Below are 137,454 nucleotides of genomic sequence, written 5' to 3'. Positions count from 1 at the left end.
CGAAAATCAATTATTTTATTCATGTGTTTCACTTATACATTTTTGCCAAAGCATCAGCCTTATACATTCCATAAGACAAACCACATAGGTCCTACAAGAATGCATAAAAGGTATGTGTGACCACTTATACATTGGATTTGACGCATGAGCTTCATTAACTTGTTGCAAGGCGTCTGCTTATTAGTTGACTTATACATTTTATGAATAATCAGCAATAGAAATTTGCCAAAAGGTATAAGGAGATTTCTATCCGTGTATATATACATCAAGTTAAGTTGCTTTGATTTAGAAAGTCTTGACTGCATAATGAAAGCACAATATGATATCAGACTTCTGTCGCGACAATTGGAATCAAAATGAGTTTTCATTATGATAGGAACTGCAAACTTTAATATCGATTTGCTTTCATTTTGTTAACCGACTTTGCTCGGGTGGGGACTGCTCTCGATGATTTCTAGGAATTCAAGGCACGCCTACATAAAGCAACATATCAAACGAGTAGGGGTAGTCTTCCCCTACTCGATGGTGATGTCGATTTGCCAATGAGAGCCATGGCTTTCAAGAAATCATCAAGAGAAATCATTGTTTACAAAAGCTGTTTCGCCCTAATTGGGTTCTTTAATTTTGAAAAATATGTTGGTTTTCATACATCATCTGAAAGGGCGTCGTTTTCTGAGCACAATGATATTTTTTTCGATCCCATTTACTTCCATCTCAATTTTTAAATCAAGATTAAAAGCAAAATAATCACTTCACTGTTTGACACTAAACTAACAAACTGACAGCTCGTTTCCATACGAAGTACCATCGAGGGGCGCTAAGATGTTGATTTTTGATTATGTAATCACACTTATTTAAATTAGTTCCAGTGCTCCAAAATTGACGAAATTTTGGATTTCGATTCCATTTGTAATGCAGATTACGAATATGCAATTACCGCAATACCCCCAAAGAACCCAATTCCAGCTCTATCTAGAAGTACGCACCAAGCCTCTTAATAGCCCGATAACGAAGGGCCCTTTTTTGTTCTCAAAAAATCTGTACTCTAATCCACATTTCCATTTCCGCACTCTGCACTAATTTTTCTAACTCGTTTTTTAATCAAACAATTTGCTAAGTAGATTTTAGAATCAAAATGTTCAAAGTTTCGTACTTTAACAAATGTTTGTGAAACATATGCAGAGGATATTAAATCCAACCATACATAGGATTGAAGAAAAATTTGTTTTGCGTGTTGCGGACAGCAGCGTACCAACATTTTTTTTTTGCAGAATGCATACCTTCACGAGATGATTTTGTAGACTTAATGGATTTGGGGAAACAAGCTTTGTTCGAAAATTAAGCTAACATAAAAATTATTCCAAAAACTTTCCGGCGACCACATTACAGAATCCGTTCATGTCGCGAAACATTGCAAATTCTGCACTGTTTTTAGGAAATCTATAATAGAATTTTTTTTTTTTGGTTGGGTGTACGAATTCGTTTTATAATGGTCAATTTAAGAGCAATAAATAATGCAAGCCAATACCAAACCTACAATTTTGAACACAAAAGCCGTGTTTTGAATGGTCGAAACAGATCGCAACAACTTGCTATCTATTTTTTGGCGTTGATTCAGCCGATTCAACCTACTTCGAATTGTATATGCTTATGTTCATTCAGCCAAAGTTCGATCAAATGCTATGCAGTTAGAACAGCTCAGCGAGTAAGTTCTAGCAGGTTGAACTCGATCGATATTTTTACGATGACCACAAGGATTTCAGAAAATGAACAAGATCAAAAGACTCTATTTCCAATTAGAATGTTGTATAGGCATTTTTTACCCAAAAAAACGGATGTTCATTGAGACGAGCAGATCGAACAAGCTCGTAGTCGCTCGAGATAGGTTTGACAGTTATTTTTGACAGAAAATCTCGAGTTAGTGCGGGCAACTTCACCTATTAGGGGCTGTTCATTAACTACGGAGTCCGTTTTTTTGGGATTCATGCCCCCCTCTCCCCCTGCGTAGATAATTGTCCATGTTCATTTTTTTTTAATTTGTATGGGCCGTGGAAAATTACCCCCCCCCCCCCCCTATACTGTCTACGTAGTTAATGAACAGCCCCTTATATTACTGGCAACTGAGCGATGTTCGCCTTTCTAGCTTCAAAGTTGCGATCGCAAGATAGCGGAAGCAATAATGCTACTGATAACCCAAAAATTCAGTGAAATTCCATACAATTCCGTCTTATACAGCATACACTTACGCCATCGCTATGTAAAGTTGTTTATTATTTTCCTCTGACTAACCAAAACAATTTATGAAATTAGATCTATCAAAATGAGTTTGACAGCGATTTGTATGTATTTTCCTCGGATTTTCACTAATATGCTCTTACAAATCGCAGCAATACAACCGGACGTGGAAATCTCTAACGCTACATATCATGCTGGTATGCAAGGTACTATCTATAATATCTCGAGTTAAACGCTTGAATTGTAATACTTTTATTGGAGACAGAAAAGAAAACACATTCATTGTGGGTGATTGTTATCTTTGAGTGATGTGAATAAAATGCATCATTAGACTCATCGAGTCTTATGATTGTGTCAGACCATGAATCGATAATTGTTACATTGTACATTATGGACGATTTTAAATTCATTTTCAGCTCGTGATTTTCATGCGGATTTAACGTAAAATTCATAACTTTATGAAGTGTACATAAGGTGAATGTATAGCCTACCTAGCGTCCATTTGTGGACTCTGAGTGCTGTGTAGTAAAATTATAATAATTATCTCAGCAATCCATAGAATATATATTATAAAAAATGTTTCAACTAAAATTATCACGGTGGAGGAAAATCTGGAAAAATATGATCACGAGCAAATTTTCATTACGTCGAAAGTAACAAAGGTAAACAAAATTGAGGTATCAGCAAAGATGAATACTAAGATGAAACTGTCGGAAGAAAAACTTTCTATTTTAGTGTCATCTTTCACGGTTACTTTCATCCAATGAATACCCCCGTATTCAAGGTAATTTTGTGGTTTTGCTTCCCCCTCGGTAGAGTTGAAATTTTGCGCTCATTTTTATCAAAACAATCACACCAAAATCAGAGATGTCCCATTTTTTAATTACTCGATTAACAACTAATCAATTATTTTTTGTTCGCTGTGCTGTCATTTTTCCACCAATAAGAGTGCAGCACATGTTTGAAACGATCGGTGATGATCCTCTGGAAAAGTTAATGCTTATATCGACATGGTATAACCAACCGGTGAACACTCGTGTTTATTTCAGTTACCATGGAGACGTAATTTGTGATTAGTCCCGGTCCCTTTCAAATTGTATCATTATTTATGAACGGCCTTATATTTGAAATGACGTTTCACATTCATCAAGTGATGTCCGATTTTCAATCGAATAATCGTTTAATCGATTAACGAACCGAAAAGTAAACTATTTATAATCGGTTAGATCATGCCGATATAAGCATTAACATCTCCACAGGATCATCACCGATCGTTTCAAACATGTGCTGCACTCTTGTTGGTGGAAAAATAGCAGCACAGCGAACAAAAAATAATCGATTAGTTGTTAATCGAGTAATTAAAAAATGGGACATCTCTGATGTTGGTGTGATTGTTTTGATAAAAATGAGCGCAAAATTTCATCTCTTCCGAGGGGGCAGCAAAACCACAAAATTACCTTGAATACGGGGGGTTCTCATTGGATGAAAGGGACCGTGAAAGAAGACACTAAAATAGAAAGTTTTTCTTCCGACAGTTTCATCTTAGTATTCATCTTTGGTATAACCGTATAACCGATTACAAATATTTTACTTTTCGGTTCGTTAATCGATTAATCGATTATTCGAATGAAAATCGGCCATCACTAGATGAATGTGAAACGTCATTTCAAATATAAGGACCGTTCATAAATAATGATACAATTTGAAAGGGACCGGGCTAATCACAAAAACGTCCCCACGATAACTGAAATAAACACGAGTGTTCACCGGTTGGTATCAGTGTCAATCGATGCTCCTGCTATTACACTATATACTGTCCGAATATAGGATCACATCCCATTTTTTAATTTATTTATCAGTCAAATTGCTTTTTGACGTTATCACCTTCCGATCAAAATATTGTACGATGTTATTTAAGTCACCCGATTTCTATGGAGTAACCGTTTGTTTTAAGTAACAGAACAGAGAAACCCGTTAAAAGTACATTCGTCGTTTCGCTTACTCATTATTAAAGTGAATAAATGTTTCACTAGAAATAGGAATAACTTTTCGGTCATAAAAACAAAACTATATCTTCCTCAGATCGGTACGAATGTTACTTTCGACATAATAAAGGGAAAAAAACTTTTTCTACATAATGAAAATTTGCTCTTGCAATCCCCTGCGTCATCATAAAAGGTGTAGGTCGAATGGGTCATAATGCCGAAAGCCATTAGGCCGAATGGGTTATTAGTAAGGGTATGCTCTGTATAAGACGGAATTTCACGGAATTGTTGGGGTTTGGCTATGAAAATAGCAGAATTATGGAAGTTTAGTATGCGAAAAATTGTTTTGTGGGCCAGATAAATCTGTTTTTTTTTTTTTTTTTTTTTTTATATTTTTATTAAGGAGACTTTCAGCCGTCGATAGATACATCTGTTGAATACAATATGTATTTGCTGTTTCTAATTGTTATTGCCGGAAATTGAACATTTCGTTTCATATCGTTTAGTTAAAACTTCTCAACTAGGATTACAAGTTGTTCAGAGATAAATTTATGATTACGGATATTTTTGAAGTAAATTAAGCAAAATAATTAATTCATAGGGTCTTACAGAACCACACGTTGACAATAAAGTGATTAAAAACATACTGTTAAAGTTTCTATCAAATCTAAGTTGTTGTAGGGTTTTTGTACCGCATACCCCTTGGAACATGTAACTTTGAGAACAAGAACTTTGTCTGAAGAAGGTACACAACATTATTTTTAATTTTAATTTTGTAAAGATTTCAGTCACATCAGTTTAACAAAAATATCAAAATCGTAATCTTCTTGGTAAAAATTAAAATTTTAGGACTTGGAAACATTCAGAGTCTTCAATTTTTGTTAGATCTCATTCTAATTAATATTGAATGGGATAGCAAACATAATCTCGAGTTTAAAATCACATGCTTTGATACTTTTCTGAATTCGGGTACTCAGATAAATTTTAAGATCATGGGCGTAGAAAATATTTGAAGCACTAAGACTTGGAATAATTTTCAAGATCTCGCATTTAGGCATATTTTCTACTGGTTAAATTTTAGACAGCGATTTTTCCTTCTTTCAATCATGAGCAATTTTTTTGAGTTTCAAGATTTTCTATCCACTGACCTGTTTTTACAATTCTACATATTTTTCAAATAAAATTTTTCCTTCTGTGAAATATGAGCGGTTCTTTCAGGGCATATTACAGCAATGTTTTTTTTTTGTAAAATAAATTTTGGACCAAATTTTGCTCTAAAATTATGTTTAAAGGCTTGACAATGCCGATCTAGACCAGTCCGGATGAGTTTTCATCATTAATGTACTTTGACTATATGTTTAGTATTACTTCTGCGTGAAGTCAACGATTTACATAGTTGTAGACAAGCATGGGAAAAATCGATTAATTTTGCATTTACTACTCACTCACACGCATACAACATCAGAAACGAACAGCAGCTTGTGCGAGCCGCACTGATTTCGTTCGAATTCGCATTGCTTCTATTTTCTTCGATGAACGCAGAATTGAGCAAAACAGACAGCTGAGCGTAACATGAATGATTCTGAGTGCAGTAGTGTGGATGATTTCTCTTTTTTATTTTTGCCATGCTGAGCCTTTTACGATTGCATTCTGCTGAGTGAGCTGAATGAAAATTTTGCAGAAAGAATCACTTTTTATTTTCTAGCTTTAAACATACATTGACACATTTAAATTGCTGTTAATATAGAGAAAACGGTTATACTGTAACACATAAACATAAGCGTCAAGCAAATACCTTAAAACTGCTGTGGCCAATTAAACTGATTTAAATCAGTGAGCCAAAAACTATCTGACTCGGCTATTTAAATCGTTAGCATTCGGATCTTACACATTCAATCTGGTTCTCCCTCGATAGAGAAAATTTTTCGGCTGCCTTTCAGTTTATCCTGAGTCGACCTGCAGAGTCACTTGGTTGGAAGAATTTACACTCGTTCGGCAATCGGTTTGTAGGGATGGCTATTTTGATTCTGTGGCACTCGCGCGAGTGAATGAATTTTCCCATGCTTGGTTGAAGATGCTAATTTCAAATAACAGACTAAAGTGGTAATTTTTATACGATAGATGAGGAAATGAAAGTATAGAATTGATAGTTCCGTTTAGAGTACGGCAGTGTGAAAATTGCATATAGAAGTAGAAAGCGAGCTAGACAACTTTTAGGAAGGTACAAATCAGTTTTATAATCTCTCTTTACCAAACTCCTCCAAAGGGGGAGACTTTAGTCTGTTATTTGAAATTAGCATCTTCAACTATGTAAATCATTAATGTGTTCATAACAACTTGAAGTTTCATTCGTCCATAGATTATATGATTGGATCTTGCAAGATTCAACAACTTTTTTAACAATGAAAAAATACAAAAAGACACTTCAAGTATTTTCACCTTTTGTTAAATTTCTTTAAAGCAAGCTAAACCATTAAACTTTTGAGATCATTATCCATCAACTTATTAGCATTGACTACAAAGAACTCATTTGTTGAGAAAAATGTCCATTGAACATTTTGTTTACCTCTCTGGTTAGGGTTGTGTGGCCCGTAACGTGGGTAGATCACCTTTTCGTGGTACGTTACGGGATGTAAGATCTACCACCGATTCCTAGTCCTGACTACTTCAAACGAGGGGCACAGGATTTTTCAGTAATCCAAGGAACACATCTTAGTCCTTGTTACTTTTTATGCCTTGTTGATAGTGACAAGACTCGGCTTTGTCTACCGAGGATGATCTTGAAACAAGGAAAAAAACTGAGTTAGTTGTCTTCATCTATGTGATTCCTAATCTTCTATTCGTTGTTCTCTAGTTTGAAGTGGTTAAGACTAGGGTTCTGATGCATGGTCATTATCGGTGTCATACCTTGATTTTGTTGCTAAGGAATCCAATTTTGACTGACAAAAGGGCGCGCATTTGGAGGGTGTTTCAACACTCCTAAGGGTATAAATAGCGGGACCTTTCAATTAGAGTCGGATCCTTGCGATAAATGCAAGCGTGGCAACTGTAAAAAAAAACGAATACTTCATTTCTCAATAGTGATGGAGTAATACGACATGCACTTTTATTTATTGATTTATTTCGTCAACCAACGTAGACTAGTACAACTAATACAGTTTTGTTTTCTTAAATATATATTTATATAAAAAAAGTAGTGTCAGCTTTCTTGTCTTTTCTTTTATGAGTTGTTATTTCTTATGGAATAAAAATATTGCTTTAGTTTATGCCGAGACATTGTAAAGTCAATGGTTTCGCAGTGTTTATTGTAAGAGGCCATCATGCGGTTTAATGGCCCATATTTTGCATAATTTGTGCGATGATGTTTTATGGCAAATAAATTTCGATTTCGGAGTTGCCGAGTGGGTGCATGGAAATTTAATTTTGATAAAAGTTCTGTTGAGTCAATTCGCTGCGAAACGATATCATTTACAAATGAAACCATTGCATATTCACGACGCTCTTTTTTGTTTATAAGCATGCAGCGTGCTTCATATGATGGAAGAGGAAATGAAGTCCAACCTAATTTACGAAGAGCGTATAATAGAAATTGTTTTTGTACTGATTCTAATCTTTCTTCGTGCGTGATTGAAATTAATTGAATTTAATTATTTGTTGGCGGTTAGTTAAATATGATTCATGCCATTTCAGGAGCCCTGACTTAATTCCAAATTTTTTGCAGTTTAAAGAGTAACATTGGTATGTCAATGCGGTCAAATGCCTTGCTAAAGTCTGTATAGAGAGCTTCTACGTGGTTTCCATTATCCATTGCATTCAAGTAAGTTGGTCGAGGTCGAACGACCCTTGAAAAAGCCGTGTTGCATGTCAGTAATTCTATTTTTGATTTGGAGAAATAATTTTTCGTTGATAATTGACTCGAAAAGCTTAGGAATGCAAGAGATAATGGCTATACCACGATAATTACGTACGTCAGATTTTCGACCAGATTTAAAGATAGGTACTAGAAATGAGCTTTTCCAAATTTTAGGGAAGGTTCCGGATTCCAGGGACATATTAAAAAGCCAAAACAATGGAGCAGTGAGTTCCATTGCTAGACATTTAATAAATACTGGAGGAATTCCGTCAGGTCCAGGACCTTTTGAGGCATCTAAATTTTTTAAAGCCTGCAAAATGTCCTGCACTTGAAGTTGATTGAGGCCAATGTCCCTTGAAAATTCTGGATAAAATGCAAAATAATCGCGGTCACGATCTTCTTCAGAAAATGTCGTATAAATTTCTTGAAAAAATTTTGCGAATAGATTACAGTTTTTTTCCGAACTATCACCGACATTTTCGTCTAGATGCATTATTGAAGGAAAATTGTCAGATTTTAATCTCGTTTTTACGTAATTAAAGAAGTTCTTCGGACAGGACTTTATTTCACGTTCAGTTTTTGCATTATATTCTTCAAATGCAGTACTGATAGCTAAATTCAGTTGATCGCATAGATCCAAATAAATTAATAAATTATTACTACTATTGTGTTTTTTATAAATTTTATGTGCTTTTTGCTTCCGATTTTTCAAGTTTTTTATTTGTCTGTTAAACCAGACTGGATTTTGTGTGTTTCTGTTACGTCTTTTTTTCTTCAAAGGTATTTCTTCCGAAATTATTTCTGTTAAAATTTTGTAGAACACGGCTATACCAATTTCGACATTTCCTACATTCCTTAAAATTAATTGCCAATTGACACTGTTTAATTTAAATTTTATTTTTTCGTAGTCTGCTAATTTGTATTCAAAGACTTCTTCGTATTCGCAGTCGTTGGGTCTTTGGTTTTCATGCATAAATAAAGAATATTCGATTGCTATGTGAAACGCTTCATTTTTCCACAGTGGATTTAATGATTCGGTCACACAGAAATCTTCATAAATATTCGTTAGTAAAAAGTCCAAATAGCAATTTTGTTGGTTTTTGATGTGGTTAATTTGGTTCAGTCCTAAATTAGCAGTTTTGTCAAAAATGAACTGCAATGTTTCATTATCCCCAACGACTGGGAGTAAGATACATTCATTTTCAGAGTCCAGAATGAAGTCAGCATGGCGTTGATTAAAGTCTCCATAGATGTGAACTTTAACCTCAGGAGGAAGGTCAGATAGAATTTGTTCAGCACTTTGGAAGAAGGCTTCATAAGTGCTTTTATGTGCATGGTCTGGTGGAAAATACACTGAGGCGAACACGTGCGTTTCACCGGCTATGTGTGATTTCACCCAAATTTGCTCAAATTCTGTAAATTTTGGTGTAAAGATAATTTCTGAGTTAAAATTGGCCGAAAGAGCTATAAGAACTCCACCACCTGACTTCTTCTGTGTTGCTTGAAAATTTCTGTCGTCTCTGAATACATTAAAGGCATTTCCAAAGATTTCTTCACTTTTTACGCTTTCGTCCCAGCTTGTTTCAGTTGCCAGAATGACCGAAAAGGATGAGCATAATAAATGTTGATAAATTTCCTTAATTTTAGCTGGGCTTTTCATGCGATTAAAATTTTGACAATAAATCAAAATTTCAGTCGCATTCTGTCTGTGTGAAGAAATTGTTGGAAATACGTCGGTTGACAAAGTATGGTCATTGTTATTATTAGTTACCTCAGTCTCATGCCGAGCATCGTTATATAGAAATAATGAGTCTTCCTCAAGGTGCGTCAGCGGCGTTGAAAATTTACAGGATTGTAAAATTTGAGGGCGGCCTCCCTAGTAGATTGTAGCCGTTGCGTGCGTTCACTGGACAGGAATGTACGGTAGGATTGCAGGCTGCCAAGGCGTCGTTTCGAGTAATTCCAAGTTCTTCATGGACGTCCAGGAAAATTTCGTGCAGGAGATTTCTGTCTTTTGGTAGTCCTTCAGCTGCTAGCATTAGAAAAGCACTGGTTTTGGTGATTCCGCGAATACATGTTGATGATGGCTGGTCATGCAGGAAGGAGAGGTAGGTCCGAACAATGTCCATAATTTTCGGGTCCCTTAGACGCGCCTTCAGGAAGCGTTGGTCGCCAGTTACGGACTGTTCAGTAAGTCTCACTATTGGCGGACGCATGGGGTCCAGAAGAGGAGGGTGTTCTCGCTCAGTTGGTTTTTCAGTTCGATAAGGGTTAATAGTTTCCCCTTTTTCGAAATTAATGAAATTTAGTCCGCTTTCTTTGGGTGGCCGAGAAAATTGTATTCGTGCAGCAGCCAAAAGTTCTTTATCCAAAGGTAATGCAGTGCTGTTGTAGAGATGGCTGCTTCGGGTCCTGTTGTTGTTGATGTTGTTGTTATTGCTGTTGTTGTTGTTATTGTTGTTGTTGTAGTTGTTGTTGTTGTTGCTGTTGTTGTTGCTGTTGTTGTTGTTGTCGTTGGTGTTGTTGTTGTTGTTGTTGTTGTTGTTGTTGTTGTTGTTGTTGTTGTTGTTGTTGTTGTTGTTGTTGTTATTGTTGCAATTGCCAATAGTGTAGTTGTTACTGCCGCTGTTTTTATTGGTATTGTTGTGGGGGTTGTTACCTGGTTTCTTTTCTCGTTTTTTGCGCCTAAGTCTGGCTTTTTCGTCGTTTTTTTTCCTGGAGACGGCGGGAATGTTGCTTGGCGTCATATTCTGTCCAGTCACGCTTCCATACTTTTTTATTTCCCAAGATTCGCCAGCTGGGGGCTGGTTCGTCAATTGTGTAATTCTTGGAAATGATGACGGCTGGTGTTGAAAGAGATTTTGCCATTTCTTCTATGTGAGATTTTATTTCACATGCTAGAGTACTTTGGGAGTCCGCTAACTCATTCTTGAGTGTGGAAATTATTGCAGGTAGTTGGTTAATTGAGTGCGTTGTTGTTGTACTAAACTAAACTAAAGACACGGGATATACTACAATAGATCAATTTACTGGTCGCAGTAGTGTTAGGTCCCGAACAGAGAAAAAAATAGGGTTGTTGTTGTTACTATTTGGTTTAAGTCACTTCCCAAAATTTGTAAACATCATTTAAATTTTAGTTTTTATTAAATCTTGATTTTATATATAACTCCGAATGTTAGTTAGTCTGAGACATCGAATAAAAAAATGTTCTGGATAAATGCTTTATTACTTTCTTTTCTCTTCAAATATCAGATCATTATATTTATGATTATACTTTAGTGGGAATGACACTGATGACACATTGTAGTCGAAATACGTATCTGTCATAGATACCAAAATTAATTAGGTGGAATTAAATTGAAGATAGCATTTTTTCCTGTTTTATTTAAGCATTCCCTTAACAACTCAATTTCATTTTTTCATGTCATACCTAATTATGAAAATTCTTATTTCATTTGTTTTTAGTATTATTTACTAAACTGTTTATGAAATGATTATCTAGGAAGGATCTTGCAATATTATATTAGTCTTAGAATTATGACAATTGATCTTATTTCGTAGACCTTTATTTACATTTGTATTCGAAGAATTTATACTTACAGTCTGTAGCAGAGATATTTATTTTTTTAGTTACAAAATCTTGAAAACTTATGGTTTTGTGATCTTAAAACTATTTTTATTTTAACATTCAGAATGTCAGGGCAGAAGTTTATCAGATTATGGAGTTAATTAATTGATTTGAATTTGAATTTTCAAGGAACTCTAGGGATGATTTCATGGGAATTTTGAAGAGGATTCCAAGGCAATTTCAAAGAGAATTCCATGAGAGTTCTGTCTAACGGATTTGTAAGGAGAACTCCAAAGTACTTGTGAATAGAATTCAAAGGGAATTTTGGATAGAATCCAATGACAGATGCAGGGCTAGCAGCGAGTCACTTTTTAGTGATTTGGTCACTTTTTTCAAGCAAGTCACTAAAAAGTCTCCTTTTTTATAGCCAAGTCACTAAAGTCACTTTTTCTTGTAATCAGTCACTATTTTAAACTTTTTTTAACGTGAATTTATTTCAAGATTTATCGTTCTTCTTGCAGTATGTAGGAAAGGCCTACATTTTGTTCTAATTTTTGAACAATTCGAAGCTGACGACCTTGTATAGAGTTTTTTTTTACGTTTAAGGTGATTCCTTGTAGAGTCCACAAATGGCCGCCACGTAGGCTATAAGTGCACTTCCACCTTAAATTTTCAATTACACAAATCTTGGAAAATAGGTCCCCTATTTCAGCTGAAATTGCTAATGCATGTATGCTGCAGTGCAGAAAACGAGGTGTAACAGTTTCATTGTGGTACGTGTCGTGGAAGCTGATATTTGTGCACTTAAAATTTCGAAGTGGTAGCGAGAATAAGGATCTCACAGCGAAACACCTTAATCGTCTTTCTCTATTTCCAGGGTGTCCACTCATTTGGCTCATTTGGTTCCCTGAGTTTTCAAGGTTTGTCCATAACTTTGGCGGATAATTTCCAGGGTTATAATAAGAAAGCTATTTATGAAATGCGTTAAAATATGTTTTTTTTTGTAAAACTGCAACAACAACAATTAACGGAAACGTTTTTAAGACATGACATTCAGTTTAAACGGAACAGCTTTACTTAATTTTAGTAAGTCTAAGATCACAACATTTTTAATGTCTTGAAGATTCGTACTAGCAAAATTGTGGAAACTTTTAAGAAGTTCTATTTACCTCAGAAAAAAACTAGATCTAGTGATCTTTGGGGAATTTCAGAGATCTTAAGCAGAAGTTCTCGACATTTTAGCCAGACTAATGGATTGGTTTAAAAATCTATAAGCGTGACTTTAGACAAATTCAAGATAGTTCCATGATGCGCTGAAATAAAATCGAGAAGCCTTTAGATGTTCCGAGAGATTCAGTACAGAGACCTTCAGAATATTTATGAAAACTACAGAAATATTTCAGGAACATCACAGAAATCCAGAGAATTCCAGGGAAGTTTAAAGGTGTTCACGAGAATTCCATTTATTTTAAAGCAGAACCGAGATCTCTATTAGAATTGAGAGCTTTAGGGAAGCTCTGAGAACATCAAGACAGATCATTGAATTAAAGGGAAGTTAAAAAATTCAATGAAATTGCAGAAACCTTAAAGATGTTTCGAGAAACTCGTGGAATTTCTGGAAACTTCAGCAAACTTCAGATAATTTCTGGAACGTGATCAAGATTATATGAACATCCGGAAAATGTGAGAGTATTTCAAAGGTGTTATATTATTGAAATTTCAAGATCTAAAATATTTCAAAAATTGAGCTTAGTTGATTAGAGAACATCAACGAAGTTCCATTAATTAAAAAAAGATAACTTTTAGCAAGCACCGATATTTTCAAGAAATTCCAGAGAACTTCCAATAAATTCATTATATTCTGTGAAGTTCCGAGTATTTCGAGGACGATGAGATAACATCAGAAAAATTTCATTAACTTCAGGAAATTTGCAGTGATTTACAAGGAGTTCTATGATTGTTCTGAAAACTTTAGAAGATTCAGGGAATTATAAATATATATCAGAAAATTTACCAAAACATTTGATCAATTTAGAGAAATTAAGGAAAGCATAGAAAACTTCAGGGCTGGACTTTTCAGGGAAAATAAGTGATTAACGGCAAAGTTCTCCGAGCGTTTATAAACTTAAGGAAAATTGTAGAACTTGAAAGCAATTCAATCATTTCCAGTAAAATGGTGGGTTCTTTTAAAAAAAAATACTAAGATATTCAGGGCAGTATAGAGAACTTTAATGAAATTGAGAAATATTTTGGGCAGCTTTAAAAACATCAGGAAACTCTAGACTGTTGAAGAAGTTATGAATTAGTTTCGATAATTTGAATTGCAGACAAATCTTGAGAACTTCAGTGAAATCGTAGAACTATATTAATTATTTCGTTACGGGAGCTTAAATAAGTTCCTGAAATTTCAGAATAACTTCAAAAACTTCACATAAGTACAGAGATCGTCATAAATATTTCGAGAACTTCATAAAAGTCTATAGAACTTAAGGGAAGATCCGAGAACTTCAGAAATGTATATGGACATTTCGGGAGCATGTCAAATAAGTTAAGTAAAATTCCAAAAACAAGGGGAATTTCAGAGGAGTTCAGTTCCATTAGTTTCATTCAATTAGTGGAAAATTTCAAGAAGTTCCCAGATTTTCAGAGAAGACTTCAAGAAAGATTTTGGTCCCGCTAAAAAACTCATCAAAAAAACTTCAAGAAAGAACAGATATCCTCAGAGCAGAGATATTCCAGAGCCGCGAAATTACATAAATTTTAAAAAAGTTTCGAGAAATTCAGTGAATTGTTAAAACTTTAGAGAAGATTCATGATCGTTAGGAAAATTGTGGAAACTTAGGGAAGTCCAAAAAAGTTTAGAGAACTTTAAAACAATGCACAGTGGTCCAGAATGCAGATTTAGGTGGAATGATATGTTTTGAGCCTGAAATTGAAACTTTAGACTAAAAGTCTCTTCTACAAAGTTGTTCCTTATAGTTAGGCCCTCATTTTTATGACAATGAATTCTAGGGTGGTTCCTATTATCATTAAAATCAAAAATCTAACTTTTTTGTTTGAATAAATTAAGGTATACATTCTTTGGCAAAGTTTTAGCTGAGCTAATTTCAAGCAACTTTGTTGAAAACAACTTTTTTGTATCTCTTAAATTGGCCGATTTAGAGCTATTTTCTTGAATTGAGTTAGGGTGACTTTTTAAAAAAATAGTTTTTTTGCTCTATTTTTCTTATTTTGAATTTCTCAGCAAAGGTGTCTTGAGATAACTTTTAGATCTTAAGAAGGCGCAAATTTTTGCTACACAATGCTTGTCAATATCTTTCGCCGATAAAGAGTTATTGACGTTTTTATACTAAAAATATGCACTTTTCAAATGTTAATATCTCTGGTTGGGGCAAACAAAAAAAAAAGCTTTTTTGCAGCATTTGAAAGGGCGTACTTTTTTATTTGAAAATTCTCATAAATGTTATCTTCTAGAGACTTTTAAAACTCTTTAAGACGAATGTTTTATAGCTGAATTTGTTGCCTGTATCTCTTTTAATAAAAAAGATATACTCAAATATAGTAAAAAATATGACTAAATTCAAATTGATTTTATACGAGTTTAAAAAATAACATACCTTCAATTTTTTCATATTATTGAGAATAACATACGCCCTTTAAAAATGCTGCAAAAAAACTTTTTTTTGTTTGCCCCAACCAGAGATATTAACATTTGAAAAGTGTATATTTTTAGTATACAAACGTCAATAACTCTTGATCGGCGAAAGATATTGACAAGCTTTGTGTAGCAAAAATTTGCGCCTTCTTAAGATCTAAAAGTTATCTGAAGACACCTTTGCTGAGAAATTCGAAATAAGAAAAATAGAGCAAAAAAACCTGTTTTTTTAAGAGCCACCCTAACTCAATTCAAGAAAATAGCTCTAAATCGGCCAATTTGTATCTCTTAAAAAGTTGTTTTCAATAAAGTTGCTTGAAATTAGCTCAGCTATAACTTTGCCGAAGAATGTATACCTTAATTTATTCAAACAAAAAAGTTAGATTTTTGATTTAAATGATAATAAGAACCACCCTAGAATTCATTGTCATAAAAATAAGGGCCTAACTATAAGGAACAACTTTGTAGAAGAGGCTTTTAGTCTAAAGTTTCAATTTCAGGCTCAAAACATATCATTCCACCTAAATCTGCATTTTGTACCACTGTGCAATGATGAGAAGTATTGCGAGCATCAGGCTAGTTTCTCAAACTACAAAAGAACTTCCAGGCAGTTTCATTAACTTCAGGAATATTTTGGGAACTTTCAAGTTGTTCTGAAGACCTCCAGAATAGTCCATTACATATTTAACGGAGATTTTTCATGAAATTTCGCGTTCTCCCGAAAGTCTCATATAATTATTTCATAAATTCACTTGAAACGCTTCTCTGAATTCTCTAAAAAATATCACAAGAATAAAGATAGTATACTTCCCGCAACTATCCTTCGAATCTAATTTTCTTTTAATTTTCCCAGGAATTACCTTGAAATTCTCCTCAGTAAGAAATCCTATAGAAAGATTCTCAGAATTTTCATCGAATTCATTTCAGATTTATTTATTAATCTCACTCTTTCCCTTGGAGTTCTACTCACATTGAAAGCCTCCTAAGAATTCATTTTCATTTGTTTGGCAATCTCTTCTGGAATTATTTTCCGAATTTCTTTGAAGATCTGGAGCTATTCTCAGATTTAAGTGTAATCTTCCTTTTAGCATCCCCATTCTTCCCTTAGGTCACTTTTTAGTCACTTTTTTACAAGTATAAGTCGCTTATTTCTTCAACATGGTCACTAAAATCACTATTTTTGACAGCATTGATCGCTACCAGCCCTGCAGATGATTATAAAAGGAATTTCAAAGAATGTTACAAAAAAAAATTCTAACAAAGTTTTGAGGTAAATTTCAAAGGAATATTTAGGAGAGTATCAAGGCTATTTCTGAAATAATTTCAAGAAAAAACAAAGAAAAATTCCTAAGAAATTCGGAGAAGCATTTCAAGGGATTTACGAGAATACTGAAGGAATTCCGAAGATAATTCCATAGGAACTTCAGAAGGTACTAGTGAATACTGAGGAGTTTATTTCAGAATATTTTTTCTGGGAATTCATAGATAATACAGCGAACCTAATTAAGAATTTTAAGGGAACTGCAGCGTGAAACAAAGAGCCTACTGGAGATAATTTCAGTGCCAACATTTCAAAGGGGCGTAATTGCATTTGTAAACAATGGCTTTAGCCGTCGATTTCTCGTGAATAAAAGCTCACTCATGAAAAATAATTACACCAGCAGGTACAGAAATGTTTCCTTTACCAGTTAGCATTGTCATTTTGGAGAGGTAAGATTTCATTCGCGAGAGATTGACGGCTAAAGTCATTGTTTACAAAAGCAATTACGCCCCTTTGAAATGTTGGCACTGGTTTGTTAAGTAATTAGATGCAAATTCAAGACCAACAATTGAAATGGCCTCAACTCCATTTTGTAAACAAACATTGTAAAGCAATTTTCTCGCGAACCAAAGTCCGCCAACGCAAACCAACAAAATGAACAGGTAGGGGAAATTATCCTCTACCCGATTGTTTGCTAGGTTTGCGAATGTAGGTTTCTGGTCGCGAGAAAATGGTCTTATAAGCACTTTCACTAAGTATATGTTTAGTATTACTTCTGCGTGAAGTCAACGATTTACTTCAACTATGTGCTAATTTGATGCTAATTTCGAATAAAAGACTCAAGTGGTAATTTTTATACGATAGATGAGGAGGAGATGAAAGTATAGAATTGATAGTTCCGTTTAGATTACGGCAGTGTGAAAATTGCATATAGATAGTAGGATAGCGAGCTAGGACAACTTTTAAGGAAGGTACAAATCGGTTTTATCATCTCTCTTTACCAAACTACTCCATTGGAATTATCCTCAGAATTTTCATGAAATTATTATCAGAATTATCTAGGAATTTTCCTCATGAGTCTCGTGCCCATAGAATTCACCCCAGGTTTCCTAAAGTATTGTCCCAAAATAACCTTGGAATTCACATCAGATAACGGCGCCGGTGGTGTAGTGGTAAGCGTGATCACCTCTCACCCCAGCAGGCCTGGGTAAAATCCCAGTCGGCGCCGCCGGGATGTTCTGAGGCATAACATCTCTGATCACGCCTTCCTTCGGATGGGAAGTAAAGCCGTTGGTCCCCGGTTCATGAGTTGATGGGTCGATAGGTAGGGTCCAGGTGTGGGAGCTGCCTTCCTGGCACGTCGGTAGCATTGGTGCTCAGCACGGAAAACAAGATCGACGGAAAAAACAAACCAAAGGAAAAAATTCACATCAGAATTCAGTGGCGTTTCCTTAACCTCAATCTACCTGTGCACCAACTCTCAAAACATAAACAATTATCAAAATATTGCTTGCAATGGATAGATATCAAGTAAACTAGAAGATTAAGTGTATTTTTAAACCGATTCGAGTATGAATATGACTTTAAATCTTGTTTTAAAAGTTGGTGCACAGGTAAAAAGTGAGGTTACGGGACGCTACTGTCAGAATTCTTAAAATGCCTTTGAGAAAATTTCCTGGAATTTCCTTGTAAACTCTCCTTAGAATTCCCTTGGAACTATTCTGAAAATTAGATTCCCTTGGAATTCTTCTCGGAAATCAATGTCTTCCCAATTTCCCTGGAGTTCTCGACAGATTTTTTTTTTTTGAAAATATGCTCAAAGTTCTTCCCGAAAATGCTTTGAAGTTCACTCGAAATTCTTAAAAAGTCTCCTAGGAATACCTTTGAAACTTTCTACTAACTAGCTTGAAATTCATCAAAGAATTGTTTTGAGCTGTCAATAGAATTAGATACACTTAGATTTTTTATCGATACTTCCTTGGAGTTCTCCTCAGAATTTCCTTTGATTGATTGATTGTTTAACATTTAACCGTTATGTGCGTGATGCCCCCCAGACGGGTACCTATGTAATTTTAAACTTATTTGTTTTTTGTTACGACAAATTGCATCAAACTGGCAGCACTGGCAGCAACGAGAACGTACGACCAATCGAAGGCAAAAAAAAACAAGTTAATTTAAATACCTTTGTGTGTCTTACATTATACAGGTGCTATAGGTGGAACAGAAGAGTGAAAACAACAAACATGAAGAATCAAAGGTGCAATTAATAACAGTAGGTATATCTAGCACAAATATAGTGCTGCAACACACAGGCAGAAATAGATAGAGAGAGGGAGAGAGAGCCGCAACACATCAAGTAGTAGTGAAGAGAAGCAGCAGAGTGATCAATTGTTGTATTGTTGAAGAAGAAGCCAAAAGGAAATAACACAAAAGTGAGATGAAGATGATGATGACTGATCGAGTCGTGTTTATTGCTTTTGTTGATATGTGATGCAGAGTGGGTTCGAATCACGGGAAAATCCCAAGTCGTCCCCCGAAGAACTAAAGCCCAAGTTAGTGCACCGTAGGAAGCAACATTCGATGGAGATCTTCTAGCTGCAATTGCTGCAGCGAAGCAAATTCAAAATCGACAAAGAGCTACATTGGTGGCGTTGGATCAGGAAAATGGGTGCCAAGGATTCTAAACCGTCCTGCATAAGCTACGAAGATGCAGTGAAAAGGGGTAAGTAAGACAGTACAGAGGGGTTCTTGTTAAGGAATTTTCGATTGGGTTTTTTTTCTTTGGGGTAGACACCATTTATAAATGCATTGATGCAAGACTTGAATGAAGGGAGCAATAAAGTGTTGGAGTGAGATACAAATACAGATTGAAGGTGTGCGGACAGCTGTGGTTGACAGTTCGGATGTGTGAGTATGCGAATGACGACAGCTCGAGACAGGTTCGAGTTCGAGAAGGTGCATGGATAAAAAAAAGCAGTGGCGAGAGAGCGAGAGAGTACTAATGGAGAATTCCGCTATCAATGCTGGTGGGTGGCAGTGGTGGAGGGGATAAGAATTTCGTCCAGGACGTTTTTAGAACAAATTACAGTGATAATGAAATGGGCCTTTTTTAACATTAAATAGGAACATTACAATATTTTAGTTGAAGTCTTGGGCCGTATTTTGTTAAATGCATCAAATTCTTTTCATCACTAATTTATCACAACAGGCTCATTTTTATCTGTGCTCCAATAATTCATGAATAGAAAATTCAGAATAAATGTAATTTATTTATTTATTTATGTATGTCGTCGATTAACAATGGATCGCCCATACATTTAAAAAAGTGTATGATGTTGTGTCATTCAATACTAGAGCCGACCCATTAAGTCATACAAATTGATCCCGTGGTGAGCAAATAGAATAAACATTTCAGCGGTTTTAATGTGGTTAACTGTGTCTCTTTTGTCCCATGATAGTAAATGGACTGATTTTTTAATCGAAAGTCATTTCGGTAAAGTGGCCAATGGTCGTTTATAATTTTCCACATGTGAGCAAAAAAAGTGAGAACTGTACAGTAATGAACGAACGTAAACATTGCCTCAATGGATGCAATAAATTAGCGATACGAAATTTCGGAGCGTAATCGGATGTAGCTTATCACAGTGTAAATGTTTATGGAAAGAACATCAAACCCATACAGTTAGGGCAGCAGAAAAACACTCAACGAAGCCAGTCCTACGGTTCGTTTGGTGAAGATAAATTTACAATCACCAGTGTCACCCGGATCTGTTCAGTGAAGCTACTAAACGCACTCTAGATAGCTGCAATAGTACCATCACTCGGACTCGGACTACTGCCATGTGGTACGATTACTCATAAAAACGGACATTAAATGACCAAAACGTGACGCACATTGTTTACATAGTACATTACTCGGCCGAGATACAGATAGCCACTGGATAATGATGAGATAAGCAATTCTCGAGAGTGAGTTGATTTTAATCCACGAAAAGTTTAAACAAGCCATGTAGAATTAACTTCAATAAGTTTTACAACTTTTTTTCACAGTGTAGACTTTGCTGCAACTGTCAATAAATGACATGCGGCTGAAACCCATCCAAGTACTTTTATTGCACTTAGCCGCTATTAGCACTTGCATAATTCTCAGATATGTTTGAGTGAGTATTATTGCACAAGACAGGACCCTGAACTGTAAAAAAAAGTAAATAATTATTACCGTAACACAAAAGAGTAAGTAAAATATAAACCTGATCAAAAATCCAACAATATTAACTGAATTTGTTTTGTTTTGCATATCGCTTTTGGTGGCTTGTATACCGTGAAAGCATCATAAGTTGAACAGATGGATAGTTTGATGTAAAGAGAATTAATTGGGTAAAGAGGCGACATCTTACCCATTTGACAGGTCTTGTGCTCGATTGGAATAACTTTTCCTATGACTTTGACAGATAATCGATTGTTCCAATTTTGACATGTCGTCTCTTTATAAATTCAGCATCTTTAGTTCGATGTTTACCCGATTTAATCTTGGAGGCAGCGAGTACGAACCAAGACCAGACTAAGAAGAATATACAGATAAGCATACAAATACAGTTTTATCTGACAATATTCATTGGCGTAACTTAGAAAAAAATCCTAGGAGGGGCTAAATTTATTTATTGGGATTCTTCAAAAAAAAGGCAAAAATCCGGGATAATCCACCTATGGTGAAATCTGACCCTTCTTACTAGGGGATCATGCATAAATAAAGGAACATTTGAAGGGGGGGGGGGTTAGAAGTTGTGACCGGTCATGGATTAGGTATGACAAAATACGCTACGGTGACAGACAAACATTACCCGAGTAGCACATTTCCGACACCTAAAGATGCAGAAACTTGTTTATGACTGGAATAAGTTGTATAGGAGTTTCTACAACCTACTAGGGTAGTCGATTGGTATATGACACTTGGCCTCTTCGGGCCTCGGATCGAAAGTAGGTTTTCCTAGCGGTATGTATACCCTGTCCGTAAGGTAAAACGTAAACATTTTAATTAAATTTCACAATCTTGTATGTTTGTATGTAAAGACTTGTCCCAGGAAAATACTCATAGGAAAGGGGAACGAATGTAACAAAATAAAGTGATACTGGTTTTAAATGTTCCGGTGAATATGGGTCGTGTGTCTAGAAACGGCTTGAATCATGTTAAACCCATCATGTGACATCTCAAATCACATGAGAACTTAAAAAGAAGATCTAGGAATAGATCGAAATTAGTTGCATCCGTCCGGAGGATACCCCAGGGGAAGTGGCTAATGTCTGATTTGGACCAAAACCATCATGCGACACCTCATATCACATGAGAATTCAAAACCTAGTGCAATGGTGGTTATATTAAGTACCCAGGACCACATTCGCCAAATCCGGACATGTTCCGGCTAGCCCAGGGTATTGGTCCGTTTCTGACTTGGACCAAAACTCATATACGACTCCTCAAAACACATGGGAATTCAAAAACAATTTCAATGGTGCATACATAAAGTGCCCTGGATATATTTGGACATGTTGTGGGAACCTGCCTTACAAAATCTGGAATACCTGGAATTCTTCAAAATTTGAATAGAGTATGTTTGAAGTACGCCAAGAAACCTTTTCAATAATTTCAAGCATTTTAAAATACATCCAACTTTATCTTCTTCGCTATTCATGCTTACTCAATGAACAGTGGATTTAACTTAACTAACAGTATAATTAATGTTTGACAATTGTCTACCACCAGCGAATCCAAACACATAAAGCAACCAACGATACAGACAAAACGGTTGCTACGACTACCATGACAAACTCGCTCTGTAACAAAGCTCGATCCGAGTGGTAGAAGGATAATGATATATTGCTTGCCTGCTTTGTTGCAATATACACGGATGAGGACATAGCTTGATATGAATCGGGAAAAGACATAACAAAAAAATTCCCATTAACACACGTGTATCATCTTCCGCTTTACTTCGTGAAGCAGCTTGCCAACAATTTGCTCGTTTCCTTCTACCGCCCCGAATGAGTTGGGTCGCACGAGCTGCTTGTCATGAAAAAGAACGGTGAAGATTATATCATTATTGTTTTCCACTTCTGACATAGCGTTATTATTCGGTTCGTTGATCGCTTGTTATTTTGTCATTTGGAGATATTTTTGATTCCTTGTCTACCACTCATTGTAGCACGTAAACTAAGTCCAATAGCAGTGAGCGCTCCTCACTGTTTGATTTGATCAAGCCTAATAACCTCTGATTGTCCTCAACATGTCACTGGGGTGGTCACACGGTTTTGGTGGATCGATAGGTAATTCACCTATACGCCTCCACGAGATGATAGAGAATCTCCTTCCAGCCATACAATTGGTCAAAAAACGAGCCGTCCGGCAGAAGGATGTTCCAAATAGTATTGAGAAGAGCCCGCCCGTTTCCACAACAGGGAGTTGACAATTTCACTCTCCTCATGCAAATCGCTTCAATTTGGGTGCCCTGGAAGTCCCTCCCCTTCCCATCATTTATTGGTTCATATAATAATATAATGGGTTTATACACAGCAAAAAAAAAATGTTAATATTACATCCAAGAGGATGCACTTGTCGAAAATATCATGTAATTTTTATGGCCTCAAAAATAAACAAATTCAGTAAAAGCAGTGTAATGTCAGTTCATGCACTGTTTTAATGATAATTTTGTCATTTTTGGCAAGTAATATTACACCATATTTTCGACACGATTGAAGTGCATCCACTTTGATGTGATATTAAAATTAATTGCCAATTGTATGCTGTGTATTTCCTTAACCTCAATCTACCTGTGCACCAACTCTCAAAACATAAACAATTATCAAAATATTGCTTGCAATGGATAGATATCAAGCAAACTAGAAGATTAAGTATATTTTTCAGCCGATTCGAGTATGCATATGGCATTAAATCTAGTTTTGAAAGGTAGTGCACAGGTAAAAAGTGAGGTTACGGGACGCCACTGCTATCATTTTGTGAAAGTATATACGGTGACTTACCTTTGATGATGAAGTATCAAAGGTAAGTCACCGTATATAGTTTCACAAAATTGTTAGGTAATACCTAACTTATAACCATCTTCCTTCTTGTCTTTTGTTGGCCTTCTTGTAGGTGGTTGGCCTAAGGTCTCCTATCCCCTGATGGGACTGCCATCTTAGGTGTAGCTTCTGGGGAAGCGCATTTCTTATTCAGCCGCTGGATGCCAGTCAGACGTTTTTTGAGCCGCACCTCCGTGGTGGACAGACGATCGGAGGCGAAGCATTTCCTCTACCGCCGTGCTAGGGTTACCGCGCCATTTTTCGCTTCGCTCCTCACTTTGCTATTGTCGGATTGACAACCTTGCACAGGCTACGCCACCCAGCTATGCCCATATTTTAGCTGGTAGTCGTTTGTAATCATATGACTCGTGGACGCGTGAGGTAGGGACTTGTGAGGACCGGAGCTAGGAATTACGCTCATTTCAGGTTGTCAACTCACCATTTTGTAGCCCAATTCAATTTAAGTAACAACATACATTCTGAAACTTGAATTTCTTTTTTTAGGGCTCTGAATCATGAACATTTTCTACAGATTTTAAACTTCATTTTTGAAACCCTGGTCGTAAAAAAATCAGAGTTGAGGAAATTTTCAAGAATCTGGAATTAAAATAAATATTAAAGACGACGGACACTGAAGGTTTTCCTAGAAATCAGATTTTTTTAAAATAAGGGCCTTGCAAAAGTTGTTAAGCTTATGAACTTTACTGAATTAATTTGATGAAAATTTCCAACGACACTAGGGATAATTTGAAGGGAATTCAAAGGAGAATTATAAGGGAACAATTGATCGGAAAATTTGAAGTGAAATCTGAGAATTCCTTTCAAGTTAGTTCTGTTGAACTCCAGATAAAACGCAAGGTGCAAATTAGGTAGAATTCCAAGGTAGTTCTGGGTATAATCCCTGAGTACGATTCAAAGGAAACATTTCCAACAGTATTCTGAGGAGAATTCCATAATAATTCCAAAGAGAATTCCAGAGGAGTTCTGACTAAGGGATTTGTAAGGAGAATTCCAAGGTACTTTTGAGTAGAATTCCAAGAGAAGAAGGAGAATCCAAAGGGAATTCTGAAAATAATTCAAATAATTTTGAGGTTAAGAAGTATTCCAAAAACAATTTCAAGGAGATTTGCAACAAAGTTTTGAGTTAAATTTCAATTTGATTAAGAGAGTTTCAAGGTTATTCCTGTAATCAAGCGAAATCAAGGAAGAGTTCCTAGGGAATTCTGAGGAGCATTTCAAGGAATTAGTGGGACTGCTCTTAGAGAATTCGGAGTGGAATTTAGAGGGAATTCCGAAGATAATTCCATGGAGATTTCAGAAGATACTTTGTGAATACTGGGGAAAATTTTTGAGAAGCGTCGTTGCACGTTAACGTGGCTAGGCATCAAATTGAAAACATTTATTCCTTTAAAATACAATGAATTCTATGAAGCACAAGTCAAGAAATGTGGTATTCTTATTTCGTTCGCGTTTCTAGTATTATATCTATGAAAGTCACTTCCTCTTTCAATTCGATCACACAAATATCGGGACACTACTATTAAATCAAATATTAAAAATCCATCATCACCATCGTGGCGAACAAAAAACGTTTTTGCAGTGCTACAATAATTGTTAAAAAGTCATTATGACAGCTATCCATACAAAATAATCCGTTAGAGATAATTTCGTCAAGATACATAATTTGTCAATTAAAAAAAAAAAATCACTGGATAACTGTTCAAAAGATAATTTTAATGTGTTAAATACAGTGTCTTTTAAATTCTGTAAGTGTTGCGTTTGACGTATCTAGGCATCGAATTGAAAACATTTATTCCTTTAAATATAATGAATTTTGTGAAGCACAAGTCAAGAAATGTGGTGTTCTTGTTTCATCCGCGTTTCTAGTATTATATCTATGAAAGTCACTTCCTCTTTCAATTCGATCACACAGATATCGAGGCAGTTGACTACTTTAAAATTGAACACTATAGTCAAATTTACTATTCTTTTTTTCACTGACAACCATTGTAAAGCATCCAGCATCAAAGTTGAGGAAGTGAATTTATTACATCGAAAAAACAAACGCATTATTTTATTCTCCAAGCGTTGTAATTTCGATATTTGTGTTTCATTGGCTAGAAATAAAATGGAAGGGCAAAAGTCTAGATGAGGAGAGATGATTCTGATATTTTTAGCTGTATTTTATTGGTAATAGTTAAATCGTTTTTCAATCGGTATAGAATTCCATACTTCTTGGCAATTTTCTTGATAACATTGTCAATGTGAGCGTTAAACAATATTGCCCCCAGGAAAGTGACCAACTTTTGACTTGAGCAAAAACCCATCTTGCGACTTATAAAATAAGATGAGAACTTGAGAACAGGATCATTGGTGGTCATATAGAGTGCCAAAAATCATATTAGCCGTACCCATATATGATCAGAGTTCACCGTGAGCGGCGCCGGTGGTGTAGTGGTAAGCGTGATTGCCTTTCACACAAAAGGGACTGGGTTCAATCCCAGTCGGCGCCATCGGGATTTTCTGAGACATAAAATCTCTAATAAGGGAGCAAAACCGTTGGTCCCCGATCCATGATTTGATGGGTCAATAGGTAGAGTCCAGGTATAGAAGCTGCCTCCCTTTCGTCGGTAGCATTGGTACCAACAATCACTACGAAACTAACGATTTTAAATTGGCTCACTACTTGACTAGCCTATTAGTACCAAGCAAACGATTAACGTACCCCATTCTAGTCGAAATTCTAGTACTATACTATGTTTGTTTTTAATCGCTATGAAAGTTTGACAGATAAAATAAGGGGTTAGTGGATTTTCCTATGTTTCGAGGGGTGAATCGATTAGCTTGCAGGGCTGGTAGCAGGTCACTTTTTAGTGACTTGGTCACTATTTTAAAGCCAGTCACTAAAAAGTCACTTTTTTCATCAAAAAGTCACTAAAGTCACTATTCCTTAAAATTTAGTCACTAAAGTCACTTTTTACGACCAATGTTGAGAGTAGAAAAAGAATACTTTAAAACTCACATCAAATCACAGATTCATTTGTTAACAAATGTGTGTTTGAAAGATTTATTAAACATCAGTGTAAATTCTGACGGACAAGAAAAGTTGCGAACAGACGGAAATGTTAACTATAAAATTGATGTTGACGAAATCACTAATATTTTGATTTTTTTTTATCTCGAATCGGTTATAAACCTATCACAAAATGTCAGAGGTTTCGAAAAAAATTTCTAGACCCAAAGCCTGGCTATTTTCCTTCAAGATCTTGCAAGTGTTCCAAGCCTAAAATGTCAAAAAATAGTCTAGAAAAGTGTTCAAGCTCTCGACATTTTTTTCAAAGGTAAGAAATTTGAATAATGTCTGATACCCGGTAGCTTTAGCATTTGTCCAAACACCGAGAAAAAATCATGTCACAGAATCAGGAGTTCATTTTTAAGTCCATTAAATTGTATTGCATTTTTTTCGTACTAATAATCCGGTGTTACGAAAACAAATTTCCAGGTCCATGTTTTAGAAAAACGAAATATGTCCATGATCATAACATATTTTCTATGTTTCAAAAGCCTTTCAATTGTTCAAGGACTGTTAACTTACATTCTATATGTACAAAATATAGAAAATTATTTCAGGCCTTACCATTTTCTCAATTTGGTTGTCTTAGAGATCTTGAATTTTTAAGCCTAGCAATAAAAAAAATGGTCCAAAACTCTAAAATGCATCCCTAATTTGTCACGATCGAGACACATTCAAATTTTGTTCGGTAAGATCCTTCCACTGCATTATTTTATGATTCTTCAATATTGCACAAATATTTACACATTACACACAACTACACATAGTAACTCGGAGCGTTTGGTTCGGTATGTCCACGCATCCTTCAACCCCTGTAGATTCAAGAAATGTTCCCATTGATTTCCAAGAATTATCTTTACGGCAAATACAACGCAGTAGGCCTGGCCGTATTGATGTTTATATCATATCTCAGATATGCTGCAAACATCAATTAGACAAGAAAAATGATTAGACCTCATCTAATCTAATCATTTTCCAGGATGCTTTCTCGAACTGGCTGCGTTTGTCTTAGATTAGATTAGATTAGATCGCGACACATTCAAATTTTGTTTTATGTCCGTGATCTTTCCATCTGGTATAATTTTCTTCGTTCCATAATAATGAGATGTTTTTTAAACTGCGATCTAGAAAAGTTGTCTAGGCCCAAGTCTAGGTCCCACAGTTATGAATTTGTTTCTATGTGTTACAGAAGATTCTCTTCTTGGAAGGAATGGAGGCGACCAGTGCGGCTACAAAGAGGAGATCTATTTTTTTTTATTAAAATACTAATCGCTAATCGCATCGCTTCATCCTAGATATTTAAAATTGACTGTCCTAAAATTGTCAAAATTTGGCTAAATCTTTGAATTTCAACATTTTTCTCTATTCCTCAATTTTGCGATCTAATCATCAATGTGTGATTTGTATCTAATGTCAACTTAGTAAATAGTTTGTTTAAAAAAAATGCTTATTCAATTCATTCTTATTTTTTGAGAACAATGGGATCCTTAAACCGTTTGTTTTATTTTTTAGAAACATGAAAAATGCGCATGATTGTTTTGTGAGTTTATAAAATTTCTCGAAGTGGCAATCGCAATCAACGGAAGATTGAAACCATGTCTTTCTGATCAATCAATGTCACTATTGGTCACTTTTTTATTGTTTAAAAGTCACTATTTAGTCACTATTTTCGTTATTTTAGTAACTAAAGTCACTACTATTCAATCACATACTCACTACCAGCCCTGAGCTTGGGACCGAAGAGAGTACCAGAGCTGAGCTAAAAAGTTGAGCACGTTTCTTCGAGACCTTCTATATAGTCTTAGAGTTACCTCTATGTTGGTACTCAGTATGGAAAACAAAATCGACGAAAAACAAATCAAGGGAAAAAATAGTACTCCGTGGAAGTGGCCAGCTAAGAGTAAATGCCATCATACGACGCTAAGTGTAATAATTTCGATATATAATTCCAATGAGACTTTATTTAGTTTTGTGTCACTTTTCCAATTGATTTAATTGTAATCAATTTCAGATTAACGAATCAAAGATTGATATTCGATTACTACAATGCCATGTTCAAACCTGGCAGTTGTAACCTATTATAAGCTGTTTAAAACATACAAAAACAATTGGGTTCTTTAATCTTAGAAAAAAATATCGGTTTTTATACACCACCTGAAAGAGCTTCGATTTTGACCACAACGATTTTTTTTAGATTACATTGTTTCGCTTTCGAACATCATTTTTTTTCGCTTTTTGACACTAAACTAACAAATTGTGGCTGGGCTGTGGGAAGTGGCTCCAAAATTTGATTGAGTAGGAAAGGGTCAGATTTCACCATAGTTATACCATAGAGGTAACTCTAAGACCAGAAGGTCCCGAAGAAATGTGCTCAACTTTTTAGCTCAGCTCTGGTACTCAATTCGGTCCTAAGCTAATCGATTCACCCCTCGAAACATAGGAAAAACCAATAACCCCTCATTTTACCTGTCAAACTTTCATAGCGAATCAAAACAAACATTGCGTAGTAGTAGAATTTCAACTAGAATGGGATACGTTAATCGTTTGCTTGGGACCAATAGGCTAGTCAAGTAGTGAGCCAATTTAAAATCGTTAGTTTCGTATTGATTGTTGGTTATACATAGGAAGATAAATTTAGATGTTCATAAACTTGTATCACTTGATCCACAATCCCAGTGGAGCCACAGTCACATACACAAACACCATGAGCAGAGTATCAAAGTTCATTCACTGTTGCCAATACTAAACAGGGCACGATGTGCGGTAAGCGGGGTAGGTCTAATCTCGTTTTTTAGCACATCTCGTACTCATGCAACTGGACTGCACGCTTCGTTATCATTGTCATTGCCACCGTTCTACCGCGGGATTTTCTTTATCAGCGCTGATTATAATGTTGTAAATTGTCTCCAATGTTTACACTACGATATTGTTTGAATTATTTTCAGGCTTCCACTGGAAATTCTCTCCTAATGAGTTTATAGAAATAGCTAGATCGTTTTTCAAGGCTGCATAAGACGATATAGGTAACCATTATACAACCGACCTGGCCTTCAGACGGCGCCGGTAGTGTAGTGGTAAGCGTGACTGCTGTCTCACCCCAGCCGAGGTCGTTTGGATTTTTCTGAAACGTCTTCCTTCGGGAGGCTCCCGGCCCATGTGTTGATGGGTGCGATATCTATCAGGTGTGAAAGCCGCCTCCCTGGCATTCGTTTGCCGTCAATGGATGGTAATCAATGTCCGACTCTGATTGGCACTCCATTGCGGAACAGAGTCCGACGTTACATAAAGCAATGAATGAAGAGCTGGCTTTGAGGCATCTCTTATCTCTAGGCGTCCCAATCTACTAATTTGATTTGCACGGAATTTATTAATTTGTTAGCAGTTGCTTAGTAATTTCTTGAATTGCCATTCCGGATTGCGGATTGTAGGCTGTATTCATGAACTGTAACTCGGAAAGAAGAAATATAATGCCGCAGTCACGGTGACTGTTACGATGTTTTCAAATTAGAGAACCTTAATTTCGGTGTAGGAATGTTCAAATATGTAAAGTAAACTCTTCATTTTGTTTTTCATTCATCACCTAGCAGACATGAATATACTGTTCGACACACCACCTAACGTCAGATAAGGTTGCCAATTACTACACAAGAGAAAGGAAAAAAACAATTTTATTATATTACTTACAATTAGGCAATAATGAGCTCATGCTGTTCAAACCCGTAGATTTTTTTTCCTTGCTTGTTTTCCGTCGATCTTGTTTTCCGTACTGAGTATCAATGCTACCAACGCCAGGAAGGTAACTCCCACATCTGGACACTACCTATCGACCCATCAACTCACGGACCAACGGCTTTACTTCCCGTGATCAGAGATTTTATGTCTCAGAAAATCCCGGCGGCACCGGCTGGGATTGAACCCAGACCTTTTGGGGTGAGATGCAATCACGCTTACCACTACACCACCGGCGCCGCTAGAAAAAAAACCCGCTATAAATGGTTTATATCAAACAACTAGGGAGTACGTCGTCGTAAGAGTTAAAAAAAAACGGGAGTACGTCATTTGCCGGGTCAGCCAGTGTACATACATTTCTAAACTTCTATCAATTGCATACAATCTCGTTTGCAAGCTACGGGACTACAGCTTCGCAATCTAAAAAATCCTCTTTGCTCCAATGCTCCAATGAATATAAAGTACCCGTTCGGTTTTGGCAACACACAATTTTATACTTCTCAGCCTTCCACCGATTGTGTTAATTCAAGAGCAAATTTTCATTACGTTGAATGTAACAAAGGTAAACAAAGTCGAGCTATCAGTGTCAATCGATGCTCCTGCTATTACACTATATACTGTCCGAATATAGGATCACATCCCATTATTAAATTTATTTACCAGTCGAATTGCTTTTTGACGTAATCACCTTCCGATCAAAATAGTTTTCGATGTTACTTAAGTCACCCGATTTCTATGGAGATGCCGTTTGCCTTAAGTAACAGCACTGAGAAACCCGTGAAAAGTGTACTTTCGTCGTTTCGCTTTCTCATTATTAAAGTGAATAAATCGAACTGTTTGTTGCTAAGATGATTTCGGTGGTCCTAAAATGATGAATGGGCTGCACTTAAGGAGACGTAATTGATAATTCTCCCGAATATCCTGGTAAATACACTTTGACTTAAGTAACAATAGAAGCCACCAAACGACGTATAATAACTTTTGACTCAAAAACCAGTATTTATTAGCATGAAAGCTAGCGATTTGCCTTTGTATGATTAAAACCCGGCTAAATATGTTAAACATTGCTATCACAATGAGATTATATGTGTTTAATTGGAAATAGGAATAACTTTTCGGTCATCAAAACAAAACTTTATTTTTCTCGGATCGGTGCGAATGTTACTTACGACATAATGAAAATTTGCTCTTGAATTGCAAACCTGATTTTCTGGTAACCTTTACACATGTCCGGATAATCTATGAAAAATATTAAGGTGATACGATACGTCACGCTTTTTTTGCTTTTTTTCTCTCCTTTCTATGTGTTAGTGAATTGATTATCATTGATGCTGTAGTGGTGTGAGTGTACATCATGCACTACCGCAACTACCGTAAACCTAGCTGCTAGAGTTCGTTATTATTAGGTCGAATGTGTAACAGAGACTATTACTACATTTCCATTCAATTTGCCAATATTATCGACCTACCACCTCCCAGGACACCCCTTCCTATACAGAAAATAATTATGCGCCTAGCCACCAAGACCAACATGTCAAGTCATCATAGCAGTTAATTGATTCAACATCACACTTTGGTTACATACGACCTCTCCAAAAGTGATTCCAGAGCTCAAACCTCCAGGCACACGGTAAGAAAAAAGATCCCAAAGTGACTCAATTTTACAAATCTCGGCACTATATTGCAGGAAGCCAAAAGTAGGTAATGTGGGTCGAAGAGTTTTCATTTGATTGTTTTCAATTAGTATGGAACTGACAATTCGTTTCTACCCATAAATAGTTAGTTGTACCCAAAAGTAGGTGAATACGATTATACTCAAGGTCAAAAGTAGGCAAAAATGAACTGGCCGCTGGATATTTTTTCTTATAGTGTATGTTTTTGTTTTTGAATCATCCTTTGCCGCCTTTTGCATATCAGCTGATGGCTTCGAGCAGTGCAACCAGAACGACACATATGTTTTCTATAGAAGATTTCTAGGATCATTTAGTATCATTTTTTTGTCTTGAGAAACAAAATAAGAAATTGTTTTAAACATTTATTAGTGATGGTTTCAAAATTGCACACAGTTTAACCACCTTAAAAAGCAATAAAAGCATTGTTTTTACACACTTTGTTTCAATTAAATCGACAACACTGGATACGATGATAGATGATTCGTACACACACCTCCATAATGCGGTGTGTAGAAAAAAGGTAATCAAAACAGTTTCAACTTGCAAAATTATTCGCGGCTCGCGTTTTTAACGATGCAAATGATATTATTTAAGTAAATATCGTATTTAAAAGTGAATTAACTTGAAAGTTCTTGTAGAAGCACGTGTCGTAATTGTTTTTAGTGTGGTTCTGAGAAGTGAAAGCTAGTGAAAACAGTTATTAAAATTTCATGCCCTGAGCAGAGCAAAATCGGCTGATCGTACTTTTTAATGTAAATATTACCAATGAGTGAATGAAATGGAAATATTTTGGTGGCAAAGTATAGAAATATGTATCCAGATCTTATTCATACAATTCAGGCCCATTTTTTAAGGTATATAATTAGTAACTTACTGTTTTGTAGGAAGATGTCTTTCGTACGCATACCATAATACATTTATTTAATGATTGTAGGGACAGCCATTGTTGCATGACGTGCCGTATCACCTTAAACAGAGTTCATTATCTCAAACTGCAGAGCAACATCAAAGCACAGAAATTGGATTCGTGTTGCCAAAATCGAACGGGTATTGTATCGTCGTAGAAATGGCATCCGAAATTATTCATTACGGAAATTCCTGTGCCAAGAAAAGAGAATGTTGAAAAATGCCACTGATAAAACTCAGTCTGAACAATCCAAAGAGATATCGTTAGTAAAATGTGACACATGCTCGATTCGGGATAGAGAACATAACGTGTTATACCATAATACAACTTCATCCGGAGACGTCATTTCATTTGAATAGAATTTGCCGGACGATCGTGTTGAATACGAAAATATTGTTGGGTTTTAAAAATGCATTTTATTGTTCATAGTTAAATGTAACAGCTATACATTAGTAGGTATTATGCTCATTTTAAGACCATTGTTTCAGTTTTCGTTCTTACCATAGGCCATTGCTCGAACTTTTCTTCGTACACGGACCTCATCTACACTACCCTGTTCCCACTTGTTAGACTGCCTAGTTCCATTTTTGCTTGAAATTCTTCAGGTCAATTGCAGTTCCACCCTTTTTCTTCAGTATGTGCGTCACAATTGACCAGTATTTCTCAATTGGCCTTAGTTACGGAGTATTGCCCTGATTCATCTCCTTGGGAACCACTGTGAAGCCATTTTCGCTGTATGTACCACTGTTTGATGGAATTTGAGTTGTGGCAGCTTTCCAAATCCGGCCAGAATAGGCAATCCACCTCATGCTGCTCCAGAAAAGGCATTACCCAAGTAACCATAAGCATTAATAATAAACTATATAGGTATCAATTTCAATTCAGGATGCGTAATACCCAAAACCACAGATCAGCAATGAATTGATTTACAAACAATTCGACCGCATGACAGTTGTCCTTTCCTTTGGTTTGCTTTTCCGTTGATCTTGTTTCCCGTGCTGAGCACCAACGCTACCGATGCCATGGAGACAGCTCCCACACCTGGATCCTACCTATCGACCCATCAACTTATGAACCGGGGACCAACGGCTTGACTTCCCTTCCGAAGGAAGACGTGATCAGAGATGTTATGCCTAAGAACATCCCGGCGGCGCCGACTGAGATTGAACCCAGGCCTTCTGGGGTGAGAGGTAATCACGCTTACCACTACACCACCGGCGCCACTTAACATGACAGTTGTCACAGAGTATTATATTATCAAATGCTGTCAAACGGTTATTCTGGCCGTATAATCACATATACTACAAGTTCTTAAGACTTGTTGCTTGCATGCTTTCTATAATGCCGAGTTGATGCCGTGATCTGTCATTTCATGTCGGGTGTTTTTTTTCTGTGTGTGTTTTTATGAAAACAAAACAGAGGACAAAATGGCGACTGCAGAAAATCTTCATCGCTGCAATGAGGAGAACACCAGGAAACAATCTACACTTCGTCCACGAGAGAGCCGTCCCGGAATAAAAAGAACTGAAATCCGTGGTGACTGGGCGGATAAAAGTATAAAGGCTGTGACATCTGACGTTATGTAAACATTATCGCTGGCATTTAGATTTTGGTTACGATATCTATCGTAGGGGTGTTGGAGTTTTTCGATGGATGAATTAAGCGAGATCAATACGGTTATTCTCAATCGTAGCTATTCTCAATATTATTAGATTCCGTCTTTGGAAGCCGCCTCAAGTGCTAGTGCCTATCACTATTATTTCGCGTGATTTCGAATATTAGAGTAGTAGGTTTTTCCCAACTTCATTCAGGTCGATTTCTCGACTTGCATTTATCATGCTCAGTTAGTTGGTTTGTAGTCAGTGGTCTCATATGGGTTAGTCAGCTAAGGCGTTATGTTAATCATTGAATCCGGATGGTCTGTTCGAGCCTTGATGATGATGATGATGGTCCCACCTCTTACCACTCCTACAAAGGTTTGAGTTGGACGATTTATCTTTAAGATAATTAAATATGACATTTTAACCAGGTTAGCAAACAAAATCGAACTGGTTACAGTTACAGATATAAATTTCCTCTAGAGTTTACAGTTGCTTCATAGCGATATAACTGCGGAAAAACTGAGGCGTCCACCTCTTAGTTCGCCTTTTTGTCCACCTAAAATATTCATAAGTATTACAAGAGATCAAGAGTTAATGAACAATCAACAAAACATCCTATTACACTAGCAACCCCGCAATCTGATGCTATCATAATTTTTAGCAATGTCAGGAATTCTCACGAACCCCCCAACGCAGAGATATTTAATCTCCCGAACGCGGTCAATAGTCTCATCATCAATTACAACAGATACGTTCTCATTTACTCGATTCCGCGAAATTACCATAAATTTAGTTTTACTTGCATTCAATTTCAACTGCTTATACTTCAACCATCTACTTAGAGAACGCAAATCTTCATTCAAGTGTAAAACGGCATCATCTAAATCCTTAGCTGCAATGAATAACACAGTATCAAAAAGATTAATGTCGCAAAATCGTAAAACACGTCGAAAGTCATTAATATACATAATAAATAACAGGAGCCCTAATACACTTCCCTGGGGAACTCCAAGGTTATTCCCCTTGAGTTTTATAACAAAAAAAAAATATAAACCAAGCAAACAACATGCGTACGAGTAAAAGACAGCAACCAATAGTTTTTATTTTCATTTGCTTTATTCTATGTCGATAAAGGAAAACATGCAATTATTTCTGCTCCGTTTGAAATTTCTCCTCCAGCATAATATCAGCATAAGCTTTTTAAAGTCTTAACATAAGCATCTTATTGGTCGATTATTTCGCCTTTTTCGGATTTATAACCGCATACAGTGCAGCGTACTAGAGATGAACTAGCCTATGGCTAAAAATCTCTTAAATAAAGATAAAAAAGTGCAGCTTACAACCAACAATCAATACGAAACTATCAATTTGAAATTGGCTCACTACTTGACTAGCCTATCGGTCCCAAGCAAATCGATTAACGGACCCTATTCTAGTCAAAATTCTAGTACTACACAATGTTTGTTTTGATTCGCTATGAAAGTTTGACACATAAAATGAGGGGTTAGTGGAATTGCCTATGTTTCGAGGGGTGAATCGATTAGCTTGGGACCGAAGATAGTACCAGAGCTGAGCCAAAAAATAGAGCTCGTTTCTTCGGGATCTACTAGTCTTAGAGTTACCTCTATGGTACAACTGCTTGCTGGTTACTTGAGTAGTATGTTCCTTAGAAACTCATTCTGGTAAATTTGCTGGTTTATGGTTAAAAAAGTAACGAAAGTTTCGTTTTAAAGTCCACAACTGCAGATTGCTTGCGTGACAAAGTTCTAAAAAATTCTTAGAAGTCTCTCAGACCTGCTGTCTGGCATGCTTATTCTTATATAATACGGCATATTTCGGTCAATCGCACAGGAAAATACAAATCAGTCAATCATACGCAAGATAATTTATTGAATAGTGAAATCGGTATACTTTGCTAACGGATGCCATAAAAACACAAATCAAGCGTTCTTTAGCGTTTCAAGTCCGTGAAATTTTAGAAAAAATGAGAAAGAATGAGTCGAATGAAAATTAAACACATATCTACTTCGTCCGACAAATCAAACGTCAAATCTAATCATCGTGTCGAAAAAGTGTGAACGCATCCGAACATTGCATCTGACGAAATTATCGAGCAGTCCGCTCGAATCAGTCCAACAAATCAGATAATACCTTTAGCGGGGATTAAACCACCGACGAACCGACGTGACAGCTCTTAGAAGCTACTTACAAAATCTTACTCAAGACGCCATATTTAAAAAAACGTTAAAAACTACCGCCATCTACTCATCCTATCGCGACATATCATGAGCAAGGACACGAACAGACGTATAATTTATATTGGACAGATTAAATCACTTATTTGACAAATCGAATTGCGGACAAACGAAACGAAAAAAAAAATGTCGATTCGTCGGTGAATAAAATAAAAAGTGTTCAGATTAAAAACTGTCAAATTACCGGGTTGCATTCCGGTATACGGTATTACATTCCCTCCCTCTCCCTAATTGAGCTGCATTCGGACGTCGCTGGCACCGTGCACAATGAGATCACCAGCATTTCCAAATTAAGAATGTACGCTAGTCCCAACTGCCATCTGCCGTTTTTTCAAGGTCTTCAGCTCAAGGTTGACTATGCACACTGTTACATCCAAATGCATATCAATACATAAAAACCGATTCATTCGTGTTTAGCAAGAAGCATTTAACGGTACATTACCGGCAGGTGTAATTCTCTCAAAAATAATTAAATACAAACTCCAACTAATCGCATATCCTTTTATGTCTAGTCACTGAGTCTATCACCTAGAACCAATAATTCGTTACCTTCACCTAGTTACGCTTGGCTTGCATACTAACAATCCCAATTTCACCTCAAGGCTCCAGGTTATAGAGCCAACGTTGATAAGAACACCGGTTTTATCGCTTGATAAAGTTGTTCACTCCCATATTCGCATTTTTACATACACGTACATACCTACCAGGTTCGCCGACAAGCCAGACTGATAAGTCGAAACATAGAAGAATGTGCTTTACTCACACACGTTACCATTTGTTTGTTTCTTATTTGCAGTTACGGATTCGGAACTGCGAAGAATCAAGGATGCCTTCAAACGATCGGCCGGAACGAGCGGTACGGTTCTCAGTAAGAGTGCCTTCGTGCAGGATGTCCTCGGCGATGGCGTTCCGACGGTGGTGGCCGATTGGCTCTATGCGGCCTGTGGCGGTACGGCGAAAGGAATCACTTTTAAGGAACTCCTCTGCGGGTTGGTGCTACTCACGAAGGGAACCCAGGAGGAGAAGATAAGGTGAGATTTTGTTTGTATACACGTACCTAGATAACTATATTGGGGAAGTCGGCGCATTCTGGTTTGTGTTTGCAAATACGACAATGAGAAGGTGTATGTGTTAGGATGGTACACATTATTCATTTTGACCCACAATTAAATTCAAAATAGTTCCTGATTATCGTCATGAAACCAAACTAGCTCAACTTGAAAATTGGAATCAGCACCATCTATTGAATAATTTGAACTGCCCTATTATTAATGTTACTTTTCACACCTTTACAATAGTCCGATTGGCTCATAAAGACGCAAAATACTGGTGAGCTTTTGAAAAGAGTGATAAAAAGTATTCAAATACTTATCACTATAATCATGTCACGTCTTCTTTCCGTAGGTGGAATGATGAGTATTTATTTTTGGTGGCTAAAAATGACAGTTATTACGGTACGGTAATAAGAGAAAGTTTGTGTTGTTAAAAATGACTACATGTAGGTTATCCTGGAGATCCGAAATAGTAACAAAAGTTTGGTTGTTTAACTGTGTGTTTTTCAAAAATACTTCTGTTTCGGCCAGGATGCGGCCCTAGGTTGAGTTTTTTTGATGTTTTCAAGGCGATGGAGGTTGTCGTTTCAGAGCATACAATAAACTACAAACTTCACTTGGCGGCACTATAATATTACTTTTTATTGCCTTATTACCTGCCTACTCGGAGGTAGTACGTTTACTTAAATCTATACATTAAATTTCTTCCTTAAAAACTAACACAGTACAATTAATTTCAATTATAAAACAACCATTACAAAATGTAAACAATAAAATTGAATAACATACATAAACAATATCACGGTAATGGGGAGTGAAACGGTAGTTATTTTTCTTACAGTATGGCGGGCTTTGCTACCATCTGGCCGAGGGCATTTGTTGCTGTTTGCTTTGCATATTCAAATGCAGTAGAGCCCTTCAATTATAAAAAAATATCAAAATGGTATTTTCATCAAGAATTTGATGACCATGATCTGCAAAACCTCATGAAATAATAAACCTGCATACATTTGAAGAGTTTTTTTTTCAAATAACGAGCCTAAAAGTTGTGTCAGTCTGATCAAAAAGACACATCTCAATAGAAGACACATAAGCACGACAAACGTTATAGTAAAACCACAGACAAACAGACATAACACATTGAATATTTATCACTGTAAAACATCGTCATTAAAACATTACCGCTATCTGTTGAACACACTGTGGTGGGTAGTACGCTGAACAGATGGCGGTAGTGTGTAAACGTCAAACGCAAGGCAATTGACTATGCGCGCCACATGTGGCGGTACTACCAACTACGATACTTTTAAATTGACGGTTAAATGCTTGATCGATGAACAACTTGCGAGTGTTATGTCTGTTTGTCTGTGGTAAAACTTTCCAGATCATCTTGGAGATACAATCTTGAAGTTCTACAGGTCCAACAAAGTATTATACGATGTCTCAAAATAGTATACAATGTCCTAATCGAATTTTTGAGGATATGATGTACGATGTAGGATACATAGTTATGTTGACAAAATATCTCTAAATTTACATATCATCCTGAATTTAAGCTCTTCAAGTTCTACACGCTCAATAGTGTCTTGTATGATGTACCAACAGATTTTTTCAATCCAATCCACATCATAGAGCCCCATAACATCATGTGAGCCATATAACGGTGTTAGTAAAATATGTTCCATTCTCCAAATGATCCTGGTGTTCAGATCTTGAAATTCTACAGATTGAACGTGGTATTGTATGATGTCTCAATCAAATGTATAAACCCAGCCAGCTTCGTGGAGTCCCATATTATCATGCGCGATATGTATTTTTAATGACAACATATATCGAGGTCTCCAAGTTGTCCTGGGGATGAGGTCTTGATGTTCTAAAGGCTCAAGAAAGCCTTGTATGAGGTCCCCATTTATTATATAAATCCATAAAGCTCCGTGGAACCTCTTCATATCAAGTGAGATAAGAAGTTGTACAAACAAAATATTATCCATTCTCCAAATTATCCTGGTGTTAAGATCTTGAAATTCTACAGATTGAACATGGTATTGGGTGATGTCTCAATTAAATGTATAAACCCAGAAAGCTTCGTGGAGTACCATATATCATCATGCGTGATATGTATTTTTGATGACAAAATATGTTGGGGTCTCCAAGTTATCCTAGGGATTGGGTCTTGATGTTCAACAGGCTCAACAGAGTTTCGCATGATGTCCGGATTGATCATTCAAAGCCATGAAGCTCTGTGGGACCTCATCAAATCTATTAGGATAAGAAATTGTATTAACAAAATATGTTCCATTCTCCAAATTGTCCTGGAGTTTAGATCTTGATGTTCTACATATCCACCAAGGTTTGATACGATGTCTCGTCTAAATTTTTGAATCCATAAAGCTTCGTGGATTATTAGGTGCTCCACGCAGCTTTATGCAGGATATGCAGTTGTAATGTTGTAACCTCCAAGTTATACAGAGGCTTGGATCTTTATATTCTACAGACTCAAAATATCTTGTATGATGTCCAGATTTATTATACAAATCCATGAAGCTCCGTGGGACTTCATCACATCAATTGATATAAGAAGTTGACCAAACAAAACATGTTCCATTCTGGATTCCAGATCTCGATGTTTTACAAATTCAACAAGGTATTGTACGATTCTTCGACTAAATATGTGAACCCAAAAAAAACATGGAGGCCCTTAATATCATCCGGGATACTTGTTTATTTGTTCATCATCTTCGATAGTATCGTACAGACTGGTTAAACTTATGCTACGTTGTGTATGCTTAGTAGTTGTAATGGCAAATTTTTGTTTGGGGTCTCCATGTTATCAAAAGACTTGTATAATCTTCAAATTTATTACACAAATCCATGCTCTGTGGAACCTCATCAAATCACAAAACTGGTTCCATTCTCCAAATTGTCCTGGGGTTCAGATCTTGACGTTTTATAGATTGAACGATTATTGTACAATGCCGCGACTAAATTTGTGGACCCCAAATTTTTCGTTGAGTCCTATATTACCATCCGGGATATATAGTTGTAATGTAAAATATTTTAGAATCTGTAACTTATGCAGAGGTTTGGATACTGATGTTCTACCGGCTCAACAAAGTATTGTATGATATCCAGATTTTTATACGAACCGATAAAACTCTTTGGAACCTCATCGCATCATGTGAGATATGACGTTGTATTAAAAAATATCTTCCATTCTTCAATTCATCTTGGAGCTCAAATCTTGTCTACAGAAGAGTTCAAATGTTCTACAGATTCAACTATAATATCTCGACTTATCGTAGAGCTGTAGCAATAATATCAATATATAAACATTAAATGATGTCGCGAAAATCGCGAAGGGACTGATGTGCTGTCACAAAAATTGTGGAATTCATTGTAACCTTTCCGTCCCGGTTTGTAATTCCCTGAGGTCTGTCCATGTGAGACATTTTCCTTTTTTTCCAATATGAACATAGCAATTTTCGTTGTCAAATCATAAACGAATCGTATAAATGCAAGTGATTGCCTGTCTGTAGTATCGAAATATGTCCAAACAGATTCAAAATGTCTATGTGGATTGTAGCTGACCTATTGCTACGTATACAAGATGTTATAGGTTCTGAAATCATTCTAGAGATCAGATCATTTTTCTACTAGATCACCCAAGACTAATCCAATATCTGTAGTATCGAAATATGCCCAAACAAATTTGCAGTGTCTATGTGGATCATGCCAACCTACTTCCGTGTATGCCAAATGTTGTAGGATTTCCAAATCGATATTTCGATACTACAGATATTATCCTAGTCTTTGTTGATCTAGTAAAACAAATCATCTGAACTGCAGGACGATTTGGAGAACCTAGTTCATCTGGTATACGTGGAAATAATTAAACATTATCCATATAGACACTATGAATCTGTTTGGACATATTTCGATACTACAGACTTTATCCCAGTCATGGTTGATCTAGTAGAATAAATCATCTGAACTCCAGAACGATTTGGAGAACCTAACACATCTGGTATACATGACAATAGTTCATGCATGATCCACATAGACACTGTGCATCTGTCTGGAAATATTTCGATACTAAAGACATTGTCCCAATCTCGGTTGATCTAATAGATCAAATTATCTGAACTCCAGGACGATTTGAAGAACCTACAACATCTGGATTACTCGGAAATAGATCATGCATGATCCACATAGACACTTTGAATCTGATTGTACATTTACGATACTACAGACATTATTGCAGTCTTGGTTGATCTAGTAGAACAAATCAACTGATGTCCTGGACGATTTGGAAAACCTATAATTTCCGGTATAGGTACATAGTAATGAGTCGTACATGATCCACAAAGTCACATATATACGATTCGAATATGATTTGACACCGAAAAGTGCTAGGTTCGTATTAGAAATAAAAAAAAATATGAAAATGTCTCACCATTGGACAGAACCCAAGGAATATCCGTGTAAATACACAACCGCGACGTGACCAACAAGTGTGACTTATGAATCTCTGGTAATTTCTCGATTATGTGCAGGGTGTTTGGTTTAAATCGAAAAAAAATGAGAAAACTAGAGCCAAATTAACTACAACATTTAGGACAGCAAAATACGCCAGAGACGCAAAGGTTAATTTTCAAGAAAATGTGCATTTCAAATGAAAATGCATTAATTAAAAAAAAAATAATGTTTCATCAAATCTAGGCCGATATTATTCAATAGAATCTCAAAATGTAAGGGTGTTTTATTATTTTCACTAATTACTCAGAATTTAAACTATACCTAAATAACTGAAGATGATACAATGCTAATAAAAAAAATAAAAAGTTACAAAAGGCGAAGCTACAAAGCAAGTCCATGCTGGAGGCGACTTAGTTCGATTCCCGTCCCCTATTAATTTTTCGGGTTGGAAAATTTCTCTACTTTCTTGGGCATAGGATGGTATAGGCATAGAAAGCTCTCAATTAAAATGTGAAAGTACTTCAAAGAACACTAAGTTGAGAGCAGACAAAAATCTAATATGCTATAAGCAATAAGCTTGCAATGCTATTTTTCGGCAATGAAAACAGTTTTTTTTTTGTAGCGGATTAGTACTTGAAGTCGCGGATATCTTTTGAGAAATCGCGGATTTCGCGGATCAAATTTAGAAAATATTGTAACAGCCCTGTAGTTATAATTACAAAGTATTTTGAGATATTTATTCACCTTATATATATAGTATTGGAGCTTGATGTTCTACAGCCTGTAGGATGTACTTATATATCGTACGAATCCGTAGAGTATTTTTCTCATAGATCTATGCTACTTTATCCTGAATCTGATACCGGAGAAGATCAGCGCGACTCTTTGGTGGCAGCAGGCAGAACTTTGTGCTGGAATATCTTGTGTGGACCATTTTATCTCACTTCGTATCATACTGAAGAAGATCATAACGCTTTTGATCGACGCAATCACGAGAATCTATGGAGCGCCCAGAGGCAGAACGGAGTTCCGCAGTATTAGGCTATTACGCTTAGATTTCTGCATAACAGAGGCTTGTCCGCCTTTATCCGAGTAGTTGCAGGTGTGTAGACTATCGCCACTACTGTTACTCATCTTAGTAGACGAAATATTGGTAGGTGCAATTGATAGTGTACCGAACCACCGCACCACATCCAGAAATTTCAATTCAAACGTGAAATCGGTGCTGTTATACACTAGCGAGGATGGAGCGTATCAATGGAGAATACTCAAAAGCTGCAGGTCTTCATCAACCGATGCCTTCAGTATATACTTCATGCATAGTGGCGAATGCTTGAGCTCCATCTTTGATGTCATTACAAGCCAGTATCAATAGAAATTTTATAACTTTAGTTGAGGTGGGTCGGCCACACACTATGAAAGGGCTGAAACGATCTGTAAGCAAGCACTGGATTGGAACCTGACAGGAAATCGCAGCAGAGGCAGACCCAGTGGCTCATGGCACTGGAGCAACAAAATGAAATGAAGCAATTCGTTAAAATATATTTGATTCTTCAAACCATACGAGAGTCATGAGGTTCTACAGTTAAAACTAAGGTTTGTAATATGTATTTGAGGGACCCGAATTTTTTTGTCATTTCAAATTTATATGCCACAGGATATAAAGGGTCCCTGAAGCTCGGTGGGTTCAAACAATGTGGTTATAGCATCGTACAATATCTCGTTGAGTCTGTAGAATCTCAAGATCTGAGCTCCAAGATGATTTGGAGAACCAAATTTGCAGCGACTTACAAGGAGTTCCGTGGAGTTATGGAATATTCCGAAAATTCTACTATTGATCCGATACTTCAGAAGTGTCAGAGAATTATTAATATAAACCAGATAAAAAATAGTTGAACTTCAGGTAAGCATACAACTTCAGGGATGTCCAGATAAGTTTAGGGAAAATTAGCGATTTAAGACAATGCTTCGTGAGCGATAATGAAATTTTATAAAACTTAAAGAAAATTGTGGAAACTTCAATGCAATTCAATTAACTTCAGTAAAATTGCGGGTTCTTATAAAAAATTCTGAGAAATGCAGGTCAGTCTAGAGAACTTCAAGGAAATTCAGGAATCTTTCGGGTAGTGTTAATAACATCAGGAAAGTCTAGAATATTGAAGAAGTTATGAATTAGTGTCGATAATTTAAGGGCAGTTCGATGAACTTCAGAAAAATCTTGAGAAGATAAATGAAAATCAGAGACTACTATATTAATTATTTTGTTTTGGTTCCAAGAAAATTGCGGGAGCTTAAATAAGTTTCAGAAATGTCAGAAACACTTTGAAAATTTCACAGAAGTGCAGAGATCTTCAGAAACATTTCGAGAACTTCATAGAAGTCTATGAAACTTAAGGGAAGATTCATGAACATTAGTTGAATGCAGGAGCATTTCAAAGAAGTTTAGTAAGCTCCAAAAAATTTCAGCAAATTTTAGAGATGTTTAAAAAATATTGAGGTCTTCACATAAGTACAGAAGTTCACTGAAACTTAAAATTTTTAGGACAGTTCAATTTAATTAAGGGCAATACAACAAGCATCATGAAAACTGCTAAAACTTTAGAAAACTTAAGGAAAGCGATTTGTAAACTTTAGAGAATATTCATGATCGTTAGGAAAATTAAGGAATTGGAAGTCCAAAAAAGTTAAGGGAAGTTTTAAAATTGTATGGGAAGTATTGTGGGCATCAGGCTAGTTTCTCAAACTACAAAAGAATTTCATTTTCATGCGAAATCCTCAGAATAGACCATTCCATATTCAATGGAGATTTATCATGAAATTTAAATTGAACTTCTCGCTTCTCTAAATTCTCTAATAAATATCTCCAGAATATACATACTTAGCATTCTCTCGCAATTTCATTGAAATGTTCCTAGAAATTTCGTTGAAACATTCCTCCGACTTTAATTTTCTTTGAATTTTTCTCGGAAATACCTTGAAATTTTCCTCAGCAAAAAACACGTTGGAAAGATTCTCAAGGGCCACCCACATTAGATCCGTTTCCATTGCGTTGACGTAAATTTGACAGTTAGACAATAGATTTAGCTGTCACTTTGCCGCAACGCGTCCGATTCGGATCTAATGTGCGTGGGCCTTCAGCGTTTTAATCCCTCCATCCCTTGGAATTTCAGGGTTGTTACAATAATGCGAATTTCGCGATTTTCGCGGATTTGGCGCGGATTTGCTTATCAGATTTGTTCTGGCGCGGATTTGGCGCGGATTTGCTTGTTATGGCGCGGATGTGTTCAATAAAGTTTGAATTTTGTATTAACGGGTGTTCAATAAAAAATTAGAATTTTTTCAGTCATATAGGTAGTAAACATTTTTTTTCCAACGAATTCAGTATTGTTTATTAAAAACATAATGTTTATTCTTCAAAAAAAACGTCATTGAATATTGGAGAAGGGGCCCTGGTCAGCCGTACGACGCAACTTAGTGGCGATGCTCTTACAAGATAAATCATTCTCATGTTTTATTGAACACCCGTTATTTTTTTTTATTTATAAGTCTCCATGTGATTAACATACTAATATACCAACGTTAAACATAAAACATATTCTAAGAATGAGTAAACTACCATGAGTCTGTTTATTTTCATTGCCAGGGTAATTTATTCTCAGGGCCAGGGCGGTTAAAGCGACAAAGCAGCTTGCTTTTTAAGCTCTGACTGATGTTGAGTTGGTAACTTAGTACATCAGTTGATCTTACTGCTACCGGATATCAAAGAGCAGGTTCTTTTTGTGATAGGATCAGAAGAAGAGACGGAAAATTTTGCTGAAGTTTCTTGAGACGAATGAGTTTATTCTCTTTCGACATATATGATATTACTCATTCATTTTTGGTCACTATGATGTCAAGAGTTTACAGTCCAGGAAAAATAACAAAAGCTATCAGGAACAAAAACTAAAAGAAGACAATTTTCTTAAGGATTCAGAAATTATTGTTTTCAAATCCATACTTGATGCTGCTGAAAATCAATTCAAATCATCTCAATTGAATAAGAATGTCAAAGAACACGCGAAATCTTTTGTGTCGTATTTGTTTGCCCAAGATGTTCCCAATGAATTTGTTCAATTTGTCAGTAACTTCAAGGTTCGCAGGATCATTAATAAGGACTCTAACAAGGAAATCGTCCGTTTAGTCAAAAATAATTGATTTCAAATCAGACAAATCTGAGATACACGAATAACTCGTACTTGCAAGTGTGAAATTTGCAGGTCAAACGTTTTATTCAGATTGTGATTTGGAAATTCTGGATCCTTTATTTCGAGATGGAAGTTTCTCAGAACTCAGCACATTGTTTAACATTGTAACATGCGTATCGCATTCCAATGCAGAATTAGAAATAAGTTTTCACTATCCAAGAATTTGATGCCAGAGAACCGAACTAGGCTTAGTGAACAGCATTTCAATAACCGTAAAAACATTTTGAGTGGCATGCATTTTTTTGATAATGATGTAACCAAATTTGTTATTTCGAAGGACTTAATTTTGAATGCCAAGTTCGCGAGGAAATCTTACGAAACTAAGCAGGAACAAAAGAAAGAAGGTGAATTAATTAATAGAAGCTCAGAAAAAGAAAGGAAGTTAGTCAGACACCACATTAAAAGACAAGAAGAAGAGATCAGAAAGAAAAGAAAGGCAAAAGAAGATATTTTTAATTTGATCGAAAAAGAAATCAGAACAATGACATCCAATAATCCAGAAACATCATTCCTAAAAGTTCTTCTGAAGCAAAAGATAACATTGAGCAGGAGGAAAAATCAGAAAAGAAAAAAGTGGCTAAAATGAATGCTAATGAAGATTATTAGTGTGTTGATGCATACATTCAATAAAATAAGTGCTTGTCATATCATTGACAAATCCTCGTCAGCAAGTCCTCATCAGTTGGCAACAAAAATGGAATGATGGTGAATTGGGAAGCTGGTTACATTCTATTCTCCCACAGGTGTCGAACAAACCATGGTTCAAAGGGTTGGACATGAGCCGCGACTTTATACGCGTTATATCAAGGCTTATGTCCAATCACTTCTCGCTAGACTTGCACTTCTATCGAATTGGGCTCTCAGGCAGCAATTTATGTGCGTGTGGCAGTGCTTATAACGATATCGAGCTTGTTGTTTGGTCATGTACCCTACACCGTGTTGCCAGATCTGAGTTATCCACATCCCTCAGGGCCCGAGGAAAACAACCCGCGATACCCGTTAGAGATGTCTTGGCGAGCCGAGATCTCGACTATTTGAATTTAATTTATGTGTTTTTAAAACGGATGAATCTGATGATTTAGTAGTTAGTGTCATCTTGTGTTCTCCCAAGTTGTTAGCTGCCCATCGGTGTACCCCATGTTTGTCTTTTTCATCAGAGTGTCGCTTAGTTCGAGATCAAGAGCACATTGCTCTCCAAACCTTGTGTTCACATCCCCACCCTGCCATCCATTTGTTACAATTTGTTACCCCTAAACCTCGAGATAGCCGCGAGTAATCGCCCCCCACTATACTAACGTTAGTTTTAAATAATTTTGTAATCTAATCAATGAATATCGGCTCCGCAAAGTTACAGCAAATTAGCCTGGAAAAATAAACGAATTATATAAAAAAATATCATTGACAAAAAATTAACGTTTATCGCTGACATAAGTCTCCTTTACTTTATTTGTTATCCTCCTTCAATTCTATATCTTAGGTTATTTCTTGTTTTCGTCAGAACCTGGGCGCAAGTCAAATTTCGGTCGACTTACGCGATTTTGATATAAAGTCCGTGCGGATTTGGCACGATTTTTATTTAAAGCCCGCGCGGATTTGATTTCAAATTTCTCGTAACAACCCTGGAATTCTACTCACATTAAAAGTCTCCTAAGAATTCATTTGCATTTCTTCTCATAGTTTGTTTGAAAAATGCCCCTGGAATTCTTTTCCGAATTCCTTTAAAGATCTCCTGGAGTTATTCTTAGATTTAATTGTAATCCCCCTTTTAACATCTCTCTCATCCCGCAGTATTCTCCAAAAAAAATCAATGACTTATGCTCCTTATTCGTTTTCTCCCACAAACTTCATTAAACTATCCGCAGAATGCCCTTGGAAATTCCTATGAGTTTTTATTAAAATTTACTTTGGATTCAATTCAGCGTTTTTATTGAAATTCTACTCAAAACTATCTCATGTTTCACGTGAAATCTAAAATGCCTCAAAACTACCTTGAAAGCAGATTGCTTCTTCTTTCTTCTTCTTCTTATTCGCATTTCAAGCTTATTGCTTAGCGCATATTAGCTTATTGCGTGCTCTCAACTTAGTGTTCTAAATGCACTTCCACAGTTATTAATTGAGAGCTTTCGATGCCAATACCAATGCATGAATTTGTATATTGTGTGGCAAGCACAATGATACTGTATGCCCAGGGAAGTCGAGAAAATTTCCAACCCGAAAGATTCCCTCGACCGGACCGGGAATCGAACCCGCCGCCTCCGGCTTGGTAATACCGTGCCTTTACTGACTAGGCTATGAGGCCCCACAAAGCAGATTGCACTTGATGTAATTTATTTGGTGTGCCATCGACTACTTTTCTTCTCTTACGTCACCTTGTTACAACTATAAGTTACTATTTGGTCACTTATTTCTTTAAGATGGTCACTGTAAATCACTATTTTTGATCGCATTTTTCGAATTGGGAAACAAATTCAGAGACATTCTTTGTCACGTGAGATGCTTTGCCCCACCGTACACTAAGTATATTATGTTCCCAGCAGCGGGCATTTTCCAGTACTGATTTCTTTTTTGTTGTTTCTGATCTCCTTCCGCAGATTCCTGTGGAATTTGTACTGCAACGAAGCTGGCACACACATCGTGAAACAAGAATTTCTGAAAGCCATACAGATCGAAAATACGTACCAAAGCAACGTTCTGAATGCCACCACCAACAACAACAATAACAACAACAACAACAGTAGTATTAGCAATAGTAGTAGTAACAACAGCAGCAACAATAACAACAATCCAGTAACAGTGAGCAAAAGCAACAGCCTGCCCAAGTACACGGTGGCCCTGTTCGGTCTGAACGATCGTGTCACATTTGAACAGTTCAAATCGTGGATCCAGATATACAAAGGGGCAACCGTGCTTTCCAAATGGTTGCTCCAAGATGCATGTGTCAATCTTAGTTCTGAGTTGGAAACTCCTACCTTCTATCAGAGCTTGGCCGGCGTAACGCATTTAGAAGAGCAGGACATAGGCGATTTGGAGAAGGTGTTCTGGCTGTTGAAAGGATTAGCACTGACGGGGCAGTTGGATTTGGAATCGCTCGGACCGCTGATAAGTCCTCCGGTGCCCAAAGCTGCCCTCGGTGGGGTTTTTCTGGCGTTCGATGAGAACCATGATGGTCACATTGACTTCAAGGAGTTGTGCTGCGGTGTAAGTGCAGCCTGTCGGGGACCAAATGTAGAGAGGAGTAAATTTTGCTTCAAGGTGTTCGATATCGATCGGGATGGAGTGCTGAATTTCACAGAAGTTGGGAAGATGGTAGACATTCTGTTGTTTGTAGCCAAAGAAACGAATGCATCGTGTTATAAAAATTTAACCAGTAGTCATGTTATGGATGAGTTGTATCGGCGAGCAAATGAGCTCAGCGTAGTTGACACGGAGAAAAGCGTAACGGTTCCTGATCCGCTACCGGAGTTCAAGTTTACTCAGGAGGATTTCCTTATTTGGAGTATTGAAAGTAGTACCAACTTGGTTCAACCGTTTCTGGATCTGTTGTTTGAAGTTTGCCATATCGTGTTAGGACTGCGACCACAATGTAAGCACTTAGAAGGCGATATCGTGCGGGGATGGTTGGCTCGGGAGGTGCGGAGGGGCTACAAAGTTGGCCAATTCTGGTATTTGGTATCATCTGACTGGTGGCTCCATTGGTCGCAATATACTCAGCCGTCTGCGAACTCTTCATGCGTACATTGTAAAATTGCGTCCAGCTATGCCATCAGTAGGAACAATGCAGTCGCCACCGTTGCTGGAGTCGATGAAGCAATAATTTGTGATGAAAGCTTCACTTCCAACTCAACGGAAAGCATGGGAGATTTACTTAATGCAGGAGATTCGTCTAGTTTGGGATCGGGTAGTAGCGGAATATCATGTGGCAGGCATCCGGGTGGTCCTCCCGGAATGATAGACAACCATAGTCTGATAGCTCCGATTCTATACAAACAGATCCCAACGTTGACCGGAGAAGGCGGAAGGTTGAAACGGGATTTGACTCTCGTGCAGCATAGAGATTTTGAATTAGTCCCGGATTCTCTTTGGAAAGCCCTTTCTCAGTGGTATGGTGGACCGCTGCCCCTCCCGAGGCAAGTAATTCAACCGCTCAGCACAGGAGATGTAGAGTTGGAACTGTATCCTTTGAATTTACGGATATTACGGCATCAAGCACCAACTCCGCAGCAGCAGCAAAACGCCAATAGCGCATGGGGCAATATTTCCGGTGGGTACGGTGCACTGACAAGTGGAAGCTATTCAAATACTTCCGTGTCACCTGCTTTACAACCGCCAAAAAAGTATCTCGCTTACACAGCAGCGTTCAGTCGACTTGCTACAGTCAAGCAGGTTGCTGAATTTCTCTGCCAAAGACTGAAACTCAGAGTAGAAGATATTCGGATATGGCACCTAGTGTCGACTCCAACCGGCATAAGTGAGTTCCCCTACCTTCTAGAAGAAGACATCCTGACTCTCCAAGAATTATCGATCGGTGACAATGATCAGATCCTCCTGGAAATCCGCAACAAGGACCTAACATGGCCCGAAGAACTCGGTTCTCTCACGTTAGCTCACAGCAACAGTCATAACAATCTGGAACGGCGGAGTACGATCGCCTCAATCCAATCTCAGCACCCTCCCGGCGCTACAGGATTGCACAATCTTGGTAACACTTGCTTCATGAATGCGGCCCTACAAGTCCTCTTCAACACTCAACCCTTGACTCAGTATTTCATCAGACGAATGCACATGTACGAACTGAACATGGCTAACAAACTCGGTACCAAAGGCCAACTCGCCATGCGCTACGCTGAATTGCTCCGAGAAGTGTGGACAGCTTCGCAGCGATCGATTGCTCCCCTAAAACTGCGCTTCTGCGTTACGAAGCATGCCCCTCAGTTCTCCGGCGGAGGACAGCATGATTCGCAGGAATTATTGGACTGGCTGTTGGATGCCCTGCACGAAGATCTGAATCGGGTTATGGAGAAACCGTACAGCGAATTGAAGGATTCGGATGGTCGAGCGGATGTTGTGGTTGCAGCCGAAGCTTGGAATCAACATCATGCGAGGAATCAGAGTATTATTGTGGATCTATTCTATGGCCAGCTGAAATCGAAGGTAACCTGTACGGGGTGTGGTCGCGATTCGGTTCGATTCGATCCATTCAGTTTGCTAAGTTTGCCGCTCCCGGTTGAGAACTATACCTACTGTGAAGTTTTGGGTGAGTATTCTCTAGGATAATCAAATTTTCAACAGAAGAACTAACTGAAAATTACTTATTTCAGTTACTATGCTGGATGGATCCGTACCAGTGAAATACGGTTTAAGACTGAACTCGGAAGTAAAGTATTGGGATCTGAAGAAACAGTTGAGCGAACTGTGCGCTCTCGATCCGGAACTGATGCTAATCTGTGAACTGTCCAATTCCCAAATTCGATGCATTTTCCCTAATGAGCAAAAAATCAAACCCAGTACGGCCTGTGAGTTGTACGTGTACGAACTGCCAAAATTCGATAACATGCTTGTAAGATCTCGAGCTGGCTCTGAACTGGCCATCAACATCGAGAAGGGTCTCAAAGACATCCAGCGAACACCAGGTAATCCGATGCTTCCGATGCGCAGCTCCATTGTTTTGATTGTTTGATTGTAACGTTTACTACCATTTCTCACACTGCCATCGTGTGCTGTTGTTTTGTTTGTGTTTTGGTTACATGTAATTAACGTAACATTTTTGTTTCTCGTTATTCATCTCTTTTTCTCCGAATTTCCTTCCCACATTTCTATCATCATCCCTATCGTCCCTCATAAAAAACATCACCCATGCCATCACCACCGCGCTTTCGAAAACGAAACTATGCCTCTTCCCGAATCGTTTACCATAAAAAGCTCTTCTACTACCATCGATAGAACCGAACCAGCTGACGACCACGTCGCTCAACACGACAATTTCCTCGTCGTCCTCGTCGTCGACCACCGTGGACGATACAGTGGCCATCACCGGTCGTCGGTCCGGTCCCGGCGACAATCCGACGAAAGTTGGACCCGGTTCTGGTGGAGCGGCCATCAACGGTAACCGTAAAGCATCCGGAACGACGACGGCATCGAAGGTAAGCCGGTGCTTCGGCAACACACTCTGCATGCCCCCGAATATGTTGTGCTTCAAGGTATGGTTGTGTATATAAGTTTAGTAGATTTAGCTTAGCGTGTAGTTTTATTTTATTTTAGATAGGTGTTCTTTCTTCATGATTTTCTTTCCTTTTTTTAAAGTAGGTATAGAAACTTTACAAAAAGGGATGCTTTTTTGATTTTAACAATTTTTATTTCCACGCCAACTATCGAATCGATCAGACGCGACCTACACGACAAATGAGATCGACCCAAATTTGAGCTTAGTTTACTTCAATTTGAGTTTGGTTTGAGTTTAGTTTTAGACCCAAATTTGAGTTTATTTAAATCGCAAAATTTGCCTCATGTTTTTTCCAGGAAAAAAATCCCGGATATGAGAAAAATAAAGATTGGATACTTTATGTCTATTAGTACTACTCCTACACGGTTAGAAAAAAGTACCCAAAATTAAGTTCTTTTCACTCATCTCGGCACTATAGTGCAGGAACCCAAAAGTAGGTAAAGCGGGTCAAAGTAATTTTCATTTACTTGTGTGCAGTTCGTATGGAATTTTCCACTGTCTTTTTAACCAAAAGTAAGTTAGTTGTACCCAACAGTAGGTAAATATGATTATACTCAACGTTGGGTTCCCACACTTTACTACCTCTGTTGGGTGGTTTTGCTTCTCCGTTTTTGACAACATTAGAAGGAGAAAAGGAGACAAACTAGTCAAAAGTAGGTAAAAGTGAACTTTCCGTTGGGTACTTTTTTCTTACCGTGTAGACTGAGTAAAATTTTCGTAAATTTGCTGATTTTCCGGCAGATTTTTAACAGGAAAACATGAGGAAAAATAATCGCTGAGTTCCTGCACTTTTCGCGATTATGGATAACCTGACCTAACTTTGGGTTGATCTCATTGGCCGTGTATACATACTCCAATTTCCATGAAACTTTGACGAATCGATTTTTTTGGCTGTCTAGGAATTACATGAAACTTCGCATAATTGTTCACTAGGGGCAATAATCCAAGTTTGTACCGCAATTCGGCCTTTATGACTCACGTCTAAATTTTCAAAATAACGTATTCCACATTTTTCAATAAAACATAGCACGAAAACGGCTCATAAAATCGAAATGATGTCTGAGATAAAGTTGTAGGAAACTGGATTACCTTTTCAGAAAGAAAATAGAAAAAAACCCAATTATCATAAAAAAATAGACTGTTAAAACGTTACGTACATTTTTAGTATTTTAAAACTTATATTCAAGCTTGCAATTGCTCATTACAGCTAAAATGCTATTATCCGGATTTATGAAACTATGAGATATTATAATGATATTTTTATTTGTAAGATGCAGGAAGAGAAGGTAAAATTTGTGTATGACACATAAAACCTGTCAGTTACGCTTAGGGTCACAATTAGTGATTTTATGATCGCTGATTGTTCACTCATAGCGATTGCTTATTACAGCTGAAATTGCTAATTGTGGCCCTATGAAAGTCAAATTGGCGGGTTTTGTGTGTCATATACAAACTTATCCTGCTTTTCTTGCATCTGATATATAAACAATATTATTATTATTACATCTCATAGTTTCATAATTCCGAAAAATTGCATTTTAGCTGTAATGAGCATTTATGTTTATTTAAAAGCTTATCAAAAATGCTAACTTTTCTCAACAGTTAGCAATCTTTGAAAATTTTTCTTTGAGCTTTTTTTTTGTTATTTAAGTTTGTAACAGTTTTTTTTTCATTTTTTAACGAAAATTTGTGATTATTTTTTCAATGTAGGGGAAATGGCTCTAATGTTGGCCTATGGATCTAAGATTGGGCCCATCGCTAAAAATCTGCTATTTATCAATTTTATCTAAATGAACGCGTCATTGGGACGGCGCCAATGGATATTTTTGGTCGCTATTGAAAATTTAGTCGATTACTGAATTTATGTAAATGCCCAAATGGGCATTTAGGCCGACATTACATCCATTTCCCCTATTTATTTATTTTTCTTAAAAGGCAATTCAATTTCTTACAACTGTGTCTTAGACGTCTTTCGATTAGATGAGCCGGTTTCATGCAATGATTTTTTTTTAAATTTCGAATATGTCATTTTGAAAAATTAGGCGCGATTCAAAATGGCCGAATGTCAGCTCTAACTTACACTCAAAAAATAAATCACAATTTCAATGGAAGATATCTATTATAATTTCACAAAACTTTCATGTGATCTCATAATTGGGGATCGCACCACAAAATTACATGAACTGAACATCATTCCTTTATTTAAGGTGATTCCACTTCGAACTTTTCAATTACACATATCTCAGAAATTAATGCCCCATTTCACCTAAAATTGCTACTTCATGCATTCTTTTTTTTTATCTTTATTTAAGAGATTTTTAGCCATAGGCTAGTTCATCTATCTTCATGAATGCTGAGTACAAACGTTGATTGACAGTTTTATTGTGGTACGTATCGTAGAAGTTTCGAAGTGGCCCAGCGAAACACCTTAACGTCGGTCACGGTCCGCAATCTAGTGCCAATCACCGGCGGACATCGATTGCCATATCGAACCCATTACTTCCCTTACGTGACCAGCGATTTTTTTGCCTCAGAAAAATTCCAGTCTCGCTTACCACTACACCACCGACGCCGGTAATGAACCTTATATGTCCAATGAAAATTATGTAATTTATCACATAGAACTATCTTGTTATGTGAATTTCAGATAAAAATAATTAATTTTGTTATTGGAAAAAAATACCATGTGCCTTCCTAATGGAAACTGTTGTTTGGTCCATTGCCCCTAGCGAACAATTATGCGAAGTTTCATGAAGTTCTGAGAGACAAAACTAAAATATGTTTATTTTTTCGCTATTTGGCCTGGAACTGCTCTATGGGTAATTATTCAAATTTAGAGTGGTATTCGGCCATTTCGATTTGTTTCAATAAAACATAGTACGAAAAACGTCTCTTCTAATCGTCTGAGACAAAGTTGTAGGAAATCTAGTCCATAGCGAACAATTACGCAAAATTTCATGCAGAAGTTTGAGTCTGAAATTCATTTTTAGTTTGCTATTTGGCCTGGAAATGTTGCAATCATGAAAAGAACACCTATCTATCAACAAAGTTGTTAAATATTATTAAAGAGTATGAATCATTATGTAGTCATTTTTTAACATAAAACTATAGTTTTTTTTTTCAGAACACATTGATCTTTAATGATATTTAGCAACACTTACTGTAAATTTAGTTGACACATGTGTTGCTGCCAAACTGTGTGTAAATTGTCTATAGTTACGATTTTATTTTGGTACCTATTTTAGGGAATTATTTAACTCAGTGCACATTTTCTACTCTATTCACTGGTTAAAGTTATGTTATAATTTGGTGGTATTGTTTACTAGTCGTTGTAGGTAGTTTGATGGAAATTTATATAATTTGTTGTATATTGAACTTGGGAACAATTCAATAGATGGAGATGCTTAACGTCAAATATCAGACATTTTATACGATAGATGAGAAGATGATTTGACGGTAAACATCTCCAACTATGTAAATCGTTAACTTCAGGCATGAAGCAATAAAAACATGATTAGTTAAAGAATAATTCAATGTTAATAATGAATAAATGTTAAGCTATCGGCACTGAACAAAAACAACACATTCCAAGTGATGTGCAGTTTGTGTCAAAATTTGATAAAATTACTTATTTATTTACCAAAAATGCGCAGACTTTGTCCTAAAATGATATTTTTGCGGAATACTAATGGATTATTGTTTGATTGATTGATAAAATTGAACTGAAAAATAACATAACAGAGAATCTAGAGGTAAATTGATGGTAAGAGACCACGAGGATTTTCAGCCAAATTTGAAAAATTTCGGGAATGATCTAGTGCGGTAGATCTTCAAAACATATTTAAAGGACCTTACACTTATAAGTCTAAATAATTAACAATACGTATGTATTTTGACGTAGAACTATGTCTTTGTCGACTATGCTGGGGTGCAAATCAAAAAATATGTGTGGTGAAGGAGTGTTATAATTTTTGATATTTATTTATTCTGATAAATAGTCTTCTTTTTCCTTTGAGCAGCTTGAATTCAATCTTTGAGCATCAAACCCAAATCGTATTTTTCGGTAATTAAAATATTATTGTATTATCTTAAGAGCTTGGAATCTTTTGAATTGATTTCTGATGTTCAGATGTTCTAATTTCTCGTTGGAAGGGATATTAGTGTCCCTTTCTGTTTGTTTAATTAACCATGTCACGCTTAAAAAAATCAAGATGGTAGGATTTCGAGATTTTTAGAAAATCATTAGAAAGCAAAATTTAGTCATTTTTCAAAATTCTAATCATTGCATTGTACAAACTCCTTCATAACTATGAATGTACTCAATGAAGATTTAAACAAATGTGCACTGAGAATAATAAATAAGTTATACAGATTTTTTACAGAATTTTGTCAGCCAGATACAGATTAAAAAGATTTTTGGCGAAGAAAACACAGATTGATATTAGAAAAAATGTGGCATCACTGGGCGTGACCACAATGAGGAATGAGGAAAAGCAATTTATGTAACCCCCCCCCCCTCAACAACCTCTCCCCCCCCCAACAATAATCCGAAAAAGACATGAACTTTGACGATCACTTTTTTCCGGGAAATAAATTTTAAACAAACCACAATTATCAGTAAAAACAGAAGTTTTTCCCTTAATTTCTTCCCACACCAAAGCTTTCAAATTTGAGAAAAATTTGCTTAAAAGACATATTCGATGATATTAAGTTGGTGAATTACACACAACTGACTGTAAAACATATCTGGTACCTCTATACATGAAATTATATTAACATCCAAAGTCCATCCTTTTTTCCATATTTAGTATGTTTTGTGCAGAATATCTAAAAAAGGAGTCTTCGGATGTATTTTTTCTGCAAAATATGTAAAAAAGGAGGGACGTCGGATGTTAACCTTAATGCATATATCATGCATCCTAGATAGAGATAGATAGATAGGTTCTACGTCATACTGCGGTCGTGTCTAGGACACAACCTTTTTTTTTTCTTTAAAAATTATTTTGCTCCCATTTTTTCAGTTCTTGACCGATTTTGAAGGTACAATCCCCAATCAATTAGAAATTGCTTCTGTTTGAAGATCCCTTTTCTGAAATCCCGTTTTGACCCAAATATTTACCGTTAATAAAACTAAAATTATGCACAACCTTAACAAAATCAAAAACTAAAACAATTCCTAATCGATTGGAACGTCCTTTATCAAAATCATTTATCAACGACGCAGTGAGAGCAGTACTGGCTAGTTTAGGTGGAAAAGGTTGGATACGCAAAGGTTTCAATATCGACTTAAAGCTCAATTTACTTAAATCCAGTGGACTTTGAAACAAGACCATGGTATCTCAAAGTCCAAAAAATAACAAGGCAAAAGGATAAACCCAGTAGAGCCCGACGGAAAATCTACCGGTCTTCGCAGACAAGCTTACAGTCATAAAGTCTTTATGTAGTTCTCATTATTTTACCTATCTATATCCTACCTACCTATAATGCTCATGGAAATTATGTATTCAATAAAACTCAACTCAGCTCAAGTATCTTGCGCAACTCCAGTGGCACATAGGGCCAACGTGAAAAGCTTCCATCCTGGGCTAGTGCTTGCTTTTACCATGACCCCTTTCTTGATATGTCAACTTTCTTGATTTATGAGCCCCTGGATCTGCCTCTGCTGCGATGTCCTGTCAGTTTCCAATCCAGCGCTTGTTTGTAGCTTTCGTTTCTGCCCCTTTGTATGTGTGGCCGAGCCATTCTCGAATTTATGTTGACATAAACTTCTGATGGCATCGACGATGGAGCTCGGTATTCGAGATACAGTTGTGAGGCACGAATCATATACCACAGGAATCTGTTAATAAAGACCTTAAACTGTGGAGTGTTATCTGCTGATACGCACCGCTAATGAATAACAATAAATTTCACATTGAAACTGAAAAACTGGATTTTTGACGAATCTGATTTGATCTCCAGATATGTTGTAAGTTCACAAAAGCAGTTCTATCGGGATCGGAGGCAACAATTGCCGAACTTCCAATTGGTCGAACGCAGGAGCGCAAATCTTCATGTGTAATTTAAAATCAGTTTACTTTCATTACTAACAGAAAACCAAATCGATCACGTTCTAAAATTGTTTCTCCGATATTATCAACGCTCGCACCTTCCGCAGAAATGTACATCATTAATGTATCAAGACAAAATACATGAGAGGAAGAGGTTTAAGAGAACATAATGTTAGCCTCCCACCGTAAGGTCGGTTTTATATCGAGGTGGTAAACGAGTTCGTATATCTGGGCTCACTGGTGACCGCCGATAATGACACCAGCAGAGAAATCCAAAGACGCATTATGGTAGAAAATCGTGCTCGTAGTCCAGTCGAGGGACACACAGAGGAATTTCTAACACAAAAAGCTGGCCATAATAAGAAAAAAAAAACTGTTTTTGAGTCTTACTACGTTGTTTTATTTAGGTTGTATACTTAACTATATGCTGCATGAAGTGGCATCGGTTGACACATTTTGGGAAGTGTTTAAACATTGACATTATTTAGAGCTATTTTTTACGTAGGATTACGTCTTTCGGCAACATATTGGGGGTGCAATTTCAAAAAACCAAAATCGACCGCGTTACGAAAAGTGGTCAGGTTTTGACCACTCATAACTCTGTCAATAGTGGATAGGTTTTAATTCTTAACAAACCAATCCATTGGAAATTTTTCTACGCATCTGCTTAATCAATTCTCAATAGGTCCCTATCGAAAATTACACAAATGTCCAACTGTTGAAATGGTGATAAAAATTATCACCGATTGTCTGCAAAACGTGCACAGACTTCAAAATCGAGTTCAATCTAGTCTCACCGAACGGTGCTTATTCAATCATCGTGTGTGGTGGTGTCAGATCCAAATATTGATACCGAGCACGTAATTCGACGTCAAATCTACGGTAATGTGTTGGATACAACCTCTTACTTTTTTTCATAAACCAACTACAGGTATACCTCGTTGCTCGTTATAACGTAACTGTTACTTTTGAGTTTCATCGTCGATTTCTCGCGAACAACAATTCAACCACACAAATTAACATTACGATTAGATAGGGGATTGCCTCACCTGTCCGATAGTATTGTTACTTTGCGTGATTGAATTGTTGCTTGTGAGAAATCGACGATGGAAGTGAAAAGCGACAGTTACGTTATATCGAGATATACCTGTATTTAGTAACAGCCTTTACCAGACGTAAACAAAATGTCAATGCTCCATATTTCTCAGAAAATGAGTTGCTTGTATTCAATGTCAATTAGTTGATGGATAATGGTCTCAATATTTTAATGTTTTAGCTTGTTCGATAAAATGTGATCTTTAAGTATTTTTCTACTTTTTCATTGCTAAAAATTGTCAAATTCTGAGTGATTCGATCAACATTCGATGGACGAATGAGACTTCAAGTTGACCTGAACACATTAGTGGTGAGAACTCATCTGGTTGCCGTTTGCGAGTTATTTGAATACCATATGTTCTACAATGGCTATGGCTCAAAATTTATAATAACTACTTTTTACATTGTTTTCATGTCTAATATAATCCAAAACAGCAGTAAATAATTTTGGCCAGGTTACTTCTATGTGCGACATTCCAATCTTCGACACTTCACATCTTGTGAAAGCTGTGTTCCCTGAGGTTCCGAACACTTGAACGAGATGAATAGCTTTTCAATCAGAATCCAACCAAAGAGACAATTACCATTGCCGGCCGCGTCCATCTGCTCCGTAACAGAAAAAAAGAACGATTTTGATGTTGCAACATGCAACAACGAGAGACCAGACACACCGACACCCTCATCGATGCTACGGAATTGGATGGTAGCGTAAGAAATGGATCAAGATTAGCTATAAGCAAGTAATGCGATTGTTTTGGAGGGGATTGTGAGTCAACCCATACTTAGGAAGCAGAAGCGTCTGCCACTAATCTAACCGAGCTCCTCAGATCAGAGATGACGAAGCACCAGTTCGGACGAGCTCCGAAAGTAAATCGACTGGACGGAGGCGGAGAGTATTCTGGTGCTACTTGGTGATACTTGGCGGAGATTAGAATCATTCTACAGTAAACGGCACCGGTGCAGAACGTAAGAACCGATATGAAGTAGAGATGATAGCAGTCAGCGCCGTCGGGGTTTCCTTCGGAAGGTAACTAAAACCGTTGGTCCCCGGTCCACGAGTTGATGGGTCGATAGGTGGTATGGTCCAGATGAGGAAGGTGCCTGCCTGGCGTCGGTAGCATTAGTACTCAGTACGGAAAACAAAATCGACGAAAAAAAAGAGATGGTGAGGTGTGTGTGTGTGTGTTTAGTAGACAGAGTTGGGTCTCGACAAGAAGTACTGGAGCGAAGCGATTTGTACTACAAACTATCTGCAGAAACGTTTGCCAGTGTCAGCCATCTTACGCACATTGCCGGAGACGAACTAGCCCAGGGCTGAAAGTCTCCTTAATAATGATATAGGTCGGGGAAATGGATGTAATGTCAGCCTTAATGCCCCTAATTTGGGCCCATACATAAATTCAGCAGTCGACTAAATTTTCAATAGCGATCAAAAATATCCATTAGTACAGTACCGTCCCAATGACGCGTTCATCTAGATAAAATTGATAAATAGCAGATTTTTAGCGATGGGCCCAATCTTAGATCCATAGAGCCATTTCCCCTATATAAAAAAATCTAACGTACATTTACGTTTAGAGAAGTGACGGAAGCTGGACAAGAAGGCAACGAAGTCTGGTATTCGTTGGTTACGCGGAAGGGTGGAAAGCAGTGATGCAAAATATCATGACACTCACTCGACACTCGTCAACGCATCAACCGAGTATCGCTGACAGAAGGTTTTATCACGCAGTGAGAGGTAGAGCCATGGCAAACAACAATCATCAGTAATGGTCGCTGCTCACAGGCAAAACGTAACACTCGTTGCTAATGATGTAAAGCACAACGAAAACAGTGAAGACTTCTGAAGTACGATGATGAGAAAAAGCGAAACGACAAAAGAAAATGAAAACAATGCCTACGCATTCCACGTTCGTCTCGGCACATGCGTCTGTATGAGTTACAAACAAAGCTGACAAAATTAAACGGAAGCTATTGGGCTCACTAACCAACACACCAACATAAGCAAGCAAAGCAGCAACTGCTTCAAAACGAGCACAGACGAGTGTCGTGATTCTCGGGATTGACCAGATCGGTGATGGATCACCACCGAAGACGACATTCACCAGTTGCTTTTTACTTCTTTCGTCAACTTGATGAATGGTCATGGAGAGTGCTTCAACAATGATAGGATTGTACCATCAGCTGTTTGACGATTGTGATTATGATAGGTTGCAACTCTGGTGGAAAGCATACCGTATCTTTGATACGAAGAATGACTGCCCTAATAAAAATAACCATAAAAAGAGCTTAACGGCGTGTTCGGAGTATCATTCAAACCATGTGTGGGGTAGTCAACCGGGCTACCTACCGTTTGTTTATGGTATTTGTTTATTAGGGTGGATTGCTATCAGCGGGGATGCCAAATTTTGGGAGTTCAGTAGATTGAGCTATTCAACAAAGGTCAATAAATATCCAGAAAAAGAACCACTGATCTTGAAGCTGTCAGGAAAGAAATTGAAGTCACCCAAGAAGAAAAAGTTTGCACAAGGTACGGACGACAGAATGGTGCTAGTTTCACTGTGGTTGAGTGCCATGCTCGGCACTACTGAAACGGATTCAGAATCAGAAACTGATGATGATGAAGGTGAAGAAGTGGATCCGAACTTGGACACCACGTTGTACGAGAATGCGGCCCTTATTACCGATGTTACATCACGGTGAAGTGACAACTTATCACTCACTGTGCAGTGATTCCTATTTGATTTACGCGGCAATAACTTCACCGTGAGTGACAACTGGTCACTTCACTTCGTTTTCACCGTGAAGTGACACCCGTAATAAGGCCCTGCATCTGAAATGGAATAGTCATTTAGAGGTTTTCCTCTGGACGAGATTGCTAGGCGTTCCACGAGGTCGGCCAAAGGAGTTGTACCGAAAAAGCTGATCGAAAAGATTTTTGCAATTGATGACCTTTTGTCTAAGGAACCAAGTAGCTTTAAGGAAACGGACAGTTGTACACACAGAAAAGTGGATTTTTGTTTCAGGGCTTAATGTATTTTGTTATCGATTAAATAAACAAAATTTTTGAATCTACAAACGAATTATTGACTCTACAACCGGTTTGTTGATTCAAAAATATGTTTCGTTGAGTTAATCGAATAATATATTTGAATCAATACAAAAAATTATACCCTGAGTCAAAAAGATATCCTTTTGAATTTAAAAAAAAATATTTCTCTGCGTGCAAGCAACGTATTGAGTGAAGAGTGCAACTCACGAGATGGTGAAATACAATGCACGGTTGGTGACTCAGGGGTTCAGTCAGAACTTTAGACAGGACTACGATGAAATATTTGCCCATGTGACAAAGCAAACTACGTTGAGGACTCTGCTGGCCTTTGCGAGTAAGCGAAACCTGACCCTTAAGCATTTCGACGTGAAGATGGCCTATCTGTACGAGCAACATGAAAGCTATGCATGAAGCAGCCAACTGGGTTCGATGTCAAATGCAAGGAAACATTGGGCTGTCTCATGAGGAGGATCATTTACGGGGTTGAACAAGTAAAAGTATTCATTTATTCCGGCTAATTTAAATAAAACATTATACAGATTATGAGCAAGCGATCAAACAATGTGTTACAATTTTGCCATGCCATAAACAAACAAAAATTACACATTTTTTCGCCTTCATGGTTTTCACTAATTTTTTAGGGAGGTGACAAAGGTAAAACCTATGATTTGTTCCAGCCTAATAAGCTGCCTCGATTTTTTTTTTCTTTTAAAAAGTCTTTTAAGGGGGCAAACATGGTAGGGGGTGTGTTAAAACTGAACAGGCTTTTAGTTCCAGAACAAGCTGTTGTACAGTTATTTTACAATACCTAGTTCAATTGTAGCCATTTAAATTTGAAGGTGTGATATTATTAACAAAGTTTTCAGTAACGCTTAAAACTAATTCAAAAGTAATCAAGTAATTTATTGAATAGTTCATTAAACGTATTTTGCCGCTTTTGGGTTTTCTTAGATAACGCTTAAATTATTTTCATCTGCGCCAAACTAAAATAGGCGGCTTTTAATTTTCACCTCTAATCTGATTTCAGGGGGCATACAATGTTTGCAATTTTCTACCATTGTTTGACACTCTAAAAATAGGTCATAGCTTGACGCACTTTGTTTCACTAACGACATAGTTTTACGGAACCTTTCAGAACATTCCCGAAATCAGTGCCAGCCCGGATAGTACCTTCATCTTCAGCGATACTACTCAGTATGGTGCTAATTCGTATACAATGAATACGCAATACAAGGACCAGAACCGGAAAACTGTATCGACAACGAATCTGCTGAACAATGTCGACAGCAGTTGGAACGCGTCCGCTGTTGGACATGACGAGCAGGAAACGCCCTGCAACGATTGTGATATTATCTATAATGGCCACGGGACCGACTACGGTGGTTCGCTTCCTTATGCCGACGTCAACCACCACCACCACCACCACCATCATCACCATCAGCATCATCATCTACAGCAACAGCAGCCAAACCAACACCAACACGGGGATTCGTTCAGTTTAAGTGCAATTAAGCGACCACCCAGTGCGGGTAGTGGAAGCACTAGCGGAATGTACAATCAACAGAAGTGTAACTACCTGATAGCAGTTCACCGGAAGCTCAGCAGGCAGGATACGTACTTCCTGTCCCATCACAAGTCCCGACCGGGTTTATTCGGAGTACCATTGTTGATACCATGTTACGACGGTGTTACCAACAAGGAACTGTACTGCTCGGTCTGGCTACAGGTAGCACGATTGCTCAGTCCTCTTCCACCGACACCACCAGATCAATCGAATCATGCTACTGACTGGTTAGTACCTCAGTGCACGGAAATAGAAGGATTCGGATCGCTAATTTATTTTTCGATTCTTTCAGTGATGATAGCCTAGGTTACGACTTCCCATTCACGCTTCGAGCCGTGGCCAGTGGAGGTCGTATTTGCGCCCTTTGCCCCTGGTCCCGTTTTTGCCGTGGTTGTGAAATCCCCTGTAACGATGAGCCTCTTCTTCAAGGACTGACCTGTTCGGGACCATCATCAAGTAAAATTAGACTATCCTCCTCCAATACAACTTAAACATATAAACTTCTCTCAATTCGTTCTGCAGGCAATAGCTCAACGCCAAATCTTTCCTCGCGGGAACAGACTCCAACCTTCCGGAGGAAAACGTACGGAAGCTCGACGACGTCCTCATTGGATGGCATGCAATCATCACCGACCCCTTCGCTGCGGTCGATCAACACCAGCAACATACAGATCGCCATCGATTGGGATCCAACGGCACTACATTTGCGGTATCAAAGCACTCGAGAGCGGGTAAGGCTCCACTATCCGTAAGGGGTTGTTCATAAACTACGTAGACAGTTTTTTGGGATTCTTGACCCCCTCCCTCCCCCTGCGTAGACAATTGTCAATACAAAAATTTTAAAATTTGTATGGGCCGTGGATAATTGTCAACCCCCCCCCCCCCCCTAAACTGTCTACGTAGTTTATGGACAGCCCCTAACAAGTTTTTGATAAACTCTAAATTTCCCTATGTTCATAGCTTTGGACCGAACATGAATCGGTAGCTATTTGCCGGAAGCAGCAAACCGAACCCGTTGATTTGGACCACTGTCTGCGAGCGTTCACGTCGGAGGAGAAATTAGAGCAATGGTACCATTGCTCGCATTGCAAACAGAAAAAGCCGGCCACGAAGAAATTGCAAATCTGGAAACTGCCACCGGTGCTGGTAGGTATCCCCTAATGTCTGTCAAATTTTAATCCACTATCAATTTCTCACCTTCTTTCTGCAGATTGTCCACCTGAAGCGCTTTAACTTTGTAAACAACAAGTGGGTTAAATCTCAGAAAGTGGTCAATTTCCCCTACGACGAGTTTGACCCAACGCCGTATTTGGCATCGGTACCCCAAGAAACCATTCTTCGGCACAAGGAACTGCTGGAAGGGGGTGGCACCAACGACGGTCGAAATCACGACTGTCACGATGAGATTGTTGAATTTGACCGGGAAATGTCCATGATCGATGAGGTGAGCGATGAAGTTTCCCTCTCGTCGATTACGGGCACGATCAATCAAGTCCAAGAAGAAACCTGTGATAGTGCTGGTGATGATGATGATGATGACGATGAGGGTGATGAAGATGAAGATGATGCGGTGAATAATCAGGATGATGGCAATAGTATTACTCCAGCTATTATCGGTACCCAACCGGTGGCCTGTGTTCGACAGGAAAGCACGACCGGTGATGATAGTCCAGGAAGGGCGAAAGGTCGCTTGAGTATGAAATCAAAAGGTCAACGTAAGCGATTGCTTTCGTCGAGTTTAACCAAAACACCAGTGATTGATGGACAGTTTACAGACTTCCACAAACACCATTTGAAACCCGAACGGGACGCATTCGATATGAAGTACCAATTGTACGCGGCTGTGGTAAGTAGCTATTAAAGGTTCCAACTTATTCATCGCCACATAGAACTGACCTCTGAATCCAAAATTCCCACACAGTGCCATTCGGGGATGCTGAACGGTGGTCACTACATCTCTTATGCGGCCAATCCGAATGGTTCGTGGTACTGCTACAACGACAGCTCCTGTCGGGAAATTCCAACCCGACCGAAGATCGATCCCAGCACGGCCTATCTGCTGTTCTACGAGCGACGCGATTTGGACTACGAGCCCTACTTGCCAAAGGTGGACGGGAAGCAAATTCCGCCCGAACATTTGGCCGAGTTCGAGGAGAGCGAGAACGAGCTGAAGAAGATGTGCACGCTTATGTAGAAGATAGCCCCCGCGCTGACCGGTCCCGTTCGTGGCCTCGGCGCAAGCACGCTAGGTGAGTGTTGGACAGTTGGGGATTTTTTAATATTAGGCTCTAAATATATAGGGGAACGTGGGGCAGTTTCGCCATAGGAATAATATGACAAGTTTGTATGGTGGATCGCAACCCACAGCTCTTTCGATCTGTATTGAGATTCCCAATAACTGTGCTAAATTTGAACAAATTTGGTAACGATCTGGATTTGCGGGAGAATTTTAAAATTTGTATGGTAAAATGTATGGGAAATGAGGCTTGTATAAAATTCAAAAATAGCTCAATTTTCACCAAACCAGAGACTTAGATTGACTTGGTATCCCATGCAGGCAGGGATTAACCCTCTCCTTCCCATGGTAGTAAATTAACGCTATAAAATTTCGAAAATGTTTCGAAGTTCAGAGTTAGGAACAATAAATTGATCAATTTAGATGGTCAAGTTTTTAACCCACCACAGCATGCTTTTGGTGCTACTGTATATAGACGATCAAATGTAAAATACTGTGGTAGCCACAGCATAATAGTTCTGTCAAAACCTCAGCATTTTCATTGATCCATTTTCTATCCTCGATTTTCTGTTGACGATAGCGTGATTTTTACAACTTTTTTTTCTAATCATGAAGACCCAGAATTTTCCAGAATGTTGTGGTTATGTGCAAATTTTCAAAAATTCAATTTGATAAAAAAAAAGAATTGTTTTTATAAAACTGGGAAAACTATCAGGGCCCAGGTCAAGGCAAAACTTAGAATGGAGTTCCAGTCCGCATCGTGCTCTCTTGCCGTGCGGATCTATTTGCTTTTTGCTGAAGGAAGTGTTACTACTACCTAAAGCTACAACAAATTTAAACAGCACTTTTCAGTGCTCAACCTGTAAAATTTCTACCTTGTTCAACTTTATTCCTCTTCGATCCTTGTTTGGACCCTACCCGAGGTAATCCTTCTTGGATATCGATTTGGAAAATTCCTCTTCGATCCTTCAGATTCTTATAGTAATCTGCTTGGAAGTCGATTTGGATAATCGCATAATCGCACTTTTCAGTGCTCAACCTGTAAAAATTTTCTACCTTGTTCAACTCCTCTTATTCCTCTTCGATCCTTGTTTGGACCCTACCCGAGGTAATCCTTCTTGGATATCGATTTGGAAAATTCCTCTTCGATCCTTCAGATTCTTATAGTAATCTGCTTGGAAGTCGATTTGGATAAAAATTTACTGCCGCCATGGCGCCTAAACGCAAAAGAAAGGGGCAAACTCTTGACCCCCCTTCTGAAGAAATTAATTTGAGTAATCAATTTGATTTGCTCACGGATGATGAGAATGATCCATCATCCAAGAAAAATTCTAGTAAACTTTCCCGGCTTAATGCCAAGAAAGAAAAGATTCCCCCTATTGTGATAACCACTTCCGATTTCCATGCTCTTCGCATGGAACTTTTGAATTTCGTGAAAGTTGAGTTTTCACTACAAATTGGACGTCGGGGTGAATGCCGTGTATTGGCTGAAACCTTGGACGGATTTAAATGTCTTCTCAAGTATCTTACTGAGAAGAAGCACAAATTTTTTACTTACGACACCAAAACTGAACGTGTGTTCAAGGTTGTCATGAAAGGACTGCCCAGTGGTGAATCCCTGGATCAGATCAAAGATGAACTGGCAAAATTACTTGGAGTTGTGCCACTCCAAGTAATCAAAATGAAAATGAAATCCCGTCCTGGCGATTCGCGCAACGGGATTTCTAATGATTTTTATTTAGTTCACTTCAAGTCTAGTGAACTAAACAACCTTAAGGCCTTAGAAAAAGCTAGCCTTATGCTCCATGTCCGAGTGAAGTGGGAACACTTCAGGAAGACTGGAGGAAATTTCCAAAACCTCACCCAGTGCCGTAAATGCCAGGGATGGGGTCACGGAACTAAAAATTGCTACATGCCAGCTAAATGCATGAATTGTGGTGATTCCTCTCACGCAAAGGACGACTGTCCTGTGAAGGAAGATCCTAAGAAATTTAAATGTACAAATTGTGGTGAAAACCACAAATCCAATTTTTGGGAATGTAAGACTCGCAAAGCGATCCTACAATCTCGTTCTAACCGACAGGTAAGAAACGCTCCACGTTTCCGACCAGGTACAAATTCCTCTGCTGTTAACAACGGTCAGCGAGGAACAAATTCTACATTCGTACCCGTAGGTACAAATATCACCCCTGCTTCAAATGTTTCATCTGTACCTACTCCCCTCGCTGCTAACAATGTTCAGCAAGTTAATGGAGCTACCTATGCTGCTATTGCAGCGGGTAGAAATCAAAATACTAGCCAAAGTAATTCTAACGGAAATTTTGACAATTTTGATTTAGGAAGCATTACTGCCCCTAAAATGGAATTTTTACAGAAATCATTAATTGACATGATTTCTGATATGCTTAAATCTAACTCCATGTTTGATGCTATTCAAACTGGAGTAAAATTTGCAAATAATATTGTCATGACTTTAAAATTCAGTAATGGATTTTAAAGCATTAAATATTATAAATTGGAATGCTCGATCTCTTAAAGATAATGAAGACGAGCTATTTAACTTTTTGCGAGTTCATAACGTGCATATTGCCGTTATAACTGAAACGTTCCTTAAACCTGACCATAAGGTTAAGAAGGACGCAAATTACTTGATTTATAGAAATGATCGTCTTGATGGACCCTGTGGTGGCGTTGCCATCATTATTCATAGACGAATCAAACATAAAATTCTTTCTTCATTTGAAACCAAAGTTTTTGAAACTTTGGGAGTTTCTGTTGAAACAAAATTTGGACAACTTACGTTTATAGCTGCCTATTTGCCATTCCAATGCGTAGGCCAGAAAAAGAATTTTCTCAAGGGTGACCTCCAGAAACTTACCCGTCATAGGTCTAAATTCTTTATTATTGGTGATTTTAATGCAAAACACCGCTCATGGAATAATGCTCAAAGCAATTCTAATGGTAATATTCTGTTTGATGATTGTTCTGCAGGTTATTACACTATTCAATATCCAAACAGCCCAACATGCTTTTCTTCTGCAAGAAATCCCTCCACTATTGATTTGGTCTTAACTGATTCATGTCAACTTTGTAGCCAATTGGTTACCCATGCTGACTTCGGTTCTGATCACCTTCCAGTAACTTTTGAAATATCCCAAGAAATAATTTGTAATCCCAACAGCTCTACTTTCAATTACCATAGAGCTAATTGGGAGCAATATCGAACATTTATGGAATATAACTTCGATCCAAACATTCCTTTGCAAACCAAAGATGAAATTAATTATGCTCTTGAATCTCTGACTACTTCTATAGTTGCAGCAAGAGCTGCCTCAGTACCAAAATGCGAGGTTAAATTCGATTCAATTATAATAGACGACGATCTTCAGCTCTTGATCCGTCTTAAAAATGTTCGTAGGAGACAATATCAAAGAACACGCGATCCTGCCATGAAGGTTATCTGGCGGGATTTGCAAAAACAAATTAAAAAGCGATTCTCTGCCCTGAGGAACAAAACTTTTGAAAATAATATTTCTAAATTAGACCCGAGTTCCAAACCTTTTTGGAAACTCACAAAAATTTTGAAAAAACCTCAAAAGCCTATTCCAGCGCTTAAAGAAGGTGGTAAAATTTTGATCACAAATTTGGAAAAAGCTCAGAAACTTGCTAAGCAATTCGAGAGTTCCCATAATTTCAGTTTGGGTCTTACTAGTCCTATTGAGAATCAGGTTGCTCGGGATTTTCTGAATATTTTCTCTCGGGAAAATATTTTTGATGATTCCTGGGGGACTGATTTGGACGAAGTAAGGTCTATAACTAAAAAGGTTCAAAATATGAAAGCTCCAGGAGATGATGGAATTTTCTATATCCTCATCAAAAAACTCCCAGAGAGTACCTTGTCTTTCCTGGTAAAATTATTTAACAGATGTTTCCATTTGGCATACTTTCCTGATAAATGGAAAAATGCAAAAGTTGTTCCAATTTTGAAGCCGGATAAAAATCCAGCTGAAGCTTCTAGCTACCGCCCAATAAGTTTGCTTTCTTCAATAAGTAAACTTTTTGAAAAGATAATTTTGAATAGAATGATGCTTCACATCAATACGAACTCAATTTTTGCAGATGAGCAGTTTGGATTTCGCCATGGGCATTCAACTACTCATCAACTCTTAAGAGTTACCAATTTAATTCGTTCAAACAAATCGGAAGGCCACTCAACTGGAGTTGCTCTTCTAGACATAGAAAAAGCATTCGACAGTGTTTGGCATGAAGGTTTGATTGCTAAATTGGAAAAAGTTTAATTTTCCACTTTATATTATGAAATTAGTTCAAAATTATTTAACTGACAGAACTCTGCAGGTAAATTATCAAAATTCCAAATCTAATCGACTACCTGTTAGAGCAGGAGTTCCTCAGGGTAGCATTCTTGGGCCTATATTGTATAACATTTTCACTTCGGACCTCCCTGATTTGCCTCAGGGTGTGTATGTTAGCAAGGCATTGTTCTACTTTTACCAAGATGTTGATTGAAGCAAAAGAATTTTGAGTCGTCGGTATTTAGGTTTTATGGGTTTAAGGAAATGGTATCGATAGTTGCATGTTGCGCGTTTCTGAAGTGTTGGTAAATATTTTAATTGACAAACTTGAGTTTTGTCAGTTAAGCATAGTTAAAAGGAAAATGAAAACATCATGCAACAATGTTGCATGGGAGAAAAATAGATGGTCATTTGAATAATTCAATGTAATTATCAAACAGAAAAATATAGCATTCTCTTTTTAATCGGCGCATAAACTCATACTGATATTGAATCCCGAGCAAGGCCGGGGTGAAAATCAGTTTAATTTTATGAGTGTTCGTCCATGATTTATAAATTTATGTTTATTTATCACATTGCCATTGAAAATACGGCGTTTATATCTTTTCTTGAGATTTCATTTGATACATTATGAAAAAATGTAAAACAATCCGTACGAAATCGTATTCATAAGGAAGGTCTTAAGCACAGAGTAGCTCTTAAGAAGTCATGGTTGTCCGCAAAAATATAAAAAAAAAAGATTGAAGTGTTAGGGTGGTCAAAAAAGCGATTTTTTCTATTTTTTTTTTCCAAAAATGGCATTTATTTTAAATCATAATTTTTGAACCATTCAACCAATTTGAAAGGTTATTAAAAATACTTTTCAGAAAAAATATAATTTTTTTTTGAAAATTGAAGTTTTGTATAGAAGAACTTTGATTGTATTTGTTTTTGAAAACAATGGTTTGTGGACAATGGGCGTAACACGTTTATATATATATAAATATAAATAAAATGAAGCGTTTCACACAGCAATTGAATATTCTATATTTGTGCATGAAAACCAAAGACCCAATGACTACGAATACGAAGAAGTCTTTGAATACAAATTAGCAGACTACGAAAAGACGCAACAGAAACACACAAAATCCAGTCTGGTATAACAGACAAATAAAAAACATGAAAAATCGGAAGCAAAAAGCACATAAAATTTATAAAAAACACTATAGTAGTAATAATTTATTAATTTATTTGGATATATGCGATCAACTGAATTTAGCTATCAGTACTGCATTTGAAGAATATGTATGTATGTATGTAAGGTAGCCACCATCCCTTCGAAGATCTTGTCTTGTATGCAGCTCCACTTAATAGCAAGATCAATTTGAGCTACCGATCTGAATTCACAATATCGCTGTATGAAGGGCCAAAAACGGAAGGGCGGACCCGTAAGCAGAGACACTTACGCGAAATCCACGGGAATTTAAGAATCTCCTTCCAACGATACGATCCAACAAATCGAATAACGCAATTCGCAATACTTATTAAGCTTCCTACAGGATGGTTTGTTAAGAAGGGCGCGTCAATCTCACTGAAACTGTTGGAGTAGAATTCACACCATCGCAATCGAATCGGTAGGATAAAGAAAATGATAGTGTTTATTCCCTCCTAGACTCCGGTTGTCATACCACTCCAATCGTCCAGTTTCAGGTCAAATGATACCCTGATGCTCCCTCCCAACCCAGTATTTATTTATATATATAGTAAACATATGTAATGGAGAAATGAAATATATCAGAACATTAAAATACGTAATAATGAAAATACATTTATATGGATAAAAAAACTGGTATTCCGCAATGAAAATAATAATTATTTTACATACAATATGATGCAGCTCTATGTCTCCTCAGCTCCCAATAAGGAAGATGTAACCCTGAAATTTCCAACAAAAGACACAGAAAAGGAGATTTTGTTATGTCGTTTTCGTTTTTGCGGTGTAGCTACACAGCAAAAAAATAATTTTGACATCACATCAAAGTGGATGCACCACAATCATGTCGAAAATTTCATGTAATTTTTATGACCACATAAATAAACAAATGCAGTAAAAGCAGCGTAATGCCAGTTCATGCATTGTATTAATGATAATTTTGTCCTTTTTAGCAAGTAATATTACACCATATTTTCAAAATGACTGTAGTGCATCCACCTTGACGTGACATCAAAATTATTTTTTTGCTGTGTACACCGGTGCTACACTGCCGTACACCGAAATATGTTAGGGTGTAGATATAGGATGCACCTTTGTTTACAAACAAATGATGTTGAGCTGTCAAAGACTCGCGCTTATTCCTGCTTACACTACACCAGTGCTACACCGCAAAAACGAAAACGACATTAGTAAGTTGGGTTCGTTGGATCAGGATTCACCTTGATAAGTGATGCGACCATGGTTTTAAATGAATCAGTATTATCATGCATTATACTTGGATTTGCCCGAAGCCAAAACCAAATGGTGTATCATTGGGCCTTATTACGGGTGTCACTACACGGTGATAAGAAAGTGATACTCAGAATAAGAGCCGTGATTACCGTACAAATCAAATGGGAACCACTTCACCGTGACGACAAGTGACAACTTTTCACCGTGATGTGACATCCGTAATAAGCCCCATTATAATATAAATCTGAAGACGTTCCATCATCGAAATGCTGAAAATGAACTTAGAGCATGAGCATGAGCAAAATTGATCGCCCGCGACTGCCAACACCAAAGAGCTGAAAACCAATTCAAACAAATCAAATCAACAGACAAAACCAGGGTGAAAGCTGTAAGAGTGAATCATTACAGTATAAATCTAGTGATGTTCCGTCATCAAAGAGCTGGAAGAAAACTCAAATAATTTAAATCAATAGATCCAGTCTGAATGAAGGCTGCAAAAAGAGAATAATTATACAGCAATGACCCCATTTTGTCAGCTAGCAAAGTATGCGTATCTTAAACATTCATCTTGAAGGAGGAAGGTATGAAATTACAATTATGTGGAATTATTGAAAAAATAACAGTCTGATGCGCGGAGAGATTGACAGGATCGGGTCATAACTGTAATGTGAATATTAGGAAGATTTATCATCATCAAACTATTCTTGAATTGACCTGGAAGAATGCTTGTGAATAATTGTTATACAGATAAATTAAATTGATAAACTAAATGGTTCAAACAACAACTCCAGCCTGTAAAAAAGCTGAAAATAGGGAATCTTTACAATGTGGATCCCCGACGGTCTTCTACTCAGTAAGCAAGTCGATCTGCTCAATTTAAATATTGAAACCTTATTTTATGAAGTTCTTAAGAATACCAATTGAAACACAATGTAAACAAATAAAAGTTAAGAGTCTCATAGAAATTAAGTTTAAATAGACAAAAGTAGAAAAATGGAACAATCTCACCAAATCAGTCCAACTGAATCCCTTGCAAGCAGCTATGTCACGCTTGGTGTAGTAGCTCCGATCATAGTCCCGCCCTACGGGGATCAATCCTCTGGTCGAATGTAGTCGATTGCTCCATGACGCGAACACGAAGCGACCGCTCACAAAATCATACAACGCGTAAACAAACTGAAATCAAAAACTATCACACGCGACGCCACAAATTTCTGTACCGGGAGCACAAGCGAAGAAAAAAAAAACAAACAACGCAGATAGCGACACTTCTTCTGATGCCTGCAAACATGATGCATCACGTTTTCTTTTTCGATTCCAAAACTTCTCGGAAAGCGAGAAAACCACCAATCACACACGTATAACCGTCCGGGAGGCAGAGTGCCAGCGCTAATCTGGCAAAATCAGCGAACGCACGCACAAAACAGAAATAAACTTATACACAACCGTATCCGAACAGGTTCGAAGCTGAACTGTCCCTGATTTGCCTCAGGGTTGCCACAAATCTTTGTTCGCTGATGACACAGGCATTTCCGCTAAAGGAAAAAGTCTTCGTGTTTTTGCAGAAAAGTTTAGATATTTTCTCTTCTTATTTACAAAAATGGAAGATTTCTCCCAACGCTTCCAAAACTCAACTTATAATATTTCCACACAAGCCTAGAGCTTCGTTTTTGAAACCTAGTAGTAGTCACATAGTCACTATGAACGGAGTTCCAATTTCCTGGTCAAACCAAGTGAAATATCTTGGATTAATACTTGACCAAAAATTAACTTTTAAAGATCACATTGAGGGCATTCAAGCCAAATGTAACAAATATATTAAATGTTTGTATCCTCTTATAAACAGGAAATCCAAACTTTGCCTGACGAATAAACTTCTAATATTTAAACAAGTTTTTAGACCGGCCATGCTTTACGCTGTGCCAATATGGTCTAGTTGTTGCACTACCAGGAAAAAAGCACTTCAAAGGATTCAGAACAAAATTCTGAAGATGATTTTGAAGTTGCCTCCCTGGTACAGTACTACCGAGGTACATAGAATTTCGAATGTTGAGACTTTAGAAGTAATGTCCAACAAAATAATGAATAATTTCAGGCAAAAATCGTTGCAATCCTCAATTGCAACGATTAATTCCCTTTATACTTAGATAAGATTTAGTTTTAGTTATTAGTTTTAAGATATCAATTGTTATACTGACATGCAGGTTTAAAAAACCTGTTTAAAATACTTAATTGCCAAGACATGAACAATGTAAAAACACTTAGATATATATCATAACAATTAAGGCTGGTACGTTACTGCAGTAACTGGAGCACCTAGGTTAAAAATGAAATGTAATTTATTTTGAATTTGGAACAAATAAAGAGTTAAAAAAAAAAAAAAAAAAAAAAAAAAAAAAAAAAAAATGGAGTTCTTTCACGTTGGCCCTGAGCACCACTAGTGATGTCTAGGATACGTGAGTGAGTGCATCATGCATAGAACTTCTGTTTAACGTTGCCCAAAGCCTTGTTTAATTGATTCAGAATGTAAAACATACGTTTGATTAAGGTGATACTCTAAGGAAGCCTTAGCGTGAAACTTTAAAGGCACAAATGTCAGCTTCCACAAAACATACAAATTTGAAATTGCTACTCCTTGTTTGCTGTGCTACTACAAACATTTTGCTGATGCAATCCAACCACGGTAGGGGTAGACGGGGCAAGATCGGCACCCGGTGCAAGATAAGCACCCTTCACATCACAAATCTTATATTTTTGTAAACTGCACATACTGCACATTTCAACAATAATGCTAGGATGCTGCGTTCAAAAAATATTTAGAAATATTCAATAACCACCAAGATATCGATGAAAATGTGCCGACCGAATATAATCCTCTCTTTGTAATAAGAATTTGCAATAATCAATAATCTTTTTTTTTACTTTTGTTACAACTTTCAAGTAATGTTTCAACTACCCTCCCCATGGACATGGAGGTTGACGGTACTGAAGCAAAGGGTTATGTTTAATTTCTTTATATTTGCAACGATGATGATATCCCATAGTGACACATATCACCTTCTTAATGCTTCAGTATGCCTCAAACGATTAATTCTTGGTTGTTAATAGAACTTCCTTGATGAAATCGGCTGCTTCATGCAGACTGAGCAATTCTGATTATAGTATCATATCAGATTTGTTCTGTATACAGAGGAACTGGGAGGGCTTATTAGAAACTTTTCACCAATAAAGTAATGATTCTCTAGTAAATTTTGCATATCATTTTATTAAAATTTTATTTTATTTTAGCATATTATTTTTGTTACTGCCAATTGGCATTAGCATACGATAGAAAAGATTCAATATTACTTGCTCGTTTTTGTGTAAAATAATCAATAATACCTTTGAAAGTTTTTGTGATCTGATAGATTTCCCAGTTTGGTTAGAAGTTTCGAAGCTAACGCATGTCCACAGGCATAATAGAAATATAGGCAGAAAAAGTGTATCATGAAGAATGGTTGCATGCAGGGTTGCTTCCACTTACTTGTTATAGATGAGTGATTTTCGGAGTTTTGAATTCGTTAGATGTTGTAATGGAGATTTGTGTTTGTTGGATACGGGAGTAGATTAGAGGGCGGGTGTTTGACGCATGGAGCCGTCAATTCCGCTATCAGAGTGTCGCAGTCGGCGGTTTTATGATTCGTGAGCGCTCGCGATTCGTAGAATCGTTGATTATGGCTGCGAGTGGATTTGACGGGTTTTGTGTGTCGGACGCTTGCCTTTTGGCCTCTTCTTGTGTCTAGCATGTGCAAAGTATCATTATAGCGTCTAATGGTTTTCAGATTCCTGGTTGCGTGAAATACATTTGTGAGAATATCTTTTTGAGATTTTAGTAGTTTTGTAGTTTATATTTTATTTATTTCATGTAATTATCGTAAATAATAGTTATTCAATAATAGATAATTCATCCATATATTCAATAATAAATTTACGAATGACTATAATTTGGATACCTAACAATTGGACAGAATCACTAGCAATAATAGGTTGCGGAGTGTTCGCCTTCGAAAATATCGAAAGACATTCAATTGGAGGCGTATTCTTATGCGGAATTACAGACAGCTGTATTGAGCAACTTATCGACATAAAATTAAAAATTACATTTAGGTATTAGTCAACAAATGTGGATAGTAAGTTGGATATGTTGTGGAATGATTTTTTTTTTGAGCGCAGTTAATACTAGGAGATGAGGAAGAAATATAATCATTTGGTGCAAAAACGCGCGCGCACACACACACACACACACACACACACACACACACACACACACACACACACACACACACACACACACACACACACACACACACAGACACACAGACACACACACACAGACACACACACACACACACACACACACACACACACACACACACACACACACACACACACACAAACATATACACACACACACACACACACACACACACACACACGTACACACACACACACACACACACACACACACACACAGTGATGATCGATGACCGGCTAAACTTCAACAGCCACGTCGAATATGCCTGTGAGAAGGCTTCGAAGGCCATCAACGCGATAGCTAGAATCATGCCGAACAACGCTGGTCCCAGCAGTAGCAAGAGGCGTCTTCTGGCCAGCGTGTCATCATCGATACTGAGATATGGAGGTCCAGCCTGGGTTCCAGCGCTGGAAACGAAGCAGAACCAAAGGAAACTGAGCAGTACGTTCCGGCTCATGGCCATGCGAGTCGTGAGTGCGTACAGAACCATCTCGTCGGAAGCAGTATGCGTTATCGCCGGTATGATCCCTATCGGCATCACCCTGGCGGAGGACAGCGAGTGCTACAGGCAGAGAGAAGCCGGAAGAGTACGGAAAGTTGTGAGAGTGGAGTCATTGGCTAAGTGGCAACAGGAGTGGAACACGACGGAGAACGGTAGATGGACACATAGACTAATACCGATTCTTTCGACCTGGGTGAACAGAAAACACGGAGAAGTCAATTTCCACCTAACGCAGTTCCTGTCTGGCCACGGCTGCTTCAGGAAATACCTGCATCGGTTCGGACACGCAGCGTCACCCCTCTGTCCGGAGTGTGGCAACGTCGATGAAACGCCGGAGCATGTGGTCTTTGACTGTCCAAGGTTCGAGGCAGTGCGAACGGAGATGCCCGTCCTTAACGTGGAGAATGTCGTTGATGAAATGTGTCGAGAGGAGGACTCTTGGAATGCCGTCAGCAGGGCAGTCACACAGATTATGTCAGAGCTGCAGCGTAAATGGAGAGAAGAGCAGCGAATTAGCAACGCCAGCTAGCGCTGAGAGTACGACAAGTGCATGAGCACAGCCACCCCCCGAAGTAGTCGCTTCACAGTGGTCCCGGGGGGATCCAGGCAGAGGAGAGAGTAAGGAATGGGTTTTAGTGGAGCTGCACTAGGCAACTAGTGGATACCACACCGTGCCACCTTCACTACAGGCCAGGCTTCTTGAAGCTTTCCTAAACCTTACTATAAAAAAAAAAAAAAAAAAAAAAAAAAAAAAAAAAAAAAAAAACACACACACACATACACACACACACACACACACACACACACACACACTGATACACAAACACATCATGGCCTTAGACAAGAAAACCATCCAGACATTAAAAATGACGTACGAATGAGAAGAAGACATAGACAAAGACGACCAGCGATTACCGAACCATAAAGATTTTCAAGAAGATTATGATTAATCAAGATCGTGAATCCAGTGTTTAATTGGTCACCATAGACTAATCCGATCATTGCAAAAAAAAAACAAACAAACTTTCAAGTAATGTTTCAACTTGGTACTGGTTACTAAATTTTGATAATCTAAAAAATGTAATCCTTAAAAAGTAAAAAAAAAAATATTATAAAAACAAATTCTGCTATGTTTGGGTTTCTTACCCTGCAGGGATGCTCATCTTGCCCAGGGGTGTCTAAGAACAATGTCAAAAGTTACTTGTTTTAATTTTTTTTTACAAAAATCCAAAATTTAATACATTGAATTTTAACATTGCGTAGGTTCTAGAATAGACATGAAAGATCTAGGGTAAACGGTGATTGAATTTATTAATTGCAATTATAATGTATAAAAATGATGTCAGTCTTAGGGTGGCCATCTTGCCCCGTCTACCCCTATTAGGAACTAAAAAATACAGCGGTGCCCTAATTCTGTGGTTTTTATTCTATCAATATTTTGTTTTGTACGTGTGTGTTTAACATTAGTAAAGACGACTCAATATGCTAACGTTTGCGATAATTATTTAGAAAAAAATATCAATATGCATATTCATGTTTATTGTCAAACTCACGGTGCTGTGCGGAATTAGGGTAGATGACGATAGTACAACTATTACGCTTCTTCTTCTTCTTCGCTTTTCAAGCTTATTGCATATCGCATATTAGCTTATTGCGTGTTCTCAACTTAGAGTGTTCTAGATGCACTTCCACAGTTGTTAATTAAGAGCTTTCGATGCCTGTACCATTTTTGCATTGGTATAATTGTGTGGCAAGTCCAATCATACTGCCCAGGGAAGTCGAGAAATTTTCCAACCTGAAAAATTCCTAGACCGGACCGGGAATTGAACCCAGCCACCTCCAGCATGGTCTTGCTTTGTAGCTGCGCCTTTACCGACTGAGCTAAGAGAGGCCCCCAACTATTACGCGCAATGCGCAATATCATAAATTATGACTTTCTATGGCTGCCCCATCTCTCCCTACTGCTTAAAGTTAAGATTTTTAACGTACACTCAAAAAATAAATCACATTTCCAATGGAAAATATCCATTAGAATTCCACATAACTTTCATGTGGGGCCTCCCTTAGCTCAGTCGGTAAAGGCGCAGCTACAAAGCAAGACCATGCTGGAGGTGGCTGGGTTCAATTCCCGGTCCGGTTTAGGAATTTTTCGGGTTGGAAAATTTCTCGACTTCCCTGGGCATAGAAGTATGATTGGATTTGCCACACAATTATACCAATGCAAAAATGGTACAGGCATCGAAAGCTCTCAATTAATAACTGTGGAAGTGCATCTAGAACACTAAGTTGAAAGCACGCAATAAGCTAATATCCCATATGCAATAAGCTTAAAAAGCGAAGAAGAAAAAGAAGATGTGATCTCATAATTGGGAATCGCACTACAAAATCACATGAACCTTATGTGTCAAATCAGGCATAACATTTGATAACGGCACAAAAGCATTTGTAAACAAACTTTCTAAGGCCCTTTACACGCGAACCAAAGTACTGAAGTATGCCTGAAATGAAATTTATGTGGTTTATCACATAGAATTCATGTGATCATATAAATGTTATGTGAATTTCAGAAACGAATCATTAATTTTGTTATTGGAAAAATATCATGTGCGTTCCTATTGGAAACTATATGAAAACTTTTTTCGGTGTAGGAATAAAATCAAATTCGCAATTTTGACTATATGTTGATTTTTATTCAATCTTTCAGGTAAGCTTTTCAACTTGTCGTTGCCTTCTGGTAAGTAGAAGGCGTTCTTAAGCAACCCATATTCGATGCATCAACAGTGAACAAGCGAACGATGATGATGATGGTGGTGTAGCTGCTACAATGGCAATCGCTGTTAATGATATCAGATCTGTTCCTTCTACTAAAGCAAAAAATAAGTACCAACTTTACCGCGAACACTAGTTAATAATGACGTGCAGTTCACACACTGTACACCGCTGTGCTATTTTTACTCTTATTGTGTATTAAAATATAATATCAGGCCAATTGAGCTGTGGGAAATATTTTTTCCTTCTTTAACATTTCCGTTTTGCTTCGTTTAGAGCTTATCAATCAAAATCTTTACACAATTCCTCAGAAGCAGCAGTTTTTTGTTACGTATTTACGGATCAAAAGCTATCGATAGCTGTACGTAGCTGGTTAAAGAAATGGGAAAGCGCTATTGTTTTTTTCTTGCTCTAGGTTTTTAGTATCGATACTAGCTTTATTAATGTATTAAGCGAAAAATTAGATAAATTAAATTAATAATTAATGAACTATCAGGTACCGTTTAGGATCACCAATCATAAGACATTCAAGCGCAAAAAAAAACGACGAAACATTCCAAATAGCAGAATATGCTACCGTAGAATCCCGTTAGTTTGAACAACTAAAACCGTAATTAAACGGCGCTAATTTAGAAGTTGTTTAACTGGTACCCCTACATGTAGGCGTACCAGTTGTATAAATTTTAAGTTAGCGCCGTTTAATTGTAATTTTAGCCTATCAAACTAACAGGGTGCAAGAGGTAGCAGTGAGCGTTAGATAGGTACCTTAGATACAAGTAGCAATATAAACCACATTGGCACAGGAGGACAGTTGGCTTTCTAAGTGTTGCGATATGCTTGTAATAGTTGATGACGGTGTAGTCAGGGCCGAGTGATGTGTCCGTTTTCTTCTTTGATATTAAACATCGGTTAGTTGATCCCAATTTTGTACGTTTGTAAGCTGTAATTGTACACTCATTGTTATTTCTCTATTGAAAGTTTTGTTTGAAAAAAAATGTGGCATATCTTTTATTTTCGAGGGCTACCTGTACAAATAAATTTATTTAAGTTCTCTCCCGAACTGTTGTTTTGGTTTCTATTTTTTGCTACCGTTGTTCTTTAGAAATCGACAGACGTCGTTTCATTAGTCGTTATTGGTCGCTCATAATTATTACTAATATTATTTTACTTATTATTATCGATTTCCTTTTGTTACGTGTCGAATGTGACTTGGTTGAAGCAATATTAAATATTGATGACTACGAATACTGTTGAACAATTGTAAACGAAACTAACACGACTATCATTGTGAAAGAACGTCCTTGTTTTTCCTTACTTTCTGTCTCAATTTCTAGACCGACTTTCGGAACTGTCCTGCCTTACGCTTCTTGAACGGAATCGACTGCTTCACTGCTCAGAACGTCTACCAAATGCCGTAAAATGCCCCGAATAGAAACACTTTCCAACACATTTGAAGGTACATAAAAAACGTTAGGCTTTAAAATCAATGCAATTACTTTCACCCCACCCTACTGAATAGAACGACTTGCCAGTAATCCTTATTTTTCGAGTTTTATGAAGGAATTCAGTATTATTTTGAATAAATCAAAAAGTTGAACAAGAATTATTAATACTAATGGTCGAAAAAACGTTCAACATTATCAAAAAGTAAGAGATGTTATCGGAGTTCATTTTTTTGCATGTAGTACCTTTACGGTTCGAACGTAAACCAAAAACTGTCTACGTAGTTAACGAAAAGCCTCTTATCGGTAAATTGGGTCACTGAACTGTAGTAATCCAAAGAGAAAATCGATCATCGCAGTTAGGTCCTTATGATTTGGAACGCTAGGTATTAATCATTTAATGATCACCATGTTGTGACCTCCAAAGTCGCAATCTCGCTGGTCTCATAAACGCCTGTATACGAAAATCACTTGGCCAAATGTTTTTTTTAACTCTTTATTTGTTCCAAATTCAAAATAAATTACATTTCATTTTAAATTAGGTGCTCCAGCTACTACAGTATGTGTGTGTGTGTGTGTGGATACAATCCATCTCCCACTGACCGGCAGTGCTTTTATGGAAGAAACCTGCCTGCACCTATTTGTTGATAGAACTGTCTTCACCAATAGATGCAAACATTTTTAGCCCTGGAGATGAAAGGTGTAAATCCAATGACCCATTTCAAGAATGCCTGTTCATACACGTACATTCTGAGGTCATCTTCATATACAATAAGCCCCGCATGAACACATTCACATATCGAATGGATATCTGAAGAGTATTCACACTTCCAGAATCAAAAAACACTAATTTGATACTGGCACGTATTTAGTTATTATGTTATAGTTGAAATGCATATGGATAAACAGAAATAATTATATGGATGACAAATAAACTTAGCTGAGAATTACAAAGCGTTAGTTAGAACTAACGGCACCTCATACCATGGAACAGCCAGGATTTGACTCTACATTCAGCTCATATTACTGATCACTGCTACAAACACTAGGGACACGTGGAATTTGATATTATAACTTGAAACATTTTTCATTTTTTATACCACTTCTGTGCTTTCAATTTAACTTTTTCTAGATCACAATTGTTTTTTTTTTTTATTTAATTTTTGCAAGAGATAAAACGACGCAGCAAAACAAAAACACGTCATTTTCGCAGCGCGGCCTACCAACTGTTTCAGGTGCTCCAGCTACTACAGTAACAGTAAAACTAGAAACTAAAACTTAATCTTATCTAAGTATAAAGGATATTTATCGTTGCAATTGAAGATTGCAGCGATTTTGCCTGAAATTATAGATTATTTTGTTTGACATTCTAAAGTCTCAACATTCGAAATTCTATGTACCTCGGTAGTACAGTACCAGGGAGCCAACTTCAAAATCATCTTCAGAACTTTGTTCTAAATCTTTTGAAGTGTTTTTTTTCCTGGTAGTGCAACAACTAGACCATATTGGCACAGCGTACAGCATGGCCGGTTCAAAAACTTGTTTAAATATTAGAAGTTTATTCTTCCGGCAAAGTTTGGATTTTCTGTTTATAAGAGGATACAAACATTTCAGTGCTAACATTTGAAAACGGCGCAAAAGCCATTTGTAAACAAATGGTTTGTGGGCCCTTTACTCGCTACCCGAAGAACGCCCACGCAAACCAACAGCATCGTCAGGAAGGGGAAAATTTCCCCTACCCGATGTTGCTGTTGTGTCGCGTGGGTGTACTTCAAGTAGTGAGTAAAGGGCCCACAAACCATTTGTTTACAAATGGCTTTTGTGCCGTTTTCAAATGTTAGCACTGATTTTATATATTTGTTACATTTGGCTTGAATGTCCTAAATGTGCACCCCTATTCTGTATTTCGTTTCGAACGAAATTCTCATACAAAAAAATATTTTTTTGTATGAGAATTTCGTTCGAAACGAAATACAGAATAGGGGTGGTGATCTTTAAAAGTTAATTTTTGGTCAAGTACTAATCCAAGATATTTCACTTGGTTTGAAACTCAGTTCATAGTGACTACTACTAGGTTTCAAAAAGGAAGCTCTAGGCTTATGTGGAAATATTATAAGTTGAGCTTTTAAAGCGTTGGGAGAAATCTTCCATTTTTGTAAATTAGAAGAGAAAATATCTAAACTTCGCACATGAACACGAAGACTTCCTTTAGCGGAAATGCCTGTGTTATCGGCGAACAAAGATTTGTGGCAACCCTGAGGCAAATCAGGGAGGTCCGAAGTGAAAATGTTATACAATATAGGCCCAAGAATGCTACCTTGAGGAACTACTGCTCTAACAGGTAGTCGTTCAGATTTGGAATTTTGATAATTTACCTGCAGAAGAGTTCTGGCAGTTAAATAATTTTGAACTAATTTCGTAATATAAAGTGGAAAATTAAACTTTTTTCAATTTAGCAATCAAACTTTCATGCCACTGTCGAATGCTTTTTCTATGTCTAGAAGAGCAACTTCAGTTGAGCAGCCTTCCGATTTGTTTGACGAATTAAATTGGTAACTCTTAAGAGTTGATGAGTAGTTGAATGCCCATGGCGAAATCCAAACTGCTCATCTGCAAAAATTGAGTTCGTATTGATGTGAAGCATCATTCTATTCAAAAAAAATTTTCAAAAAGTTTACAATAAGCAAATATAAACAAAAGCAAAACTTATTGGACGCTAGCTAGAAGCTTCAGTTGGATTTTTAACCGGCTTCAAAATTGGAACAACTTTAGCATTTTTTTCCATTTATCAGGAAAGTATGCCATATGAAAACATCTTTTAAATAATTTTACCAAGAAAGACAAGGGAGTTCTTTGATGAAGATATAGAAAATTCCATCATCACCTGGAGCTTTCATATTTTGATTTTTTTTAGTTATAGATCTTAATTCGTCCAAATCAGTCCCCCAGGAATCATAAAAATATTTTCCCGAGAGAAAATATTCAGGTAATCTCGAACAACCTAATTCCTAATAGGACTAGTAAGGCCCACACTGAATTTGTGATAAGAATTTTACCACCTTCTTAAAGCGCTGTAATCCCAAGTAACAATTTCCAGTTGAAGAAACGCTTTCGTTTTGATTTTGTTCAGCTGCATGTTGAATAATAATTGCACAATGTGTTCACCACAACTTTTATAAAACCCTTGTTTACACTGGTTTGGAGAACCTATACAACTGCAACACAAAGGTGTTGTCTAACGTATTCAGTAATACGTTTATCCAAAATCAATTTCTTGTTGAAGAAACCCTTCCATTGTGATTTTATTCAAATGCATGCTGAATAATAACTGTACAATTTGTTTATTACAACTTCTGTAAAACTCTTGTTTACACTGGTTTGGAGAACCTGTTCAACTACAGCATTATATGTATATGCGGTATAGGAGTAGAAGTAACTTTTATATAACGTTTATAGATACATATTTAAACTCAAGCTTTATTATTTTGGTGAAAGCTCTTATACAACGTTTGTAGACACTTCTTGACAGCTGCTTTGAAATTTAGTAGATAGTAAACCTGAGAGGCGTTTGTTGCACTATTTTATGACTCCTAAATAATCATTGTACAGCAAGCGGTGAAAAGCGTTTATAGCACTTTTCAATGACTCCTTAACAACCGTATAGAAGCAACTTTTATACAACGTTTATAGATACATATTTAAACTCAAGCTTTATTGTTTTGGTGAAAGCTCTTATACAACGTTTGTAGACACTTCCTGACAGCTACTTTGAAATTTAGTAGAGAGTAAACCTGAGAGGCGTTTGTTACACTCTTTTATGACTCCTAAATAATCATTGTACAGCAAGCGGTGAAAAGCGTTTATAACACTTTTCAATGACTCCTTAACAACCGGATAGAAGCAACTTTTATACAACGTTTATAGATACATATTTAAACTCAAGCTTTATTATTTTGGTGAAAGCTCGTATACAACGTTTGTAGACACTTCTTGACAGCTGCTTTGAAATTTAGTAGATAGTAAACCTGAGAGGCGTTTGTTGCACTATTTTATGACTCCTAAATAATCATTGTACAGCAAGCGGTGAAAAGCGTTTATAGCACTTTTCAATGACTCCTTAACAACCGTATAGAAGCAACTTTTATACAACGTTTATAGATACATATTTAAACTCAAGCTTTATTGTTTTGGTGAAAGCTCTTATACAACGTTTGTAGACACTTCCTGACAGCTACTTTGAAATTTAGTAGAGAGTAAACCTGAGAGGCGTTTGTTACACTCTTTTATGACTCCTAAATAATCATTGTACAGCAAGCGGTGAAAAGCGTTTATAACACTTTTCAATGACTCCTTAACAACCGGATAGAAGCAACTTTTATACAACGTTTATAGATACATATTTAAACTCAAGCTTTATTGTTTTGGTGAAAGCTCTTATACAACGTTTGTAGACACTTCTTGACAGCTACTTTGAAATTTAGTAGAGAGGAAACCTGAGAGGCGTTTGTTACACTCTTTTATGACTCCTAAATAATCATTGTACAGCAAGCGGTGAAAAGCGTTTATAACACTTTTCAATGACTCCTTAACAACCGGATAGAAGCAACTTTTATACAACGTTTATAGATACATATTTAAACTCAAGCTTTATTATTTTGGTGAAAGCTCGTATACAACGTTTGTAGACACTTCTTGACAGCTGCTTTGAAATTTAGTAGAGAGTAAACCTGAGAGGCGTTTGTTGCACTCTTTTATGACTCCTAAATAATCATTGTACAGCAAGCGGTAAAAAGCGTTTATAGCACTTTTCAATGACTTCTTAACAACCGGATAGAAGCAACTTTTATACAACGTTTATAGATACATATTTAAACTCAAGCTTTATTGTTTTGGTGAAAGCTCTAATACAACGTTTGTAGACACCTCCTAACAGCTGCTTCGAAATGTATTAGAGATTGAACCTGAGAGGCGTTTGTTACACTCTTTTATGACTCCTAAATAATCACTATACAGCAAGCGGTGAAAAGCGTTTATAGCACTTTTTAATGACTCCTTAATAACCGTTGTGTAAGTACTCACAATATTCACAGATTAAAATTAGTTTAACAATTGTCGTGGTGCGCCAAAATAATTGCTTGTACAGTTTTTATTAATTTAATTTATTTGTGCACATTGAAAAAATATGTAATTATGCCATAATTCACATTCTGTGATCATGAAGGAAGTAGTAACAAGCATCTGTTTAATCTTTGATTGATATTCTTTCAATTAATCTCTCTAATCATTAGTTGAGAGAATTTATCTAGAAATGTTATCGTTGATTATATGATATATGTCTTAAATTAATGTTTGCATTTATTAATAACACCTATATATAATTTACCTCTACTCCACCAAAGGTTTCTCGAAGCAAGATTCGAACTCATGATCCCGGATTGCCAGCCGCTTCTGTTTCCATCTGCTCTATTCTTGAATACATATTTTGATCATATGAGAGAAGTATATCAAGCTCATCTTGAGTGACTTCTCTTGCAGTCGAATAATCATTGCCTTATGGTTATATAAACATGCCTATCACTTGTGCTATTTTTAGCAACAAAATTGTGGTTGGTCGAACGTAAATAATCATTTAAGAGTGCTCCAAGCAGCTTTTGAAGCTTTTAACCAAATGGCAATACAACTACATTCTTGTACAACTCTGGAAGCTATTATTCAACGTTTGATCAACTCAGGTGTTGTATAAGAGCTCCCAATTGTTTGTTTTGATGCGTTTATTCCACGTTCTGTATAACTCTTGTGAATCAGTTTAACTAAGGTGCTATAAAAGTTATCGTAGGTCTTATAAAGCATATATGTTAAACCGAACGTAAACAATCATTTAAGAGTGCTCCAAGCAGCTTTTGAAGCTTCAAACCAAAAATGCAATACAACTACATTCTTGTTCAACTCTGGAAGCTATTATTCAACGTTTGATCAACTCAGGTGTTTTATAAGAGTTCTCAATTGTTTGTTGGGATAGGCTTTTGAAGTATTTTTTTTCTAATTTTTTGTGAGTTTTGTGAGGGTTTGGAACTCGGGTCTAATTTTGAAACATTTTTTTGAAAAGTTTTGTTCCTCAGGACAGAGAATCGCTTTTTAAATTGTTTTTGCAAATCCCTCCAGATAACTTTCATGGCAGGATCGCGTGTTCTTTGATATTGTCTCCTACAGACATTTATAAGACTGATCAAGATCTAAAGATCGTCGTATATTATAATTGAATCGAATTTAACCTCACATTTTGGTACTGAGGCAGCTCTTGCTTAACATATAAAAGTAGTCAGAGAATCAAGAGCATTATTGATATTCTCTTTGGTTTGCAAAGGAATATTTGGATCAAAGTTATATTCCATAAATATTTGATATCGCTCCCAATTAGCTCTATGATAATTGAAAGTAGAGGTGTTGGGATTAGAAATTATTTCTTGGGATATTTCAAAAGTTACTGGAAGGTGATCAGAACCGAAGTCAGCATGGGTAACCAGTTGGCTACAAAGTTGACATGAATCAGTTAAGACCAAATCAATAGTTGAGGGAATTCTTGCTGAAGAAAAGCATATTGGACGGTTTGGATATTGAATAGTGTAATAACCTGCAGAACAATCATCAAACAGAATATTACCATTGGAATAGCTTTGAGCAGTGGCGTCTCGTCCATATGTGCACCTCGTGCACTGCACAGTCTCGAGTTTTCAAAAAGTAAAATTTATATTTCATAAAATTTAAGAGGCAAAAATTTAATACTCAATCAAAACCATTTTTGTCCCCCCTATTTATTGGTTTCAAATGGATAGTAACTGAACTGTCCACCACATCACTGGATAGTAGCTGAATTGCTTACCACATCGCTGCTCAACCTCCGTTTTATCCGCCACTGAAAGAAAAGTAAGTAAAAACAGAAGCGAGGCATAGCGAGCTTGTTTTCACGTACGGGTACGCTGGGATTTTACCACGTGCAGACAACTCATTTTGGGCTTCTATGGCGTGGCGAATATGCGACACAAAACAAGCAAGGAAAATATGCCTTCGTTCTACCAAAGCCACCGCATGCTTAGTTCTCCCAGTCTAAGCACTTTTGCTTGTGCACCAGAAACGCTCGTATTTACAACCAGATCAGTTGTATATGTATTGAAGTCCCGTAAGCATAATTGCCGATGTGTTAGTGTTTATTTTGTGCACTTCTATCTTTGCACAGTTTAAAGAGAAGAGAATAAAGTGGCACGTATAGGCAACGTCGCATTTGAGTTTCTCTCTGAATTGATTGAATCTTGGAGAGCCGTCATTCGTTGTATACCTACCTACACGCACACATCGAATTTTTAATTTTTTAAATTTTCTCACTACCTGACTGCATTTCATTCAGTAACCTCAGCGCATTGATGGAATATTGTTCTAACATAGTGCAAAATTAAATAGGAATCATGGAACAGGATATTGTTGATGACCTCCTGAAAAGCCCGTTTGCCAGAAGATCCATGAAGAAAAAAAATGTTAATTGCGAGAATGGACGTCCCCGGCCAAAGTTGGACAACTTGAAAACGACATGTAAAATAAATGGTAAAATCATAACGCAGAACTTTGCCGAAAATGGACAAGTGGAAATTGTTGGTTGTGTCATGCTCGAGGAAATTGCGTGGGAAGTGGAGCATTTCGAGGAAATTGCAATTGGCGTCAACTCTACGCTACTGCTTAGAAAACGGTGAGTAACGATGACAAATATCATAAACATGAGACTTAAAAAGAAAATCAATGTTTCTATGCAAGATTAAGCGAAACTTGCAGCTAAAGTGTTTCTCATCATCATTTCATTTATTTTTTATACAGGTACCCCCGTCGAAAGATTTGAATCCCATTTTTTTTATTCTGCATCAAAATTGGCTTCTACTGTTACAGACAAAATATAAATAAAATAGGTGCACAACTAGTGAATTTTCTCACGAGACGCCACTGGTTTGAGCATTATTCCATGAGCGGTGATCGCTGATTGCTCGCTCATCGTTACAGCTAATCGCTAGTTGTGACCTTCTGAAAGCAAAATTTACAAATTTTATATGTGATATACAAACTTTACCACCCCTTCTTGCATCTTACAAATAAAAAATATCATTATAGTATCCCATTGTTTCATAATACCAAAAAATAGCATTTTAGCTGTAATGAGCAATTGAAAGCTTGCCCTTAAGTACTCATCCCTTAGATAAAAAAAAGTCAAGATCACAGGTATAAAAATGAAACTACAATGTGTTGAATCGGAACCTACCTAGCTAATAAAAACCAAAGATTTAAGTAAGCTAAAGGAGAAAAATCTATACAACTCTCTAATAAGGAAAATCCCCAAAGGCTTGGTAGCCATCATAATAAAGTAATGAAATTGGGTTGTTAGCGGAATGCTAAATAAAACAGCAAAAAGGTTATCTTCCATTTAATTCCACTTAATTAATTTTGGTATCCATGACAGATACGTATTTCGACTACAATGTGCAGTCTTCATCAGTGTCATTCCCACTAAAGAACTTATCAAAATCTAACCCCCTTAACTATACTGTGATCTTGACTTTTTTACCTATGGGATGAGTACACTGGAGTCGCTTTTTTCGCACGTAAAAAAAAACCGCGTAAATTCCGGAATCCGCGTAAATTCCGAAATCCGCGTAAAAAGCGACTCTAGTGTATAACGATAAACCTCGTAAATTCTGACATCCGCGTAAAAAAAAAACCGCGTAAATTCCGAAATCCGCGTAAAAAAAAACCGTGTAAATTCCGAAATCCGCGTAAAAAGCAACTCCAGTGTACTTAAGGGAAGACTGCACATGGTAGTCGAAATACGTATCTGTCATGGATACCAAAATTAATTAAGTGGAATTAACTGGAAGATAACCTTTTTTTGCTGTTTTATTTAAGCATTCCGCTAACAACCCAGCTCGATGTCAAGATTACTTCAATCCAAAGTCGGCCACGATCTGCTACAATTCTTTCAAAGAAAACAGTACCATGTCTTGTTAAAAATAAGAAATTCGAAACTACATTACTATATTCTCCAAAACCTTTTCCAGCGAAATAAATTTGTATATGTTTCTATTTTCGAGCATAGCCACTCACCAAAACTATGGCAAACTACTGTTACAAATAGTATTTATTTTTAAAATACATGTAGCCAGAGAACTGAAAAGTGTCACCCTGCTTGACGGTACACTCGGATTAAAGTTGGGAAATTTCGGATTACTAAATTCACACTTTCACATTACCCATTAAATTTATATTTTGTATCCATCTAGGATCATTACATCTTTGTTATGTAAATTCAGTGCAGCATTCATGCATTTTCGAAATGAAAATTTTGACTCAACATTAATATTGCATGTGTATCATGTCCCCTAACATTCAAATATTCTCATCAGATCTTCAATCTAGATGGTGGTGGACAACTACTAATGAAACTCTACTAAATGTACCACCCCCGCCAAGATCCATTTAAAACCAGGATTTCACAAATTTCCTGATTCGTTTGCACGAATTTGGCGCGATTTACTTCTTTTTTGGATATTAAGGAAACGAAACATTAAGCGGAGAGACTATACACATGCCTACTTTTCAAACAGGCACCTCAGAAGGTCCGTGGTTGAGAACCGAAACCGAGCCCAACGCCACGCATCGTATGGGTCACCTGTCGTGCTACTTCATACTGTTGTTCCATAGTCGAGAAAAGTTCTTCCTGTTTGTTAATGCTGTCCCCGGAGGTGCTACCAGGCTTGGCCTCATCCCCTGAAGTGGGCTTGTGACCATCTTTTACTCCCATCAGACGTAAGAACTTGGATGCCATTTTGCCATCTTTGTCTTGGGAGAACTTTGCCTGTTCCCATTTGCTGATATTTGTTGAAACGTCTTTGCTCTCGGCAGTTTTGTTACCCCAAAGTAGTTTCCTCTTTTGTACTTGATCAGCATACCTGACAGGATTTACGACGCCTGGATTGTAGTACGCAGGCAACGGAACAGACTCGGATGCTTTCTTGCTCTGCTGCAGCACATCAATTCCCATCTTCTCCAGCTGCGCGGCTTTCACACTACTACGTATCAAAGAGCTACGAGATAGCGCATTTATTTGCTCAATGGCCAGTTCACTGCTGGTGCTCGGTCTTGGAGGCAAGTCAACAGGACCAACATTGATGCCCATTAACGGTGGGATAAAAGCCGGGCTCACTGGTGGAGGTTTGACACTGGGACTAAATCCAGTGGGTAGGGTGGATGGGACTTCGACTGGAGGCGCCGGTTTGGTAGGTGAGAAATGGCTCTTAACTGGAGACTTACTTCTCGAGCGAGATCTTCTTCTCGATTTATCTTCGCTGGATTTTCTCTTTCTGTCATGAGACGAAGAGCTTCTGTGATGGCGATCTCTGTCGTAATCCCTCTTATCCTTCCGATCTCGACTGCGGTCGCGATCTTTCCTATCGTTTCGATCGTACTTTTCACGTCTATCTCGCTTATCATCCCTGTAACTACCGCCTCCGCCTCCTCGGCTCGAATATTTATCACGTCGACCTCTGACTCGCTTATCGTCCTGATCACGTTGATAGTGGTGCCTCGTTGATCGATCTCGATCTCGGTAGTCTCGATCACGACGATCCTTTTCCCTGTCATTCCGTTTACTTTCGTACCGGTCACGGTGTTTCTCCGATTCTACTGGACTTCTCTTTTTCTCCGCATTACTGTGACTCGATTTAGCAGGGTTCTGAAATGCGGAATAAATACAAATCAATCAAGAGCGAATTAATTTAGCATTCATATATACTACCTCTTTGATTGTCCGACGATCCGGTGATGGTGACAGAATCTTTGCCGGTTTTTCGCTGCAGTGCCTAACAGCGGAAGATGACTGTTGAGACTTGCCGGTTGATGATTTCTTTGACTTTTTATGCGATTTCCGATCATCGTGGTCACTGTCGCCATCGGCGCTGCTCGAGTCCGAATCAGAGGACGAGGATGAAGATGATGACGATGATGAAGACGAGCGTGATGAATCACGGCTGTCGCTTGAAGACGAAGATGATGAACGAGAACGCTTCTGGAACGAGAAACAACGGCAAGCGTAGGGGGTTCAAGATACACTGTTAATTTTTCTTTAACGAACTGGGTTTATTGCTATGCTTAACCTAATGGTCGTAAACTTGATACCGACTATGCCGAGAGCGATTGCAAGGAATTAATATAAATTATGCAAAAGACGCATAAGTGAAAAGTGTAACAACCTCTGAACTGTCTACGTGGTTTATGGACAGCCCCTAGGTGAGTTTAACCTTTTAATTGTACTAGAACACGGTTCTGAAAGCGTCCGCAGCTTGGTATGGACACAAACATTCTTGAGAGCTGAACACAGAATAAACTATTCTAGATGATCAAATCAAAAATTTCCCTCTACGTGTTCTTCTTGTTCCTCGTTCCTCTAAACACGGGTATGTATTCGGGCCGATGAATGCAATGAACTAAATCCAGGGTGACCAGTGAATTTTCATTTTGAAACTCCCGGTTTTTCCCGGTTCAAATGTTTAAAAATTTCGGTTGTTAATATTCGACAAAAAAAAAGCGAAATTGAACACATTTTTTAAAAGCATAACCAACAGAGATTTTTTGTAAGTTATGTGGGGAAATTATCTTCAGAAACAAAACTATAGGAAGTATTTTTAAAGCTTAATGTATAAATAATACAACTCTGTGAGTGAATCAATTAATCACAATGTTTTCAAAGTCCTAGAATTTCCTGAGTAGCGTAGTTCCAGGCCAAATAGCTCAAAACATAACAATTTTTGACTCGTCTTTCTCCGATTTGCATGAAACTTTGCGTAATTGTTTGCTATAAGCAATCGTTCACATTTTTGTATTTTTTTTTTCAAAATGGCAGCTTTAACAATTGTCAATAAATTGTAGCACGAAAACGTCACTTAAGTCCCCTAGATAGCTACATACTTTCTTCAGCAAAGTTGTACCTAGTGATGATAAATATTCAGAAATATAACATGAAAGGACAGCTTTATAGCCCGATTGACGACCTACAACTTCGTCGGTGCTACAACTCCAAAACCATCTGAAAATGTAATGCCCGAAAATCATGGATTTTTTTTACTCAAAACTCACAGTTGATTCAATCATAGGGTAAAGAACAACATCGGCAAAAGCGCCAATCTCTGCCATATCGAGCAGAATTTTTTTACTGAAACAAATCGGTAAACGAAAATTATTACATATTCGGTAAAATTTGAACGATTGTACGGTAATATGTATTATTATTAAATTAACGAACTCTGTCAAACAAATTACAGAATAAAATGTAAAATGAAGCACAAGCCGAACTCGGTAAACAAAATATCGAACATACACGGAGAACAAATTATAGCAGACGCAATTATTTTTCCGGTCAAAATAATTATATTGTTCAATTGTTTTAGAGATAACCCGAAACTATAGTTGATTTGACTATATATAGAGGGCAACAACTATAGTCCATAGTTGGCTCCTCGGTTGGCTCAACTATATTTTTCAGAAGATGAACAAGCGTCAAACTTCAAAATATAACTATGCTTTAGTTGATTCAAAAAAATAATTGTTAGGAAAGCAAAATTTTACAATGCTTATTAAACGAACGAACTGCTCTTCATTATCGACATATAAAAAAAGTTTGTTTTGCTTCTTTATCGATCTCAAAAACACAACTGCAAAATCATAAAAAAAAGTGAACAAGAACATTCAACTTAGATTTGAACCGTGTTCATCTGCGTGAGAGCATATATGCTAATTACACACTAAGAATATTTCACAGATTTCTGTGAAATTTTACCAAAATCTCAACAGCTGAACAGTTCGGTGATTTTTCTCAGATATTCTACCCGGTAAACCGGTTACCAAACGTTAAGCTGTTGAAAGTTCGATAAAAAATATTACCGAAAACGGCAATAATTTCTAATGAGCGAAAGAAAAAATGGACCTGTCAGATGCGTCTGGTGAATCGATGAGGAAGCTTGATTAATCTTATTTACACCTCGCAAATTTCAAGAGGACAAATATCAGCTCTCATGAAACATACACGGAAACTGGGAGTTCCAATTTCTTGAGTGGTGTCGCAATAGCGTCCGAGATTAGTGCTCTAGAAAACTTGAAGTGGCATATCAGCCATCTTTGGATCAAAGGTATCACCTTAAAAAAGATGCTAAGAAGTTTGTTGATAACTTTTTTTTATCGGTTTTCGTGTTAAAAATCAATTTATCTTTAACTGGAAGAACACAAGCTTCAACAATGTTCCAGTACTATTAGTGCACTTTTGTCATGCTTTTGCAAGCCTCAATTAAATATTATGATGTTTGCGTAAAATTAGGCTCACAGTGTTCCTAATTATTTTATAAAGAATATAGAATCCGAAAGGAAAAAAAAATACCAGAACTGCAAGTGGATTAGTTGTATGGGAACTGTTGGTTATCATGTTCCAATTCCTAAAAGTTGTTTTATTTATACGGACAGCCGGGTAAGCCTATCCCATTGGCTGAAATGTCGAAAGGAACCTAACCGCTACGTCTTTAACGAAAACTTCAATAATCCATTGATCGAATTTATTACATTTTGATAGTGCGTTAAATTAGGAACATAGGCGAATTAGTGCGTCATTATCAGGCACATGACATTTATTTACATTTTTTAACTAGTTAACCCAAGTTTACCCCCCCCCCCTATTTTAAAATATTTCAAAAAGTAGCACACACAATTTTATTTCATTTATGCAATGATGAATCGATTTATACGATAGTTTAGTTCATTGCTAAGCTCGTCGGTACGAATGGTTATTTTTGGTTGCTAATCTAGATGAACATTTCAATAGATCATATGCACTGATTGATTCTTTTCATTAACTGTCTCTCTTGATAACCTCGGCTATAATCACAGTCTATACGTAGTTATATCGAGAAAAAATAAATGAATAAAGGAATGAGAAACATCGCTCCCGGCAAGTACATTTTACTTTGTTTTGAAATTCGGATAGACATAAATCAGAAATAAATATAATCCCTAAATCTATACTTACGCCAAGGCTCCCGCTAGTTAATAGAAACCTTTCGAACTGAGATATATTACCCTTTTTGTGAGATGCGACTCTCAACCAGCTCATCCACTAATCGCAGGCACTTCCTCTTGCAGTTAGTGGCCGGCTCGCGGCACGGGCGCCTTCATTGGCTCGTGCTCAGCCCATCGCTTGTTGATGCTCAGTCAGTCAGTAGTCTCAGTGGGGGGGATGCGCATGTGGTTTGGTGAGCTTGGTTTTCTTTTGGGCACATTTTTCACTTGGTTTTGAATTTATCATAATAAAAAGTTCTTTGAACGACAGTAACAAGTGTCAGATTATTCTAGGTATTTGGCAGATTCGGGGTGGCAAGAGTATTTCGAGTTCAAATGTCAATCAAAATGGGGGAACTTAATCTAAACTGTGCTCGTTGACTACTGCAGAAGCATTGCGCTGTCTACAGGAGTCAAGAACAGTGTAAAAACGACAAATTGAAAGGGGTTTGAAGCAAATTGCTGACGGACGAATGACGAACGATTCCCAGAAACCAAACCACATTTGAGGGGCTTATAATATGCTATCATAAATATGTTCTTAGAAAAACAGTTACCTTTTTGGAGTGCTTCTTGCTGGGTTTATCCTTGCTGATACTTTTCTTCAAATCATCTTTGGATCTGCTACTTGATTTCTTGAGCTTCCCACGATCATCGCCAGTTCCGAGCTTTCGCTTTTTTGCTTCGTGGCTGTCCGAAGATGGTGTCGATTTTTTACGGATGGCTTGCCCGGTAGGCGGTTCCTAAAGGAAGGGTCAACTATTCAGGATATATAGGCAAATAGCAAATGGTATTATTATGTGATACAACGAATATGTGTGGCTGATAAGATGTTTCATTGCCAAGTAATGACTGCAGCAATTGGTGAATGTTCCCGTACTACCGTAAACTGCCATACTGCTGCTGTTCGCATAACAGACCCACGTAGATAGAAAATCCACCGGACATGGACTGTTATGCGAATAGCGGCAGCATAGTGTGACTAAGCCCAAATTCTGCGTAGGTATTTTTGTAAAGTTCCAAAACAATTATGAATTGCGAATAATTTTAATTGAGTTAAAAATTAATACCTATAAAAGTTTACAAAAAGCCGCGGAATTAGTCGCTGCGCCGCGTCGAATTACGGAACATAATATTTTGTAGTCAGCTATAAGCTCTAACGTTCCTACGTTGCCTTTTATTTCTAATAATTTATCTAACCTTCATTACCCCAATCGTATCCCTACAGTGATTCCACATAGCAGTTGCTCTTTAGAACGATTTATGTCTATTGGATAAATGACGTGATAAATCCAAAAAGCTAATTGATAACCGGAAGTACCTATGCATTTATAATGTGAGAAAACACCGCTTAGGTCGCGGTAGCAAACATAAGAAACATAGATGTAGATACATGCATATTATTATAAATCAACCATAGTAAACAATTTTTCATAAATCAATAGATAGGTAATTATAGATTCACATTCAAACGCAAATCCATCCAAATAGAATAGAAAATTGGCCACTGAAGTATTGATTTTTCCAATGACATCACTGTTTGATTTTTTCCCTTTTACGGGCTAAACAAATTCAAGCCAAGCCCTTCTGATCGGAAGAGCGAAGAAGAAAACCGAAAATAAATCGGCAACCGAACACATCCCACAATAAATTAATGCTAAAGAAATGAAGCTGGACTCCCAATGGTGCGGGGGAAACTACGCTAGATCAAAAATTCTTACCCTGTCCGGTGAAAAATCCTGTTGATCCTCCTGCTCGTCGTCACTGTTGTAGTTTTGCAGTAAAGAGTCCATCTTGAAATGAAGAAAATCAAACTCGCTTTGCAAAACGCGAACGCAGTGAGGACCCATGAAGCATACACCATCAAGCGGCGACTGTCAGTGCGAATGATCCCATGAAACATAAAAATCTCGCGTCACTTTTCAAATAGACCAATGTAACATATCCACCATTTTGAGAAAAACGAAGTTTAAGTTCGACATATTATTATTTTAACTGTTTAAAAACAATACATTTTGTAATACTATTTTTAATGTAGTCAGTTTATAATAACGTTGAAAATTCAGGAGAAACGGTAAAATCACAATTTTACTTTGAATGTCATGCTACAATATAGAAAAAACCACATAGGACGTTTTGACAAGTCGAGTTGTACATCGGACATGTTACATTGAACGATTTTTCTCAATGACATAATCAAAGTGTTACATTGGACGTTTTGTTCTACATGATACTAGATTCCCTTTCACAGATTTCAGAGAATAGTACCTAACTTTAGATTGGCCCCGCCTTTGGAAAATGAGCACCAATCATGTTAGGCAGTTAGGTACATTGGACAATTTTTGATCAATGATTATTTTAAATAAATGAAAGTAAATTTGGATGGATGTTTTTGTATCACATACAATGATAGAAGAGCAATAGTTTGTATCTGTTTGTATCGCTTAACTCGATTTGTTTACATTTGTTACATTGGTCTATTTGAAAAGTGACGCGAGAAATGGCGTGCACTCTCGAGAGTACAGTACACTGAACAAAATTATTTCCACACACTTTTTATTGGAATTACGCGTCACGCGTCAATTAAATGATACAGTAGTGTGCGCCGATTAAACGTCAAAAAGCTTTATACCTTTTGGCAAATTTATATTGCTGATTATTCATAAAATCGGTGTCAACATTTCAAAGAGGCGTAATTGTATTTGTAAACAATGACTTTAGCCGTCGATTTCTTGTGAATTAAAACTTACTCATGAAGATTAATGACACAAGCAGGTAGATGAATGTTTCCTTTACCAGCTAGCATTGTTAATTTGGAGGGATGAACTTTTATTTGCTAGAAATCGATAGCTAAAGCCATCCCTAATAAACAAATACCATAAACGAACAATAACCCAAATAGTCGAACTTTTCTACAAATGGTTTGGATGATACCCCAAACACGTCGTTAAGCAAAATAACCATAAGAAATGTATTAGGGATTGTTTACAAAAGCAATTACACCCCTTTGAAATTTTGGCACGGAAATGTATAAGTTAACTAATAAGCAGACGCCTTGCAAAAAAGTTAATAGAGATCATGTGTCAAATGAAATGTATAAATGGTCACACATAGGGGAAATGGCTCTAATGTTGGCCTATGGACACAAACGAAGTGACAGACGGAACGGCTTGAAAACTTTGGTGACGAACCTGCTATTGCATTGGTTTGGAACTTGGATCTAATTTCGAAACATTATTTAAAAAAAAAGTTTAGTTCCTGAGGGCAGAGAATTGGGTTTTAATTTGTTTTTCCAAATCCCACCGTTTCAGTTTTGAGTAGAGTGATTGAGATAGAACCAAAACATTCTAGTACATTTAGTGTTGCCATGTGGTACAATCAACAATCAATACGAAACTAACGATTTTAAATTGGCTCACCACTTTAGTAGCCTATTGGTCCCAAGCAAACGATTAACGTACCCTATTCTAGTTGAAATTCTATTACTACACTATGTTTGTTTTGATTCGCTATGAAAGTTTGACAGATAACATCAGGGGTGTGTGGATTCATGCAGAACATGCAGGGGTGAGTGAAATAGCTTGGGACTGCTTGGGACCGTTGTTCTGGTACTGAGTGAGCCAAAAATAATAATTATTTTCTTCGGGACCCAGTGGTCTTATAAGAGTTACCTCTATGGTACAATCAACTACCCGACCAACCGTTCGTGAAACTTCTTCAAAGTTCTTTATACAGAAATAAAGATTCATGTCGGCAATTCTTTACTTTAAATTTTCTATGATTTCGATGTACACATTTAAAAATCTTTATTGATCGATACTTACATTTAAGATTATTTCTTCATCGGTCATATGATAGTAATCCTAGTAGTAATCTATAAAGGTGCCATACTAAATTTCTTTTAATTTCGATATGTCTCATGGACTTTAGTATTCCTTACAAAAAATATTCATCAATAAAAAATATTTAAATACTGATATCATTGTAACTTTGAACTTTGACAAAGAACAACAAAGATTGCCATCGATGCACATTTATAATCTCATTGTTATCGATTTGTATCGCTGGTTAAAGAGAGTTTGAGACACACCAGGTGACAGATGGCAATGTTTATATTATTTATCGACATATTCGGCATTTCATCGGAAGAAGCAATCTGCCGGTAAATGAACGAGAAGACCAATGGCCGCGACGCAGCAAATGTTTACCATTGTAGTTCTTCACGTTTAATATTTAATAACCCCCGAGAAAAAATAACAAAAAAAAATACATTAAAAAACAATGTAACAATAAGACGAAAATTATTGTCTTAACAATGATTTATATTGTTACGTCTACAATAAATTTACCTTGATTTATGTTGTACAAAACAATAAATTTTATTGTAATTGGAAAATTTACAATAAAAAAGGGGGGTTGTTAAGTATCTTAACAATAAAATTTTCGTGATTTTCCCATATAATTTTTTTCAATAACATTATATATTATTGTTATTTTACTTGGTTGGCGAATTTATTGATTAAAAAAAAATAACAGTGTACTTTAGAGCGTATGTGTTGGCTTAACAGATCTACTTTATCGACTTTAAAAATAAATCGAAAAAATAAAACATTGCCTCGGGAAGGGAAGGGGGTGGTATGTCTGTTACGGGTGGTCCTTTTTTTACTGGTTATGCATCGAGATTCGATCCGGAACTTGTGAGAAATTCAGGCCAACTCCCCTGCGCTCGATATCCCTAGGTCACGTCTCCTTGGTGGTTGAGCGTCGTTGATAAGTTAATGCATTCGACTGGACAGAATCGCCCATGAAATATGCTTCCACCTGAGAGTTCCTTCCTGACATCTTCAAGTGGTGGAATTTTTTATTATTATTGTATGATTATTGACTGCACGGAAAAGGTATCCATTAAGCTTTAGAGAGGGTCTAGGATAAGATATGAGCGGACGCGGACTGCCTGGTTTTGAGCCAAACGAACTGTCAAAGCCAGAGCCATACGAGCAGCGCCTATCTTAATTAAAGGGTGATACCAACAATCAATACGAAACTATCGATTTGAAATTGGCTCACTACTTGACTAGCCTATTGGTCCCAAGCAAACGATTAACGTATCCCATTCTAGTCGGAATTCTAGTACTACACTTTGTTTGTTTTGATTCTCTATGAAAGTTTGACAGATAAAATGAGGGGTTCGTGGATTTTCCCATGTTTCGAGGGGTGCATCGATTAGCTTGGGACCGAAGATAGTACCAGAGCTGAGCCAAAAAGTTGAGCACATTTCTTCGGGACCTACTAGTCTTAGAGTTACCTCTATGGTGATACGGTCAAAATTTGGTCAAGGGAAAACGCGTGTAAATCGGTGAAATCGTTTATTTAAAAAATCAAATTAAATTTCTTTTTCAAGTTCAATTAGTATAAAATTCAGGAAAAATATTCAGTTAGGCTTCCGCTTTTCCAAATCCGAATTGCCGGGCCTTACGCTTGACCCCTGCCATCAGATTTTGTACAGCCACCTTGGCCACCTTCTTCGCCGCAGAAAGCCAGTTTGCCTTGAACTGCTGCTCGCCCTTAGCAGTTTTTTTGGTCTTCTTTAGGTTCCGCTTGACAATAGCCCAGTATTTCTCAATTGGGCGGAGCTCTGGCGTGTTGGGAGGGTTCTTGTCCTTGGGAACCACCTGCACGTTGTTGGCGGCGTACCACTCCATGGCCTTTTTACCGTAATGGCAAGATGCCAAATCCGGCCAAAACAGTACGGAACAACCGTGTTTCTTCAGGAAAGGCAGCAGACGTTTATTCAAACACTCTTTCACGAAAATTTCTTGGTTGACAGTCCCGGAAGCTATGAAAATGCTGCTTTTCAAGCCACAGGTACAGATGGCTTGCCAAACCAGATATTTCTTTGCGAACTTTGACAGTTTCATGTGCTTGAAAACATCTGCTACCTTTCCCCTTCCTTTTGCCGTATAAAACTCCTGTCCCGGAAGCTGCTTGTAGTCGGCTTTGACGTAGGTTTCGTCGTCCATTACCACGCAGTCAAACTTCGTCAGCATCGTCGTGTACAGCCTCCGGGATCGCGCTTTGACCGTCGTATTTTGTTTATCATCGCGATTTGGAGTCACTACCTTCTTGTAAGTCGATAGTCCGGCTCGTTTTTTGGCTCGATGCACGGTTGTAGACGATATACCCAGCTTATTTGCGGCATCTCGGAGAGAGAGGTTAGGGTTTCGCTTGAAACTACCGGCAACTCTCTTTGTCGTCTCAGCGGCTTCCGGTTTTTGATTTCCCCCCGATCCAGACTTCCTGGCTGTCGACAAACGTCCCCCAAACACTTTAATTACATTTGTAACGGTTGATTTGGCAACTTTTAGCGATTTTGCCAACTTTGCGTGCGAGTAGCTCGGATTTTCGCGATGCGCGAGCAAAATTTTGATACGCTGCTCTTCTTGCTTGGACGGCATTTTGACAACTGAAGAGTGAATTCCAAAATCAAAATAGGAGCAACATTCTACACACACACACCTTCAAAATGAGGGGTGTTCAGGTTTTTTAAATGCAAAATTGAAAGAAATACGTCAAGTTGATATTGACCAAATTTTGACCGTATCACCCTTTACATTGGCAGTGTTGCTGACCGTCTCATAGTCTGCATGCTTCAATCAGATTTATTTTTATTGTTTGTGAAGTAACCCACAATGAAAATACACCAATATTTAATGTAACAACAATTTTTATTGTAATAGAGTTGTTCATTATTGTTCATGATCGAATCATGTTAACAATAAAATAAATGAAAAATACGATAAAAATCATTGTAACAACATTTTATTATGTACATTCATTGTACAGCTAGGTAGCAGTTTTGCCGTTTTCGGAAGAGTACAACATTATAACAATCATTTTTATTGTCGACAATAAATATTAATGTAAGAGCATTGTTTCCACTGAAAATTTCACTGTAATTTTTTTTTCGGGCCGTGATAGCATGCGTGGTGGGATTCTCGGCATTTGGAACCCAATGAGGAAAATTGATACCTTTTTGACCTCTATTACACCTACATGGCTGACTGGTTGATGGTTATGACAAATAAATATTGAATTCATGTATGAAAAGATTTACAGAAATTTCAACACACCACATACTAGCGTGTGTTTGCCCGTCATTGATAAGCTCATCAACAGCAGCCGTGAACCCGAGGATTAGCAACCAACAACGAAATCATTACACCCCAGATGGCATGGGATCGAAACTAGAAATTATGCAGATAAAAAAAAATCACAAATAAAATCAGCAGTTGTGTATCGATATTTTGATTTTACAACAGAGATCGATATTTTGATCTGGCAACATAATCGATATTTTAACATTGGTAACGATTGGTAGCAATATTTTGAGAAAGATCTTTATAAACGATTCACGATTAGACTTTTAGTATCTTTACAATTATTCATGAAATGGTGACGATCGCTATCGATTTTTCTTATGAATGGCTTTGAAGATCGATGTATAGAAAATTAAAGAAAATTAACGAAATGGTTGGTCGGGTAGTAGCAACCACAAATATTTCTGGATCAACAATAGAAAAGGGCCCATCAGCATTTGTAAACAAACCGTTCCAAAGCCCTTTACTCACAAAGCGAAGGCCACCCACGCAAACCAACACCATCATCGGATAGGGGAAACTTCTACCTACACGATGATGGTGTTGATTTGTGTGGACGGCCTTCGATTTGTGAGTAAAGGGCTTTGGAACGGTTTGTTTACAAATGCTGATGGGCCCTTTTCTATTGTTGATCTAGATTTGGTTAGCAGGCTGTGAAGTATTCAAAGACTAGTGCGTGCCCCTCGCCTTTTTCCTTAAGTTGCTTCTCCGGTTCCTTCCAAGCCTTCCGCTTGGGGCAGGAAAGCTTCCGGTGGTTGGCCTTGCACAGAAAACATTTATCTTTGTTGCCATCATAAAATATATATACCGCGTATCCCTGTATACACGCTATTTCAAAACATCCCAAATTTGGGTAGAATCCACCCAGAGCTGTCAAACCTGAACCTACCAAAAAGTGGGTAAACTATGTTGGGAGTGACAAGTTAACAAATTAACAACGTCGATCGGATTCATGTCGATGTTGTTCATTTGTCAACTTGTAACTCCCAACACAGTTTACCCATTTTTGGGTAGGTTCAGTTTTGACAGATCTGGGAGGATTCTACCAAAATTTGGGTAGTTTTGAAATAGCGAGTATACCCATAGAGGTAACTCCATAGAGGTAACTCTTATAAGACCACTGGGTCCCGAAGAAAATCATTATTATTTTTGGCTCACTCAGTACCAGAACAACGGTCCCAAGCAGTCCCAAGCTATTTCACTCACCCCTGCATGTTCTGCATGAATCCACACACCCCTGATGTTATCTGTCAAACTTTCATAGCGAATCAAAACAAACATAGTGTAGTAATAGAATTTCAACTAGAATAGGGTACGTTAATCGTTTGCTTGGGACCAATAGGCTACTAAAGTGGTGAGCCAATTTAAAATCGTTAGTTTCGTATTGATTGTTGGTATACCTCAAAGCACAGATCAGTTTACCAGTATAAAATTACCTTGCATTACCGGATATTCATTGGATGAAAGAGACCGCACTGAACCTAAACGTCATCCTTGATTTGAATGATTATTGGCTTACCCAAGCCCCATACCACTTGTCAGATGATATTCCCGAATAGAAATTTACATTAGCCCAACGTTTGATTTTGATGTCTACATCAGCATCGAAATCAAATGTATGCCTGATGTCAAACATTAGGAAACATTATGATTTAGTTGTATTTAAGCAACGTAACATGGTGTATACATCAGAAATTTTGGAACAAAATTTTGCCATTCTAATGTCGGTCTGACGTCAAAAATTTCAATCTATTAACATTAGAACCAAACGTTTTAAGGATGTTTTCAGATGTACAAAACGTTAGAACTAAACGTTGTTCGGATGTTTTTAAATGTAAACGTTTTCTGATGTGTTCTAATGTAGATGTTTCCTGATGTTAGAAACAAACGTTTTTGGATGTTTTCAGATGTAAAAAACGTTAGAACTAAACGTTTTTCGGATGTTTTTATATGTAAACGTTTTCTGATGTTTTCTAATGTAGAGGCTTCCTGATGTTAGAATCAAACGTTTTTCGGTTGTTTTCGGATGTAAAAAACGGTAGAACTAAACGTTGTTCGGATGTTTTTATATGTAAATGTATTCTGATGTTTTCTAACGTAGATGCCTCCCGATGCTGGAACCAAACTTTTTTTGGATGTTTTCGGATGTACACAACGTTAGAACTAAACGTTGTTCGGATGTTTTCAATTGTACTTCGTGTTTGATGTTCTCTGATGTTTTCAGATGTACAAAACGTTTAAAGTAAACGTTGTTTGAATGTTTTCAAATGTAGATGTTTACTAATGTTTTTAGATATACAAAACACTAGAATCTTACTTTTCAAATGCTTTCAATTATATTTACAACACATTAGAATTAGAAACATGATCGTGTAAACACTACACACGATTGTTGTTAGATTACATCATAAAAATGCGTACATAACAGTCAATGCTGAAGCTCCCGTTTCCCACCAGTCAGTTAACTGACCTTAGCTAACCTAATATCATTGCGGCAACTCTCTATGCGGCAGGGGAACTATGCCATTAGCGCGCTAAGAGTTGTTAGACCACTGACATAGGCGCCAATTTGTAGGTGACGAGGCACTTGGTGACATTACAGCGAGCTTGACGATTGTTGCAGCATTTTTTTTAGCAAACTACCAGTAAAGGTGTGTAGTGTTTACAAGATCTTGTTTCTAGCTCTAATGCTTTGTACAATTGAAAGTATTGAAAAAGTTAATTCTCATGTTTTGCACAACCGAAACCATCAGAAAACATAAAATTGTACAAAAAAAAGTCATCCATTCTGGTAGACTACACACTAATGGAGTCAGTACGGTTTTACCATAGAGGTAACTCTAAGACCACTGGGTCCCGAAGAAAATCATTATTATTTTTGGCTCACTCAGTACCAGAACAACGGTCCCAAGCAGTCCCAAGCTATTTCACTCACCCCTGCATGTTCTGCATGAATCCACACACCCCTGATGTTATCTGTCAAACTTTCATAGCGAATCAAAACAAACATAGTGTAGTAATAGAATTTCAACTAGAATAGGGTACGTTAATCGTTTGCTTGGGACCAATAGGCTACTAAAGTGGTGAGCCAATTTAAAATCGTTAGTTTCGTATTGATTGTTGGTTTTACTGAGTTTTTGAATTGCGGAACTGTTCGGTAAAAGTTTAAAAATCTGTGGAAAATTTATTAATGAGAAAGTTTGTTCTGAACTTGTACATACTTAGTTCTGTTAACCCCATTTAACGATAGAAAATAAAGTTGGTCGTTTTCATTGATTCCTTACGGATAACGGTCATTTGAATTTTTACCGACTTTTTCAGCAATTCAAAAACCCAGTAAAAAAATACTGACTCCTGTAAAAAAATCTTATAGCGAATTCGTTTATTATCGGGGTTGGAACCAGTTCCAACCCAGTGCGAAACCGAACTTTTTGTCAGTGCGAACCTCAACCTGAGCTGGGTTTTAAAAACAAACGATCAAACTGACGTTTGTCAGAAAACAAGCAGACCAAATCTTGATACCCGATCCAGGTTGGAACTGAATAATAAACGAATTCGCTATTAGTGTGTATCTCTTAAATGCATAAAGAATAGCCATTGCTTAAGCTCCCGTTTCCCACCAGTCAGTTAACTGACCTTAGCTAACCTAATATCATTGTGGCAACTCTCTATGCGGCAGGGGAACTATGCCATTAGCGCGCTAAGAGTTGTTAGACCACTGACATAGACGCCTATTCGTGGGTGACGAGGCACTTGGTGACATTACAGCGAGCTTGGCGATTGTTATAGCATTTTTGAGTGAACTACCAGACAATCATGACAATGTGATCGCTGCGCCTCCAGATCTCCCTTTAAATCGACTCACTGTGCCAATTTGTCAATAATGCATGACATTTTTGACGGGGTTGCTGGCTTGTTTGGTCCACTGTTCGGATATACAAGTGGCAAGCCTTCCCCTTCACGGATCGCTCCAAAAATTGCTGCAAACGAACTGCAAATATAATAAACAAAATTATTGTACATGAAAAATATGACAATTAATCAATTGATAATAGCAAACCAATTTGGATGCTTGTCATCTTAATATTGGATGATGTTAGTTCAATTTTTGAAACCCTACGTAGACGTAAATCAAACGAAAAACAATTTAATAGTGAAATACTGTTCATCAGGGTTCCTTCCATTCATTTTGGCTAAAAAAATGTTTTATAAAATTATGGAATAATAAGATATTATAATAATATTTTGTTTGTGTAAGCAACAAGAAAAGATTGTGGAGTTTGTGTTTGACACATAATACCAGCCAATGTTGCTACATGAGAGTCGCAATAAGCGATTTTGTCATTTATCTCACCCACTCTTCACTCTTCACTCTTCGCGAAGAGGCGATCAGAAAATCGCTCATTGTGGCTCTGTCAAAGCTAAATTTGCAGATTTTATGTGTCAAACACAAACTTTAAAAATTTGTCTTGTTCCTTACACATACAAAATACCATCATAATATCGTATTATTCCATAATTTCCTAAAACATTTTTTTAGTCAAAATGAATGGAAGGCACCTTGCTGTTCATATGTCTCTCGAATGATTATTGATTGTAAGATTAATTTCAAATATTGCTAATTGCATCTGAAACTGGACTGTTCTAAAAATGCAAAAAGTGTGATAAAAGTGCACGTTTCCGTCAAATCGTTTTGATGTCTTGGGATCACTCATTGCTTGCATTATAAGGAATAAGTGCACCGAAAACACCAAGACGATTAGACGTAAACTTGCAGTTTTATCACACTTTTTAATAAGTGAAAACGCGCTTATTAGTCCAATTTGGTGTGAAACGCGCAATATTTATATTTATATTTATTTGCAAAAAAAAAAAACAAATGGACTTTCTGGGCAGGATGACATTATAGCAGGGGTGGCATGGCTAAGTCTCGTGCTGAATGATGGTAATCGTTATTATTTTATTCCAGAGGTTGTTAACTACTTTGAAATTTCTCGGATTTTGCTTCTCTGGAGATGAGTCCATTACATGCGATTGATTGTTTTATTGATTTTGGAAGTAACTTATCTTCGGAATTCTCTGCTAGAACAAAACTAATGGTGTTATTGTTTCTGTCCGAAATCCTTATCTGAAACACAACACACATGAGTTAGCAAAATGTTGACACAGCAAATTAGTATTTTTAACTACCAATACGCCTACAATTGAACACCTAATTGAATTTCCACTTTACTATGCGACTCGAGACGCGATTTCCACCAAAGTTTCACGTACCGCGTGTTTAACCATGTTTCTTTCGAATGTTCGAAAGTTAGAATGCGAGCGATTATTGTAATTGTAATTGTTCAGTGCATAGGCTGTGCCTTCCGCTAAGAAGGCTTATCTAGGGACCAACCCCCTAGTCTATACACCTACTGTCCTTCCCGTTGCACTCGTCAGCTCGTGCGATACTCTAGACACACATGGGTGGTCGTATCCGGGTCCTCCCCTGGGTAGGCTCGTGTCCGTCCAGGTTCTGGTACATTAACTTATCTATATGCATGGTAATTATACTTTTAAAACTCACCTTTTGATTATAATGTCGAAAATGCTGAAACTAAATAAAGGTTAGCGATCCATATAAGGTGTGTGCTGCGACGGAGTAGTAATTGAAGGAAATGAGGTTCTGATGTGAAGTATAGGTAATTCTAAAATAGGTAAATCAATTAATCATTAGCTGCTAACAGTTACTAATAAATGGGTACGATAAATCACTCATCAATGAGTATTGCCACTCCCACTGAAAAATGGGCAAAACCTTAATCATAAATGGATATTCGATTCCTACCGTGTATTTAAAGTAAAGTTAGGATCTTATCAAGCAAGCACACACCTTTTACGATTCTTATCCTACTTACGGTTTCCTAGATACAAGCTTCGTCCAGTATACATTGGCTGTCTCCAACCGGCATGATCCTTTCTGTCTGCTTCCTCTTGCCGGTGCAAGTTTAATTCTTCTTTTCTTGTTCGAATTTTCTCCTATTGAACTTCTGGCAGTTAATATTAGTACATTATAGGAACAAAGAAAGAAATAGAACAAGTTAAGTGTGAGCCGCATGCATTGGTTACTTATTTGGGTCATGGTGTTGTCTTCCCTATTTATTTGCCTCTATTCGCTCTCATATCGCAACGTTTAACTCACCCCCTTCCCTCACACTATTATGGTCGGAAAAGAGAACCCATATTTAGTAATCTATCGCGAACTGCGATGCAGAAGATATTAATAGCAAACTAATCTGGAACTGGTCTAAGACATATCCAGAACAACATGTGAAAAGGGCATACAAGCTTTTTGTAAACAATCCTTCTTATGCCCTTTTCTCGCCACCCATATGACACCAACGCAAACCTTTAACATCACCGGGTAGGGGACACTTTCCCCTTCCCGATGATATTGCTGGTTTGCGTGGGTGACCCTCGGTTGGTGAGAAAAGGGCCTACAAAGGTTTGTTTACAAAAAGCTTGTATGCCCTTTTCACATGTTGCTCTGGATATGACCCAGTGAGTATTGACACCTCACACTGTTGTGAATGAGCACGGACGCGATTGCACTACCAGGAAAAAAGCACTTCAAAGGATTCAGAACAAAATTCTGAAGATGATTTTGAAGTTGCCTCCCTGGTACAGTACTACCGAGGTACATAGAATTTCGAATGTTGAGACTTTAGAAGTAATGTCCAACAAAATAATGAATAATTTCAGGCAAAAATCGTTGCAATCCTCAATTGCAACGATTAATTCCCTTTATACTTAGATAAGATTTAGTTTTAGTTTTTAGTTTTAAGATATCAATTGTTATACTGACATGCAGGTTTAAAAAACCTGTTTAAAATACTTAATTGCCAAGACATGAACAATGTAAAAACACTTAGATATATATCATAACAATTAAGGCTGGTACGTTACTGCAGTAACTGGAGCACCTAGGTTAAAAATGAAATGTAATTTATTTTGAATTTGGAACAAATAAAGAGTTAAAAAAAAAAAAAAAAAAAAAAAAAAAAAAAAAAAAAGCACGGACGCGAGATTTACTAGAGTATTAAATGCAAACGCAAATTCAAAATAAAACTTGACAAGACATCGTCAATCCCCTTATTCTTGGGCAGGGTCTGACGATGTGAATCTGATTTTGATCAGTGAACGGGCCCCATATGGTACATTTTCTCACTATGAACCTGTCATTTCCAGCCTATCTGAACTATTTAATAAATGGAAACCATAACATGGGTTACGCTTCCCCTAAGCGGGCCCTCCGCATCCTATCTCTGTCTTATCTCAAATGCCAATGGTTTGAATGTATCAATATATACATAGGAAATGACGTTCAATCAAATAAACCCATACCCCACTCACTTGACCAGGCTTCAGAATCGTCCAGTGGGCAGTGCGCTCTACACTCCAAGTTCCCTTTCTTTCAAATTCACCCCAAATTTGATATTTTACCCCTTTGAGTGTTGATTAATCACAATGAAACATTGTGACAGAGCACGGACTTGAGGTTACTATGGCGGTAAGCTCCAACTCGGATTAACTTTTAATACCGTCCCTGTTTGGATGATCTGCGAATTGTTTGCATATCATCGTGTTGAATAACTATGATGTCGACATCAAAGCAGCCGGACATTCTTGATCGGGACTTTATCCGAGGATAATACCGATTGGAGCTTACCGCCACTAGAGTATTAAATAATCTAGGTCCTATTTAGGATTATATCTGAAAAATCCAAATCTGGCCAATGCCCACCAGAATGCGAGCGATTATGTGACATATATCGAATGATTTTAGTCATGGTGCATTCGCAAAAGAAATTCTTTCTGTTTTGAGTTGAAAATTATCCATTATACCTAGCATATGCTCTGTAAATGGTTCACTTACGGAACATATGTTAATACATTGATTTACGGTTTAGCGCCTTTGCAGTCAATTTAATTGTTTATGAGGTTAGCACATATCATCGGTAAGAGACGTGTGTGAAAATTTGCGAAAATATCTAAGGGCACCGGTGGGATTCGAACCCACAATTCCCATTCAGAACACGGGTGCATTGCCAATTAAAGAACGGCATTGATTTTTGGCTGCAACTCATCGTCTTCGTGCTATAAATTAGGGTACGGCCAGGGTAGACGCGATTCGCGACCAATTCAAAAGAATTGTATTATTTATTATTATTCCTTGCGTGAGTCGCATCGCGTCTACCCTGGCCGCGGCCTTAGGCTGATTCAAATTTTATTTTAGAGTTTAGAAGAACATTAGAAAAGATTTGCAAAAAAAGAACTGATAAAATCGGGTCATTACTTTAATAGACGAAGGAACACTGGTTGTTGCCGCATGAACATACTCAAATATGAGAACCAAGTTTAGCTCCACATGGTTGCAATTTTAAATTTCCCTCGGTTATTCGCAGTTTTCAATGAAGTGTAATTTAGCTAAAAGGGGTGATGCACATTATGTCACGCTCTAAGTGGGAGGGGGTTTATGATTTTGTGATAAGCAATGCATGAAGTATAGGAAAAAACGTCACAAAAGGAGGTGTTAATTTTTCCTCAATTTAGCGTGACATAATAAATTGATCATCCCTAAACAGAACCCGTCATCTACATAAAAGACATTAAATGAGAAAAGCAGTAACGACTTATACTTTATTTTTAATAGTACGTTCAGATTACAGAGTTATAACATGTGGAAACAGTTGTCAAATAATTGCAATACAGAAACCACTATCAAGATAGCGCTATAACATGTTATAACTCTGCAGTCTGAACAAGGCATAAACAACAAAAATCATTCTACTGACAAATCATCGTAACAATCCTTGATGGCCCCTCGATGAGCATGCCTGGCCCTATGGTGTCGTTTTTTATGCTCGTTCAAATGTAGAGCCGAAGCGAGAACCTCTCCGCACTCGTCACAGGGATAGTCCTTCTCCGAGTGCCGATAGAGTCGATGGTTATAATACGAAGCTTTTCTGAGGAACCGTTCAGGGCAATGGTTGCATCTAATGATTGTTACCTCATAGTCCGGATGGTTTTCCTCCAGGTGCGCTATCAGTTTGCTTTGCATGTAAAACGATTCCTCACACACCGGGCACGACATGCTGCGTGCAGCCTTTGAGTGCTTCGGAGCACCAATCGAAGATTTGGTCTTAAATGGCGGAACGATTCCTAAGTGGACTTTATCCACGTGCTTTTTGAGCGATGCAGACTGATTGTAACTGGCATCACACTGATTACAAGTAAACGGGCGTTTTTTGGTGTGGAGGCGCATGTGACGATGAAGGTTGGCACTATTGGTGTAGGTTTGATTACATATTGAGCAATCATATTTTTTGTCACTGTGCAATCTGAAATGATCGTAAAACGCTCGAGGTTTGTAAAATTTAGCACAGCACTGACAAAGTACTTTTTCGCTTTTTAGTGCATGTTCCCGCTGAAGATGCATGTCCAAAAGTTTCGAACTTTGGAGTATTTGCGGACAGAGATGACAGTTGTAGGCGCACATAGAATGATTGGCAAAAAATGGATGTTCCGGTAAACTGCCGTCATCGTTGTAAATAGCTTCATTATGTATTGAAGTAACAGAATGTTCACCCTGATCACTAGAAGTGTGTTCAGTTTTATTTGCTGTTGTTGATTTCGGTCTTAATCTTTTTCGTTGCGTTGGTTCGGCTGGAGTTGTATCCATTATTTGGCAGATGTCCGGTAATGTATCCCTGCATTGCACAGAACTGAAAAATATCACTCAGCATAATTTCATCAGTACACAAATAATCTGCTTACCTATACAGGTCATTTAGTGCTTTAGAATTATCATTAATTGTAGAGTAGAACTGCCACGTTAAATCGACTTTCACCAGACACTGTTCGCAAATATCGGTACAGAAATCATCTTCCTTGATATTAACTCCAAAGCAGGTTCGAATCACGTCACTCAAACATTGCTCACCAGCGAATGGACTAAGAACAGAAATTTGCGGTGCAGATGATTCCGTCTCAAAACAGAGGCGACACACAATGTCGTGCAACGATTCTCTCTTCAGAACCATCTGTTCAGTCATTTTCTGCATTAACCGGACTGCCTCGTCAATCCAACTCTTGCAGTCTTCCTCGGGCAGTTTTCGGAAAATCTAACACAAAAAAAAAACAATACATATTATGAAATGGATCTTTAAGAAAAAAAAAACAAAAAAGGATTACAAAACAAAAACTGCCTGAATCTGACCCGAGTTTCCGTTGCACACAAATGACAGGAAATATTATTGTTACGAAAACAAAATCAATCTTGGTTTGACAGGGCTATCAGATAATAATTATACCTAGGTATATTTACAATATGGAAAACTTGTTTAAAAATATATTTAAAATTTCATGTTGTACTTTTGAGTCCGTGAAGCGAAGAGACCGAAGAAACTAAAGCTTTCGTTATAAATAAAGTATATGAGATTTTCACGTCTGGTTGTTTGGTGCAATAATTATTGACGTTGACGGCGACTCTGTAGCTCTTTACTCCTATGAGAAAATCCATAAGCAAACGTCAGACTGTGCGTGAAACATGGCGAACTTTGTACTATCCATTCACTCCACCGAAAATTATCATAAGAAACTGTCTATATTTGCTAGAAGAGAAAATTTTTCGACGGTGCCGTCAACGCGAATAGAGATTGCTAAAGTCAAGAGCAAATTTTCATTATGTCGTAAGTAACATTCGCACCAATCCGAGAAAAATAAAGTTTTGTTTTGATGACCGAAAAGTTATTCCTATTTCCAAGTAAACACATATAATCTCATAGTGATAGCAATGTTTAACATATTTAGCAGGGTTTTAATCATACAAATGCAAATCGCTAGCTTTCATGCTAAAAAATACTGGTTTTTGAGTCAAAAGTTATTATACGTCGTTTGGTGGCCCCTATTGTTACTTAAGTCAAAGTGTATTTACCAGGATTTTCGGGAGAATTATCAATTACGTCTCCTTACGTGCAGCCCATTCATCATTTTAGGACCACCGAAATCATATTAGCAACAAACAGTTCGATTTATTCACTTTAATAATGAGAAAGCGAAACGACGAACATACACTTTTCACGGGTTTCTCAGCGCTGTTACTTAAGTCAAACGGCATCTCCATAGAAATTGGGTGACTTAAGTAACATCGAAAACTATTTTGATCGGAAGGTGATTACGTCAAAAAGCAATTTGACTGGTAAATAAATTAAAAAATGGGATTTGATCCTATATTCGGACAGTATATAGTGTAATAGCAGGAGAATCGATTGACACTGATAGCTCGACTTTGTTTACCTTTGTTACATTCGACGTAATGAAAATTTGCTCTTGAAGTATGATTGGTCAGTGATTTGTTTTCATCGGGAAAAATTTCCGCTATAGTCCTCTCCAGGCGGGTTCGTATTGGTGCGATTTGCGTGTGTTAGTGAGATGAAATTTTTTGTTAGCTGTGAGAAATTTTTTGTTTGCTGTAAGAACTGTCATTCTTAAGTAAAAATAAACAACAAAACGAAAACAAACCCTACGCTTACACGGTAACAGTCAAGTACCCTTTTGTGAGTAAAGGTTAACCCATTTTGGATAAAGGTGGCTTTACTCATTAATGAGTAAATTATTTTAACAACAATGAGTTTCAGCTAACAGTAGCTTACAAATACTACTTAATTGTTTTCCCACTAATCTGTTTCCCTCTTGCTCGCACTCGTTCGCTTTAAATGGTACAGTAGTGTGCGCCGATTAAACGTCAAAAAGCTCTATAGATACGTTTTCAGGTTTTCCCGAGGGGGATGAAAGTCCCAGATTTATTCAAATGTTGCCAAAACTAACTCTAAAGTTCGATTAATCGATTCATAGTCATTTTACCGATTATATCCGATATAATCTAGCTTAAATCTCTAAAAACGGATAATATCTGTTTGTATCGTTCACATCTCTATAATTATCATGACAAGTAGCGGTGACAGCCGTTTGTTTATAAAGAAGGAACATCGCGAAATCTCGACCAACAATACAAAAAAGCGAATAAGCTTTTGTAATCAAACTTCTAATGCTGTTTCCTCGTGAACTGAAGCTTGCATTGCCAAACGAACAACACCATCAGGTAGGGGAAATTCTCTGCTATTCGACTGGTTAGGTGAGCTTCGGTTTGCGAGATAAGGCCATTGCAGATTGTTTGATCCGCCCTTCTGTATTGTTATTTGAGCTCGAAATTTTTTGTTCTAAAACAAATCTATAGATAGAGCTGGAAGTAGTGCGTAACAGCTTTTGTAAACAATGACTTCTCTCGATGATTAATAGGAAATCAAGGCATGCCCACACAAACCAACATAACCATCATGTAAAGGAAGCCTTCTAGAAATCACGGATCACGGACTACCATTTGGACAACCCTGGCCAGAGGTGGCAACAGTACATTTTTTGAAAAACCATCGTCCAGAGCGAAACAAAACAGCCAGCACACGGGCGGCCGTTTATAACTACATTCCAAGCGAACAGCGGAGATAGAGAATAAATAAAATCTCGCAGCCTGATTTTTCCAAACAGTTTCTTGTAATGAAATTTTAGCTGCAGGCTTGCGTGTGACAGTAAATTACCAACTCCCTTATTTACGCATAATTTTAAGATCAATGCTTATGAGTGGTCAGTCTTCATTCTTATCTTTTAATTCCATGCAATAAACATCAAATAAATGCAGTAATTAGCCAGAAATCAGCAAAATTCTACACGACATAAATTTATGTCGCGGGCGCCGCCGGTCTTGTCTGCTTCTTTGTGCGAAAATGTTCTGTCGCTGGCAGAAAACAGTTTAGAAATGTCATGACATTTTTGCCGCTTGCCAGTTTGTTTTTGTGTGTCGTCACAATGGTTATCGCAAAAAGTATCAAATGTTAAGGAAAAAATGTTAAACTCCAGGACTCGTGCCACCACTGACCCTGGCACCCGGTGAACATAAGCATCGACACGGCATCTATGGTTTGGTCACGTTTGGCCATCAATGCCGGCAGTCAACGCTCCGTGCAGATATTTTCGTTGCCTCCAGAGTTAGAACTTGAAGCTGAAGGGTTTAAAACAATCACAGGTGCTCAGGAAGTGACAGTTCATATCACGCTACACTCTAAAAATAATATCAGCATAATGCTCGATGATTCTAACACATACAAGATTATCGATGAATAGTGGATGAAATCGGATAACATCGAAAGGCGTGCGTTAATTCATAACGAATCGAGTTGATCCAAAACAAATTCGAGAAAATTAAGTAAGTTTTATTGAAATTCGTTAAAAGAAATGTAGAACAGATTACTTTCGTCCCCCTCGGGTTTTCCATGTATTATCACGCGAAAAATCGGTGATTGACGTGTTTGTTTACAAATACAATAACGCCCAAATCTCAAATCACTCCGGATATAGAGATTGCTGACGTTTATCGTACGCACACAACGTTACGTATAGGCACAGACAAACAGACATAACACTCGCAAGTTGTTCATCGAACAAGCATTTAACGGTCAATTTAAAAGTATCGTAGTTGGTAGTACCGCCACCTGTGGCGCGCATAGTCAATTCCCTTGCGTTTGACGTTTACACACTACCGCCATCTGTTCAGCGTACTACCCACCACAGTGTATTCAACAGATGGCGGTAATGTTTTAGCGACGATGTTTTACAGTGATAAATATTCAATGTGTTATGTCTGTTTGTCTGTGGTATAGGTATAGTCCTCTCCAGGCGGGTTCGTATTGGTGCGATTTACGTGTGTTAGTAAGATGAAATTTTTTGTTAGCTGTGAGAAATTTTTTGTTTGCTGTAAGAACTGTCATTCTAAAGTAAAAATAAACAACAAAACGAAAACAAATCCTAAGCTTGTACGGTAACAGTCAAATACTTATTTATGAGTAAAAGTTAACCCATTTTTTTATAAAAGTGGCTTTACTCATTTATGACTAAATTATTTTAATAACAATGAGTTTCTGCTAACAGTAGCTAACAGTTACTACTTAATTGGCATAATAAATTATTAATTAATTAGTAGTACCACTTTTATTGACAATGGGTTAACTTTTACTCATAAATGGGTGTTTGATTATTACCGTGTAAGTATACACTAGTATGTGTAAAATAATATTATTAGATTAGTGTTCGTGACATCCTGCTTGGAGAACTCAATAGAGTTCTCCAGATGCACAAAAGTGTGCGTGAGACCGCGCGCTACCTTTTTAAGTAGTTGTGATATCGCGATACCTTTTTGTTTCTTCTTCTTCTTTATTTTTATGTATGGATGTTGGATTTTAGTGTTCGTGAGATTGCGCTTGGAGATCTCTATACGCAAAATGTTTTCAGCGGGAAAAAAAACTTCATTGAGTTCTCCAAGCAGGATCTCACGAATATAATAATAACATATTTTTACACACACTAGCGTATACTGTCATGTGCACGGTAAGAATCAATCATCCATTTATGAGTAAAAGTGAACCCATTGTCAATAAAAGCGGCACCACTAATTAATGAGTGAATCATTATGCCAATTAAGTAGTATTTGTTAGAGTCGGTGTATAATGAGTCACGCCAAGAGAAAAAACAGTTGAACTCGCATCACGGTTTCCGAAGGATTCCCTTTCTTATCACTTGGCAACAGAGGACTTCTACATCAACTTTAAATGACTTCTAGCGAGAACCAAAAATAACGGCTGTAGTGAATCATAATATCAGTGATTTTGTCAAATTATCTTATCAAAAAATAGTAGAAATTCTCATTACTGATCAAAACCAAACGTATCCCATGACCATTTAATGCTCGCTGCGTGTTTATGATGATTTCTTCAATTTTATTTTATATTTCATTGCAATACCTTTCGTAGACCTTTCATAGCATCGTAATGTTTATTTACTTTGCACGATAGATCAGTGCACGGTCCCTAACCTCACTTTGTGCTCCCTATCATTTTGCTTCTGAGTAAAAGAGATAGCAACGAATGGGAGCCAAAACAAACCACCCAAAACTGTCAAAACTTACGGGTGAGAGAAGAGTGCGGCAAATCTTCGTGAACTGATCAATAGGTAGCCGATTTGACAGTTCAATAGGTAGACTTGGCTTCACTCTTGGCGTGACTAAAGCCCTACAGTAAAAGTATGGACGTCTGTCAAAAGTTGTTCCAATCGAACCGTCAAAATGCACCGCTTTGCTCGATTGGAACAGCTTTTTTCAGTTTTGTGGTGACAGTCGTCCATACCCACATACAGCGGGCTAGTCGCCCACGGCTCGCCCCCGGACCGCTCGGCGGACTTGGGCGACTCGAACCTCGCGGCGCCGCTTGGTCCAATTTTGGTCGCCGGCGCGACGGGGGCGACCATATTTGCAACATTTGGGCGCCTGAGGCGAAAACGATACCTGTCAAAAAACTGATCGTTTCGGCCATTTTGTCCGCCCCCAGGCGCCCCGGCGCGCTTCCGAATGTTCACCACCATTTTCTTTTTCAATGGGTTTTAAATTAATAAAAATGAAAACAGTTGAAGCATAAACATGACTTCATCAATAAATTTTATTTTTCATTTTCTTATAACTAACATATGTTTTTTTTATTAAATAGATCTTAACCTAACAATAATATCTTACAAGCTAACTGCTGTTCTGAGTATCATCCAAACCATTTGTTGAATAATTCGATGATTTGGGTTATCGTTCGTTTATGGTTATTTTTTATTAGGGAAGTCAACCGCATCATGCGACACATCAAATTACATGAGAATTCAATTTCTGGTTCAATGGAACTCATATCTAGTTCCAAGAACCACTTTGGCCACATCCGGACACATTCCGGGTGTCCCGGGGGAAGAGGTAAACATCTGATTAGTGTCAAACAAATCATGCGACACATCAAAATACATGAGAATTCAATTTCTGGTTCAAAGGAACTCAAATCTAGTTCCTAGAACCACTTTGGCCACATCTGGACATATTCCGGGTGTCCCGGGGGATGAGGACAACATCTGATTAGGGTGAAACCCATCATGCGACACATCAAAATACATGAGAATTCAATTTCTGGTTCAATGGAACTCAAATTTAGTTCCTAGAACCACTTTGGCCACATCTGGACATATTCCGGGTGTCCCGGGGGAAGAGGCCAACATCTGATTAGGGCCAAACCCATCATGCGACACATCAAATTACATGAGAATTCAACGACTGGTTTAATGGAACTCAAATCTAGTTCCTAGAACCACTTTGGCCACATCCGGACATATTCCGGGTGTCCCGGGGGATGAGGCCAACATCTGATTAGGGTCAAACAAATCATGCGACACATCAAAATACATGAGAATTCAATTTCTGGTTCAAAGGAACTCAAATCTAGTTCCAAGAACCACTTTGGCCACATCCGGACATATTCCGGGTGTCCCGGGGGAAGAGGCCAACATCTGATTAGGGCCAAACCCATCATGCGACACATCAAATTACATGAGAATTCAACGACTGGTTTAATGGAACTCAAATCTAGTTCCTAGAACCACTTTGGCCACATCCGGACACATTCCGGGTGTCCCGGGGGAAGAGGCCAACATCTGATTAGGGTCAAACCCATCATGCAACTCATCAAAATACATCAGAATTCAATTTCTGGTTCAATGGAACTCAAACCACTACAAGAACCAGAACAAGAACCACTTTGGCCACATGCGGACATATTCCGGGTGTCCCGGGGGAACCCGAATAAAAATTTACGTTTGCCTAACGTTTGATGTCTACATCAGCATCGAAATAAAATATATTCCTGGCATAAAACATTAGAAAACATTGCTATTTAGATGTAACGTGAAATAAAGTTTTGCTATTCAAATGTTGTTCTGACGTCGAGAATTTTAATCGAATTTTTATTTTTTAGATGATTTTAGACGTACAAAACGTTAAAATTTAACGTTCTTCGGGTGTTTTCAAATGTATATGCTTCCTGATGTTGTCAAATGTACAAGACATTAATGGTGGTAAGCATCAACTGGTATTATCCTCGGATTAAATCCCGATCAAGGCTATCTGACTGGTTTGATGTCGACATCACAGTTAATCAACACGATTCTAGGCAAACACTTTGCAGATCACCCAAACAGGGACGAGATTAAAAGTTAATCCGAGTTGGAGCTTACCGCCATAAAACAAAATGATTTTCGGGTGTTTTCAATTGTACTAAGAACTTATTGTTTTCGGATGTTTTCAAATGTGCAAAACATTAAAATCTAACTTTTTCAAATGCTTTCAACCATACAACACATTAGAATTTCAAACATGATTTTGTAAACAGTACACACCATTGTTGTTAGATAACGTTATAGAAATGCATACATAATAGTCATAGCTAAAGCTCCCGTTCCCCACCAGTCAGTTAACTGACCTTAGCTAACCTAATATCAAACGGCGCCGGTGGTGTAGTGGTAAGCGTGATTACCTCTCACCCCAGCAGGCCTGGGTTCAATCCCAGTCGGCGCCGCCGGGATGTTCTGAGGCATAACATCTCTGATCACGCCTTCCTTCGGATGGGAAGTAAAGCTGTTGGTCCCCGGTTCATGAGTTGATGGGTCGATAGGTAGGGTCCAGGTGTGGGAGCTGCCTTCCTGGCACGTCGGTAGCATTGGTGCTCAGCACGGAAAACAAGATCGACGGAAAAAACAAACCAAAGAAAAAAAAAAAAAAACCTAATATCATTGTAGCAACTCTCTATGCGGCATTGGAACCATGCCATCAGCGCGCTAAGAGTTATTAGACTACTGACATAGGCGCCAATTCGTGGATGACGAGGCACTAGGTGACGTTACAGCGAGCTTGACGATTGTTGTATCATTTTTTAACGTACTACCAGACAATGATGCGTAGTGTTTACATGATCAAGTTTCCAACTCTACTACAATCTACAATCTACAATCAACTGGAAATCGATATCCGACGCCATTTTTAAATCAAATATGGGATATATTGTCATATACCGTTGATACCATTGACATCGATATGGGTATTTTTGGAATCGGGGTGACGTGTAGATATAGGAAATCGATATCCGACGCTACTTTGAAATCCAAGGTGGAGGATTCCTGTTGCAGAAAAAGTGTCAAATATCCATAAATATGGGTATTTTTAGAATCGGGCTAATGACTAAAGGCCACTAATCAATATCCGATAAGTTTTTGAAATTAAAGATGGCGGCTTCTGGTTTAAGAAAAATTGGGAATGCTGTCAATTATCTATAAAATGGGTATTTTTGGGATCGGGTGACGTCTAGAGATTGGAAATAGGACGACGCCATTTTGAATTCCGAGATCCAAGAAGAGATTGGGAATTACTATCAAATATCAATCAATATGGGATTTTTTTGAAAGTTTTGGAGGTTGTCGTCTAGAGAAAATCGATATCCGATGCCATTTTGAAATCAAATGTGGCGGCTTCCAGTTTCTAAAAAGTGAAAAATAATTTCAAAAGTCCATAAATATGGGTATTTTTGGAATTTGGGTCACGAATAGAGGCAAAAAATCAATTTTAACATAACTTTAACCTAACATTTACTTCCCAACAAACAATTGCCTATTGAAGAAACGACTTCTTGACTATTTTATATCACTTCATGCTTAATAATACTTGTACTATTTTAAATATTAACCTCTGTTCAGGCTTTGTTCACACAAATCTGGAGAATTTATTCAACTACAACATCGAAGTATTTGGTGTTGAATAAGGTATGTCGAGAAGCTTCTCTTCGACTTACAAAAATTGTAACAGAGCTTATTCGATCAAATTTTTGATTATTCAGCGTTAATTAGACATCATTACTTCCTTAAACAGCGATGATATAAAGGTGTATATAGACGCTTGATTATTATGTGAAATAATGTTTCATTAGACACTATTCTACATTTATTAAACGATTATTAAATTACGGGATAATTTAACTTAAACTTAAGTTAAACTTAACTTAACTTCAACTAAATTTTAACTTAACTTTAAATAAACTTTAACATAACCTTTACTTAACTTTGACTTAATTTTAACATAACTTAAATTTTAACATAACTTTAACTTAACTTTAAATTTTAGCTTAAAATAAACATAACTTTAACATTAACATAACTTTAACTTAAACCGAACATTAACTTAACATATCTTTAACTTAACTTTAACTTAACGTAATTTGAACTTAAATTTAACATAACTTTATCCTAACATTAACTGAACTTTAACTTAACTTATGCATTAACTTAAACTTTAACATAACTTTAACTTTAACTTAACTTTAACTTAACTTTAACTTAACTTTAACTTAACTTTAACTTAACTTTAACATAACTTTAACTTAACTTAACTCAACTTTAACTCAACTTTAACTTAACTTTAACTTAACTTTAACTTAACTTTAACTTAACTTTAACTGAACTTTAACTTAACATTAACTTAACTTTAACTTAATTTTAACTTTACTTTAACTTAACTTTAACTTAACTTTAACTTAATTTTAACTTAACTTTAACTTAACTTTAACTTAACTTTAACTTAACTTTAACTTAACTTAACTCAACTTTAACTCAACTTTTACTTAACTTTAACTTAACTTTAACTTAACTTTAACTGAACTTTAACTTAACTTTAACTTAATTTTAACTTAATTTAATTCAACTTTAACTCAACTTTAACTTAACTTTAACTTAACTTAAACTTAACTTTAACTTAACTTTAACTTCATTTTAACTTAACTTTAACTTAAGTTTAACTGAACTTTAACTTAACTTTAACTTAACTTTAACTGAACTTTAACTTAACTTTAACTTAATTTTAACTTAATTTAATTCAACTTTAACTCAACTTTAACTTAACTTTAACTTAACTTAAACTTAACTTTAACTTAACTTTACCTTCATTTTAAATTAACTTTATCTTAACTTTAACTTAACTTTAACTTAATTTTAACTTAACTTTAACTTAACTTTAACTTAACTTAAACTTAACTTTAACTTAACTTTAACTTAACTTTAACTTAACTTTAACTTAACTTCAAGGTTGCAAAGACTCATTTCAGCTAAAATAATGTTTTTCGGAATAATAAAACCAAAAGATGGTATGATGGCATGTTTTACTTGTAACTTACAAGAAGAGGTTGCAAAGTATGCGTTGGAAACATAAAACCTGTAAATTTTGCTTTCTATGAGTCACAATCAGCGATTTGCTGATCGCTGAGTGAGTGAGTGAGTGAGTGAGTGAGTTTGTGAAAAATCGCTGATTGTGACTCTCATGAAGTGAAATAAACAGGTTTAATATGTCAAACACATTCTTTGCAACCTCTTCTTGTATCCTACCAATTCAAAATTTGATCATGGCTTCTAATTATTTCATAATTTAGAAAAACATTGTTTTAGCTGAAATGAGTCTTTGCAACCTTGCTTAACTTTAACTTTAACTTAACTTTAACTTAACTTTAACTTTACTTTAACTTAACTTTAACTTAACTTTAACTTAACTTTAACTTAACTTTAACTTAATTTAATTCAACTTTAACTCAACTTTTACTTAACTTTAACTTAACTTTAACTTCATTTTAACTTAACTTTAACTTAACTTTAACTTAACTTTAACATAACTTTAACTTAACTTTAACTTAACTTTAACTTAACTATAACTTAACTTTAACTTAACTTAACTCAACTTTAACTCAACTTTAACTTAACTTTAACTTAACTTTAACTGAACTTTAACTTAACTTTAACTTAATTTTAACTTAATTTAAATCAACTATAACTCAACTTTAACTTAACTTTAATTTAACTTTAACTTAAATTTAACTTAACTTAAACTTAACTTTTACTTTACTTTAACTTAACTTTAGCTTAATTTTAACTTAACTTTAACTTAACTTTAACTTAATTTTAACTTAACTTTAACTTAACTTTAACTTAACTTTAACTTAATTTAATTCAACTTTAACTCAACTTTTACTTAACTTTAACTTAACTTTAACTTCATTTTAACTTAACTTTAACTTAACTTTAACTTAACTTTAACTTAACTTTAACTTAACTTTAACTTAACTTAACTCAACTTTAACTGAACTTTAACTTAACTTTAACTTAATTTTAACTTAATTTAAATCAACTATAACTCAACTTTAACTTAACTTTAATTTAACTTTAACTTAAATTTAACTTAAATTTAACTTAACTTAAACTTAACTTTAACTTAACTTTAGCTTAATTTTAACTTAACTTTAACTTAACTTTAACTTAACTTTAACTTAATTTTAACTTAACTTTAACTTAACTTTAACTTAACTTTAACTTAACTTTAACTTAACTTTAACTTAACTTTAACTTAACTTAACTCAACTTTAACTCAACTTTTACTTAACTTTAACTTAACTTTAACTTAACTTTAACTGAACTTTAACTTAACTTTAACTTAATTTTAACTTAATTTAATTCAACTTTAACTCAACTTTAACTTAACTTTAACTTAAATTAAACTTAACTTTAACTTAACTTTAACTTCATTTTAACTTAACTTTAACTTAACTTTAACTGAACTTTAACTTAACTTTAACTTAACTTTAACTGAAATTTAACTTAACGCAAACTTAACTTTAACTTAACTTTAACTTAATTTTAACTTAACTTTAACTTAACTTTAACTTAACTTTAACTTAACTTTAACTTAACTTTAACTGAAATTCTAACATTACTTAATTTTTTACATAACTTTAAACTAAAATTAACTTTAAATTTTACTTAAATTTAACATTAACATAACTTTATCTTTAACCGATCATTAACTTAACATATCTTTAACTTAAACAAAACCTTATTGTAATTTTAACTTACATTTAACATAACTTTATCCTAACATTAACTTAAGCATTAACTTTAACTTTAACATAACGTTAAGATAACCTAAACTTAACTTAAACTTATCTTAAACTTAACTTAAACTTAACTTAACTTAAATTTAACTTAAACTTAACTTAAACTTAACTTAACTTTAACTAAACTTTAACTTAACTTTAAATAAACTTTAACATAACCTTAACTTTATTTTGACTTAAATTTAACATAACTTAAATTTTAACATAACTTTAACCTAACATTAACTTAACCTTAAATTTTAACTTAAATTTAACATAACTTTAACATTAACATAACTTTAACTCAAACCGAACATTAACTTAACATAACTTTAACTTAACTTTAACTAAACGTAATTTTAACTTAAATTTAACATAACTTTATCCTAAAATTTACTGAACTTTAACTTAACTTTAAGCATCAACTTTAACTTTAACATAAAGTTAACTAAACTTAACTTAAATTTAACTTAACTTTAACTTACCTATAGCATAACTTTAACTTAAATTTACTGGAACATAATTTTAGCAAAACTTCACCTTAAATTGAAACAAATTCAACATAAATTTAATTTATTTTTAGCATAACTTTAACTTTAAATTTAAATTAATTATAACTTAACATTACCATAACTTTAACGTAACTTTAACTTTAACATAAATTTAATTTAAAGTTAACTTTAACATAACTCATACATAAATTTGAATAAACTTCACCTTAACATAATTTTAACTTACCATTAACTTAACGTTAACTTAAATTTTACTTAACTTTAACTTAACGTTAACTTAACTTCAACATAACTTTAACTTACCTTTAACTTAACTTTATCTTAAACATAAAGTAACTTAACTTTATCTTAACATAAACATAACTGTAACTTACCTTTAACTTAACTTAAACATAACCTTAACTTAACTCTAGCTTAACTTTAACGTAACATTAACTAAATTTTAACTTTTGTTTTAACAAATGTTTATCTTACTATTAACAGAACTTTAAATTTAACATAACATTAACTTAACTTTTACTTTACTTTAACATAATTGTAGCATGAAATTAACATAACTCTAACTTAATTAGCCGAACTTTAACTTAACTTCAACATAATTTTAACTTTAATTTAGTTGTTACATACTTAATTTAACTTAACATTGAAATAACTTTAACTTTTACTTAATTTTAATAAAAATTTAACTTAACTTTACCTTAAACATAAACATCGGGATCCGGCATCGGCATGCGTTGCATCTGTAAAGATGCTTAACTCAGCCGGATTCCTCCAGCGGATCAGTGGAAGCAGCCGGCTGAAAAAAAGTATTTTAAAAAATCATCAAATTTTTTATCTGTCTGTTAGAATTTGTAATTACTTTCCAATATTGATCCGTTGGAGGAATCCGGTTGAGTTATGTATCCTAACTGATGCAACGCATCAATAAGGATGCTCAACTCAGCCGGATTCCTCCAGCGGATCAATTTTGAAAAACAATTACATCAAAATTGATCCGCCGGAGGAATCCGGATGAATTAAACATCCTTATTGATGCGTTGCATCAGTAATGGTGGTAAGCTCCAACCGGTATTATCCTCGGATTAAATCCCGATCAAGAATGTCCGGCTGGTTTGATGTCGACATCAGAGTTAATCAACATAATTCTGAGCAAACATTTTTCAGATCATACAAACAGGGACGGTATTAAAAGTTAATCCGAGTTGGAGCTTACCGCCATAAGAATGCTTAACTTAGCCGGATTCCTCCAGCGGATCAATTTTCAAAAATATGTCAATTAATAACACAAACAGTTTAATACTTACCCTATTCAACTTCTTGTCGCCAGCTCTACCTCCGATAATCCGGAATTGTACTGGATCTGGCTGAAAAAAAATGTCAATATCAATTATCATGCACAATTTGCATGCAGAATATTTACCATATTTACCTTCCATATTCCATTAGCTGCTCTCCCAAGATGGCCATCGGAGGCCATTTTCGTGGCGCGGATAAAAAAAAACACTTCTCCACTCGCACGATATGAAAAGATGACTGACAGCCGCCGCGAAAAAAAATCACAAAAAAACCCACACGAATTGCCGGCGAAAAAGTGACGTCATTTGACATTGAGCGACTTGAAGACTGATCGTTCGCCCTTTGTCCGGGATGCGGACAAAAGGCGACTCGCCCCGCTAGAGTAATTTCATCCGCCGGGCGACCAAATGGCGCTCCGGGATGCGGACGAAGGGCGACTCGCCCCGCTAGAGTAATTTCATCCGCCGGGCGACCAAATGGCGGATGGAAGTTGGTTTTTTTTTTTGTGATTTTGTTCGTGGCGGCTGATTACGTGGTCAGCCATGTTTTCATTTCGTTCGTGGAAGTCGTTTGTTTTTTTTTTTTCGGGCCGTGAAATTGGCCTCCGATGGCCATATTCGGGAGTTAATGGTCTTCCGACGGGACCAAAGACGGAACGTGTCAACCAGAACATTTATACTTAAGGTAAGTAAACAACTTTTCAATGCAAACAAAAAAAAAAACAATATAATTTGATAATTTTTGTAAAAATTTTTTTCAGCCGGCTGCTTTCATGGATTGGGAGTGGACTCTACGCCGAGATGGTTTTTTTTCGACCGAAACCGGGGTGAATTCTCTCCCAACGGAACCGAGGAGGTCTACAACATGCCAAGGGGAATATTCTCAAGGTAAATATACTGTATGCAAACGGAAACAAGGGCAATGTTGATAATTTTTGATTTTATTTTTTTCATCCAGATCCAGTTAAGTGCAATTCTGGATACATGGTGGTGGAGCTGGAATTAGCTACGGGAAGTTGATGCCCTCGTCTCGACACATATCATGTACGACATTCTCCACGTTGAGGACGAGCATCTCCCTTCGCATTGCCTCGAACCATGGACATTTGAAAACCACATGCTCCGGCGTTTCGTCCACATTGCCACACTCCGGACTGAGGGGTGACGCTGCGTGTCCGAACCGATGCAGGTATTTCCTAAAGCAGCAGTGGCCTCAGGTCGAAAGAATCGGTATCAACTGATGTGTCCATCTACCGTTCTCCGTCGTGTCCCACTCGAGGTCCCACTCCTGTTGCCACTTAGTCAACGACTCCGCTCTCACGACTTTCCGTACTCTTCCGGCTTCTCTCTGCCTGTAGCACTCGCTGTCCTCCGCCTTAGTGATGCCGATAGGGATCATTCCGGCGATAATGCCTACTGCTTCCGACGAGATTATTCTGTACTTCTTCTGTATTCTATTTTTTAATTCATGAACAATCCAAAGCCAGATCCTGATCAGGAATTCGAATCTGGATCCCGATAAGGGATTTGAATCCGTATCCCGTTAGCGAATCCGAAGCCAGATCCCAAAAGTTAAATTCATATTGGTGTAAAGTTAAAGTAAAGTTAAATTAAAATTAAAATAAGTTAGTTAAAGTTTTTTGAAAGATAAAATCAAGTTGAGTTTCAATAAAGATAAAGTTAAGTTAAAGTTATTATATTATTTAGTAAAGGTTAGGATAAAGCTAAGTTAAAGATATGTTAAAACTAAGTTATTTTAAAGTTAAGTTAAAGTTAAGTGGAAGTTAAGTTAATGCTTATGTGTCTTTGACTTATAGTCAATTTAATTAATTAGTTTAAGTTAAGTTAAGGATATGTTAAAGTTAAGTTAAAGCCATGTCAAAGTTAAGCTAAAGCCATGTTAAAGTTAAGTTAACGTTAAGTTAGATTTATATTAAATTAATTAGATAAGGTTTAGTTAAATTTATGTAAAAATTAAGTAAAAGTGAAGCATGTTTTATGTTAAATTAATTAGGTAAGGTTTAACTATGTTATGTTAAAGTTAATTCAATGTTAAGATAAATTAATGCGTTGAAGTTTTATAAAACTAAATTAAGTTTATTTAAAGATAAACTCAAGTTAAGTCAAAATAAAAACGAAGTTATATAATAAATTAGTTCAAAGTTAAGTAAAAGTCAAATTAAAGGTTAGTTAAAGTTAAGTTAAAGTAAAGTTAAAGTTAAGTTGAAGTAAAGTTAAAGTTAAGTTGAAGTAAAGTTAAAGTTAAGTCAAAGTTAAGTTAGTTTTATTTTTAATGAATTAGATAAGGTTAATTAAATTTATGTTAAAATAAGTTAAAGTTTTGCTAGTTTTATGTTATATTTAGCGTTACTTAAATTTACGTTAAATTTAATTCAAGTTTATGGTTAATTAATGAGTTGAAGTTAAATAAAACTAAATAAATTTTTATTTAAAGATAAACTCGGTTTAAGTTCTAATAAAATCAAAGTAAAGTAAGTAATTTGTTTAAAGTAAAGTTAAAGTTACGTTAACGTAGAGATAAAATTGAGTTGAAATTAAGTTAAAGTTAAGTTAAGTTAATTTAAAGTTAAGTTAAAGTTAAGTTAAAGTTAAGTTAAAGTTAAGTTAAAGTTAAGTTAAAGTTAAGTTAAAGTTAAGTTAAAGTTAAGTTAAAGTTGAGTGAAAGTTAAGTTAAAGTTAAGTTAAAATTGAGTTAAAGTTAAGTTAAAGTTAAGTTAAAGTTAAGTTAAAGTTAAGTTAAAGTTAAGGTAAAATGAAGTTAAAGTAAAGGTAAAATGAAGTTAAAGTTAAGTTGAAGTTAAATTAAAGTTAAGTTAAAGTTAAGTTAAAGTTAAAGTTAAGTTAAAGGTTAAGTTAAAGTTAAGTTAAAGTTAAGTTAAAGTTAAGTTGAAATTAAGTTAAAGTTAAGTAAAAATTGAGCTAAAGTTAAGTTAAAGTTAAGTTAAAGTTAAGTTAGAGTTGAGTTAAAGTTGAATTAAATTAAGTTAAAATTAAGTTAAAGTTAAGTTAAAGTTAAGGTAAAATGAAGTTAAAGTTAAGTTAAAGTTAAGTTAAAGTTAAGCTTAAGTTAAGTTAAAATTAAGTTAAAGTTAAGTTAAAGTTAAGTTAAAGTTAAGTTAAAGTTAAGTTAAAGTTAAGTTAAGTTAAAATTAATTTAAAGTTAAGTTAAAGTTAAGTTAAAGTTAAGTTAAAGTTAAGTTAAAGTTAAGTTAAAGTTAAGTTAAAGTTAAGTTAAAGTTAAGTTAGAGTTGAGTTAAAGTTGAATAAAATTAAGTTAAAATTAAGTTAAAATTAAGTTAAAGTTAAGTTAAAGTTCAGTTAAAGTTCAGTTAAAGTTAAGTTAAAGTTAAATTAAATTTAAGTTAGGTTAAGTTAAAGTTGAGTTAAAGTTAAGTTAAAGTTAAGTTAAAATGAAGTTAAAGTTAAGTTAAAGTTAAGTTAAAGTTAAGTTAAAATTAAGTTAAAGTTAAGTTAAAGTTAAAGTTAAGTTAAAGTTAAGTTAAAATTGAGTTAAAGTTAAGTTAAAGTTAAGTTAAAGTTAAGTTAGAGTGGAGTTAAAGTTGAATTAAATTAAGTTAAAATTAAGTTAAAGTTAAGTTAAAGTTAAGTTAAAGTTAAGTTAAAGTTAAGTTAAAGTTAAGGTAAAATGAAGTTAAAGTTAAGTTAAAGTAAAGTTAAAGTTAAGTTTAAGTTAAGTTAAAATTAAGTTAAAGTTAAGTTAAAGTTAAGTTAAAGTTAAGTTAAGTTAAAATTAATTTAAAGTTAAGTTAAAGTTAAGTTAAAGTTAAGTTAAAGTTAAGTTAAAGTTAAGTTAAAGTTAAGTTAAAGTTAAGTTAAAGTTAAGTTAAAATTGAGTTAAAATTGAGTTAAAGTTAAGTTAAAGTTAAGTTAAAGTTAAGTTAGAGTTAAAGTTAAGTTAAGTTAAAATTAATTTAAAGTTAAGTTAAAGTTAAGTTAAAGTTAAGTTAAAGTTAAGTTAAAGTTAAGTTAAAGTTAAGTTAAAGTTAAGTTAAAGATAAGGTAAAATGAAGTTAAAGTTAAGTTAAAATTGAGTTAAAGTTAAGTTAAAGTTAAGTTAAAGTTAAGTTAAAGTTAAGTTAGAGTTGAGTTAAAGTTGAATTAAATTAAGTTAAAATTAAGTTGAAGTTAAGTTAAAGTTAAGTTAAAGTTAAGTTAAAGTTAAGTTAAAGATAAGGTAAAATGAAGTTAAAGTTAAGTTAAAGTTAAGTTAAAGTTAAGCTTAAGTTAAGTTAAAATTAAGTTAAAGTTAAGTTAAAGTTAAGTTAAAGTTAAGTTAAGTTAAAATTAATTTAAAGTTAAGTTAAAGTTAAGTTAAAGTTAAGTTAAAGTTAAGTTAGAGTTGAGTTAAAGTTGAATAAAATTAAGTTAAAATTAAGTTAAAATTAAGTTAAAGTTAAGTTAAAGTTCAGTTAAAGTTAAGTTAAAGTTAAATTAAATTTAAGTTAGGTTAAGTTAAAGTTGAGTTAAAGTTAAGTTAAAGTTGAGTTAAAGTTAAGTTAAAGTTCAGTTAAAGTTAAGTTAAAGTTAAGTTAAAGTTAAGTTAAAGTTAAGTTAAAATTAAGTTAAAGTTAAGTTAAAGTTAAGTTAAAGTTAAGTTAAAGTTAAGTTAAAGTTAAGTTAAAGTTAAGTTAAAGTTAAGTTAAAGTTAAGTTAGAGTTGAGTTAAAGTTGAATAAAATTAAGTTAAAATTAAGTTAAAGTTAAGTTACAGTTAAGTTAAAGTTAAGTTAAAATGAAGTTAAAGTTAAGTTAAAGTTAAGTTAAAGTTAAGTTAAAGTTAAGTTTAAATTAAGTTAAAGTTAAGTTAAAGTTAAGTTAAAGTTAAGTTAAAATTAAGTTAAAGTTAAGTTAAAGTTAAGTTAAAGTTAAGTTAAAGTTAAGTTAAAGTTAAGTTAAAGTTAAGTTAAAATTGAGTTAAAGTTAAGTTAAAGTTAAGTTAAAGTTAAGTTAGAGTTGAGTTAAAGTTGAATTAAATTAAGTTAAAATTAAGTTAAAGTTAAGTTAAAGTTAAGTTAAAGTTAAGTTAAAGTTAAGGTAAAATGAAGTTAAAGTTAAGTTAAAGTTAAGTTTAAGTTAAGTTAAAATTAAGTTAAAGTTAAGTTAAAGTTAAGTTAAAGTTAAGTTAAAGTTAAGTTAAGTTAAAATTAATTTAAAGTTAAGTTAAAGTTAAGTTAAAGTTAAGTTAAAGTTAAGTTAAAGTTAAGTTAGAGTTGAGTTAAAGTTGAATAAAATTAAGTTAAAATTAAGTTAAAGTTAAGTTAAAGTTCAGTTAAAGTTAAGTTAAAGTTAATTTAAATTTAAGATAGGTTAAGTTAAAGTTGAGTTAAAGTTGAGTTAAAGTTAAGTTAAAGTTAAGTTAAAATGAAGTTAAAGTTAAGTTAAAGTTAAGTTAAAGTTGAGTTAAAGTTAAGTTAAAGTTCAGTTAAAGTTAAGTTTAAGTTAAGTTAAAGTTAAGTTAAAGTTAAGTTTAAGTTAAGTTAAAGTTAAGTTTAAGTTAAGTTAAAGTTAAGTTAAAGTTAAGTTAAGGTTAAGTTAAAGTTATGTTAAAGTTTAGTTAAAGTTAAGTTAAAGTTGAGTTAAAGTTAAGTTAAAGTTAAGTTAAAATGAAGTTAAAGTTAAGTTAAAATGAAGTTAAAGTTAAGTTAAAGTTAAGTTAAAGTTGAGTTAAAGTTAAGTTAAAGTTAAGTTAAAATGAAGTTAAAGTTAAGTTAAAGTTAAGTTAAAGTTAAGTTAAAATTAAGTTAAAGTTAAGTTAAAGTTAAGTTAAAGTTAAGTTAAAGTTAAGTTAAAATAGAGTTAAAGTTAAGTTAAAGTTAAGTTAAAGTTAAGTTAAAGTTAAGTTAAAGTTGAGTTAAAGTTAAGTTAAAGTTCAGTTAAAGTTAAGTTAAAGTTAAGTTAAAGTTAAGTTAAAGTTAAGTTAAAGTTAAGTTAAAGTTCAGTTAAAGTTCAGTTAAAATTAAGTTAAAGTTAAGTTAAAGTTAAGTTAAAGTTATGTTAAAGTTAAGTTAAAGTTAAGTTAAAGTTAAGTTAAAGTTGAGTTAAAGTTGAATTAAATTAAGTTAAAATTAAGTTAAAATTAAGTTAAAATTAAGTTAAAATTAAGTTAAAGTTAAGTTTAAGTTCAGTTAAAGTTAAGTTAAAGTTGAGTTAAAGTTGAATTAAATTAAGTTAAAATTAAGTTAAAATTAAGTTAAAGTTAAGTTTAAGTTCAGTTAAAGGTAAGTTAAGTTAAAGTTAAGTTAAAGTTAAGTTAAAGTTAAGTTAAAGTTAAGTTAAAGTTGAGTTAAAGTTAAGTTAAAGTTAAGTTAAAATTTAGTTAAAGTTAAGTTAAAGTTGAGTTAAAGTTGAGTTAAGTTATGTTAAAGTTAAGTGAAAGTTAAAGTTCAGTTAATTTTAGGATAAAGTAATGTTAAATTTAAGTTAAAATTAAGTTAAGTTAAAGTTAAGTTAAAGATATGTTAAGTTAATGTTCGGTTTAAGTTAAAGTCATGTTAATGTTAAAGTTATGTTTAATTTAAGTTAAAATTTAAAGTTAAGTTAAAGTGAAGTTAAAGTTAGGTTAAAGTTATGTTAAAATTTAAGTTATGTTAAAATTAAGTCAAAGTTAAGTAAAGGTTATGTTAAAGTTTATTTAAAGTTAAGTTAAAATTTAGTTGAAGTTAAGTTAAGTTTAACTTTAAGTTTAAGTTAAGTTTAAGTTAAATTATCCCGTAATTTAATAATCGTTTAATAAATGTAGAATAGTGTCTAATGAAACATTATTTCACATAGTAATCAAGCGTCTATATACACCTTTATATCATCGCTGTTTAAGGAAGTAATGATGTCTAATTAACGCTGAATAATCAAAAATTTGATCGAATAAGCTCTGTTACAATTTTTGTAAGTCGAAGAAAAGCTTCTCGACATACCTTATTCAACACCAAATACTTCGATGTTGTCCAGATTTGTGTGAACATTAATATTTAAAATAGTACAAGTATTATTATGCATGAAGTGATATAAAATAGTCAAGAAGTCGTTTCTTCAATAGGGAATTGTTTGTTGGGAAGTAAATGTTAGGTTAAAGTTATGTTAAAATTGATTTTTGGCCTCTATTCGTGACCCAAATTCCAAAAATACCCATATTTATGGACTTTTGAAATTATTTTTCACTTTTTATGAAACTGGAAGCCGCCACATTTGATTTCAAAATGGCATCGGATATCGATTTTCTCTAGACGACCTAGACAACCTCCAAAAACCTTCAAAAAAATCCCATATTGATTGATATTTGATAGTAATTCCCAATCTCTTCTTGGATCTCGGAATTCAAAATGGCGTCGTATGCCTATTTCCAATCTCTAGACGTCACCCGATCCCAAAAATACCCATTTTATAGATAATTGACAGCATTTCCAATTTTTCTAAAACCAGAAGCCGCCATCTTTAATTTCAAAAACTTATCGGATATTGATTAGCGGCCTTTAGTCATTAGCCCGATTCTAAAAATACCCATATTTATGGATATTTGACACTTTTTCTGCAACAGGAATCCTCCACCTTGGATTTCAAAGTAGCGTCGGATATCGATTTCCTATATCTACACGTCACCCCGATTCCAAAAATACCCATATCGATGTCAATGGTATCAACGGTATATGACAATATATCCCATATTTGATTTAAAAATGGCGTCGGATATCGATTTCCAGTTGATTGTAGATTGTAGATTGTAGTAGAGTTGGAAACTTGATCATGTAAACACTACGCATCATTGTCTGGTAGTACGTTAAAAAATGATACAACAATCGTCAAGTTCGCTGTAACGTCACCTAGTGCCTCGTCATCCACGAATTGGCGCCTATGTCAGTAGTCTAATAACTCTTAGCGCGCTGATGGCATGGTTCCAATGCCGCATAGAGAGTTGCTACAATGATATTAGGTTAGCTAAGGTCAGTTAACTGACTGGTGGGGAACGGGAGCTTTAGCTATGTCTATTATGTATGCATTTCTATAACGTTATCTAACAACAATGGTGTGTACTGTTTACAAAATCATGTTTGTAATTCTAATGTGTTGTATGGTTGAAAGCATTTGAAAAAGTTAGATTTTAATGTTTTGCACATTTGAAAACATCCGAAAACAATAAGTTCTTAGTACAATTGAAAACACCCGAAAATCATTTTGTTTTAATGTCTTGTACATTTGACAACATCAGGGAGCATCTACATTTGAAAACACCCGAAGAACGTTAAATTTTAACGTTTTGTACGTCTAAAATCATCTAAAAAATAAAAATTCGATTAAAATTCTCGACGTCAGAACAACATTTGAATAGCGAAATTTTATTTCACGTTACATCTAAATAGCAATGTTTTCTAATGTTTGATGCCAGGAATATATTTTATTTCGATGCTGATGTAGACATCAAACGTTAGGCAAACGTAAATTTTTATTCGGGTTCCCCCGGGACACCTGGAATATGTCCAGATGTGGCCAAAATGGTTCTAGGAACTAAATTTGAATTCCATTGAACCAGAAATTGAATTCTGATGTATTTTGATGAGTCGCATGATGGGTTTTACCATAATCAGATGTTGGCCTCTTCCCCCGGGGCACCCGGAATGTGTCCGGATGTGGCCAAAGTGGTTCTAGGAACTAGATTTGAGTTCCATTAAACCAGTCGTTGAATTCTCATGTAATTTGATGTGTCGCATGATGGGTTTGGCCCTAATCAGATGTTGGCCTCTTCCCCCGGGACACCCGGAATATGTCCAGATGTGGCCAAAGTGGTTCTAGGAACTAAATTTGAGTTCCATTGAACCAGAAATTGAATTCTCATGTATTTTGATGTGTCGCATGATGGGTTTCACCCTAATCAGATGTTGGCCTCTTCCCCCGGGACACCCGGAATATGTCCAGATGTGGCCAAAATGGTTCTAGGAACTAAATTTGAGTTCCATTGAACCAGAAATTGAATTCTCATGTATTTTGATGTGTCGCATGATGGGTTTCACCCTAATCAGATGTTGGCCTCTTCCCCCGGGACACCCGGAATATGTCCAGATGTGGCCAAAATGGTTCTAGGAACTAAATTTGAGTTCCATTGAACCAGAAATTGAATTCTCATGTATTTTGATGTGTCGCATGATGGGTTTCACCCTAATCAGATGTTGGCCTCTTCCCCCGGGACACCCGGAATATGTCCAGATGTGGCCAAAGTGGTTCTAGGAACTAAATTTAAGTTTCATTGAACCAGAAATTGAATTCTCATGTATTTTGATGTGTCGCATGATGGGTTTCACCCTAATCAGATGTTGGCCTCTTCCCCCGGGACACCTGGAATATGTCCAGATGTGGCCAAAATGGTTCTAGGAACTAAATTTGAATTCCATTGAACCAGAAATTGAATTCTCATGTATTTTGATGTGTTGCATGATGGGTTTGACCCTAATCAGATGTTGGCCTCTTCCCCCGGGACACCCAGAATATGTCCAGATGTGGCCAAAATGGTTCTAGGAACTAAATTTGAATTCCATTGAACCAGAAATTGAATTCTCATGTATTTTGATGTGTCGCATGATGGGTTTCACCCTAATCAGATGTTGGCCTCTTCCCCCGGGACACCCGGAATATGTCCGGATGTGGCCAAAGTGGTTCTTGGAACTAGATTTGAGTTCCATTGAACTAGTCATTGAATTCTCATGTAATTCGATGTGTCGCATGATGGGTTTGACCCTAATTAGATGTTGGCTTCTTCCCCCGGGACACCCGGAATATGTCCGGATGTGGCCAAAGTGGTTCTTGGAACTAAATTTGAGTTCCA

The 137,454-nt window shown here is 36.3% G+C and overlaps 3 protein-coding genes across 6 annotated transcripts; 1 reads left to right on the top strand and 2 right to left on the bottom strand.

Annotated features, from left to right (window-relative positions):
* Positions 1 to 18,728: 18,728 nt before the first annotated feature.
* Usp32 (Ubiquitin specific protease 32) lies at positions 18,729 to 82,431 on the top strand. 3 transcript variants are annotated; one of them, XM_065231188.1, is made up of 12 exons: positions 18,729 to 19,279; positions 37,666 to 37,900; positions 49,233 to 51,895; positions 51,960 to 52,271; positions 52,561 to 52,781; positions 64,194 to 64,849; positions 64,915 to 65,078; positions 65,145 to 65,353; positions 65,583 to 65,768; positions 65,833 to 66,468; positions 66,544 to 66,871; positions 81,097 to 82,431. In XM_065231188.1, exons 1-11 carry the CDS (start codon positions 19,222 to 19,224, stop codon positions 66,814 to 66,816), a joined length of 5,613 nt encoding a protein of 1,870 aa, XP_065087260.1. In that variant the 5' UTR covers positions 18,729 to 19,221; the 3' UTR covers positions 66,817 to 66,871; positions 81,097 to 82,431. The 3 variants fall into 3 exon arrangements, with proteins under 3 accessions (XP_065087260.1, XP_065087259.1, XP_065087258.1); XM_065231187.1 differs by having other exon boundaries at positions 18,730 to 19,279; positions 52,582 to 52,838; XM_065231186.1 differs by having other exon boundaries at positions 18,730 to 19,279; positions 52,561 to 52,838.
* Positions 82,432 to 91,884: 9,453 nt separating this feature from the next.
* Positions 91,885 to 98,561, bottom strand: LOC135708997 (arginine/serine-rich coiled-coil protein 2-like). 2 transcript variants are annotated; one of them, XM_065231183.1, is made up of 4 exons: positions 98,455 to 98,561; positions 97,291 to 97,476; positions 93,432 to 93,701; positions 91,885 to 93,368 (listed from the first exon to the last, which is right to left on the bottom strand). In XM_065231183.1, the coding sequence occupies exons 1-4, from the start codon at positions 98,524 to 98,526 to the stop codon at positions 92,247 to 92,249; spliced, it is 1,650 nt and encodes a 549-aa protein (XP_065087255.1). In that variant the 5' UTR covers positions 98,527 to 98,561; the 3' UTR covers positions 91,885 to 92,246. The 2 variants fall into 2 exon arrangements, with proteins under 2 accessions (XP_065087255.1, XP_065087256.1); XM_065231184.1 differs by lacking the exons at positions 97,291 to 97,476; positions 98,455 to 98,561 and adding an exon at positions 96,705 to 96,969.
* Positions 98,562 to 112,309: 13,748 nt separating this feature from the next.
* Positions 112,310 to 114,323, bottom strand: LOC135709012 (zinc finger protein 595-like). The gene is made up of 3 exons (XM_065231213.1): positions 114,304 to 114,323; positions 113,707 to 114,053; positions 112,310 to 113,654 (listed from the first exon to the last, which is right to left on the bottom strand). Exons 2-3 carry the CDS (start codon positions 113,991 to 113,993, stop codon positions 112,712 to 112,714), a joined length of 1,230 nt encoding a protein of 409 aa, XP_065087285.1. The 5' UTR covers positions 113,994 to 114,053; positions 114,304 to 114,323; the 3' UTR covers positions 112,310 to 112,711.
* Positions 114,324 to 137,454: the final 23,131 nt, after the last annotated feature.

Source organism: Ochlerotatus camptorhynchus, unplaced genomic scaffold (genome assembly GCF_037179485.1).
Source record: "Ochlerotatus camptorhynchus isolate MF236.1 unplaced genomic scaffold, CSIRO-AGI_Acam_v1.1 ptg000344l, whole genome shotgun sequence".
In the NCBI taxonomy this organism is placed as follows: Eukaryota; Metazoa; Arthropoda; class Insecta; order Diptera; family Culicidae; genus Ochlerotatus; species Ochlerotatus camptorhynchus.
Note: the sequence above shows the minus strand (reverse complement) of the source record. Positions and strands in the feature narration are given on the sequence as shown.

Coding starts and splice junctions, on each gene's coding strand:
- Usp32 (XM_065231186.1), top strand. CDS start 19,222: ATGGGTGCCAAGGATTCTAAACCGTCCTGCATAAGCTACGAAGATGCA. Junction 37,901..49,232: donor ACCCAGGAGGAGAAGATAAG/GTGAGATTTTGT, acceptor CTCCTTCCGCAG/ATTCCTGTGGAATTTGTACT. Junction 64,850..64,914: donor TCGAATCATGCTACTGACTG/GTTAGTACCTCA, acceptor CGATTCTTTCAG/TGATGATAGCCTAGGTTACG.
- LOC135708997 (XM_065231183.1), bottom strand. CDS start 98,526: ATGGACTCTTTACTGCAAAACTACAACAGTGACGACGAGCAGGAGGAT. Junction 93,702..97,290: donor GCAAGAAGCACTCCAAAAAG/GTAACTGTTTTT, acceptor TTCTCGTTCCAG/AAGCGTTCTCGTTCATCATC. Junction 93,369..93,431: donor ATCGTCGGACAATCAAAGAG/GTAGTATATATG, acceptor TCCGCATTTCAG/AACCCTGCTAAATCGAGTCA.
- LOC135709012 (XM_065231213.1), bottom strand. CDS start 113,993: ATGCAGAAAATGACTGAACAGATGGTTCTGAAGAGAGAATCGTTGCAC. Junction 113,655..113,706: donor GCACTAAATGACCTGTATAG/GTAAGCAGATTA, acceptor GATATTTTTCAG/TTCTGTGCAATGCAGGGATA.